This window comes from Hirundo rustica, chromosome 2 (genome assembly GCF_015227805.2).
Source record: "Hirundo rustica isolate bHirRus1 chromosome 2, bHirRus1.pri.v3, whole genome shotgun sequence".
Taxonomy (NCBI): domain Eukaryota; kingdom Metazoa; phylum Chordata; class Aves; order Passeriformes; family Hirundinidae; genus Hirundo; species Hirundo rustica.
Window position 1 is genome coordinate 4,913,927 of NC_053451.1, and position 140,907 is coordinate 5,054,833.

Genomic DNA, 140,907 nt, shown 5'->3' on the forward strand with positions numbered 1-140,907 from the left:
GGCGGCAGCCCCGGGAGGGAGGAAGAAAGGGAGGGAGGCGGCGAGGGCAGCGCCGTCCTCCGCCGGGCCCCGCTCGGCGAGGCGCTGCCCCGGGGCCAGCGGCCCCGCTCTCCTCCCTCCCTCTCTCCCTCCCGCCTGAGGGGAAGGGGCCGGGCCGCGCCGGACCCCGCGCCGCCCCCGCTACCTGCGGGCGGGGGCGGGCGCTGGGAAAGTTTGTCTCTGTGGTTGGCTGCGCCGCGCGGTGCGGCCGGTCGGGGCGGGCGGGCGGCTCCGTGCGCTCGCAGGGCAGCGAGCGGCCGGCCGAGGAGCGCTGCCGCCGCCGGTCCCCCCCGCGCCAGCCCAGCCTGAGCGCCCGCGGTCCCGCTCGCCTACGGAGAGGCGCCGCGCAGCCCCGCCAGCATGGGGCACCGCGGGGAGAGGGCGTCCTGCCTGCCTCTCCTCCTCCTCGTCCTGCTGCTGCTCGGTGAGCCCGGGGGTGCGCGGCCGGGGGCGGCGGGGAGGGCGGCCGGAGGGTGCTCGGCCACCTTGCCCGCAGGTAGCGCGGCGGGGCCGGGAGGGAGCGGCCCGCCGGGCCGTGCCCGCCTGGGGCTCGGCGGAGCCCGGCCGGGCGCTGCCCTCGGCGGGGCCGGGCTGTGCCGCCCGCCCCGCCCGCCGGGCTCTGCCGGGCTCTGCCGGCCCGCGGCCGCGGGCGGAATCGGCCGGCGCAGCCCCCCCGGGCCCCGCTGCTCCCTCCAGGGGATCGCTGCCGGGCATTTCCCCGAAACTTCAGGGGGCCTCCCCGCAGCGGGGGCTGGTCGCGGGGCGCTGCCCGGGGGCTCCCGCAGGCTCCGGGGTCCCGCGGCGCCCCGGCCGCGGAACGTGGCGGTGGAGCCGTAGTTGCTGGTAAAGGACCCGGTGCGTGGGCTGCGGTCGCGGTGAGGCGGGAGCGCTCTTTCGCTCTGAAACCTCACCTGGCGGAGGTGAAGCCGCTCGATGAGGCGGGGACCCTTCTACCTGTGCCCCGGGGGGCTGCGGGAGGGGCCCCGCACCCTGCTCGGGTTCGCCGGGCACACGGGCTGCCGGGGAAAACGGCGCTTCCACTGCGCCCTCCCCGCCGCGCTCCCGGGGTTTGCTGCCTCTGCCGGGAAGTTCTCCCGCTAGGAGATAGCGTGTAATTGTGTAGGTGATGGTTTACGCCGTGTTCAGGTAATTGTGTAGCTGTCGTTAGCGTGACATGTGGCATTGTTCCTTACTGGTGTCAGTGCCAGCCAGGCAGCGTGCGGGAATAAAGACAAGCAAGCGCTACACAAAAGGGTGGGCGGGGGGTTGTCCTGGGATTTGATTTTTTTTTAAAAAAATTTATTATTTCTTCTTCCTCCCTCCCTCCCCCCCCCCCCCCCCCCCCCCCCGTACTTGTAACCCTGTTAAAAAAGTAGCCGTGAATGTAAAAGTAGAGAACCAGAAGATTGCTCGGGTTAGACAGCTCTGTGCAGTAGTATTTAAGTGGCTTTGTGTTGGCTCTGGGCAGCCAGAAGGACCGTCAGGTGCTGGTGAGCAAGCATGTTCCACAAGTTACTCTACGCAGTTCATGATTTAGAACACTTGATTAATTGCAGGTCGTTAAGGAGCCTTTTCCAGATTTCAGGGGGAAGGAAGGAGTAACTAAACAGTGCCCCAGCCCAACACTGCCAACGCTCTTCTTTAAACAAAACTCTATTCACTGACTTAGTTTGTGCTTGTACTTTTGACTTTGCTGCTACTTTTTTTTTCTTTTCTCCTTAAATCTGCCAGAGCACTTTTCTCGTTGTTTGGCTATTGAATCTTTCATAGCCAGGTCTGCAGAGCTGAGAGTTGCAGTTGAAAAGTCAGGTTCCTAAACCTGGTCTTGTCCCAGTCTTTTTCCTGAGGCTGCTTGCAGGCTATTGGGGCAGAGGTTGTTCTGTCTGCAAGATCCTACCAGACAAAGTTGTCCACTGTGCTTTCTCTTACTTGCAGCTGACGTTAGTCATCTCGTTTATCTTTTCAGTGTAGGCATTTTGCCAGCTGGGGAAACAGTCAAGAGCTGGAGAGCTCACCTTCAGTGTTTTTGTTTAGAAACAGAAAGGGAATAAGATTTTTCGAGAGAATGGTTTAGTAGGACAAGCGGAAAATCAAGGCTCTCAGATGCTCAAGGTCATGCAGCAAAAAGTAAAAACTATTAAGGATGACGCACAACAGGAAAGTTGTTTCCTTCTTAATTCAAGATGAGATAATTGGAAGAACTTAAAGTGTGCAGAGATGTATGACCATTGTTCATGATGGGGTTTGTCTAGATATTCTGAGTTGTCTCTTGGGGATTTCTGGTGATTGGAATGGTGCTTTTAAAATTGGAAGTGTTTTTGTATGCAGAAAAATCTCCGAACGATAGTCTTATTTGTGGTGTGTGTTGTAAACTGGCTACCTTCTGATACCATTACTTGGTCACTTCTATGAAATGTTCCAAAGGTTAGGAGGTTTGGAAAGTAGTCATTCTCTCACGCTGGATGGGAGAAGTATTCTTCTGTGAACCATGCCTAGCAGCTCTTTAGTGGAGAGATGGGTTGGAGCTTTTGCTTCGTGTTGAGGAATTCTTATATGAGGGAGGTGGAGGGAAGGAACTGAACCTAGACAAGTTTGTCCCTTGTGAGTACTTAGACTTGGCTGTTTTCTTCACATATTTACAAAGTAATCCAGCAAAAGGATGCAAATGGCTAAAGTATTTGGCTGTGACAAATGAGAATGTTTTATCATCCTTTCTTTTTAATCCAGTACAGTTATAATCTCTGTTTGGTAAGGAGATTGTGGGACTCTGACAGTAAGGCTTGATCTAGTCTCTCTTTTCTTCCCTCCTCTGGTGTGGTTAGAACCTGAGAAAGGAGGGTACTGTGAGAGCATTTTGCTCTGTCTGTTTCATGTGTGATTTTTCTCTGCAGCCAATCTGCCTAATCAACCTATGAAATGTTCTCGAAACCAAAACATCTCTCCTAGGACAAGACAACCAAAACCCAAAACAAGTATCTGATTGTTACCAGGGCTCAGACAGTAAAGTAAACAATAAGCATTCCACCTCCTGGGTTTTTTTCCTGGTTCTTATTTGAGGTTCAAAGTAATAATTCCAGTGGCTATGAAAAAAAAAAAAAAAAAAAAAAAAAAAAGGTTTTTGTTAAATGCTGTGGGGCGTGAGGAGAACATGTACTCAGTAGATCCAGGGGGAAAACCACTGATAATGGGTTTCCCAGAGATGGCCTTTTTCTTACTCACCTTTTAGACCTGTGTGGCACTCACTGTCTGCTATGATGAAAGTCAGTTCCAGCATGCCAGAACCCCAGGAGCTGCGTGTTTAGATGAATGGAGTTGTTTCCTGCATCTTGCATCTGAAATAATTTCTGTTTCTTTTCCTCAGAAGCTACAACAATTAGTCATTTGAATCAAGGTTTAATTCATGCTCTGCAATAGAAGGCTTTTGGTAATTAGTGTAAGTTATTGTGATCGTGCACTTCAAGGAAAAACACGCTTTAATCTTTTCCTGCATTTGCAGCTAAAGTGGGAGCATTAGAAAACGGGAGAGCCTCAAGGTTTAGGGCAGGGAGGCAGTGTAAGGATGATTGCCTGCAGAGTGTTCAAGGTATGTTAGAGTGGAATCTGCTCCCTCTTCCCTTGCTGGCGCCTGCTTACCTGCGGGTGAGCCCAGGGCTGGCCCTGGTGGCCTTTGCCTGCCTGTTCTTGGAAGGAAGCAGGCTCAGATCCTCACTGGTGCTCAGAGAAGGCTTCCAGCTAGACCTGCCTATCTCCTGTGACTTAGGAGGTGGCAAAAGAGGCTCCCAAAGGGGAAATGCAGGCGGCTAAGGCACTAGAAGCACGTGTGAGCGTTGGAACTGGGTTGGTGAGGCGCTGAAGGGCAGGTGGTGTTGCTGAGGAGGAAGCGCTTTCCCTGTGGCTTTGTCATGCTGATGTATTTTCTTGGTGTGTAGGCTGCGGGAACATGTGGGAACCGAAGGGTGAGCAGTGTAGGGAGTGTTTGTTCCTTTACATCCTGTGTTCTTTAGGGTTGGCAGATGATACCGTAGTCACCTTCTCTGGCTCTCTTGCATCTTTGTAGGTGCCCGTCTGGGGCTGCTTTTTAGGGAGTCTAGGTGCTTTTTCTGAAATCCTTCGACCTTGTTCCCCAGGTTTTTTTGATGGCTGCATTTCAACATAGCAACAGCTTGCTCTCTTTAGGTAGCCTCTGTTGTATTTGGCTGTAATCCCTGAACTGAGGTATAAACCTGCCTGAACAAGATTTGAGGTGAGCAGAAGGGGTCATTTAAAAATGCAGCCACATGCTTGATTAGAGGGGAATGTTCTTAAGAAATTATATATATCCACCCGTCTAGTTATATAAACAAACATTCAGAGACATTTGAGATTTCAGCTTTCACATCTAATGTATTCATGGGTTGATTTGTTTCTGTGTGGTTGTTTCTTCTTGTTGTGGGTTGGGGTTTTTCATTCCCATCTCCCTAGTCCTTGTCAAACACTAACCTGCAAAACAGAAATGTATATTTTTTTTTTTTTTTTAGTAGGGAAATGGGTACATATCTGAATAAGGTATTTTTAGAAAGTGAGCATTTCAGTTGTCTGGTTTTAGATGCCTTTCAGTGGTATATTTTATGGCATGTGAAGTTGTGTGTTTTAGAAGGAAGGGAAAGGGGACACTGTCTGAAAACGTGAATTCTTTCGGATTATGTTTAGAAGTCGATTGAAAGTTAAGTTGGAAAGAACTTGGGGAAAACATTACTAACATGAGCTAGGTCAAAGTAGGGCTTATGTCAGTGTCTATAAAAGTCTCTAGCACTTTCAAAAGAAAGACATTAGATGGAGTATAAAGTCAGTCTGTATATTGTAATGCAAATAAAAATACCTGTTTAATATTTTTTTTTACTTTTATTGGAGATGTTACTAGCCCTCTTATATTTGTTCTGCTTTCTCAGATCTGTGATAGTAAGTGATAGTCTGTTTTATAGGGACCTGTGAAGTGAAACTGTCTAGGCATACCAATGCTTCTGTTTCTGTCCAAGAATAATAAGCAGTTTCTTGCATGACCCCAGTTTCTTACCTGCACAAGGTACCTCAAAACTGGATCGAGCAGGGGAGAAGGGAGAGACCGTGACATAATAAGCAGGTTTGAAGTTGTTAGAACTTCCTGTTCTAAAGAAGAAATGGGCTTGTATCAGGGAGATACTAGGTTTGCAACTTTTCCCTTTTTTTGGTCAGTTGATTTTCTAGAAAACCTCAAATTTCAGTTATCTTTCAAGACTCGAATATCTGCTGAGAAGAGGCTTTAAAAATAGTGAGAAACTTTTAATACACCTTGTCTTTTGCAAGGGACAAAGGTATAAGACCAGTTTCAGACCAAACTGCTTTTGGGTGAACTGACAAATAGCTGCTAAGGTGCCAAAAGTCTTGAATAATGTCTCTCCAGATGATCAGCATATGTAGAATACGATAAGAAGCAAGACAGAAATTAAAGAACTTAATGTTTCTTAGGTTTTTTGAGTTTCATATCAGAAGCTGGCTTATTCATATACATGTAAGATTTCATAATTGTAAAGCATAACTGATTTCTTCTTAGTGAAGTCCGAAACAGGAAAAAAGGATGGTCTTTTTTTCTTTTTTTTTCCCCCCTTCCTCATTCTTTCCAGAGCTGGAAGTGGCTTCAAAACTGGGTTTCCAGTGGAAACTAGTCAACTTTGACTATGGCATTCTGAGTTTAAAGGGAGTTAGGTAGAAGGTAGAACCAGTGTTGCTAAATGCCTTTTTTGAGTCTTGGAAGAGTTATAAAGCAATGTGGTGTAATGCTCGTAGGTCAGAGTCGACGTAATTGCCATGGGGACTGCTTGAAACTGGCACTGGAGTGTTGCACTTGGTGTTCCATTTCACTTGCCTTCCTCCTGGAGGAGGCAGGTTGTGGGAAAGAGAGGCTGAAGAAGCAGCTTGGGGAGCAGTATCTGTTGTATGCAGCAGTGGCAAAATTCTGCAGAAATATGAAGAATTGCTGAAGCAAGCCGAAGTATTTGACTAGTGATAATCTCCACGGCCAGATGGAATTTGCATGGATGCTCTGAAGGATCTGAACTGTTAGCTGAGCTATGGGAAGAAGAGGTAAGAAAGGCAGAGAATCCTGGACAGGATTTCCTTTAAAAAAGAATCTGAGGGTGGTTTTTAGAATTAATTGACTTGTGAACTTCAGGAATGAGAACTAATTAAAGACTGGAGCTCCCAGGCAATCTGTCACAGCTGCCAATAAGCAGGGCTGGCAGCAATGCCTGTAGTATATCTGCTTGTTACTGTTTGTTATGAGTGCCATCTCTTAAATTGTTTGTTATTCTGCAGGACTTCAGGCATTCATTTCTGGGCTGGATGTCTACCACGGGTTGATTTCCCCCCCCCCCCCCCCCCCCCCCCCCCCCCCCCCAGGAAATACTTTTCCCCTCATTCCCTCTTTCCTTAAAAAGCTCCAGTATTTCCAATAGTTACACTTGGGAAGGCAGCAGGGTGAGTTCTTTCTTTCCTTTTTGATTCTTGCAGGTTCTAGCTGTTTCTTCCTTGTCACACTTGGACCAATAATAATCTTAGCTGCCGAGTGTAGAGGTTCTAGCACAGCCATGGTTTAGAACAAGAACTGAAAATTTGTCTGGAGTGTTAACTCTGCATCAAGAATGTGACTTTTGCTGCTCTTAGGAAAATGTCCAAATTTGGCCACATTATAAGACTTGGAAAAGCATCAGTTTGTTACAGCTTAATAGGGAATTAGTCTCAGGTCCCTAGAGAAAACATTGTCATTGCTTGTAAGGTGTCAAAGGATTACAACTGCAGTTGGGGGTGGAGAAATGGAACCCTCCTTTTTACTCCATTTCAGAATTCTGTAAATGTGTGTGAAGGCCTTTTTTTCCCCCCTTCTGTTCTTTTTTTCTCTCCTTTTGCCAAAATGGCCAATGCTGGAATGATGTACTGGTCTGTGTGGATCACTGATCAGAGCTGCTGTGAGAATCTGCTGCTTGTAGCACACAAAGTGTATATATATATATATATCATCTTTCTTATGTGTAGCTTGGGAAAAAAAAAAATCAATGTAAACTTTGTGTTGCTTTTAACTTTTGTTCTCTGGCTTTGGTTCTTCTCTCGGGCTTTTTTCCCAGATATCCATCACCATTCTTCACACTGGCTGCAAAACAACTCCTGCTGCTGTAGCTGCTCTTATTCCACTCTTTCTGTTTAACAGGCTTGATTAGTCTGGACTTGCCTTTCTGCCTTTCTTAAAGACGTGGTTTAGCTGTGCTGCTCAGTGCTCGCTTCGTGACTGCAATTTGTGTGCTCTCATGCTTTTTGAGTCACTCTCTTCTTGCCGTATCAGTAGCCTCTGAAAAGGCTTTGGTTGGACCATTGCTGGGGGTCGCGTTGGTTAGCAAGAGTCCAGTTCCAACAAAAGCCGGCTCTGCTTAGGTTTGCCTGTCTTTAAAAGAATAGTTGCCAGTGTAAAGGACTTTGTTTCCGTGCATGTCCCACTGGTGGCTGCAAGTGCAGAGATTTAGCGCCGCGTTTCAGCGGGCCTTTGATGCAGCGTGGCTGTGGGGAATCTTTGAGCGGGCTGTAACGCATTGTTCTCCTACACGCATTAAAGTGATTGTTGCAAGAGAGGCGTCCGTGGGGACCTCTGCCAGCTCCTTATTGATGTGTGCAGTTTCATCTATTGACACGCTACCCTTCATTATTACACAGTGGATCCTGTGGCAGTGGAATTCGCTATTAAATCTGCCCCGCGAAAGAGAACTGGCTGAGGCTGCTTTAAAAGCAGTGTGACCCCTGCATTTGCAAAGAATAGCTTCTAAATATGAAACAGATGCTGAACTGATGGAGGATGCTTCTTAGATTTTCAGGGTACCAAACGTAGTCATTTTGAGCAAAAAAATCAGAATTTGCTTGATTTGCGGACGGCAATTTCAGTTCCAGTACCCATTTTTCCCCCTCAGAAATGCACGTCTAATCAGTACATGGATTTGTGCTTGAATGCAGCCAGTAACACTGAGGTGAAAATAGGCAATTATTTGTTAATGGAAACTGTTAGAATAAGCAGCAAGGTGTTAGTCTTTCTGTCTGCACTTTAATCCTCTTCCTAGAGGGTGGGAGAGGTGCTGTATCTTCCTTTTGCCTTTGCCACAGACTATTTTGTGCTTTCACAGCACCACCCATAATATTTACCCAGATAACATCCGCCTTCCCCCAAAAGAGATGTTATATTCTTTAGAAGCCCATCAGCATACTGTGTGTTGGGGAGGTGATGTCAGTGGATGTTGTGTGTCTGTGTAAAGAGCATTTATGGTGTTCTTGTTCCCATCCAGTTCACATGGATGTTTAAATTAATGCAGAGTTAGAATTGTATCGCATCAGCCTCCTTTCTGTTTGATCTCATGGCTTGGTCCTAGACAAGGCATGCTGTACCTTTGGGCAAACAGAGCTTAAGTGCTTGGAGGTGGCCTCATCAGTGAGAAAATAAAGAGCATGACAGCTTATTGGAGACAAAAATCACTCGGTGATTGGAGGTGGGAAGTGACACAAGGCTGGGTCTTCCCTGTCTTATCACAAAGCTGGGTTGAATGGTCACTAAAGCTATTGACTGAGCCCTGTCTGCAGGCAGCTCTATTGATAGGCACCTGTCAATAGTTGCAAAGCTGCTGACATCCCTAGGTCTGTGGGTTTATCTATTAAAAAAAAAAAAAATCGAGAAATAGCTTATATACCCAGGGGTCAGTGGGCACAGAAGTATGGCTGTTGCTTGAAATTAGAAGAGGGAGAAGGAAGGGGAGGAGAGAGAAGTGGAGCAGGCCATGCTTTCCACAGAGAAAGAGAAGTGGGGAGAATAGCTTGTTTAAAATGGAAAAATTAGTTAAAGGTATGTCTGCATGAGATGGTGGTGCTGGGGCAGTTATCACCACAAAACAGCCTTGGTAAAGAATCGCAGCTTTCTCAAAACTCTGCATTGGAATCTTGAAACACCCTGGTTTTCTAAGCAAAGTTTTCTGCTCACCACTCTCTGGTAAATGTAATATCTAATTGTAGACTCCTGCAGTGTTTCAAACAAGGAGTGAAGTGTGATGCCTGTGGCTGCAGGGTATGCTGTGGCATCCGAGTTGTTGCTGGTGTCTGCCTTTTAAGTCTGAAAGGGAGGGCTGAGGGGGAGGTTGCATAGAGTTACTGGGTGGGGATGTCCTTCCAAAATAGCTGAAGAACAAATGGGACTTCACATGGTACCCTTGTTCCTGCTTAGGACCAGAGGCCACAGGGCGTGTCCCTGTTCCAGACTCTGCCTTGTAAATCTCTAAAGATCGACAGAGATATACCAAAGCTACTTAGAAAGTATCTGTTACAGGTCATTTGAAGTATTTTTCACTGACCCTCCTCTTGATGTGAGCCGTCAGCTTTTAGTTTGTGTGATATAGAGGGATTTTTCTCTCTGCCTGATACTGTAGAGAGACACTTAAACCTCTGTGCATCTGAGCAAGGGTAGTAACCTACAAGTGGATGCAGGGGACACTTCTGTAATGAAACTTTTAGGATGGGTCCTTTCCTTGCTTTACCAATTCCTGCCCCAGGATAAGAAAGGAGTCCCTTTACCTGGACTTCGACAGAACATGCATTTGTCATCAAAGTAATGTGCTGGCTTTCTTCTGTTTTTTTTTTTTTTTTTTTTTTGGTTGCACTTCTGGTATTGGTGCATTGGGGTGAGAACATGCTTTGCATATGTGGGTTTGGCCCAAGTCCAGCGTGAGTTTTGCTCTCACATGAGTGAGTGGCAGTCTGGGCTCAGCACTAATCCTCCAGTGTTGGGGTTGCCTTGTTGCTGTGGGATCCTGATTGCGGTCCAAAGCGGGGCTTTGGTCAGGTGACTGTCATGAGTACACAGATGTTTCTTGGAATTTGAACTCTGCAGCTGAGGTTGGTTCCTCAGCGAGCCCAGAACACAGTTTATGGTACAAAACAGCCAGATGTGTGTTGGCTGTGGCTGACACATGCACAAGGAGGGACAGCCCTGTCTGCCCTGGTTTTGACTGTTCTGTTTGCATGGGTGAGTGAAGAACTTCGACCTTCGAGTTATTTGAATGCTTCTTGGCACTAGTTAACACCACCACTTCCTTCTGCACCTTCCCAGCAGCTGCTGTTTTCATATGCAGTAGAAACTTGAAAGGTGCATAAAGTGACAATTGTTTTCAATACATGAAGCCAAGGAGATTTTTTTTAACTTGTAATTAATGCCCTACCTTTAAGACCTCTGTATTGTCCTGGATGTGTCACCAGACACCAGAAATGGTCTGATGATTGTTTCTGTGTCTTTGCAAGATCTCTAAATTCCTCACAGGCAATTGCATGTACCCTTCTCCTGTAATTTCATATAAAACTTGCTCCTGGTACGTTTATCGTGTTTCAGACAGATCTTCAGTACTTCTTCAGAGGCAGTGATGTGTCTGGGTTTGGACACTCTCTGAAGATGTGCAAAGGGGAGATGTGCATGGCTTGCCTCTCTTCTTGTTCTGCTGTGGCACTTCTTAGAGATGCCTGGTTCATGCACTGAGAAGAACTTGGGTTGGTGGGAGCTTCAGGGGACCTGAGGGACTGCTTCAGCAGCCTCTGCCACAGGCGCCTGAGACTGTCTCCTAACCAGCCTGCCTGTACTGAGGAGGTTCTGCTTTTTCTTGGAAAAGATGGCATGTGTGCTTTGTACTGAAGTGAGTGAAGGGCAGTGAGTACCTGCTGGGAAACCTGAATAGCACTTGGGCAGAATTCTGCTCATCTGGTGGTATATATTGTTGGCATTCCTAGGAGAGCAGAATCTCTCTTGCCTTCTTTCAGAACATCTGTTTCTGTTCATGAAGTCATCTTTTGCCTGCCTTTTTTTTTCCATTTGAATCTACTTCTACCTAAATAGTCTTCTTTGCAGCATCAGAAGTGTGAATGACAGCAAGGATTTTGTCAGGTCATCTTGGGTGCTTATTTCTGCAGGAAAGTCACTGTGAGTAGATGCACTGGAGTGTACACTTGTGATGGGCAGAACTGTGAGAGGTTTTGGGATGTGAGCTGAGCTGTGTTCGAGCTCATTGAGGCAGAATGATAGCAAAGGTATAACAGTAGAGAGATTTTTTTCACTAGGATCTTGATGCTTGTTAAACTTTACAGAAGTTTCTTATTGTACCCGTTTCAGACAAAGGGCGTGAATGCCATCTCTTCTCACTGGAACAGCTGGTCTAATGAAAGATCTCTAAAGAATGTTGCATTATATTACTGTGGTTGCATAAATACTGGTACTCTGTTACACAGTTATTCTGTGACTTGTTGTAATTTCGATGATTTTTGCCACATGAATGCTGAATTATGCATTGCATGGAAGCTCCTGTCACAAGTCCCAAGGAGCAATAGAATTGGAGTTTAAAAGTGAATGAGTGTTAAAAATGAAATAGTTGGCAGAACATTCTTTGATTTTATGGTGGGGGTCATATAGTAATTCGGCTGTCCATTTCTGGATTTCCCCTCCTTAGCATCATCTACCTCTGATTGTTACAGAAATTTTTTATGTTGAGATAGAAACTGATTGGAATTAGGGTTATGAAGATGGTGAAGGGACTGGTGGGGAAGCCATACAAGGGCAGCTGAGGTCACTTGTTCTGTTCATCCTGGAGGAGATTGAGGGGAGACCTCATTGCAGTTCCAACTTCCTCATGATGGGAAAAGGAGGGGCAGGCACTGATCTCCTTTGGTGACCAGGGACAGGACCAGAGGGAATGGCCTGAAGGCGTCAGGGCAGGTTTAGGCTGGATATTGGGAAAAGGCTCTTCACCCAGAGGGTGGTTGGACTCTGAACAGGCTCTCCAGGGCAGTGGTCACAGCACCAGGCCTGACAGGGTTCAAGAAGCATTTGGACAACGCTCTCAGGCACATGGTGTGACTCTTGAGGTGCTCTGTGTGTGGCCACAGGAGTTGGACTTGGCGGTCCTCACGTGTCCCTTGCAACTTGGGATACTCTGCGATTCTGTGAATGTTTTTTCCTTGTCCTTTGATATTTCTGGCATTTAAGGATGAAATAGGGACAAACATTTAACTGACTGACATCCTGGCTTAGCAGGAGCTTGTGGAGTTAGATTGTTAAAGTCTGTTCTCTTCTCTTTTACTGAAAGAAACTAGGGAGCCTCATTTTAAGCTTTTCCTGCGGGATGTTTCTTGTAACCCCAGTACTGTCTGATGGCCTTAGTCTGACTGTGATAACTGCAACTGAACATTCAGCTCTTGTGCATTTTCATAAAAATACATAAATCCTGAAACAGTCCACAATAGTGACGTTAAATTTGTTATTGGCTTCTGGTATTGACATTCAAGGATGCAGCTTTTGCCTCTGCTGTTGTTTCAGGCTCTCTGCAGATAGCTTAGAGCCTTGGCTTACAATACTCTCTGGGTGGCTTTCACTCAAAGTTTGAGCTGCCCTGTATAAATGTGTATCCTTCCTGCAGAAAATAGGGTTCTGATTACTGAGTTCTGCTGCTTAAGAGATGCTTGTTTCAGTGATAACCAGTTGACTGACCCTGCCTGTGACTCTTCCCTAGCAGTCAGCTGTGTGCATACCTTTTCTTAAAGCAGGTATCAGCACGGAGTAAGAAGTGGTTTTGATGATTTACAGCACCATGCCCAAGAGCTTTCTTTTCCCAGAGAATTTGTAATCTGAATAATGTGATGTGAGTACGGCTTTGTTAGATTTGTAAACTCACATAATGATTAGAAGGGAAGAATACATCTGCCAGGTGGATTAATGAAGATGGTTCTTTTCATCAGTAGAGAGATTTTTTCAATAGGATCTCAGAGAATTCTGGGAGAACTCAATGATTGTACTGAGCAATTGTAGGTGATGGACAGGTAGTGAATTTCTTGCATTGAACTGCTAAGAGATGAAAGTGAGCTAGTGTGAACAGGGTAGGCAGAAATATGAATACCTTAAAACTGCCCAGGAAAGATAATTATTCAAATATTAAACTTTTTTTTTTTTTTTTTAAACAAAATTCTCTTTGGTAAAGAGGATATCCTTTTACAATAAAGGCAAAGAATTCTGCTTTTCCGTCCAAGGACAGACTGGGCTTCTGTACTTTAAGACTTCCTGGCAATCCCATGTCCAAGACTCGTTTATTCCTTGTGAAAGGAATAAAGATCTTGAAATAATCTGTGTTTTGTCTGGGAAAAGGCAAAACTTGATCTAGTTGTGTGCTTTGTGCCCTGCATTTTGACTCCATGTAGGCTTAGACTATAAAACTACAAACAGTGGAGACATTTGTAGGGTGCTCTTGCATTCTGTTAAAGGCAGGTGCTCTACTGCTTGAATTCTTTGAATCATCATAATTTGGTGTTGTGGATTTGAACAGGTTTAAGCTCCTGGGAAATGCTCTTCAGATTAATAAATCTCTAAAAACCTGTTCTTTTTTTCTGAAAAGTGGGGAGGCAGGAGGTGAGAGCAAAGTTGTATAGTAAACTAGAGCCCTGTAAATTCTGTGTGTACCTTCTACTTAGATCTTCACTAGCGGCAGGAGTGCCTTTTAGGCACTTTGTTATTTTCTTGTAACGGTAGTAATACTGATTGCTCTCTAATAATAAACAAATTTTCTGTAGGATATTGGTACTGTTAACATGACTTATGACTGCCATTCCAGCAAGATAGAACCCTAGCTGGTTATGTGGTGTAGTAAAATGAAAATTGAGCAGGGCGTATAAGTAGTACTTAGAAACTTTAAAATGTGAATTTATAAACAGTGAAGAAATTAAAAGGGAAATAAACAGTTTTGTTGTATTTATTTATGAAAGGCTTGTCAGTCTTATTGTTATGTATTGCTGACATTGGATATGGCTAGGTGCAGGCCTGGGAGGAGAGTACTTTATTTTTAAACCATCCATTGAGGAATCTGAGTACATGTACACCGTGCTTCTTTCTGAACGTTAATGAAGGCATAACTCCTTTTGCCCAAGGGGGCTTAGATGTAGCACTGACTTTTTAAACAATGCTATCTTTTCAGATGTTATCATGAAGTATGTGAGCAAGGAGAACTTCTTGGTGCTGCATAGAATTCAGTTTCTTACTTGCTTATCTTTTTTTTTTTTTTTTTTTTTTTTTTTTTTTTTTTTTTTTTGCTTGTTGGTTTTGGATTTTTGGCTTTTTTTTTTTTTTTTTAAATTTTTTTGGCTAATGTTTGTGAGATCAGGCTTTCAGTTCATTTTTTTTTACAGCCTGAGTTAAGGGCTTAGGTACCAAATGAATACCTCTCCAGTTCAGGCTGGTGTGGTAGAAATATGTCACATTTCGGTTTTCTTTCTGTTTCGTTATGTATGGGTCTGTGTTTTGTGCTTGCATTTGGAGGGATACGTCAGTTCACATGGCCTCTAGAGCTAAGGCTGGTGAACAGGTCTCTTTGTCTTGGGATGGCTTCCAGGATGTGTTCTGACACCGGGTTCATGGCTTGCTCTGCTCGTGGGACAGGAGTGTTTCATGCTCTGGTTTTCTGGGCCCGCTCAGAAGTACCTCTGGGGAATATTGGCTCTCTGTGCAGTGAGTACATCCTTTGTTACCCGAGGGCTGTTTGCCCTCAAGTGAAGGGGACAATTCAGGGAGATGCTCACTAGAAGTCCCAAAGGTGCTTAAAAGCTGCTACTTTTGGGGCAGGCTCTTCCCTCATGCTTTAAAAGCACGGACTGCTAATTCCAGTGTACGTGGCCAAATCCATCTAGAGCTCTCCAGGTGAGTTTTAGCACCCTTGACTTTCTAAATCGGTGGCGTACTTTCCCCTTCCGTTCTCACGGTGTTAGACAGCTGCTGTGTTTGCGCTAGACGGAATTTCAATTGATACTAAAATTTTGTTTGCACCCACACAGGGGTTGGTGGAAACTTCTGAGACTTAGGCAGCACTGCACTGTTGCTCCTGTAACGTGTACCTGAGGCGTTGTCTGTAGCTGTCGTGCTACAAGTGTGCGCCAGTGCATGATCCACAAAATGGTGGGCATGCTGCCCATTGGGATGTGCAGTCTTTTGTTCTGCTGAGCAATGTACTGTGGGACATAACTGTTCTTTCCAACGCAGCAAATGTGAGGATGCCTGGGGTGCATGCAATCTGCTGTCTGTTTCGATGTAAGCTGATTATAAGTGTTAGTTACCGAGTAATTTCAGCATATCCCAAGTTTCACCCAAATATTAGCAGCTACTTATTTTGTGCGTAGGTTGTCTTGTTAAATAGTGTAACCTAGAATAGTTCTGCTTGGAGACTGGAGCAGAAAAGAAACAATTAAGCATTTTCCCTCTGGGTGTCTTTCAAAAATCGTGTTCTCCTCCTCCTGCTATTTTAATGTCATGTTGGTTCTCTACCCGCCTTTCACTCTTGTTTCATGCTCAAAAGGATTCTCTCACTTCTGATTTTGGAGTTACTTGAAAATTCTGTGTTCTGTCATTCCTTTTTTTGTCTGTTCTCACTGCTGGGCCCAGCCTAGTCACCAGCCTGGTCCCCACTGCAGAGTAGCAGTGGTAAAAGTGTAATGCCTCCAAGCTCCTACTTCCTGAGGCTGTGGGAGAGAGGGGAAGGCTAACACCAAAGATGTATTTAGCCTCAGGTCCTGCGTCTGACAGTGGCCATGAGTGGAAGCCTAGGGAAGAGTGAACACATTACTATGCTAATGTATCATTTAATGATCATAGTAGCTTGGAAGCTTCCTAACTTAGAAGTGGTATCGTCATAGAATCATAGGATGCATTGGGTTGGGAGGGACCTTACAGATCATCTAGTTCTGACCCTCCTGCCATGGAGAGGAACACTTTCCACTGGATGGACCAGCGCTCCATCCAACCTGGCTTTAATGTGCTTAACCTTGGCTAATTCCTCCAAGTATTTGCTGGCTCATGGGTGTTGCATTTGGCTACCTCTGTAGATGGTTTCTGAAATGGTCTGGATGTTGGCACCTATTAGCTAATCTTGTTGTGTTACCTTTCCCTTTCTCTTTCATCAGCTCTGGTGTTGACTGTCCAATGCACAGCATGCCAATGACAGCAGCAAAGTATCTGCTTAGGAGAGATACATTTTCTGAAAGCAGGAATAACAGGAAGCATTTTAAGATGTGTATTTGGGCATGCTTAAATGAAAGAAGGTAGCTAAAGGCTGAAACCCAAACTTTGCTAAGACTCCAAGTGGTACTATTCTGTGATAGTCTTTTATTACGTGTGGGTTTCCTCCTGTCTAATGGCGACAAATTCTCCCCAGAAGCTTAAATGTGTGTGACATTCCGCAGTGCTACCTGTTCCTGTGTGTACCAGGGAGGCTGTTCAGGATTGATTGCAGAGGCAAAAGCAGATACTGCGGCAAATGCTGCAAGTTAATCAAAGCAGATAACGGTGATAACTTGCTGGCATATAATCTAAAGGGAGAAAAGACTTTAAATTTGTGACGGGGAACATGAAAAGACTGCTGGTCTTCTTCGGCCAGGTGCTGAATTGATGAACCTTGCTATTCTGCTGCTGGAGGTAACAAAATGCCTGCATCGAATTCAGGGCAGAGTTTTCAGAGGTGATGGAAGGCTTGGGACTGTGAGCCTGGAAGTTTAGAAAGGAGGCTTGGTTCCCCAGGAGATTAATGTTCAGACATTTTTGATAATTGAACCTCTTTTTTTATAGAACTAGCTAACTAACTTTGGTTGCACAAGAGCAGAGTGGTGGGTTGTTTTTTTTTTTTTTTTGCTTACCTTACAAGTCACCAGTAGAAGTGTTTGTTTTTCTCCAGGATTGGGTAATTGGGAGTGGAGTGTCACCAGGTGCTTGCTCAGTGCTTTGCCAGTTTCTGGATCTCTTTCATGTTGCCCACATGCACATACCTGCCCACCTGTTCTAGAAAGTCTCTTCTTCTGTCCAGTAAAATTAATCTTCCAGGAAATTAAACAGCAGCTGCATGCAATACTGTTTCCTTTCACGTGTGAGAACAGCTTTCTAGAGGTAGGATTCAGGGCCACAGACATCTAATTACACAGCTAATTTGCCTTCAAGCTCTTGGAGGCACTGAGTGCCAGGAAATTTTTGACTCTTGCATGCTTTTTTTGGAAATTTTGGCTGTTAAATTTGTTGAGCAGGCATAAGTGATGCTGCAAAGTGTGGGTGGATTTCAAATCCTGGCCACACGTGTGTTCGTGGCTTTAGCTCACATTTGTGATTTAGAGTTTCTGCTTCCACACTGAAGTTCAAATGCGAACAGTCCTTTTAGCATCCTTTAACAGCACACGGGGTGCATCTTCATTATAATTTTGGTTGTCGAGGACCAAATTTCGGAGGGGAGTCTCCTCACTCTCCCAGTTTCTGCAGTTTGCTTTTCACTGGGAAGCAATCTGAGTGTGCAGTTAGTATTCCTTGTAACTGAACCAGAAGCATTACTCCAGGAGTATATCTCCTGTGCTTCAGGTGTCTTGTAACCCCCCCAAAGATGCCGTGTGACCTTTGGGGGCTTAGCACCAGCTGCCCTCTGCAGCCTTTTCTCTTTCTAAGACTATGCTAATGCCAAAGTAGACAGTTGTGCTAGTCTTAATTTGCTTTGTGATGCAGATTTTTTTTTTTTTTTTTCTGTTTATATATTAGTGAAGTAAATTAGGAGGCCATCTTGAGTTCTGTCTACTAACCTAAAACTTTATTCTGAATTTTCAGGAGTCTTAATGAAACCAGCCATATTGATTTGAATGCTGTTTGTGAGGCTTTTTCCTGTTTCCAGAACTGTCTTGTGTTGGTATTTGTCCCTTTCAGATAATGAGGAGTGCTGTGGCATGCCTGTTTTCAAAGCCAGCTGTTTTGCAGGCCCATCTGGGGGTAATTTTGTTTAACAGTCTGTGTGGGGGTTGCACAGAGACCTTGACTGGAATCCCTGTGTGCCTTCTAGAAGTTGTTTTATGTCCCTGACCTCTCATCTTTTTTCTTACCTAGACCTCTTTTCTTCTCTTGTTCCCACTGAACCGCTGACCCTCTGTTTTGGAAGAGAGAAATGATTCTGTAATGGAAAATATCTCTTCCTGAAATGGGTAATTTCATGTGTCTCCTTTTTTTTTAATGCTACAGATGAGACTACCTATCTTTTCTGGGACAAGAGAGTCTCTCATTGTCTCTCCCATAGCAAATAATAAAAGCTCAGCAGCATCAAGTACTGTAAATACCTTGCAGTCCTGTTCTCAATTAGAGAATTAGTTATGTAAATCTTGTCTTAAAGGAGGAAGAGCCCTGATGTCTCTTAAATCATACTCCGTGTGCACGCATGCGTGCAATTCCTTGTTGTCCAGGAGAAAAATACCATGCAGGCTCCACAGAGATTAACATACTAAACCCCGTTGCTCTGCATGACCTGAAATTGGTTCTTGGGTGCTAATTGGATCTGTAGGCATTGAGAGAAAGGCTTGGAAAGCACTGGCCTCCAGTTTTCCAGGTTTCAGGCAGCAACGTGGTCATGGTGGTTGTGTAGGGGCTCAAGTGAAGCCCTCTGGGGGCACCAGTTGCTAGAGCACAAGTTAGATGACTGTTCTGAATTGGCTTATGGCATCTTTGCCTGGCTGCGCATATCTTTATGTAAAGAAACAGTGAGCACTAAGCCTGGATCCAGGAATGCCTGTTACCTGTTCCTAACTGTTCCTGGCTTTTTAATTTGGTCTAGTTGGTTAATCTGTCCAAGTAGATCTGCCGCAAAAAGACCTGGCAATAGCAGTGCTACTGCACTTGCCTACGTGGTCCTGCAAGGAGCAAGCACTCCTTTCCATGCCGTAACACCCGTTCTGTGTGCATCTGCTGTTGGCATTATTAATGTGGCTGCTTGCTTGGAGACTACGGTGAAGATGAGGCCTTTAGAAAATTAAATTACAGGCAAAAAGGATTGCTCTAAAACACCGAGCTCCATCCCCCCACTGGCTCCTGTGGCTGCAAATCAGTTGTCAAGCGTGGAGCCGAGGTGGGCCAGTGCCATATGCTGCCTTGTTCAGCGGTTCCAGCAGCCTGGCTGCCCAACCACCTCGTTCCATAATCTCTCACAACAGCAGATGCAGGCAGAGTGAAGCTGCCCTTCAGGATCCCAACTGGAGAGCCTGGAAGCCTGAGTGTGTGTGTTGTGTCATTTGGCGTTGTGGCTGCTGACTTCTGTGAAGGGCCTCTGTTGCTGCTTCTGCCGGAGCCTCCGGGATGGCTTTGCTCATCCCGTGAAATGCTGGTTAGGAAATGAGTGCCTGTGTGTGGGGATTTGAAATGAACCTCAAAGTAATTCTTGGGGAGGTGGAGGTTAAGATTAGTAATATCTGGATTATTAAAGTATTTGGCTTTTTAAATTTCATTTCCAAATCCCCTTTAGATTTAGCTTGGCTTTAGACAGGACCTTGTCTGGTATAAGTGGGGTGTTGGGTTAAATTGAAGTGGAGAAATTCCACCAAAGTTAAGCAGGTAAAGAATACAAAAAACCAACAACAGCAACCTCCTGCAACCTGTCCCCCTTCATCCCAAACACTAAATAAAAAGCTCACTTCTAAAAGCAAGGCAAAGCAATCACCCAAGGAAGCACACCCCCAAACCTCCAAACAGCTGTTTGTGCTTTTTATGTCTTTGCTTTTTGGTTTTAGTATAGTTGTTAATGAGAATTAAAGGATTTTATATTGGTTCCAGCACTTCCTGTATTTATTAGCATTTTTAAAGGGGTTTGTTGTTGTTGTTGTTGTGGGGTTTTGTTTGTTTGTTGTTGTTGTGGGGTTTTCTGGTTTGGTTTTTTTTTTTGTATATTACCTAGCACTAAAGATAACTTGGAAAGCAAATGATTACTTCACGCTAATAAAAATCAATGCTTTCTGCTTTGGGAGAAAAAAAAGGGTGATGATAATGGAAATTATTTTGGGGAGAGGAGGGAGTGTTTCGGGATTTCCTTTTTAAAATATATATGTATATTATACAAATTACAGATTTGCAAAACACAGGGATATTGCTATTTGTGCATCTTTTAAAAAAGTCTTTTGACAGATGCTTTTACTTTGCTTTCCAGCCTTAGTCAGCTCTGCTATGTGCTGTGTCCTGTTTAAAGACATGCTGGTAAAAAAAGTAATAGCTTATCGAGTTTTAATGTGATCTTTCTAGGATTTAGATTTTTTTTTTGTCTTGGATTTTCACGTGATGCATGATTTTTAGTTAATGTAGGTGCAGATTTGGAAATTATCTATTCCAATTGTACTCCAGTAAAATCCCCCCAAAATTCAGTTTAATCCTAGTGGTGTGCTGCATTCCAGACAGAGCAAAGAAAATGTTTTGTCTCTGCCCAGAGGAAATTGCAGTATAGAACAAATGGATTTGGACTGCTCTGCTCAGTTCCAACTGCTTTGGGAAAGATTTAAGATAAGAGATAAGTGCAAGTTAATGATGTTGCAGAACAGCACTGATTTTAATTCTGTATATTCCAGTTTGGGGACTTTTTAAAAGTACTACTCTTGCTCAAGTTGGCATTAGTAGTAGGTATTTGTTAACTGGTGTCCTTCCTCTCCACTAAAGGAAATGTGAAGATACTGTAGATACAGCATTTCTGGAAATATTTGCAGCCTGGTTTCCAACTATGCTCTTAAGCTTGACTTGTGGGCTTTACTGCTTTGTCAGCTGTTTTCTTTAGAATGCGACATATTGAACTTCTCCTCTGCAACACAAATTGCTTCTGAGGAAGAACAACAGAAAATCACCTGTCTTGTGTGGCTGTCTAAATACCACTTCCAGAATCCCTGGACTTTTTGAGTCATATGTCACCAGTTAACCTAAATGGGCTGCTCTGTCAGAGTAGGATAAAAATGGAGATCTGTGAGACAATTTGGAGGACAGTAAATGAAAGCCATTAGCAGGGGCAGGTTTGTCAGGTGAGACCCAGGAAGAAGTGGCATGTGAATTCCTGCATTTCATGGGGTTTTTTTTCCCCATCCCAGTTCTTTTTTGCTCCCAGATGCATTTTAGAGACTTGTCAAAAGCGGTTCTTAGATACAACCTTTTATCTTTAACTGTCAGTCAGTGATGGGGAAAAGGAATAGAGATTATATGTGATGGAATTGTTTGACATCCAGGGAATCTAAAACATGATCTTTAGTATTATCTTTTCCTGCTAGGTGTGGTGGTTTCTTTTGTTGTTGTTGGTTTGTTTTTTTTTTTTTTTTTTTTTGTTTTGTTTGTTTGTTTGTTTGTTTTTAGTTTGGACCAGTGGTGCCACAGTTCTCTGCCTGCCAAGGGCTTCTCTGTCTTATGAGGTATCCTCCTGTTTTGCACATTTGGGAAAGGTTTGTATGGCTTCTCCTTTCCCTCCTGCCTGCCATATGCCTCGGTGTACCTTCCAGTAGCAAACCTCTCCCCATGGCCAGGAATCAGTGGGGGTACAGAGGGATCTGTGCTGTCAGCAGCCAGTGATAGTGTTTTAAACTATACCTGCACATTCAGTCTGGTTTCTGCCTTACAGCTTCTACAGCAGTTTAGTGGTCTCTTCTCCTTGTACTGTAGCATGAATAATCCACAGAAGCACTTGTAACAGATCCCTGTAGCTTGTTTTGGCCCAGGACTGAAATGAGTGATGTGCCAGCATGAGAGATGCCAGTCAGCTTGTCTTCAAAAGAGAGGAGCTGTACAGGTGACCAGTGCTTCATTCCCAAAAGTCCAAGAGATGGCCGGAGAGGCAGTGCTGCCTGTTGCAGCTGCCTTAGCAGAGAGACAGAAGGTGGCTTTCATTTTTTGAGATGGTTCAGTGGTGTTTTTCCAAACTGAATCTTTTGGGCAGTGGTCAGATGAACTGCTGAATATCTGCAGTGGTGTTGTGTATTTCATATGAAGTACTGTTCTCTTATTGTCCCTGTCTTTTTAGACAGGAAGATTTTCTGACTACTGTCAGGACTCAAACTCCTTTCCTGTGGAGAAAGGCTGAGAGAATCGGGGGTGTTCAGTCCGGAGAAGACAAGACTCCGGGGACATAATCTTGTGGCCTTTCAGTCCTTATAGGGGGCTTGTAAAAAAGATAGAGAGAGACATTGACCAAGGCATGTAGTGATAGAACCAAGGATAATGGCTTTAAACTGAAAGAAGGCAGGTTTTGATTGGATATTAAGAAGAAATTCTTTATGATAAGGGTGGAAAGACACTGGAGCAGGCTGCCCAGAAATGCTGTGGATGCCCCATTATTTGGAGTGTTCAAGGTCAGGTTGGCTGAAACTTCTAGCACCTTGGTCTAGTGCAAGATGTCCCTGCCCATGGCAGGGTGTTGGAACTAGATGATCTTTTAAAAGTCCATTTTAACCCAAACCATTCTGTGGTTCTGTGATAACTGAGAACCATGTCCTAGTGAAAGCCTCATGGTTTGTTGAGGTGCTTTCGTAATACGGTGGCTTGGTGGCAGTGGGTGAGGGGATGAGTGGTGAAGAAAGCCGGTTGTTCCTGTGCTGCACAATTAACATTCGCATGCTTTCACGTGCATGTTAATCCACACGGTATAGATGCACTTTAGCTGGGAAGGTGCTTGCTTTTTCACCATGTGCTGGAGATGTGGTTTTTCTGAGATCTCAGATGGTATGGAGATAAGAACAAACCAGCAGCCTTGCAGCTTGATAGCTTTTCTGAGGCTCCGCTTAAGATGCAGTATGCGTTTCTTCATCCTGATAGAGATAATGGGTTTTAAGCAATTACACCCAGGCTAATTCCTTTTGATAAGAGCTCTACATTATCTAAAAAAAGAATCCTAGCCGCCTGGGAAAGAACAATGTAAATGTCTCTCTCACGGACTCTTTCATTTGCTCTTCTCTGATATCTTCAGATGATAGGCTGCAGATCTTTCAAGCCATAAAAATCTATCGGCCTTTTTTTAGGTAAGGGAGTATTGCAGTCAGAGAGGTGTAACACAACTGTTGTCTTGCAAAGGTATGGAGGGAGCCCCGTGTGCCTCAGATGATCCCAGGCTACTGCATCGATTACAGCTTTGATGTAGAGTGTCAAATTTGGTCTCTTTTAAAGGAGCCTCTTGTTCCTTCCCTGTGCAGGCTGGCTGGTCGTAAAGTCTGGGTTGCTTCTGCTGATTAAGGCAATCTGAATTCCGTAATTTGGAAAGAATAGGAATAGCTTACCACTTAATTTAGCATACATCCCAGTCCCTGCTGTGTGTCTGTCTGCACCGGAAGGAAGGGTATGATGACGTTGTGTGTTAAGCAGGGATGGTAAGGATCTCACTTAGTTTTGGTGTTTTTTCTTCTCTTTTTGAGACTAATATGGAAATTTTGATAGTTAGCTGCCCTTCTGGTACTTCAAGAACTTGCCTTTTCTGCTTAATCTCTGAGTTTTCCTCTCAGACTACACAGTATAGCGTAAAAGATTTAATTGACTGCATTTAAAAAGTGGAGGAAATATGGAAGTAAAATGTTTGAGTGTGCCTCTTCTAGGAAAATCATGTTATTTATATATTAGAAAAATTACTGTAACAGTATTGAAATGTTTTCAGACATTGTAGGCGTGTTTGGTATAACTTGTTCTTTCTCTTCCAGATAGTCACTGATGACATTCTTGATGTGTAGCTGCCGGATTATAATTGAAGCTGGGAGGAGAGGCAAGGGGAAAAGGGGCAGATTGGAGATAAGGATTATAATCTCCTGTGCTGATATGCTTTGGCTCTCCTTCCCAAGAGGAGAGCCTGTGAATGTGTGGCATGCTGCCTGTCGCTTCACCTGCCTGCTCGCTAGGGAAAGTTGCTGAATGCTTCCCATCAGGAGCCTGATAAATTCTTTCTTTGAAAGAGGAGGAAGAGCATTTGAGTGGACGTGACTCTGGTGGGCTTAAAAAAAAAAAAAAAAGAAAAAAAAAAGGCAAAAATAAATTTTTTTCTTCAGTTTGGAAAATGGCTTCACACATCTCAAACACTGCAGTTAAGCAGTTCACTACAGAAGTGAGAGGTTTGGGATTTTGCTAGAAATAGCTGTAATGGTAGGGAATCCATTGCTCACACTCTGGTGTGGCACAAGAAGGGTTGCCCCTGCTCAGCCCATTCGCACAGTGCTGCAGCAAGTGTTGCTTCGACTGGAAACAAATGGAGGATTTCAGGGAGGGAGGATCATTACCACCATTTGCAAAGTTGGCTGCAGTATTTTTTTTCCCATCATAAATGGTTGTGAATTTGAAAGGGCTGCTGGGTATTTCCTTCCCAGACGTGGTAATGTTTAGCTGGCAAATGAAACAACCTTTTGTTCGGAAAGCTCTTTTGAGATGAAAGGCGTCAGCAAAGTTGTCGCTGTGTCTCCTGTGACTGCCTTGGTTGAGGAGCTGGACTGTGTGTTCCAAGTCTTTCTGATGCAGGGGCTCGAGTGCTTAGTCTGAGCCAATTTACTCATTCGTTAGCTCTTACTTTTTTGACTTTAATTGGCTTCCTACTGCATGTCAGATTGCATTTTCCTTTGGCTGGCGGATGTGGAGGCGACCTCCTTCTCTGGGCTGCTACGAGAACATGTTTTCTTATTAGATGGAGCTGTCTAGTGCAGGCTGGAGGAAGCACCTTGTGAAAGAGAGTGCTGAAGCACAAGTGCGTTCTTTGCAACAATAATACCTTCTCAGCCTTGTGGAGGACTCCACAGGTTACTTTTCATCTGGTTCTTTCCTAAGTGATACATAGATGCAAAATGTGTACGAGAATGAAGACTTTCCACGTGTCCCTAATGCAAGGGGAAATCCTTAGCCAGCCCTTTCCTTGAGGAGTTTTGTAGTTTGTTGAGAGTTCAGACTGCCTGTTCTGTAGATCCTTTACAGTTTTGCTGCCTTGTTTGCTTGGTTATCTTAAAAATGACATGTTGCTATTTAATGCGCTTGGATTGGCTTCACAATCTATCTATTCAATCATCTGCTTTCCTTGTTCTCCTTTTTGGAGGGATTTCATTTAATGCCAGCAATGTGATGGTGCACCTGGGTGGTGGGACAAATTTAAAAACCATTGCTAGGGAAAAAATACTAGCCCAAAGCTGCCTTGGCTATGTCTGAGCTGTCTTGCCCATGTCTTACTAATATGGCAGACCCCAGTGTATTATGGTTCTACCTTGAGCCACACTTTTGTCCATATTTCTGGTGGAATATTTCGTGCATTCCCATGGGAAAATAATCTAATCAAGTGCTTGACAAATACCCACTAGGGCTCTGTGGTTGTCTTACATTTGTGTGTTTCTGGACCAGCCCTGCAAATGGACCAGCGTTGCCTGGCAGTGCTGTCACCTGTTTCATGAACCCAAGGAATACGTCCCATGCCTTGTGTTTATGTGCTGTCCTCCTTACAGGGGCTCCATTACTTTTTGTTTTTGGAAAATAGTTCCTTGCAATTTCCTCTGGTGGTCTGGTAACTCAATGGAAATAAAGTTTTGTATTTAAGCAGTTAACATTGTGCTTAGGCAAATTTGATCTTCCACACTAACTCAGATCCAGTTATTGAGTTCTTACTAAATAAATATCTTTGGTGGGATCAGTGATACTGAGAAATACATAGTTGTCAAAGTTCTGTTGTTTTCTGTCACTAGTGTTTTGTCCTCCTCCATCTGTTTCTATAGTTAAATGGGATTCAGATGAATTCATTAAGGACCTTCGCCTTATATTAACAGTGAAATATATTGGGTGTCCTGAAAAATAAATGTTTCCAACAAATTTACATAGTTTTAAGGTCTTGTATCATGATTGCTCTGGGAAGCTGAGGGGGTGTATGCAAGTAACACAGGGCTCTGTAAGAGTAAAATATTTGCAAAAGCTCCTCGCTTAGCTGCCAGAGTAATATGGAGCTCACCTTTTGCCAAGATTGGTGTCTGTAGCACTGTCTGAGCTACTTCTGACACAGTTACGTGAAATGTTAATTCCTAATGCACAGCAAAGAACATAGCACCTTGTTTAGTCTCCAGGGATAGCCTTGCTGCAGGACCAAAGGCAAAACCTTAAATTCCCAGCCTGCTGGGTCACTTAGAAATGTGTCTTGCCCTTGGAGTGCCTGCCCTGTGCACACCCCTCCTCACTTGTGGGGAGGGCAGAGCAGCTGATCTGCAGCAAGTTCTCATTCTGCTTGGTGATGTTGCCTCTGCTCCTGCCTTACCAGAATCCTGATTTATCTTAGCAATAAGAAATGTTATTGTTTGGAAAGTATAAAATTCTGTTACTCCTCATCCCTCTTCTCTCCTGAAGCCTGTTCCACTGCCTTCCTTCCAGGTCTGGGTTAAGCAGGAATTGCTTGTAGGGAGGGGGGTAGTCACAGCTTTACAGATCTGGTCAGGACTCCCTGTGCTCCTGTCTTTCACTTTGGTTTGCCTTTTTGTAGGAAGGTGCTAATCACCCCCTACCTTCATTTAGTGTCAAAGGGTCTTTAGTGACCTTGGAAGAAGAGGAACTGGGCTGTCGGTGCTAATCTCAAACACAAATGTGCAGCCCTTGCCACATTAGTCATGCCTTTGTCACCTCTAGATTGGATTAGTGCAGTGCACGGTATGTGGGTCTACAGCTGAAGACACATGCAGAACAGTGTTGTCTGCTTGTTTTAGTGTCACCAGAGAGTATTTTCTAGAGAGATGTCAGTGTTTGAAGAGTGCCCTCAGTCAGGATCCTGAGCTGACTTCTCACAGGGGGTTTGCTGGAAGCTGTTTCGACTGTCATGCTTTAAAGCTTACCTGCTGCTGTTACCGCTTTCTGTAAGAGGATAAGTTGAAGGATTGAATGCAACTTAAGACTTCATGAGGAAGTATATCAGAGCCTTGTAGCTTGCTTTATTTTTTGTTGATTGTTTTTCTGTATGGATGAATTTATGATTTTAGCGTGGTGCTTGTGTTCGGTAGGAGATGTGTCCTTGAAGACATCTGTCTGTGGAACAATACGTTGTCAGTGGAGGTTTTCCTCTCCAATGCACACGTGAATGGTGCGGCGAAGTCCAGCTTCCTTATTAGGACTAGTCAATCGCTTGATCAGATATATAATAACAGTCTTCTGGGAGGGATAGAAGGGGTAGGAGATTAACCCCAGTCTGCATTACAAATAAGTTTAATGAAGTACTAATGTTGAATACAGAAGGTCATGGCAGTGAGGAAATTGGACTATTATGGCTGAGCCTGTGCACGTGAACAGCCTGCAAAGTAAAGAGCAGGGTAAGAGTTCTGAACTGGGGAGGTAAAGGCGGTGTCAGTCCTTGGTTCAACTGTTTGCTGAACTGTAACTGCAAATAAAATTATGCCTTTTCTCTTGCAATTATGCTCAGTGTGTATGTGTATGTGCAGCTGCTTGTGTAGCTTTTAAATGCCCACAGAAATCTTACTCTTTAACACATCCTTCTCCACACTGCTCTGGAGAGGAAAAGCTGTGCTTCGTAGCAGGTTCCCCAGTTGGGGGGTTTCTGTTCACAAGACTCTTCTGCCCACACTTGGACACCCATTGGCATGATGGGCCTAAGCCAGCAAGTGGAGTCCTAATCTACAGCAAGAAGATGTGCAGAGTGATAGGAGGGAAAGGCTCAGCAATTTTATTGGTGTTCATGTCACTAGCTGGTGGCTTTCCCAGTGGACTTGGTGAATTGTACAAATGTGGGGTGCTGCATGTTGGGAGATTGGTGGTTTTTTTTTTGTATTTGTCTTTTCCTCTGTGGTATATCAGATCAGCTTTCTGGTCCAATTGCTTTTGGTGTTGTTAGATGTCTACTTGTTTGTATCAAGATCTGTCTTTCAGTGTTCTGGCTTCTGTTCTACCTGGCTGTTAAAATATTTTGCTGTGGATGTGGAGGTGGTGGGATGCAGTAAACTGTTCATGTTTGGAGGCTGAGTTTAGGTAGTGCTCATCTCTTAAGAGATTTCTCTGGTTGGAACTATGAATCAAAGCAGTTTGCTCTTTGGAGAAGTAAGGACCTGCCAAAATCCATGTGCAGCTGCTGGGGTTATTCTCTGGACTACAGAGCCAAATCAGAAGAGTCTCTTGCTGTGTCTTTGCCAGGTCCTCTGGCTTGTTTAAGTGGTTCACACTTCTGCCTGGAGCATAACATACAGCTTTGCCAGCCTTCTGCAGAAAACTGCTCTTGTCCTTCTTTCCTCCTGGTGAGATGGTCCCAGAAAACACGGTCTGAGCGCTGTGTGCTCCTCTGCTTTGGAGGGAGTCTGCTCTGCTCATGCTCCCAGGTTCTGGGCCTTCACCAAAGAGGAAACTTGTGGTTGTAGGAATCCACTCAAGCAAACTGTGTCCGTTATAATCAGTTCTTCCTTTTAAATCAATTTGGAGGGCAAGGAATCTCACCTTTGTGAGAGAAGCAATGACCCTTCAGGGCAGCGGTGACTATACTCATTTTTGGAGACAATCAACTTATAATTCTCATGGCCCTCAATCTAGGGGAGAATTAATTTCCTACTTTAGACTCTCTAATGGTATCAGCAGAAGTCTTATAAAAAATCCTGATTAGATTATGCCCTCATTGTAGTAATGAAAACCACTTATTAGTATTGTTTATACATGTTATGTAGCACTTGCCTTGTAGTAAAGAAACTGCTATCCACTGGATCTATGGCTAATTATCTTCTTTTTTTTTTCTCTCTTTACAATTTTTGCTCTGTCAGTATTTTGCTACCTCATGTGGTATTAAATAAGCAGTGAAAAAAAGATTGCCCACACTAAAAATGGTGTGTTTAGAGGAAAAAACGATGTATTTAGAGGCTCCCGCTTCAGTAAGATTTAAATGTTAATGGGCAATATTGCTCTTACTAGTTCTTGCTCTCTGCAGAGTGGGATGCCCAACCTTGGCACATTGAATTTTTGTTGTTTTCCTGGTCGAAGCTTATCCTTGACTGTGTGTCGTTCTTTATTCTCCCGCCTAGCATTCTGCAGAGGGCGCATTGTGAGAGTGCCCAAAGGTCCCCTCATTCGAGTGGTGGGCACGGAGGTGGCGATCCCTTGCAGCGTGAGTGACTATGATGGACCCAGTGAACAGAACTTTGACTGGGAGTTCTCCCGGGAGACTGACTTCGTGCGGATAGTGAGTACCTGGGATTCTACCTTCACCTCTGAGGAGTACCAAAAACGCGTGGGCCGCGGGGATATCAAACTGAGACGGAGCAGCAACGATGCTGTGGAACTTGTGATTAGGAACATCCAGCCAGCTGACCAAGGGAGATACAAATGTTCCACGCCCAGCACTGATGCCACCGTTCAGGGAAATTATGATGCAGAGGTCCAAGTGAAAGGTATTTCTGAAGAGTGAGGTGTGCTTTAAATTTGTTCTTGATATTGATTACCTTTAAAAGTGTTGACTTGCTGTTGTTTATGATCGTTGTGATATATTTTTTTTTTTTTTCCCTCTTCGTCTTATTCCTCTTTAATTCTCCTAAAGCCAGAATTTAAAATTGGGAAATATGATAGCAAAGGCAAGTGAGGTGAAGAAGTTAAGAGAGGCTGTTTACTATAAACACTGCTTTTCTTTTTTTCTGTCTAGTAAATATGTAAATAAAACAGTAAGTGGTGGGTGTTCTGAAGATGTGTGCAAATATTTCATGTCCCTAAGACTCTGGTTAAAGAAGCTAAGTTTGGGTAAAACCACAGACTGTCTTCTCTCTCAGTTTTAGTGTCATTTAGGGATCTTTCTGTATGAAGGAGGTAATCTTCTTTTTCTCCTTTAGCATTTTGATACTGCAGTCTTGTTCTAGCTTTGCTCTATCACTTAGCATTTTTCAGTATTAAATTTGGACAGAATTTCTTTTCTCCTGTCTTACCTTTTACTCACATGAATATCAAGATAAGTTTTGTATGGGAATAGTCAAAATGATGATATTTGGATGAGAAACTAAAGTGAGTGGAAGGATAAATGAATTCTTGTCTTGACTCGTTTAAAGCACTTCCTTTAGTGCTTTTTCAGCTGAATTTTCTTCTTCCTGGAATATATTTACGTGTGGAAGAAGGAATGATTGGCAAGGTGTTGTCTGTGGCGGTTTTATTGCCTCACATCCGAACAGCTCGCTGTGGGTGTTCTCTTCTTGATTCTGTTTTATGATGCTTGTATCTTTTGGTCTTTTTTTTTTTTTTTTTTTTTTTTTTTTTTTTTTTTTTTTTTTTGTTATTTTATTTTTTTTCCTCATAGTGATTTCCGACGGCTTGTCCGTGAGCGCTTCCAAAGCTCGTTCCTCGACATCCCTCCGGCTCTCTGAGGGCGACTCCTTCAAGCTGCGCTGCTCGGCGATCACCACCTCACCGGAGCACACTCACCTGCACGTGACCTGGCAGGTCAAGAACGGATCCTCCTGGAGAGACATCCTCTCTTTGACTCACGAGGGCAAGCTCCAGCCGGGCCCCGGCTACGAGGAGCGCTACCGCAGCGGGGACATCCGCCTGGACACGGGAGCCAACGACACGTACGGCTTATCCGTGTCCCAGGCTTCCTCCGCGGACGGCGGCGCCTACAGGTGCCTCGTCAGCGAGTGGGTGAGAGGGGCGGATGGCTCGTGGCAGAAGATCCAGGAGAAGAGCGTGGAGATCGCCACCGTGTCAATCCAGAGGACCGGTGAGTGTTCCTGGTGGGCTGCGGTCACGGCGCTGGGGTGTGTACAGACTCGGGTGCTTTGGGGTAAGAAGAGCCTGAAGTGTTGTTTGGGTAGCTGGCCTGTTTGTATCCATGACATAGTTTCTCTAGCTTTATTTTGGAGAAAAGGGGGTTGATGGCATGGAAGGATTGCCTGGAACCTCTTAGATGCCTAGACCCAGATTTTATCTCATCCTTCGTTCACTTCAGGGTGCTCGTGTTTTCTAATATTTCTTAAATAAACGTTGTGTTTAACACCTGGTCACCCAAAGCCTTCCCTCTGCTCTCTTATTAACACAGGATTCTGTAGCACTAAGCAGCTGCACTTCCCCTGCGAAAGTGGCCTGTGATTCAGTGATAGACGTGAAGCTTTTCTGTATGCTGTTTATTAAAATAGCATGGACAGATCAAGAGAAAGGAGGAAGGCAGTGATAATTTAACAGGGCAGATTACCTAATGATTTTTATCACTGGTCTGATTGCTCTGCTGAGTTGGCAGGGGTTTAGGACAGTAATGGTTCTGTTAAACACATCATTGCATGCTTGGCTAAGGAGACAAAAATACATGCAGCGCTATGCTGAGATTATCCAGATATCCCTGCCCATACAGATTTCAGGACTAGATGCTCTAAGCACTTGATTGCATTAGCATTACCACTGCTGGCTGGAGGAGGGAGAGCGGGGGTGATGCACCTTATCACTCAATAGGTGGAAAACCAGGCAGTGATGGTCCATCAGAAATAGGAGATTATTGCGGTATTTTAGAACTGTTCAGACAGGAAGGGTATCTTTTCATTTCTGTAATCCCTTAATCACTATAGGGGAGAGCCCAAAAGTCTGGGTTTTTTTAATTGGCTCATTTGGATGTTCGTTTTAGTGTGTTGGTGTTGCTTAGCCTGTGAAGCTTGACAGGATCAATCTTCCGCCTCTTTTTCAGGGTGTCTGTTGCACAGCAAAGCTTGCAGGTGCTCTCTGCTGACACAGGACGTACCTAATTAAGAGCTGTAGTTCTCGATTTTGTCACACCTTTGCAGTGTTTGGTTTAAGTAGGTGGGGTTTAATCAGTAGCTGAAAACAGCATGAGGCTGGCCAAGACTAGTAGTGGTACAGTTTTTTGATGTGGTTTGGGTGTGTGGTTTGTTTGTTGTGGGGGTTTTTGTTTGTTTTTCTTTGAGCTTTTTTTCCTTCATTTTAAGCTCAGTCATTAGCAGCACTGGCACTCTGTCAGGGGCATGAAGGCTTTTTTAAAGTTAGGCTAAAGAGGATAGGCTATTCTCCAGCAAAATGCTGTATAAACATCCTGTAGAAGGGCTTGAAGAGCATCTTGTGCTGACATCTGAAATCTCTGCACTTGCATGCTAAAAGAGCTTGAGAGGTAAACGGTTATATGCCTATGGGTAAACTCTCTCCAAGTCCCTCTATGTGCATATATTGCCAGATTGTGAATGCCCATCACTTTCATGAAGACAGAAATGTTGCTTGGAGAATTGCTGCTCTTAACCTTGCAGATGAGCCTTATTTTGTATTCTGGTATTAGTCTGTTAAATCAGCTAGGCTTTCCTACTGTTTCCAATCCCACGATAAGACAGTGAGGCAAGTCCCAGTGAGAGGTTCATCTGGACTTGGTTTCAGCACTCACGTGGGGCCTGCTACTCTCTGTCCAGTTTGACTGCTCTGTGTTATCAGGTGGTGAGGGGTGAGAGTGAGCGTTGCTTGGTTTTATTGGCAATAGTTCTGACTACTCAGTTTGACTCTAGCCTTTATGTGTTGTTTCTCATTCCAGTTGATAGTCCAAGGAAGTTTATGCAGATGGGGAACTATTATGTAGTAGAACATGGTTTTACATAGAAGTCACTAATCTCAGCAGAGACACAGCTGCTGGTTTAAAGCAGGTATCTCTACTCTTGCCCGTGCTGAGAAAAGCTGCTGCTGTAGCAGCCTTGTCCGCTGGCCTCTGTGGAGACTTGAAGAGCAGCTGCATTGCACACTGTGAGAATGGTGCTGCACTGAGACCCAGATCTAATCTTCAGGCAGCGTAGAAAAAGTCAATGAGCAAGTGAAGATACGTGGTAGCCTGGTCTTGACGCTGTGATTCAATGGTTTTCTTTTGATATTCTGTATCTGGTCCTGTTTGAATGCTGGCTGTGACCATGTGTGATATGTATATTAAAAATATTCACCAGCCAGTGGTTGCTAGGTGTGTTTGGAGTGGCTGTTGGTGCTGCTTTGAAGTCCCCAGTGTGTGTTGTTCTGAGCAGTAAGCAGAGAAATCAGCAGTATAGGGAGTTCCTGCTGCCTTCTGTTGGCTTCCATTTCATGTTTTTGCTGTGCACCTGAGGTCAGTCAGGACTCCAGCCGCCATGGCTGCTTCTCATCTAAATCTGCTCTGTTTGACGAGCTCAAAAATGTCAGCAGAAACCATGTTGAGTTCCAGTGTAGTTCCTGGTGATTTCTGTGGATGCTTGGTCTTTTGAGGCATGGTCCCAAAACACTTTGACCCTCCTGTGAGACTGAAAAGTCCTGTACACATTTTCCTGCTGTGCAAAGGTGATGCGCGGTCTGCAGCTGAGACAAAGCCTTCATGGACCAGTTGCTGTTGAGTTATAAAAATGCTGTTCTCCCTCCCTTCCTCCCCTCTGCCCTCATCACACAATGCCTTGCTTGACTGATAATGTGTATTGCCCTTGTAATAGATCACTCAGCTCAATATCCAACAGGCATTTGAAGGTTGGGCTACTGAGCCTGTTCATGTGCTCCTGTTATAGAATGTGAAGTTCTGGATAACTTCGAGTGAACTATGTTTATTAAAAGTAACAAATAAAAAAAAAATCTTTTTGTTTGAATTTTTGTGTCTCTCTTTCCAAGCTCTAGATGTGGTCATCTCAACCAGCAATGTGTCTGTGACCGAAAGAGACTCCCTGGACCTTACATGCAACATCACAACAGACAGAAGTGGTATTTTCCAAGCGGAGGTGATGTGGTATTTTTCTGCATCACCTGACGACACCTTGTCAGATGCTCAGCTCTTGCTGAGCATGGACCACGATTCTGTTGTCAGTGATTCAACCCTCATCAGCCTCAGCCACGTGGACAGGAACTCCTATCGCCTCTTGGTGCGTGACGTGGATGTGGAGGACTCTGGGTACTACTTCTGTGAAGCTGCTATCTGGGTGCCACTGCACAATGGGAGCTGGCATAAAGTGGTGGAGAGGACCTCTGCACCAGTCAGTGTGGTGGTGACAGCACTAGGTGAGTGATTGTGCTGTCAGACTTTGTGGGTAATGTAGGACCCTGCAGAATCTCTCCTGCACAAATGTTTCTCTTGTTTGCATCTATTATCTATAGGGATCTCTCTCTTACATTTCTCTTTATGCAAATATACTTAGAAATTACCTGGGAGAAGTGCTAAAAATGAAACTCCAGTAAAACTTCTTTAAAAGCCTATTGTTTTACGGATAGGTGTAGATATGTCAGCCTACTCAATCTGTTCTCTAGTTTATTCTTGGGGAGATAATAGCTTCAATTTAGAAGCAGTGAAACTCAGGATGCTGTTGCAGAATGGTGTAGGTAAGGTATCTGAAACTGCTAAAATTTGCAGGTATTGGAAGCCTGAATGAAGCTGAATGTGAACTGGCAGAGCTGTAGTGCTTGGTGCCTGTTCCCAGCTCTGACTGGATGCAAGCCTCCAGGCCTAAATCCTTTCAGTGTACCCTTTCAGATCCTCTTGTCATGAGAAACTGGTGGTACTGTCCAGTTACAAAGGCAGAGCTCCTCCAACATGGAAGTGCTGAATGAGGCCAGCATATAGAGAGCCTGTTTTTCAGCAATAAATGGCTGTGCCATAAGGTTAAATCCCATCCACAATGACTTTGAATGTTGCATTTTAGCATTGTTCAGAGCAGTTGAGCCGTAGCCGTCTCCAAGTACACTTGTAATGTGTACTAGGAGTGCACAAGTGATTAATGTCTTCATTTCCTGTCCTCATTCAGTCATTCACATGTACATTTAACTTGTGAGTGTTTTTTCCCTCCCCCCACTTGTGTGCAGTCCTGCACGTGTGTTCATGTGTGTGCAGATGCACTTGCATGCTCGTGTGCTCTCTTTGTCGTGCCTGTACCTGTAGGACTACACTTTACTCTTTCCATTCCAATGTAGCATTATTTGGGAACAGGAGAAAATAAGCTCTGCTTTTCAGCAGATGCAGATGCTTGGTTGCTAGGGAGAGGGAAAGCAGAATAAATTTTTGGCATTTGAGGTTTTCAACTGCATCCAGAATTCACCAACTCCTCCTCCTTAATGGAAGTTAAGAGCTCCTGGAGTATTAAGTCATTGAATTGTCAGTGAGGCCGTTCTTTGACAGCTGACAGAGTGGAGGGATGAGGTTTATCCAGCCAGCCTTTTATTCTTTCTAAATCCTCTGTTTGAGTGTCTGTCAGGGTGAAGCGCCTGTCTGGAGTGGTGCTATCAAAGAGAAAACTCTTCTTATGGTCCTTCCCCTGCCCACAAATAAAACAAACGTCAAGCGATTTTCTAAGAACTTGGGATTCTTGTGGCTTTTTCCTTCTTGTGTCCCTGTCTCGAGAAGGGACACATCTGCATCTGCGTTCATAGTCTTTGTTGCTGTGAAAATATTAGTTGGTCTTGAATGCCTTCTTTTTGAGGGGAAGGGGGGGCAAAGGGGGAATGATGAGAGAGTTGCAGAGTGTGAGCAATACATCATGAGGCCCTGGAGTAGTCTTGTGAATGAGAAAGGAAGAACAGTGTAGCTGTAGGATTTAAGGGGGCTTACACCAAAAATGGGGTTTGGCCATCATTAATAATCTGTGCTTTGGTTGTAGCAAAATTCTGTGTGTTCTCTTTTTCTTTTGCCTTACCTATCCTGAAAATGTGCAGAAATTTCCACATGCTCACTGGTAGTAGGTACCACAGACGTTGTAAGCAGTACTTTTATGATTTTATGTTGCCTAATGTCACAGAAACTTGCCATTAGTATTACCAGATTCTCTGGGGTCTGGTGTGTATTGATGTCCTTTTTCTTGCTAGATGCAAGGACAGGGGTGAGATATCTTTTCTACAGGCTGGCATAGCAGCAGCCCAGCTTGTTTGCTACGATTGTTTTTATCCTTTGCATCTCAAGTCCAAAAGTGCATATGCACACAGAGTTTCCACAGCAGTTCTATTAAGGTGCTTTATTATCTTGGCTCGTTGGTGAGCTAAGCCTAAGTTTTAGCCTTGGATTGCCTTCTTTGTCCCAATTATAGCTTCAGTTAATTGTTTCTAGAAGGGCAAAATGCCAAGTAAAACATAAAGCAGGAAATAAATACAGAGTGCTGAACACAGTTAGGCTGTAAAAGCTGTGTGATGAGTATTGGCCGAGCAGTTGGGAAGCTGGTCATTTTTCTGAATTATAGTAGACAGCAAGACAAAAATATTCTAATACTAGTAAATAAATACGTATTTCCTTTGTGGTGTGAGGTTCTTGCTGTAATCTTTTTCCTTTACTATCTCTAGTCTGAGAGAAAATAGTCATGCGGCTCTCTTATCGCTTTTGGGCTTTGGGCAGCCAGCTATTTCAGATTTAAATACAACAGCCCCATTCTTAACCCGTGAAACTCGGGCACGGATTTTCCAGTGTGAGATATTCCAGCCTCACAGCTGTACAGCACATACATCTCTATTCAGACTGTGAAGCTTTTGCTGATCTACACATCTTCAACTCTTATCCTAGCTGGTATTTATTGACCTAGGTAGATTTTAAACTGCTGACCACTGAAATTTACTGTGCTCAGCTCTTGTGCTGCCTGTGGCCTGTGCCAGTGGTGTTCTGTGTCCCCTGGCTTGGGTGTTTGGGTGGGTGAAGCGTTTACTTTTAAAGGGCTATTTTTTACCATTCTTAAACTGTTGTAGAGACGCAATGTGGAAAAGAAGGCATTTCAGAATGGAAGATGGCCTCTTACCCCAGAGAGATATTGGAGAACTGGGATGTCTCTGGTCAGTCCAAAGCTAGAGGATAACCAGTATCCTGCTGCAGGCTGCCCCAGGCATTTGACAGGTGCAAAAAGTGGCTGGCTGGGTTGAAGTTGAACCCACAGGTGGGTTCTTGAGGGCAGGCCTGAAGGAGGGAATTATTTTGCTCAACAGGATCTATTAGTCCTGACTTTTCTGAAATGCTCTGACCAGACCTGTGAAATGGAATGTCTTGGTTGGAAATGCAGACCTAGGGCTACCTGTGTCAGACTGGTGCAAGTCAGAGAACCAGAGTCCAAGTTCCAAGGTCATGTAAGAATGACGCATATTGTGGCGCTTGGCTTCTCAGCTCAGATGCTGAAACTGGATGTTAGGAGTTAGCGTGTCTTTTCACTAAGTCTGCCATTTTCTACCATCCTGTAGCTTCTAACCTGTCTCTTCTGTGTTTCCTCTCCTGCAGAGCCGGACTATGACGTTTTCCTGAATGCCTCTAAAACACCCAAGTTTTCAGATGACCCCACAGAGCTCAACTGCAGGATCACAAACGTGCAGGACACCGAAGCAAACATCCGCTTCGCCGTTTCCTGGTACTACAGGCAGCACCTGCCCGGTGACGATGTGGTGGCAGAGGAGCTTCTGGCCTCCATGGATGCAGACTGGACTCTGCTACTTGGGGACAGGGGCAGAGAGCGGATTCAGAATGGGGAAATAATCTTGTCTAAAAAGTCTGCTGACACCTTCAGTTTGAGAATCCAGTGGACTTCAGAGAGTGACAGAGGGGATTATTTCTGTGTCATCTCGGCGTGGAGCAGGCACCGCAACAACAGCTGGGTGAAGAGCAAAGATGTGACTTCTGCATCTGTCAACGTTTTCTGGGCTACACAAGGTAGGAACTTTACACCTGGGTGGCTGGGAACAGGCTTGTCAGCCAGGAGGCCTGCTAATGGGCTTTGGAAATGTGGTTCTGTGTTTATGAAGGTTTAAAAGCACTGTCAACTTGTGTAAAGGCCTCTTTGTGGAGGGGAATGGCTACTTTACATCAGTCTTTTATTTTACACCTCTACTTTACTAGTTTTATGCAACACTTTGGAGTGGAAGTGCAAAGGAAGAGACACCATCAAAGGAGAGATTCCATCAAGGTGCTGAGACTTCCAGGAGCTGGGCTGGAAGTGGCGGGGTGGTATCCAGCAGCGTTGCTGTGGTCATTGCCCACTTTTGTGGCTCAGAGTATTTTGATCACTTTAGGATGCATCTTGCTGCTAACAGCAGGGTTGTACTGAGGTGAAAAGTGGAATGTCAGTTTGTCTTCTCTGTTTGACAGTTTGAGAGTTGTGGTTTTATTTTTCTCTTCTATTAGCCCATGTTTAAAAGGCAGTTCTGGGGAAGTTCATGGGCCCAGTACTACCAGAGTATCAAAATATAAGTGGGTAGCCGAACAAAGTAATTCAGTGGTTTGCTTGGATCTTGACCTTTCTCAGGCAGAAGTGAACTAGCTCTAGTCAGTATTTAACTTATTCTGGGAGCCTTTTTAGAAGCTTAATAGTTACCTGGAGTTGCTTAACTCTGGTTTAAAATGGGATCTGTGTTTCCTGGATGTGCTGTACAGTGATACTGTTTTGGCTCAGAGTGAAGTCATGCAAGCGGGTCTCTTGGAGAGCATCAGAATGGTTAGGATAACCTAGGCTGTAATGTCTTTGTCAAAAATCTGTGCTTAGCTAAGCTGCATTTATATTGATAGACTAGTTTAACAGTCTAGCTTAGGCATCCACAGGCAGAGAACTGTATTTCAGAGACAAGCAATTTGAAATAATTTTAAAGTTGTTTAGGGATAATCCCTGAACAGCAAGTAGGAAATCTTCTGCTGTGATTCTGCTTCAGTGGAGAGAGTAGTGGTGGCCTGCTTGATCATTACTCCCTGCATCCCCAGACCAAGCGTGTGGTCCAGGGAAAGGTTTTGGGGTTTTGTTTTGTTTTGTTTTACCCCTGAAGCTGGCTTCTCCAGCAGGACTGAGAAGTCTCATTAATGCTGAGTGTTGGTCACAATTAGTTCAGTGTTATGCCACAACACGGAGTGTGTGTATGTGCGTGCCAGTGTAATCGATCGTCGCCGTCGGAGCAGCTACAGAGACCAGCTGGAGTTGAAAAGTCTCAGCCTGTGTTGACATTTCTGAGGGAAAACAAACCGTGACAGGTGTGAACATTCCCTCGTTTCTGGTTTTGTTCCAGAAACTCTGCTAATTTTGCGGCACGAATGTAAATGTTACAGTCCCCGTGCTGAAAAGTACGTTCTGTTGGCAAAACTTGGGGTTGGGCGATTTATTACGTGAAAGTGAGCTCTTCTACAGAAACCTTCCCCTCCTGAAAAGGAATGTTCTATGTATATGAGGTGGAGAGGGTGAAGTATAGGTTTGATTTCCCCTTCTCTTCCCCCCATCAACTCCTCCTTCAGCAGTGCAGCCCCAGATGTCTCTCCCTGTGTGCCCTGTCCCCTGCCGTATCTCGTTCCTGTGAGCTCCAGACTCGGCTGCGAGCCCAGTGCTGTTAGCCAGCAAGTATGAAAGAGTTAATCTGCTGCTGCCTGTGCTCTCTGACTGTTGTTTTGACAAGTATCTCTGGTGATTTGAGTCCCTAACTGCTCCCAGTGCTTATAAAAGCCAGCAGCCAGGCTCCCACGTGTTTGCCTAAGGAGAGGACAGAAATTTGCCTCTTCCTTGGATAGCTTATGCCTATACAGAGACTTCTCTTCCATCTATTTCATTCCTTGCATCCTCTTTGTTGACTTTAGAGCAGCGCTTTGGGGAGAGGAGGTTGGATAAATCTCACTTTGAAAACAATTGTTCTGAATTCTTGAGAAAGGAGCAATGGGTTTATCTTGTGTCTGTGGGTCTCAGCAAAGAGGGGTGTACAGAGCCTTTATTCAAAATGTAAATATCATGTAAAGATGTCAAAACCCCTTTTTTTGTGCATTGTATAATAAGTTGTGCGTTAGCCCATTTGAACTTGGGGTTTTATTGTCTCTGTTTTCTGTTTTATTCTGCGGGGACCAATAATGCTCACACATCTTTCTGCTTACTCAGCTTTGCAAATGCAGCCAATTGCTATCATAGATCACCGCTGTTTTTGACATAGTCTGCCTGATATGGTCCTTCCCCTCTTCTACTTTCTCCCCTGCCAAGGTGACAAAGAAGGCATCTCTGTCTCATCTCAGAAATTAAAAACATCAGTTGTATTATGTTTTGCTTATTTAGAGTACAAATTCCAGTCAGTGAAAAGGGAGAAAGGAAGGGAGGAAACCTTTTTTGACTAGCTCTGTAAATGATTTTCAACACAGGAAAAAAGTTTGATATTCTGAAAGATATTTTTTTTTTATTTATTTGAATATGAGTTACATTTAGGACACAGATACTGTTTGCAGTGGAACGTGGAATCAATGCTTTTTTTCCTAAACCAGTGTTGTCAGCTTTGGATCTGCACGGAGTACTTAGCAGAAGAGAACATTATCTTTTAATTGAAATTCCAAATCCCAAAGGTACTATTATTTGGGGTTTTGTTAATACTTCTGTCTTTAATTTACAAAATAATTGTATTTAGCATAATGTTACTTGTCCTAAATGTTTGCCCATGCCCTCCCATCACACTTAATTGGGAGCAGGGGTGCCTTAATCTTTCAGACAGTCCTGCGAATAGAGAAGAGAATATTTCTGCCAGCTACTTTTCTTTGTCATTGCTGATGTATCACAGGCACAGTGTGGTACAGACACACAGTTCCTCCCGGGCAGAGAAACCCCCGTGGCACTAAGCTGGTGTGTGTGTATGTGCCAGTTTGGCTGCAGGGACAGGAGCTCCTGGGGTCAGGAGTGTGACCATGAGCAGTTCATGTGTTCAGGTGGAGGCTGCAGCGCAGGCTTTGGTGTGTCTGTGGTGCTTCCAGAGCTGCTGGGGCTGCAGTTGTACCTCGGGGTGTCCTACAGCCGCCGCCTCCTACCACGGCAGAGCTGTCACTGCCTTGATGTCTGCTGCATTCCCTGTACTTGCAGCCTCGTTAGTGCACTGCGGGGTGAAGGGGCCTTTTTGCACACTGAGATTCTTGTCAGCAGCCTCAAGTAGCGCTGTGAGGCTCCGAGGTTGCTGTCAGCCCTGGCCATTGTGCTGCTTTTCCAGCTGGAGTCGGAGCAGTGCAGGGAGGGTGTCTGCTGTTTTCGAAAGTCTCCTTGCTCTTGTAGTTGTTGGGCTTCTCTAGAAATTTGCCTGGCGTAGATTAGGTGAAAACTGGTTTTGGTCACTACCCAGGAAGTGCTCTTGAAGCTGAGCACACACTTTGTGGTAGAGGAGCAACAGGGGAATTACAGTGTGGCTCAACCGCTTGGACTGGCCAGCGATGGAAGGCAGAAGCTTGCACTGCCAGGCTCCAAAGTACAGTTTACTCAAATTTTATTTGAGTCATTTGGCTAGGATTTCTTCTGTTGCTAGCCCTCTGTCTTGGAGCAGTGCCCAAGCTTTGGGTATGGTTTACTTAGGAACTCTTCCCCTACTGCTTTCCAGAGTAAACTGCAGATTGCAGCCTCCTGTATATAACCAAGTAGAGTGAGTTTTATTGTGCTTTTCATTCAGGGAGCTTTACAAGAAGGACAGGAGACTCCACATGGGACTGCAGGCATGTGTGCAGACAAGCAAGTGTGTGGTGGTCAAGACACATACTGCTTCCTTGGCAATTCCCGGAAGATGAGAAATGAGGCCTTAGGCTGCAGTTCTTGGACGAAAACATCCATTTGTCCTCTCTGGCTCATCTTATACTGCAAGATCTGATGAGCAATTTCTGCTAACGTAGGAAACTCCTCTAAAACAGGAGACTTTCCTTTCCCTCCTAATTTTCCGTGCAGATTACTGTTATTTCTAAGATAAGTGCCAAATCTTTGAGCTGCCCTCTTTCTCATAATGTGCGCTCTTACACAGACAGCTACATGCTTTTCTAGGTGGGGGTGAAGGAGTGCTAATTACACTTCATCTGCTGCTGCTGAAGGAGAAAAATATTGGCACAGAACCAGAATATTAAGAATGGTGACCCAGGTTTTTCTAGTTGATAGGATATGGGGCCATTGTTGTTGTTTTACTTTGCTACAAATGCAGGTCTCTAATATAATGGCACATACAGAAACATCCCTTTGATCTACTTTTGATTTTGTTGCAAAAAGAAACATTCAGTACCTGTATGTGATGGGTTGTGTGCCCCCTTCTCTATTCTATTCTAGATTTCTTGTGGTCTAACAGAGGAGAGGGTGCCTCTGCCTTGTGTTCATCCAAACTAAGGATCTCAGGGGTTTTTAAAGGTACAAAAATGCTTTGAAAGGACTTTCATAAGAACATATCTCCTCGTTCTCTGTTCAGCATCCTAACTTCTAACCCTTTTGAACTCTATCACTGTTCTCCAGCTGCATCTCTGGGCCTCATTTGTTCTCTTCCACAAACTCTACCAATGGTATTTGTGCTGTTGTTCTATGCTACCACCACTCCTTTCTCCTTTTCCTTTAGCAGGAATACTTAGTAAAAACATTTGCTGTTGCCCTCAAATGGAAAACCAATAAAGGATATCTAGGAACAAAATTTGCTCTGCTCTTCTTGGGACAAGACACTGCCCTTTCTGCTGCTGCCTGACCCATGGTTCAGGGAGTGGTGGAAGTTAAGGTATTTGAAACCCAGGTAGTAGGGAGAGTTAGCTGTAGCTGAACTGCTCTGAATATGTGAGGTGTTTAATCTTAAGCACATATGCCAAAGACCAAATGTAAGATTTCCTTTCTGGTGTCTAGGACCCAGTGCTCTGATGTGAAGATCAACAACATAAAGAACATTTAAATAAGGAGGGATTTTTGCCCAGAGCCTCGTCATATGGCCTAGAAAGCAACAGTATGTGCCAGAAAAGTATAACTAGCTGTTTGTACTTCTGCTTTTGGGACAAAATATAATTGCCTACTATAGTCCTAAAAATATGTGAAAAGCTGATCTGTGCTGGGCTCCTAAATACTGAAGAAGGAAATATCAGAGTGTCATAGACACAGAATGAGGGGAAAAAATGGATTTGAAGTCTAGAATCTGGTATCTGATGAGTCTTTTCACAAGGGAGAGGAGAATGGCTCTGAGTCTATACAGCTTCATTTGTGATTGTACCCTGAGTGCTTAAATGTGCAACTCTTGTATTGTCACTTGCTTAGTGGGTGGAAGTGTGAGGGGGGTTTGGTGTGGAGTATCAAATAATTCTGTGCTCAGCCAGACCACTAGAAGCATCTCAGCCTTCACTGCTCCTGCTGTTTCTTTATATAGCTTTGTACTGTGATCTGCTTTATACAGTACTGATTTAAAGTTGTCATACCGGGTTTCTCATCTTGTGGGCTGTGTTTACTCATTGTGAAAACTGCTGCTTGAAGGCAAAACACTGCAAAATGTAATCTTGACAAGTATCTTGTTGCTCTTGTGGGGAGGACATAAATATTACTGCATTTAAGTTCAATTTTGGGAAATGTGTTTCAATCTCACCATTGCTTATTTCCCTTTTCCTGAGAAGTTTCATCTTGCATAAAAAGCTTCTGTGGAGCTTTATAACAGGTCCACACTCTCTTTTTTTAAATGATTTTTATAAAGGAGGGAAGGGAGAATATGGTGCAGCAAAGTAAGCCCAGAGAGTTGGGTTGGCTGTATTTTTGCAATACTGTTACTTCTATGTATTCTACCCCAGGCCTCCCTTCCTTAAGAAGAGCCTTGATGTACAGAGTGTCTTTTCATCACAATGCCAGGAAACTAGCAACACCCTTTCCTTTTATCTGACGCAGATTTCAGTTACTCCTCATTTTCTCAGTTTCTCACTGTGAGCTTGTATTTTGTGTGTCTTGGAGCTGTGCTCTGAGATGTATAATTTTCCTGAACCCTGTAATTAAGGGATTCTTTGGATTGAGGAACCAGTAGAGAATGGAAGGAAACTGAGCAGTAAGTGTTACTGGAATTCTTGATGTCAGATGAGAAACGTCAAGACTTCTGGTAGGCTTGTATGCAAGTAAATGTATGAGAAGCAAGGGCCAGAAGACTGACACGGAGGCAGAGGTGTGCGTAAGTCTGTATGGGGATTCCTGGGGTGGAGAATTCTGTTACCACCAGCTTTTGTCATGTATTTTCAGCTGAATGTGTCTGGATTGTTGTTAGGGTGTATTTTCAAGGGAAATAAAAGATGCTACACTAAGTGCTGCTAGTTCAGCTAGTGGCAGCTTTTGTCATTAGTCGTGAGTATTTCAGCAGCGCCCTTATTACTCCATCACTGAGATTTGGTCTTCGAGATCCAGTATAAAACTGGGACTCTGAATCTTGTCTAACATCTTTAGTCCTGAATAAAACAATCTCGTCTTGTTACGACCTATGTATTCTATTATCTGTTCAGTATTTGGTGTTTGTTTGAATTTGTGCACCTTGACTCAAACTGTTGTGTGTGTGTGTGTGCGCTGCTGAGTAGCATTCTGGGCTGTCCCCGTGTTTAGATAAATGTGCTGGAATTTGTTCCTCCAAGAAATAAACTTTGCCTGTCTGTAATCTTCAAGGTTGAGTGGTGCTACAGAAATACCCATACCTATTTGTTAATCCTCTCTTGCTGCTTATTTCCTTCCCTCTTCAGATTACACCCTTACAGTGGAGGCGGTGAAATTGAAGCCATTCTTTGTAGCAGGCCACACCTTTGAGATGACATGCAAAGTGTCCTCCAAAAACATCAAGACGCCGCGCTATTCCGTCCTCATCACAGCTGAGAAGCCCCTCGCGGATCAGTCGAATCCCAACGGAACCACTCGCATTATCTCCTTGAACCAGGACTCAGTGGTGCGGCTGGAGGACTGGACGGACCAGACCCGCGTGGATGGGGTGGTCCTGGAGAAGGTCCAGGAGAACGAGTTCCGCTACAGGATGTATCAGACCCAGATCTCTGACGCTGGGCTGTACCGCTGCGTGGTCACCGCCTGGTCTCCAGGCGGTGGTGGCATGTGGCGTGAAGCAGTGAATGGCTTGTCTAACCCTATCCAGATAGACTTCCAGACATCAGGTTGGTACAGAACCTGGCAGCCGTGTGCCTAAGCCAGAAAGGGAGGGAATTCTGGGACGTTTTCCCATTGATTTCCCTGTGTCTCAGAAATACCTACTCTTTGGAACAAATGGTATAATGGCTGAAAGCTGCGCTTGTCTTCTTTGGTGGTACTTGTGTCCTTTGTGCTATTGATTGTTTACAGAAAGATGTTTAATGAATTGGCTGTAATCGTAACCCCTGGGTTTTTCTCTACTAATGCAGCTTTTATGGTCCTGCAGGCTCAAAGCTGGTTCTCAGTATGGAGCAACTGCTGCTGCATTTGCCAGCTGTATCACTAAAATGTTAGCAGTGGCTGCTCTGGAAGAACATTAATATAAACTGGGTTTCTGTTCCAAAACAGACTCTATTAGCATAGCATTAAATTCCCTGAGCACACCTCACCGTTGATGTGATTGCAGAAAATGGTCAGGTCAGGGTAACATTTCAGCCGTATCGGTAAGTGTATCCTGCCACTGCAAGACCTTAGCGGTCCCTTGCTGCTCAGCTACAAAGCTCCACAAATTGGGATGAATTTCAGTACCCAGAAGGATATCCTGTTCCTCAATTGCTTACTGAAACCCTTACCTTGAGCTGTAACAAAGCTTGCCTGTTGAGACTTTTCTACAGAAATGTGCCTGTCCTAATACAATGTTGGGGGGAGGGAGAGACGGATGGCATTGATTTGGATCATCAGAGATGCACATTAACCCTGACTTCTGTCATGTTATATTGTTGGGAAGTGCAGTGGAAGCTGATTTTATAACACTGGTGCACGTATGAGTGAAGGGTTCCTCTCATGATTTGATAAACAAAGCTGGTGGGGTTTTGACCTGGGGAGGTTTTCATTCTCATATTCTGCTGGTAGTAACGGGCTGTAGCATATCTAGATGTGTCTGTGTCTACTAGGCAAGGGCAGCCTGACTTCTGGTTGCATCCACAAATGAGGTAATTATTCTAGATGGTGTGGTTCCTAAGATCTGAACTTGCTTACATGGCACTCTGGGAAAAGGACAAGGGCTGGTCATGGGACGACAGCCTGGCAATGAGGACATCACTTTGTAGGAAGCTTTGAGATGTTGCTTTGATCTAAGCTGGCCAGACAGAGGACATTGACTCAGCTTCTTTTGGTTTTAGGTAATTTCTCAAGATGGTTTAGTGGGCTGCAGTTTTAGCCTTATTGCTCTTCATATCTGGGTCAGACACAGTGGGAGAGTAGTATTTGCAAAGGGAGTGGTAAAAGAAGCCAGCAAGAATGAAATCAGCCCCAAACCCCACCCTTCTTCTCCAAGCTCTTATGTGGAGACTTTCCTGCGCAAAAGTGGTGATTGGTGCCTCTCCCAACATTGCTTCTCCTGTGTCACTTTGAACTCCCATCCAGAAAGTTTGTTGGGATGCTTTGATACCCAGTGTTCAGAGGGAAACCTGCGAGCAATGCGAGGGAGGGAAGCGTGCGTGTTGTAGTCTTGACTTCTTTTCTCTGTCAGCCTCTCCTCCCAGCCCCTTCACCCAGATAGGATTTCTGGAGCGTGGAGTGAAGAAAGGGAGGCAGCGTGTAGAAGTGCCCTGGGAATGTGTGAATTCCAGTAGCAGGGATGGTCCCGAAGCCCTGTCAGCCTTTCATTCTTTACAAGAGAATGAAGAAAGAAATGAGATCCCAGGCACAATTTGCTGGAGTGCTATTTCCCAAAATAATCTTGGCATGTAGCGAAATCTGTCTTGAAATAACCTGCAATTTTCTTTAATTGATGGATGAACTTTGTGTCCTTCAGTTGTTACTCAGATATCCCTGCTGGATATTCACCTCTGGGCATGATGAGAACATGTGATGAGCACAGTTAGAATGGACTAACTGTGGAGTTATTATTTGGGAAATCATCTGGAATTAAGTATACAAGACAGAAGATGTTTTGTGGGTGTGTTACTTTGGTTTTGTGTGCCGAAGCCTCCTGTCTTTGAGGCAAACTGAGTCAAGGAGCCAGAGGTAAATGGCAAAGTTGTGAAGCAGCTATGAAAGCACAGCTCAGATATCACACCCTCTCTTGCATCCTGTGGCACAAGCAGCTGTCAAACTTGTTCTTCAGAAAAAAGAAATTGGTGCCAGAATTTTCCTAATGGGCACGGTGAGAGGCGGAACTGCTGAGGGAGTTAGTTGTTTGTAGGCAGAATTTCCCCAAAATTGGTGGGAAGATACTAACAGTGCAGGAAAGGTGCAGGAAAAAAAAGGAAGAGTGTGCAGCTTTCCAGGTACCTGGGGAAAAAAAAAAAAAATGCTGAGGAGTACCAGTGTGCTAAATCCTGAGTTGTATGGAGGGTGGGGTGTGGTTTCTTATGAGTGTTTGTCCCTGATAGGTAAACCGTTAAGGAATCAGTTGCACTGATTTTTCAAAGTGTAACAGAAAGACAGCTTATCTATAATTGCTGGAGGGAATATAATACAGCAGTGTAATTTTGAAAAATTGGATGTATTCCAGTCTCCTCCGTACTTTGAAGTCTCTGGCTTGGGCAGCATTTTCAGCTTCCATCATGGCTGTTGGAGTGGGGAAGGGATCAATAAGGAAGCAGCATTTTCAGCAAAAGGAAGCCCTTAAAGGGTTTTACGTGAAGCTTTTAGTCCTAGAAGGAATTTCTTTCTCAGTTGTTTTTATTGATTCCCCTTTGATGGGGGATGGTGAGGCTTGCTGGGACTGGAAATCCTTCTCTCCAATTTGACTCTCTCCCAGATCTCTCCGAGCTGAGTGATGTTTCAAAGAGGGGTTTTTAAGCGTGCATACGCAGTGTGCTATGTGATCTCTCTGAGTGGCAGGAGCCTGTGAGCTTTTCATATGTGAGCTGGGGACTACACACGTGAAACTTCAGCGTTTCCTGCCACAATAGGCTTGAAATGTGGCAGTGCTCTGAAATGCTTTTCCATGAACATCTGTGGAAAATGTCTTGCTCAGATTCTTTCCATTCGAGGCAGAACTTGCTGGCTGCAAGCAGAGATCTCCGCTCTTCTTTCTCCACTTGCTGTTGCAGAGGGACGTATTTATTCAGTTTGCTTAATGATCTGAAATGTTAATGTAAAGGCATTTGTTTGAAACAACCTGAACTGAAAAAAAAAGGAAATGTGGATTTTATCCACTGGACCATATGAACTGGAAGCAAGAGTGGGGGAGTGTGGTGAGGAGGAGCCTACTAGGCCATTAGTTTTCAGATATTTGATCAATGGCAGATTGTTCTCTGCTGGATATATTTTAAGACCAGAGAGGATCTTGTGAATCTTCTGGGATGACCTCATGGATAACATGGATCACTAGACCAGTTTCATAAAACGAATGCCTTTTCTATGTCCAGCTGCTGCAAGCGAAATAAGCTTATCTGGGGGGGCAGGGGAAGCTGTCCCATATGAAGAATTCAATATTCCTCAGTGTTTTCTTTGTTTGTTTGTTTTCCCAGTGTCGGACAGAGAGGTTCTGCCATGTCTTTTTTAAAAGGTTGCTCAGTGAAGTGAGGAACAAGAGCAGCTGCCAGTGCCTGTCTTGAAATGTTCTCTTAATTTCATTGCACTGTTTCTACTCCAGTGCATCCTCTCTCCTCCCAAGCTATTGGTTGATGCACGTGTACAGAGCCTTTCTTTCAGCCTGGAACACGCCTGTCTTCTGTCCCTTGCTGTTCTTCTCAAGCCAGTGTATGAAGACGGCTTCATAAGCCCTGTTTTGGCATTTGTCCTTTAATTTTCAAACCCTTTCAACACAAACTGGGCAACCCAGGTTAGTGTTTAAAATGTCTTTGCCTGCTACACACTCTCAGGGATTTCCACAGAAGTGACTTATTTTCCTTTCCCTGGAAGGAAACGGGGAGAAGGAAGCTTTTAATCTCATGTTGAGAAGTGTGTTGTGAGAGAGAACCATTTGGAGCTTGTCTGTGCTCTGAGCTGTCTCTGCTCTGTGCCATTCAGCAGAGGTTAGAAAGTTCTGGAGAGGCAAAAATAAAAGAGAACTTGTAAGGGAAATATCTCAATGAAATCTTCAGCCCTGGATTACATCTGCATGTGAGCTCATTGCACAGCAATGTTTTATCATTCACTTTGGAAGAAGCCGAGACAAACCAAGAGCTGCTGAAATATGAGCTGAGTATTGATGTTGAACTTGCAATTAAAATGAAATGATGCCCTGCAATGACCCCGAGAGATATTCGGTTTCAAGAAGGGCGAATAGAAAGATTCTTTAAAGGAAAGAAAGCTTAATCACGGAAACGAATGAAAAGCAATGCAGCAGAAACTCTTTGGCAAGAAAGGCTGGTGTTTTCCAGCCACTGTTAATGGGCAGGAACGTGCTTAGTCATTGTGTGCCTTTGTGCCTGTGTGCATTAATTTGTAGCTGGAAGTAGAAACCACAGACTTAACTACTGAGGGCTTCTTCCAGTAACAGCCATTATGAGGCTTGGGGTAAACTTGTTAGGGAACAGCTTCATGAAGAAGCTGGGAAAGGGCAGGGGTCTGGAAAAGTGAAGGTGAAGAAACTGATTATCTGGAGAAAAGCAGGTCATGGAATTCTCAGCTGAAGAGTGGATGATTTGGTGCCAGGGCAGAGATGAGTAATATTTTGGACGATGCAGAACTCGTGGGTTGCATCAGTTGTTTCCCCTGTTGTGGTCTGTGGTGCTGTGTGCTTGGAAGCAGGGAAGCTGCATGCAGGAATTCCAGCCCCCCGTGGTCAGTAATGGACTGGGTACGGGCTTCCTGGGGGGAACAGTCTGCCCTAGGTCTCTGTTGTCATCAGATCACTTGACCTTTCTCTTCTCTACTTGGCTGGGAAATAAAGGTAGCTTGTGTCTTTGGGGAGACTATGCCTTATTTTTGCAGAGAAGTATAGCGTAAAATGATAAGCAAAGAAGACAAAACATCACCCAGGACCGTAGATAATTAGGACCTCTTCTGTTCCAGAACTGGATTTCAGCTGGCTCTTCGTTATTCTCTTTCATTTTCCCATTTTTCTTGCAGATTTAAAGTGGATTACTGAGCAGGGAAGGAAAGCAGGGAGAAAATGGGGTGACATCAGGTAAAGAGGGCTCAGAATTTGTCTCCAGTTTGTAAATCCTTGAGTAAATTAACTCAATCAACTCAAACTCCTTTTTTCCCCCCTGCAGCCCCTTCAGTGTGAATCTTATTGAGCACAAAGTAATAAACAAATCTTGGTTCAGCTTACAAACACTTTTCCCTTCCATTTTTATATGTAGAAGAATTAGCATAGCACTTTTTAGCTGAAAACTGTATCGCTATAGGGTCTGGCTCCTGGAGTTACCTTCCTGGTGACATGAAATCAACAGTTTGAGCATTGAGATCTGACGTAAAAGGGAATGTTCAGAGAAAAGTACACCAAACAAATCCTGATTCGGGAACCTGGTTTCTCTTCAAGCACTTCTGGATTTGTACTAGTAAACTTCTAGCCTCAATTTCTTCACTTTCTGTTTGAAGTTATGTAGTGTTTTTCAAGTGTTCAAGAGTCAAGAAACACTCTGAAAACTCTTTAACTTTCCTGATTGCAGATGCTTTTTAATATAAATTTGTTATTACTTTAATAAAGAAGAACATTTCTTTTAGGGATTTTATCTAAGCTTACATAAGGCCTTACTTATAGTGAGAAACAGATATTTTGGCTTATTTTAAATCAAAGGTCTCAGCAGAATATGGCAATTTATGATGCTCAGCTCTTAGAATTGGGAATGCTGCTTTGTTTTGTAAATCTCTGCTTTTTGCCTTCCAAATTATGTGAGGGAATAACACTTATCTTCAAATCTGAAGTAATTAAAATCCAGTTATTTCTCAGCTTTCAAGCTCATGAACAGCTTTTCAGCATTTAACTTTGCTTTGTTCTTGATGAGTTTTACAGGTCACGCTTGATCTGTCAGCCCTGCAATTGAAACTAAACTCTGGTTTGTTTATTCTCCCGAGTGACCAGCAGGTGCCAATAACAGTATTTCAAACTGTTAAGTGCAGGTGGCAAGATGGCCAAAGCCACATCATCCGTTGTCTGCAGAGTTCTGTTTTTCTGGGTGTTGCTGTAGCATGGACTCACATCTCACTGAAGGAGAGAGTTCCTGTCACCTCCCCAACCCTTCCACGGACGCCCGATGGTGCTGAGACCCTGAGCCATTGTCATCAGTGTCTGCTGGGAGCTGCCTGTTTTACCACGGGCCTGGACCTGTAACCTTGGCATTGAGATGTTTGGCCTTATTTTTGTGTGTGTGTGGTTTTTTGCTTGTTTTGTCTTGGAGGGCAAAAACTAGAGAAAAGTTCTTGGCTTTTGTGTTCCGAGCCTTGCTTGGTGTGGTCCGGATCCAGGGCCTCTTGAACACTGGGCAGGGGAATGGGGCACTCAGACAGCCTCCTGCCTTTTCAGGATTTTTAAGGAGGGGGAATAAATATCTGAAGGTGCTTTTTTCTGTCCTTTCCTGCCTGAGGGCAGCCTGAGGCCCGGGGTCATGGGCCGTGTGGGCAGAAGGCCTGAGATACACCCAAAGAAGACACATAACCCCAGGAAGCTGCAGCCACAAAGTTTTTGAGGCTGAACTGAGGAACTTTCACTGTAATTAATCTTGCTTAGGTTTAAAAAAACAATTAAATATTTTCTCTCTTCAGCTGAAGAGGGAAGAGCACAACCCCCAGCACATCTCTTGACTCTTTATTGATATCCAGTTCTAGCACAGGACAGTGATTTCTCCCTGGAGGCAGAGATGGTAATTTGCAAGAGATGTTACCTGCCAGGGAAATAACTAAAGGTAAGGAACTGTTTCTGCCTTACCAAGGGGAAGCGTGATCCTGAAATGCTAGTGCAGCTGATGCCTTGGAGCTTTCCAGCCTGGGAAGTTTTGCCTCTTTATGGGGGAGGCCTGGTGGAGAAGTGCTTGGTGACCCAGAGGAGTCACCAAGTGGAGGAGTGTGTTGGGAGTGCTGCATTTCCATGATCCACTGCCTTTCTTGGCCAAGTGACTGACCAAGCTCAGCTTTTACCCTTGTGACATCCAGCAGCCAGGAATGCTCTGACTCCGCTCCACATTAGTGGTTTCTTGGTTTGCCAGGGTTTGAAGGCAGTGTCTGTTCAATGCAGAAGGTACCAGGACTTTCAGCCTGGAAATAAAGCCTGAAAAATCCCGTGTGCCCTCTGTCTTTCCTTGTTTAACCTGCCGGGACAGGGTTAAGGTAGCCCATCCTTAGCCTGACGGAGTTGGAATCGAGCAGTTCATCTCTCTTGCTCAGCCCCTCCCAGCATCCAGCCTGTTCGCTGGAGTAGAGCATGTGCTGTATACCTGATGTGATGTCACCTCACTTGCTGCAGGATAGACTTAGGATAGGCTCTGAGTCATGGGCAGTATCAGGATTATTATGGTACTGTTCTGCCTTTGATCAGTGCAGCAGAGGGACTGCGCTGGGAATGCAGGGACGTTCCTAGCAGATTTTGACAGTCTCTTTCTTTCTTTTCTTTGACATTTCACACACAGCTTGAGACTTTTCTGCTTATAGTTGGCTGGAATGCCTTGGTCCATGCTGCCTTTAATCCCCTAGGACCTTGAGCTTCTGTCTGCCCAACTCCGAAAAAAAGGATGGAAAATGTCTTGATTTATCTGAGGACAAAGAATCAAATAGGCTGCAAGGGGAATATAGTTTGTTGTGTGTGTGTGAATGCCAGGAAACAAATTGAATTCACACAAAACCAGTTTAGATAGATGCTGAGGAAGCATTCAGATTAATCTCTGTTCATCTCCTAGGAAAAGGATCCCATCATGCTGAGCTGAAGTTAAGTCTGTGCTTGTGAAGTCACCACCTGAGCAGCTGATCTCAGTATTCTGTGTCTCTCGTTTCCTTAAATGTGTTCTAGGCTAAGCATGTAGGACTCTTGGTTGGTAATCCATGTATAACCTCTATTACATCTCTACCACCCTTTTATCCTTGTTTGTGGGGGGTAATTTGCTGTGTTAATTTTAAGAAAGAACTTCTTGTGTCCAAATGGGTGTCAAAGATTATAGGTCTGCATGCTACCATTGTGTACAAAAGTACAACTGCTTCTGGGGCAGAGGAAGATTGGGGGAGGGGGGATTTTGAAAGTTGGAGAAGTAATTATTGCATTATAATTGGAATTAATTTCTTAGCATGCTGTGTATTATCTGTTGACCAAAACAAGACAGGCCCTTGTCATCTTGAAAAGTTGCACCAAAAGTTGTAGCTCGAGCTTCATGATACATCCAAGTGTCTCTCTAGAAACCTCTGTTTGGGAATGATGTGGTAAGTGTGTGCCATGTGGTGAGCTATCAGTGTAGCTTTCCACAGAAACCTTTGAGAGGGCAAGACACAAGTGGGTTGTTTTGGAAGATTTCCTGAAGTGTTCTTCATTGAAAGCATTGTTTGCCACTGATCTTCAGTGTATTTGAAATGTAGGGTTCTTGTACTAAAGGAGTAGCAGGTGAGAGTGGAGGAGAGCAAATAAACAACTTTTCTTTCCTCCCAAGCCACCCTTCTCTGCTCGTTGTTGCTGCTGCTTCATCTCCTTCACCTTGATTAGTAGAGAAATCACAGAGGTATTTTGGTGCATTCTTCAGTTTCTGCCCTGTGAAATAGAAAGTATTAACAACGCCGGCATATCTGAGGAGTTGTGGTTTTGTTAGTTTTGCACTAGAGGTGCAGCTGTTGTCAAAATTCGGGGAAGTTTTGTTTTTTTAACCTATGTATGTCAGAAGTCTTTTAAAATATCACAGTGTTGTCATGGTATCTGAGTATTTCAAAACAGCCTAATGGTTTTCATTGATATCATCACCACTTTGCAGCTGAAGGAATTACTGTACCCTTGGGCTTTGAGACATCTACAGAAGAAGCTATCTGTGGCAGAGCCTGAAGGAAAACCCACAGAAAAGTATTATCAGATGCACTGTTTGTATTGTCTGTTCCAGTTCCTCTGTAGAGCCATTGGTATTGTTAAGATACTGTTTTGCTTTAACTTGAATTCCTGTTGACAGCCCCAACAAAAAGATCCATTCTGGATTAACCTGAAGATCTGAACTCCCATGCTCTTAAAGGAGTCACCAGTGGAAGACCAGCTCCTTTTGTGCTGGAGAGTAGAAGGCAGATTTGGGCAGCAAGGTCTGATGGTTTGGGTACATTGTATTAGTACAGGATTAAACGGCTAAAAATGGAAAACTACTTTACAAAAAACTCAAATGGCTGCTTATTTCTACTTCAGAGCTCTGTCTCCACAAACTAGGAGAGAATACTTCAAATATGTGCAGGAAAGGTGTTGGACAGTGAAGTAAAGCCGGTTATGAATTATTGTGGTTGCTCTCTTCTAGGTCCTGTGTTCAATGTCTCGGTGCATTCTGACAGCCCAACGATTTACCAGGGTGAGGTGGCAGACTTGCTGTGCATCGTCACAACGGAAGGAATGCCCCTTGAGCCAGGTATTTCAGCAAAATTATTTCACTTGTAACTCATTTGCCTTCAGAAGTTACAACCCTGTGCCCTTTGAATGAGGCTGGAGAGTTGAGAACCAATAATTCTGTAGAACTAGATAAAAACAGGACACTGTGCTTGCTTTTACATAGCATGATTTAAAGCAAGTTTTTTTTCATTTTTCCTCCTGAGGGGAGAGGGGAAAAAATGTTCTTACCACCAAATCCCCCTCTGCTGTCCCCACCAACTGACCCCACTGCAGGCTATCTCAACTTTCAACCATCAGATGGGCCATGAAAACTATTCCTATTCCCAATAAATGGAAAGGAGGTCTATTGGCTAAACCATTTAGAAGAAAATGGTCACCTGTAAAGAAATCTTAGACACCTGGCCAGTCAGCTTCTCACTTCAGAGTGAATTTAAGGCTTAAGGTAAATCTAAAAATCATAATAATTGACTGCTGCAGCCTAAATGTCAAAATGAATGTTCATTGCCTTCAGAGTTAAGCATCCTTTTTTATGTGAAAGAAATAAATACAGTACCTAGTTCTTGTGAGAATGGTAGCAGACACAAAAGCAAATTTTTATGGAGAGCTAAAAAGTTCAGAGAATTGCTCAAAACCTAGCTGCTTGCCAAGCATTGTCTGAGCTGCTTTTCATCAAAATGCTGTGAGAGTAACTCTCCCGCTTACACCCAAAATTTGAGTTTGGAGTGAGTTGAGTCACTGTATATAGTTTGTATATGAATATAAGCATCTCTTTAAAATATATGTACAAATGTATATGTAAATATAAATATCTGTGACTATATCTAAATATAAATTTGTCATGATTCATGCTAAACTTAAAAGCCTACCGGTAAACCACTACAAAAGAGGTGCTGTGAAGAAAATACTACTTATGATGTAGTAGCTGATGAGATGAAGTACCAGGCTTAGCAGAGGCCCATCGCTTTGAAATTACAAGATGTCTGTTCTACATTAAATCTGAGCATGGCAGGGAAGCAATTTGCTAGATTACAGTCGTGTGCTGCCTGTGAAAAAATGATAGAAGTCTGTAGATTGTATTATTGAAATGCTTGGTAGGGAGGAAAAGCTGAGTAAACTTTATTGCTGTCAAAAGAGTCCTAGCCTGGGATGTTGGGCACAGCAAGCAGCGATGCACGCCTGTGCATCTACCTCACCCTGTCCTGTGGCTTCTGCTCAGCAGGAAGCCCCTTCCACGTTGAGGTGTGCTCACGCTCTTACAGGTATTGTTGTGAGGCAGTACCCAGAGCAGCTGCCTTCCTTTCCAAAGCAATAATTGCTGACAGGGAGCAGCTGCTGCTTCTGCTGGTGTTTGACAGCCTAAATAAGCTTGGTGTTGCCTTGTGAAAGAGGCCTCAGCGTCCCTGACTCACTTAAAACTTGAAAACTGGAACACAGAAAGTTCCACCTGAATATGAGGAGGAACTTCTTTACTGTGAGAGCGACCACACACACTGGAACAGGTTGCCCAGAGATGTTGTGGAGGCTCCTTTTCTGGAGAGATTCAAAAGCCCTCTGGACAGAATCCTGTGTCATGTGCTGTAGGATAACTCTTGAGCAGAGAGGTTGGACCAGATGAGCCCCAGTGGTCCCTTCCAGCCTTACCCATGCTGTGGAAGGAGGCCACTTGGCAGCAGTGGGGCTCTCCTGTCAGTGCTTTGCAGTTGGGTTTGGGATGGGTTTGTGTGTATTTGGTACCTTGAGACTGGGAGGAACACAGACAGTATAAGGGTAATCAAAAGGGTTGAAGTAAAAAGGTGTTGTCTTTTGAGGAGCTGCTCATCAGCACGGTTAAGTTTTAACTTGTCAAGTTCAGAAGGGTTTGTGTGGAGATGATGCTGTTTCCAGGAGCCGTGGGCAACCAGAGCAGAGTATTAAATGTCAGCACTGTAATCTTAATCTGTTCCATAGCTGGGTAATGTCATCTTGGACATGGCAGACCTCTCTGGTGGTTTTCTGTCTTGTTTTTTTTTTCATGTTGGTGGTTTGTTTGGTTTTTCTTTTTTAGTCTGTACTGGAGCAGATGAGGCACAGACGAGTCAACCTAGAGTGGAGTAAAATGTGGCATTGTGGCAGGCTTTGAGGGGGCTTTTCAATCCACGCTCTGAGCCTCCAGTTGCAGGATGAGCAGGATTTGGGGCCTAACCAGTCATGCTGTGTGATGAAACATGGTCCTTGCTGGTCCTCTGGATGAGACTGGAAGAAGAGCTGCAGGGAACAGCTGGAATTTATGCAGGGTGTACAGACTTCCCTCATCCCACCTGCATTCTTGGCCTTGGGAGCTGGAGGGGGCTGATGGAGCGGGTTAGAGGAAGGGCTGAAAGGCTTACATGGTAGCAAACCGATGTAGTTCCTCACTGGTAACCTTATTCCTCTGTATTCCACCTCTGATCTGTCTTTATGCTGTGTCCGAATCACAATTTAATTCACAATTGGAATGGAGGACTTGCTTTTTAAATTAGTGCCAAGTGTTAGACTGTGAAAATAGCGGGGCTGTCTCATCCCACTGGGGACATGAGGCATGCTGTTAGGGAAAGCCTACATCTGGCATTTAGAGAAACAGGGCAAGAGTTATCAGTATCTTCTAGAAGAAAACAGATGACTGCAGTACAGACATGGTCATTCCATTTGGGAATGTGATGAGAAAGGAGAAAAGAGCAAAATGCATTTGACTCCCTTCTGAGGGGCGTGGTGGCTTTCAAGGCCATCTGTACTTCTCGTGTCAGACATGCTGCAGGGCTGTTGTGTGGGATCCCCTGTGAGCAGAGGAGCGGGATGTTTCATAAGATGTCCTGTTAAATGCACATCCTTTGACCACATGTGGTATGCCAGCCAGCTCTGCTCTTGTGCACATAGACACTCAACATTGCATGCATGTGGAGTAGTATGTATGCCTCCTGTAGAGCACTGGTGTCAGGTGCCACCTCTCCTCTCCCTCTTTGTATGCACAAATAGAAAAACAAAGTACTTCCAAGGAGCTGAAGAAAAGCTAAATGACCAGTTATCTTCGTCAGTGCCATTTGTTAGTTAGATTGATCCTTTTTTAATTTTTTTTTTTTTTCTAGAGGCATCACTTCTGGTTTGAATCCTTTTCTGGTGGAGGCAACTCACAATGCTTTCAGTGTGTATCCGCCCTGTGGGAAATTTTCAAAAGGGTAGAAAAGGTTTTGGTGTGACTGTTACATGCTTTAATTTCCTCTGCTTCTTGGAGACCCTGCTGAAATCGAGTGTGTGTTACTAAGCCCAGTACATGGCAGCAACTGCTCCATCTAAAGAAGTGCTGCTTTGGCTTGGCAGCTGTGGTCGGCGTTTTGAATTGATACGAGGGGAATATGTGTGTTTGTCAGTGGGGAATAGTAGTTCTTCTGTGCCCTGAAGATATAAAAGCTGCTTCTGATACTTCTGTTGAATACACATTTTCACAAATGATCTCTCTAGACTTCCCAGATCACCCATTCTTGGGCTGTGTGCTTAGGGATTTAAAAGTATTACTTACTGTGTCTGAAAGGAGATGTGGGGTTTTTTAATCTGCTCCAGACAGACCCAGTGGGCACTCTGGAGAGTTTAACAAAACCAGCTTGTTTACCCCTTATATGGCTTGAAGTGGTTTGCTCGGCTCACTAGGAAGCCCTATTCAACCTCATTTAAATGTAGTAAACAAAAAGGGTCTCAAAATTGTGATTCAACACTGCAACAGGATGCTGAGAGAGCTCCATTCTAAGCAGTGGAAGTGTATGGTTCCTAAGAAGCTGGTCTAGAAATAGGATTCCCTTTTTTGAGGAGTGATTGGTCAGGCAAGTAGCTAAGACCCAGACAGCTTAGCCCTGTGTGTCAAATGGAAATGTGCGTAAAGATGTGCTTTACATGTTGATGATCCTCACTGGCTGAGGAGGGGAGGAAGCACAGCACCACTGTTAACTCTGCTCACAGAGCTCTGAATGTCCAGCTCCCAGTGCTCTCTGTTCCTTTAGGGTTGCGTGTCCTGGTGGCACCGAGGTCCTTGATGCCCTTGTGGGCACTGGGATGTTACCCTTCACTGTGGAGCACCTTGGCCAGGTGTCCCACATTACTGACCGTGGCACAGAAAGAAACCTTTGCTGAGTGTGAGTGTGGTTCTTGAAGTGCAGTTTTTGTAGACTTGGGTCAAAAATTGAGAGTGACTCATCAACATTGATGCCAGGTGTGTGGAATGGTGCAGATGCCGAGTGTGTGACCTGTTTTGTGTCAGTGAATCTACATATTTATTAGCACTTGGTAGCTGCTAGGCATCTTCATCTCTGATATTTAGAGAGCACCTGATTTATGTCCTGGCTTTGCTAAATTTGCCTGTGTTTTTATTGCATGAAACCCAGAGATATATAGATATGAATCAGATGACTTTGCTGTATTAAGCTATTTCAAGGAGGATAGCGACAGAGTACTCGGAGCCAAATCCTCCCTCTGACTGTCTGTAGTGAGTCACTAATTGCAAACTGTATACTGGCTAATAAAATATGTTGGCATAATACTGTTGTCCCATGTTGTAATTACAGAAGATAGATTCAAATATTTCAAAATGACAGCAAGCGCCTGTACTCATGTGAATGGAAGGGAACCTCAAATTATCTGAGATGCAAAAGAAGGAATTCTTCAAAGCTGCCTGAGGATCTGAAGACTAGATTATTATTGTCTTTTAATATCTAAATTTATTGCCTAAACCCTTTCCAGCAAGGTCAGTGGTGTGTTAAGTATAATTTGATTTAGCCTGAGAGGTGCCCATATGCTCCTACAGCACCTGGAAACACGAGAGCAAGCGTCAGTCTTGGATCTCTGGAAGGAATTGGTCATTCCCAACGTGACTGCCTCTGGACCAGTGCTATTACCGTATTTGGCATAAACAGACAGCAGGGGTGAAGAGTGGTTTCTATAAACAGAGCTCTCTCCAGCAGAGGCCCTGTTTCCCATAGACACTTGGATGAGTGCGCAAAGCAGAGGTCGAAGTTTGCTCTCTTTGACTGAACATGTGTTTATGGTAATTTTTATTAACTTTGGTTTCAAGGGAAGTGATCCGAGTGCTTTGCCAAGTAACTGATAGTAGCATTTGTGTGATGGGAGGCAAGAGGGATTGCTCTGAGGGCTGCTGGTCCATGTGACCTATGCTGAACCCTGTGTAGGACTGGGACACTTGCTCCTGCTGTAGGGCTGCAAAGCAGGCCAGGTGCTCTCCCAAGGTTCTGTGCGTTGCCCAGAACACCAGGCTGTGGCAGGCAGGGCAGGAAACTGGCTGGTGTCCCAAAACAGTTTGGTCAGACACTGTCTCTGGTAGTAATGTGTGCTTTCTCATATTTTTGTCTTGTTTCTGTAGATGTGTGTAAAACCAGTGCACCTCAGGAAGGAGTTAAACTGGTTTGTTTGGGTTTTTTTCTGCAGTAAGGGGGAATGTCCCACATGGACGACTGATAATATACTTCAAGTAAAAGAGCTGAGGCTGTCCTTTTACTTCCCTTTACTTTAAAATATGGACATTCCCGTCTTTGCCAAAGTGCTAGCTTGCCTGATAGAGACTTAAAAGTCGTCTTCACTTAGATCTGTAAACAATTTCAGTACAACAGCAGGCTTAGGGCTTCAGTTACTCCATTAGCCTGGAGGCCAAATGTGAAAGTCTAAGAGAAAAGCAAACTCAGTTAGACAAAAGATCAGAGTTTTAAATTTCAGATTGCTACTACTGTATTTTTCAGGGCTCTCAATAATAGAAAATGGAGGTTTGATACATTGCCAAGAATCACTGGGGCTGCCTTAGGTGTGCACACACTGTACCAATACTCCAGACTCAGGACAGAAACAGTAACTTCTGTTTCCAGTTTGGGCCCATCAGTTTGGTCATGTGCCAGGAAGGAAGACCTGTGAGGAAACAAGTGAGCAGGCTTTCCTGTCTGTGCTGTAGGTCATGCCAGGTTTCAGACTCTGACAGGTGTTGCTGGGCTCCTGATAGCAAAGAATAGCGGTGATTTTTAAGGTAGATACTCAGCTACATCTGCCTAACAGGCTTAGGTCTGAGATCTGCTAATGAGATCAGCAGGACCTTGCATGAACACACAGCGAGCTCGATGTGCTGACAGACTCTGATTACCTGTCAGCTGTGTTAAAAGTGTAAGTTCCTGCAAATCCGTACTATGGACCGTGTCTTTGGGTGGTGAAACTCGTACAAGGCATCATGTCTGATGTGTCACAGTGACCCACAACTCTGGGGAAAATGTAGATGCAGCATGGTCAGGCTTTGCTCCTGAATGTTTTGTACTGTTGCAGGTAATTTTTTGTGCACTGTGCAGAATCTGTGTTCATTTAGGCAAACTCTAAATGCAAGGAAGGTATCCTCAGGACAGAGCCTTCTGATCTTGTGGTTGTGTAGGCCTTCATGATGACAGTGACTACAAATCACTCTCTGCTAGCAAATACCTAGCACTCCTACTCCTTCTGACTATAGGTGCAACATAACTGTAGAACTTCCTATGATACTAAGTAAAAACTTGGTAAAACCTTAGATCAGAGTTAAATACAAATTTCAGAATTGCAGGCAGAAAGGGAAGAAATCCCTTCTTGTGTCATCCCTGTGGTAAGTCACCCTTTCTGTACAACTCCATTCTTCCTGTCAGTGCATTTCATGGCAGTTCACTGCTTGAATCTTCCTAGAAAGGACATGTTCAGGGGACTCTCTCTTTTTCTTTCTGTTTTGTTTTATTTTTTTTTCCCCCTCTGCTGTCAGACCAGTGCTGGCTGTGCTGCTTACAGACTAACCTTTCTGCTGAGAAATGGCGCTATGAATGCTTTTCAGGACTCACCAGCATGCCTGAATTCTTTGTCCACAAACACAGATGATATGTCCTTCGATGTCTCCTGGTTTGCCGTGCGCTCCTTCGCGCTGGACAGAGAGCCCATCTTGCTGGCCTCGCTGGACCGGAGAGGGATTGTGACACAGAGCAGGAGGAATGGGAGCAGCGATCTCAGCCTGGAGAGGATCAGCCCCCTGGAATTCCGGCTCCGTGTGCACGGCTGCCAGGACCATGACTTTGGGAACCATTACTGCGTGGTGACCCCGTGGGTGCGCTCTGCCACGGGCGTGTGGCAGCGGGAGCCTGACATCAAAGCCAAACCCATCTTTCTGTCCGTGAAGATGGATGGTAAGAGACTGAAACATGTGTTCTCAATTTAGTTTTTAACACCTTATTATGTCTTTTTGTGGCAAACGCTCCCCGTAACTACTTTTAAAGGTGCCTCTGGTAATCTCATTAGATTTTGTCATCTTTTTTTATGGTTAGCAATTTCTGATTCGAGATTCTTCAGAGCAGAAGAATCTGTTCTGCCTAAACAGTTGATAGATACAAGACTGGAACATTTTCTTTCCTGATCACCTCTTGGTGTTGTTTTCCATTGCTGAGGCATCTGAGGGCAGAGTATTCTCTCCAAGTGTTAACCCTTCTGCTGCCTGCTGGAGGAGACCTTGGTTTGCAGATGGGGTGTGTGGGTTAGTCGCATTTGTCACAGTGTCAAAGCTGGGAAGAGAAAATCAGAGCTCTGACTCCTTCCTCCCTCTCTAATGACAAGACACGTTGCTCCCTGCACTTTATGCCTTTTCTGCTTTCCACCCAGAGTTGCAAGTGTTGCTAGACCTCGTGAGGAGGAGGAAGTTGCAGACTAGATGCTGCATTCAGCACGTAGCTAAGGAGGAAAATGAATACAGGAGGGGTTTTGAACTAGTTGCTTTCTTGATATTTCCAGGAGAGGTCATTTTTGGAAGTTTCATGAACTTGAAATGAACAAGAAGCTTTTGTTCTCCCCGCTGTGCTGATAAGTATTGTAACTGCACTTTTTAAACTCCTTTCAGTTCTTACTGCCTTTTAACTGAGCAGTAGGTACTTCAAAATCAATTTTTTTGTTTAAGCACCAGCTTTGAAGGTTGATTAGACAGGGTAAAGATATAGTAATTCTAATAATTCAAGGCATAAAGGAGTCCACTCCTTGCTTTTTTGAAATGTATTATGAAGAATGCAGCCACACTCCACTCTGATGGGGAAACAATCCAGTGCTTTTGTTTGGAGAAAAGTGTGGTAGGATGACTCTTGAAATAAACTCTGCTTTGCTATCTCACTCCGAGGCTCTTCTGGTGCTTCCAGGCTCTCCAAGGCTTTGAAATTACAGAGGAAGAATTAGGGTGAAGAGGAAAGGGAGAGACTAAAAGGCCAATTTTTCAATCTGGGAAGATGGAAATCAAGAGGGAAAATTAGTGTAATTTTTTTCTGGAATAATTAATCTGCCCCTGACTGAATAATGTGGAATTTTCTCCTATTTCAGGCAAGAAGAACTAGAAGGGGATGTCTGAATTTCTCCGTAATATCTAACAGCTCTGCCTTCCTTTTTCAGTTCTGAGTGCTTTCAAGTACCCCCTGTTGATTGGCATCGGTCTGGCCACCGTCATTGGACTGCTATCCTGCCTTATTGGCTACTGCAGCTCCCGTTGGTGCTGCAAGAAGGAAGTGCAGGAGACGAGGCGGGAGCGTCGCCGGCTAATGTCGATGGAGATGGACTGAGCGCGGGGGCTGGACACACTTGCATTTCGGGAGAGACTCACGGGGCTCCTGGATTGTGTTGAGACACTTGCTCACAGGCCCAGACAGGACGGAGCGTTTGCTCTCTGATTTCAGCCTGGACCTCAAGCTTCTCCTTGTTACACGTTGTGTCCTGAGAACAGTCAGCAACTTGGGAGTTCTCCTTTTCCAGCAGCACTTTCTGCGTAGGGATTATGTCCTTCTAATGTGCAAACTGTTGAGCCTTCTTTCAGCAGGGCCCTGTGACAAAATTCATTAATGTTTTGTTTGTTTGTTCATTGGTTTCGTTTCCCCCCTCGTTGTTTTGGAAAGATGTCCCTGTATGAAAGCAAGGTGGGCAGGATGGTGAATGGGAAAGAGGCCGGTAAAAAGTGTTAGACTTTCACTGTAGTAACCAATCTGCCTTTCCCCTGTATCCCCATCACCCCATCCTGTTCCCTTTCTCTTTCCACCTTGGTATTTCAGAGACTTCTCTGTGTTGGGTTGAAGGCTGGGGAAGGTTCCTGTGCTGGAACCGTCATGAGGCTGTTCCGGCAAAGAATTGTTTTGTGGTTGTCAGCATGCCTTCTCTTCCCTGGCTTTCCAAGAGATTGCAGTTAATCTTGACACATGACTTGCCTGGTGGAGGTCTTTGAAGCACTTTTTATAAACCTTTTATTTCCAGTGCTCAAAGCTCTTAGCTGTGGTGAGGAGGGACTAACTTGACAACCCTGAAGAGTCAATCCTCAGACAAGCATTTGATGGATGTCTGCCTATCTTCTCCCCCACCCTTCCACCTTCTCTCCCCCCCACTACAGCTGCTCACACCGTGCCTGAGACCCTGTGCTGCTTGTGGCAGGGGGGCACGTGGTATCTAGGGACAGGGCTCAGCCTTCTGCTGGCCTCAGCAGGGAGGCTGGAGACCTTGCTCCCCGGGTGATGGCGTGACTTCTGAAAATAATAAGAGATGGGTCTTCATCTGCAGTTGGCCAAGTGATCATGTTTAGAGACTTGTAAACTATGTATTACCAAATGCACAGACCAGACTTCAGTGCTGCTCCTGCCAGTCTCTCACTGGTAACCCTCGAACCTGTGAGCAGAATCTGAGACCTGCAGTAGCTGCAGTGCAGCTCAGGGTAGGAATAAGAGCAAGCCCAGGAGGGCAGCAAGAATCCTTCAGGTTCCAACAGCCCTGGTCTTGAGCTTGGGCCTGCAGCGGGGTTTTCCCCATGGGCTTGAGACCTATTCCTCGGTGCTATAATACAGAAGTCCTGCTTTGGTCTTCCAAATACACTGACCTGGCTCCTGAGGGGGAGCAGCATCTTTGCCAGGCAGTTCTGTCTTCCCAGCACGGCTGGTGTTCTAAGCAATAAAGGTCAGAGTAAAGATACTGTGTACAAACAAACGAGGAAGTAGGACTTCACCGCAGTCTGATGTCGCAGCCGTGGTTTGGCTTGCGTCAAGAAGGGTGAGAAGTGCAGAGATGAGGCCAGGGCTCAATCCCTAGCATGGTTTGTAAGATAAACAGTGGTAAAGAAGAGCATCCATGGAAGGTAGTGGCTGTGGCGTGCTGCTGCCTGGTTGGACATTAGTTATGTCCTAGACAATCTGCTTCTCTAATAGCTCATCCCGCTGCATATTCCAGGGGAGCTGCAGGTCTGGTATCTGGGCTATGAAGGGTTTCTTTGTGGTAAGTTTACTTAGTGTGGATTTTTTTTTTTTCTGCCTTGAATTGTGACCTTTTTTCTGATGCTGATGTGGTTTTCCAGAAGGCTGCTCTGTGTCCTGCGTGTGAACATGCATGCAGTCACATCTGTATGCGTAGAGGTGTCCAGGGATTTTTGAAAGATGAATATGAACCATCTTCAAAATGGGCTTAATTTGCAGAGTTGGGGCTTGCAAGTTGTTATTTGACTCTTTGAGACATGTCATGTAGTATTCCAAAACTGGGAGCCCCAGACCTATGAACCTCTGAAAGACTTTGGCCTGAAGGTACAAAGCAAGTTTTCTTTCTGGCATGGTGTTTTTCTTTTTGGAAGAGCTCTTAAAAGGCCTCTGTTGCAGGCAGACTTAGCTGCCTTTCCTAAAGAACAGGGCAGAAGCAATCTCTAGCTTCCACTGTGAAAGCCCAGAAATCTGTAGCAATGCTTTCCAAAGGAAGGGAGTTCAGGAAAGGATTCACTGAGATACTACTTTGACAGCAAGAATTTTCCTTCCTGTCCTGTCTCTGCCGTAGTGAAATCTTGTTTTTTCCTGAGATGTTAAGAAACACTATTCTAATGTTTGGGATGCTGGCTGAATCTAGCAGCTTCTTTCCTGCATTAACATCTGCTTTCTTCTCAGAAGGCTTGTGGCGTGGGGGTATCTTGGGAGGGGTGAAAGTGGTGGTGAAGTTCTAAGCACAGCATCAGTCACTTTTTGTCCTGGCAGACTGACTCCTTATCTATCTATGCCCTCAGTTAAGTTTTAGGGAGAGAGGATCATGACCGTAATGCAATAATTAGGGAATGGATGAGCAGAGAACCGCCAGCTCTTCCCAAACACACAATATAGCACACTTCCTCCCTGCTGGAAAAAAACTCAGGGTTATTTTGGTCAGGGCTCCCTTCTTCTCTAGTGAAAGGCCCCGTGTCCTTATCTAATGCTGACCTTCCTTCACGGCCCATAACAAACCACCTTTGTCACTCCAAGCAAAGGAAGCTTGCCACTAGCTTGTACTGCTGACAGCCCCTTGGAAGGCAATGCTGCATCCCATTCCACCCTGTATTTGCTGTTATTGGAAGGCTAGAAGCTGATGGGCTAGACCTAGCCCCCAGGTTTCCTTCTACTTGTGCCAATTTTGTATTACCCCCTTTTTTAAAAATAGCGTGAATCTTCTCTCTAAGGGGAAAAAAAAAAATCGAGGTCACTTTTCATGTTTTTTATTGTTATTATTATTTCATGTGTGACCAGGGTTTGTGTGAGTGGAGGTGTGTGTGCATCTGGTTGTGTATTAAACCTGCAGAGTATCAGAAGGGTAAGCTGCCTGTGGTGCAGTACAAGCATCCATATCCTCCCTGCTGCAACCTGTGGTATTGTCAAAGTATCCTAAGGGCTCACATTGATCTTCCTCTGTTTGCATTGCCACGTCTGGTAAATTCCTCCAGGCACTTGGAATTTCGATCCAGGGCAACCTTGAACATCATACAGCAGAAGGGCAAGATATTTTCTTTCTTTCGTTTTAATTTCAAAGTTATGAAATAAAGTTTTGGGCACAATTCTGGAATGCAGGTACTGATTAGTTCTAACAGTGCTGTGTAAAATGTTTCTTTTTATGTTTAAAATAAAGAGCGAGCCTTTTTGGTTATGTCTGTGCTGTGGGTCTGGATGTTTGAGCTACGGGCACTTCTTTCCTTGTTCCCTGCATGTATGCAGACACTATTGTTGAAGGTATAAAATGTAAACCTCACAGTCCTGATTCCAGCACTGTTTACCCTGTAAAATAAGCATCAGCCCTATTTTACAGTAAGTTTTAAATATTTGCCTACGTTTCTGGGATGAATTGAGAAGCATAATTATTTTCTGAGGCTATTGTGTTTTTTGCCCCACTGTAAGTCAGCCTTTTTGTTGGAGAGTTTTATTTTGATTAGCTAAGGCCAGGAGTCGCAGTTGAGAGTGTATATTTAATATCTGCTGTAAAACCTGGCATTGGAGGTTGAGTCTTCCTTGACCCCTTCATAAGGCTTCTCTTTTCCAAGGTACCAGGAGGAAAATCCAATAGTGTTGGAAGAAAACTTGCCGCTTTCTTTGCCAGTGGCTGAATTTAAGGTGGTTTTTTGCACCTAGCAACCATGCAAAGACACCAAAATCATACAGCAAGGAGGTGACTTGCTGTCATGGCTTAATCCCAGCTGGCAGCCAAGCCCCATATAGCCACTTCCTCACTCTCCCACCAGTGGGATGGAGGAGAGAACTGGAAGGGTAAAAGTGAAAGAAATCCATGTGTTGAGGTAAAGACAGTACGATAGGGAAAGCACAAGCCATGCACTTAAGCAAAGCAAGGCATTCACCCCCGCTTCCCGTGGGCAGGGAGGTGCTCAGCCATCCCCAGGAGAGCAGGGTTCTTGTCACACGTAGCAGTGACTTGGGAAGACAAACTCCATCACTCTGAATGTTCCTCCCACCAGTTTTATGTGCCCAGCAGGGCCCCCTCTGCTCTGGGATATCGTCCCTGGGGTCAGTTGGAGTCACCTGTCCTGGCTGTGTCCCCTCCCACCTCCTTGTGCCCCCTCAGCCCACTCGCTGCTGGGCTGGGGCGAGAGGCAGAAAAGGCCTTGGCTCTGTGCAAGCTGTGCCCAGCAGTAAGGAAAACAGCCCTGCATTATCAGCGCTGCTTCCAGCACAAACCCTAAGCACAGCCTCATGCTACCTGCTGTGAAGAAAATGAACTCTATTCCAGCCCATACCAGCCCACTTGCTTTCCAGCAGGAAGTTGTTTGAGGTGGTTTTGGGAGGGCAAGGCAGTCTCTGGCAAGGTGAGTTTGTGTTCAGTGTTGTATGCTCTCTCAGAGCAGGCTGCAGTGCAGGCCAGGTGACAGCAAAGTGTGTGCCTTTGGCTTCTTTCTAGATGGAAAGGTGGGCTTGCAGCAAGCTGGGAGGTGGCACCAAGCTCTAAAATCCTTAAGGAGCAACAGAAGCCCTCAGCCAATATCCAGGAGCACCATAAATGGTCCCTCAGCAGATCCTCTGCCAGCTGCAGGTGTCCAGCACACACAAGTTACAGCAGCAAGGAGTGGTGTGCTTGTGGGACAGCTTGGCCTCCAGCTGTGCAGGTTACAGCTCACGGGTAAGTTTGGATTTGCTTTTATGAAATTCACTTGCCTCCCCCACCCCCTGGGATGACCTGGGTCTTAATAACGTTCTTGTAAACGTGCTAGGATTTTGTCATAAGAGAGAAAGCCGGAAAATGTAAGTCTGGAAATGGAAAGGGGTCCTGGCAAGTTGAGTGCCTGAGTGTTGCAGTCAATGATGGGAGGTGTCAAGTCTCTAACACCGCCTCATACCTGCCATGGGCTGAGCTCAGCCAGCTGCTGACAGAGGTGTGGCCTGCTGCCAAGGGGACAGTCTGAGAAGCACTTTTGTGCCAGCCTGAGAGTTTCACTGCTTTCATAACACCAGGCTCAGGCAACAAGCTTGGCCGTCCTTTCTCTCTGACAGGGCTTGGTGGTGCTGCCGTGGCTCTGGCTGACTGCCCTGCTCAGGTCAGGACCAGTCCAAAATCCCTCTCTGGGCTGAAGCTGACTGGTGTCAAGCAGGATGCATGAGAAGACCTGCTTTCTCTTTTGTCAGGTTAAAGCCCAGTCATGAAAATCTTCAAGGAAAAGTGCGGCTTTAGCCTTTCCTGTGGGACTTCCCACGCTTCTGTGACTGCGGGGGGCTGAGGTCTGCACAGCAGGCAGCAGGACAAATGGTGTTTCAGGAGAGAGTCTGTAGTCACTGATTGAAGCTGTGGGATGTGCTAACTGAAGGAAAAGCCACTGCTCATTCTTGTGCCAGGCAAATACACCTTAAATGCCATGTGTAGCCTTCAGTCAGACAGCTCTTTGCCAGGGCTCTCCTTCTGCTACTGAGGAAAATGGCATTGTGCTGTAGCCAGCAGATGACTGATCCTGAGAGCTCCAGGGGAATGCCTGAGTTATTGAGGAAACCGGGCCCTGTGGATTCCCAGGTCCCTCAGAAGAGCTGCCACAGACACAAGCTGTTCTCCTCTCCCTGGCAGCAGAGCTGCATTCCGTGAAGTGCCAGAGGAATAGCAGCATGTCTGCTTCCACCCCTGCCAAGGGGGTAGAAAGGCAGGACTTCGCAATACAGGCTTTGTGAAAGTGGGTTAGCATCGTGTTATACTTTGTTCATCGGGGATTTCATAACCTCCAGTGTGTTCTGGGCCTTAGACCAGACCACAGACTTAGTCTGAGCACACCTCTGTTGTTGTCAGAGGTGAGTGATGAAGCTGCAGACAAATGGACACCAAGTTCTGTTTCTTCTTGGCAACTTAACCTGGCTTATGCCCTCTAGTTCCTTGCTTGTGTGATGCTGGCAATGGTTTGACATACTTAATGGATGGTAAGGAGTGCCAAAGACACTAGGTTCCTAAAAGTTTCCTCTAAAGGGTGGAGCTAGAGAGACGGGAGGATGAACTTCCAGAGCTCCTTCAGCCGAGCTGGCAGTATGAACATGCCAGTCACTGGGCCTCTGAGCACCCAGAGATGTCCGAGAGGATGGGACCAGTGTTGCCTTTGCAGCTCTTGTTGCCTCTGTGCTGACCAGCTCTACAAAGGCCCTGGCACGATGTGCAGTGGCTGGGAAGCTAGGACTGTGGTCAACAGAGAAAATATCCATGCTGCTTAGCACCTGCCTGGCTGTATGAAAGCTGTGTGTGGTTACAGACAAATGCACGTTTTGAATGCATCTGCAGTAGCTGTAACCTCCCCTCTGGTGTTCAGTGCGTCCTTTTGCTGTCCTGAAACTTGTTTGCTGATTTAATCTGTGTTTTCTTCTCTCCGCCTTACCTCTTCTGTTTTTCATGCTTCCCTTCAGGAGCCTTTTCTTGCCTTTGTCTCTCTGCATCTGAAGGATGATGGTCTTTTGGGCTTCTCTCTCTCTGGAGGAGAGCAAGGGTACGTTGTTACAGTGTGCTCTTGAATCATCAGCTGAGAGCTCAGCCCGCAGAACTCCAGCCCTGTGCCCACTGCAGAATCGCCTGCAAGGCTGGCACCCCGTGCACATACACACAAATGTTTTGTAGCCACCTTACCTCATGAGAACTCCAGGCAATATGCAAGGAAATTAAGCATTTCTGGTGGGGAAGTGACTCCAAAGAGACATTTATATTCCCTTTGCCACAGCAGAAGGCACAGCTTTTCTTTCAAAGAAAGATGGTTTATCCTTCTTTCTCCGTCTGCTTGCTATCATAACATAAATTCATAAATCACCAATTCTGCTCAGTGTCTAGGAGCTCCAGACAAGCGACCACTGTGCGGAACATTTTCATTTTTCAGGATAACGACGGTGTGATTCATTGTTAACACCCAGGATAGCTACCCTGGACTTGAGAAACAGGTAATTAAAGAATGTAATTCATCCCAGCTACTCGAGATATGCATCTCAGAATAAGAACCCGAAGGCACTTGTTTCTCACGATTGCTGTGGAGGAAAGCACAGCTCACCTGAGACGTGAGAATTAGGCAAGAGACTTTTATGCAAGCATTGAGCAGACAGGTAGGGGCTGGGAGAAAAGAGGTAATGGCAGCTCCCTCTAGTGATGGGCTCGGGAGGAGGGAAAAAGTCCCAGCAGGGAGCTGTGGTCATCATTCAACCAACAGACAGGCGATGGGTCCTCAAGTTCTCTCCAAACGTAGCTTATGTTTCCGTGAAAACACTTCCAGGATGGATTTTGATCTCGATTTTGTTACTTGTGTAACACCTCTGCCTTTGTGTAAGAGTCCCTGGATGATGGCTACCAGGATGAATCCAGTCTACTCTGTGTTTTTTATCCTTTTGCAGGCTCCTAGATTCAGCCAGGCCTTTTCTGCTGTGGGGCTACTGGAGTTAACCGTGCCTCATACTGAGGTCCCTGGTGTGTTATCCACAGTGTCCAGTCCCTCTGAAGGTCTCTTTCCTAGTAGCTGTACCAACAGTGAGTGAACAGGCTTCTTGGAGTACTCAGAGCAAAATAATTGTCATAAGGTGAATCTTCCAGTATATATAAAAAAAAGATAATATGTTTTTCTACTTTATTGTGGTTTTGGCTTTCTTCTGCAGGGACAGACCTCGCTAGCTGGTTTGTGTCACTGCCCACTCTCTCCTCTGCCCCCATCACTGCAGGCTGACAAGCATGGCCTCTTCCTCTAGATCAGAAATGTCCATCTCTGGTTTTCCAGGAAGAGCCCCTTCAGCTCAGAGCGCTCAGACTGGTAGAATTATACATTTCATTAGAAATAAGATGTTAAGGTCCTTTTGAAGTTGATGGCTTTTCCTGTAGCCTTTAAGGTCCGTGCTGAGATGTCTTTGCCTTGTGCCATTATCTTTTTTTTTCCCTCTCTTCTTTCTGTCTCCTACAGTTCCCTGCATGGATGAATGCAGAAAAGGTCTTTTCAGAAAAGATCTATAAAGGTCTTTTGTAAGTTGCTATTCATTAAATTCCCTTTCCTCGACCTGACTGTGTACAGTGTTAACAAGACAGCTCTCAGGACCCTTGGGCACGGCACTGCTGCCTTTAAACCCTCCTTTACCTCGTGTCAGTGGTGGCAGCAGCGTGTTGCCACAGTGACACTTCTTCCCAGCTCGACTGAGACCCCCATTTCAGTGGTGAGAGGTGTTCTCCAAGTCCCTGAGAGCAGCAGGGGAGTTGTGCAGGCTCTCTTGTGTGGAAAGTGCCAGGCAAAAGGAAGATAGCTGCTGCTGTGTTGCAGCACTGAGCGTATCCTTTGTCAGGCCCTTCAGTGGCAGCGTTGAAGGGGGAGCTGCTTTCACACCGAGACTGACAATCGGAGCACAAACAAGTGAGATGTACCGTGTACGTTTGCAACTCTTCCTGCCATCTCTGTTTAATCAAAGCAGTGTACCCTGCAGGCTTTCCCCGGAGTTCACTGCCGCTCCTGCCTCTTGTTTGAAGGGAAATTGTTTGGCTGAGAGTAAATATAACTTAGCCTTTCTGTGACGATAGCCGAGGAACAGCTCTGTAGTGGAAATGGAGGATAGCAGCAGCAACAGCCTCAGTGCTGCCTGCCATGAGCTCTGCTCTCGTGCTTGTGTGACAGCGAGGGCAGTGTGGGGCGGTGCTGTGCAGAGTGCTCTTCCCAAACCTAAGGGGGGTGAAAAGGTGGCATGTAGGAAGCAGAGCATCTGCTGCATGGCCAGGTGCAGCTCTCCGGTGGCTAAACACACCCAGGCCATCATGTTAACACTGCATTGGGAGGCAAGGTTCCCCTGGCAACCCCTCAGGCCCCAAGCTGAGCTCCTTTGGACACCTGCTTACGCATACTTGAAGAGAAGAGAGAAAAGATGCTTCTGGAGCTTCAAGAGGAGCTGAAGCTGGCAGTTCTGGGATTTCAAAAAGGACCACTCTGGCTCTGCTGTTGGGCCTTGCAAAGCCACTGCTATTCCTGTGATCTCAGAGGAGTGGGAAAGAGGGAGTTCTTTCAGGCAGATGAGCAAAGCCTTTGAAGGTAGGCGAGCTGTAAGTGTAGTTCTGCCATTGCTCCCTTGCTTTGTCATTTCAGGAGCACGGCTGTGTAATGGTCCCACGTTGTTGGCAGTGCTGGGCTGGCCCCACTCCTCTGGTGCAGAAAACACTTCAGTGTCCTGGCTGGTAAGGATGGGACTTTCTGTCTGTGTAGGTGGTGGGGGTTTATGTGGTGAGGTTTCCTCTGTCAGCCCAAGCACTGCTCTGTGGCACCTCCAGCTCCTCCCTCTTCAGCCCCAGCCCTGCAGTTGCCTGCCTACAGCTCCTGGATGCTCTGCTCACTGCAGTAGCCTAGGTCAGGGAAAAATCCATGCACTTCCAGATTCACACACTGCCTCTGGAGAGGCACGTGCTTCCTGAAGTGCCTTGGAGCCCTCTGCCCACCTCTAGGACTGGGAAACATGGTTTTGTACATATTCCACTTGGGTTTGTCAGGGGAGCGCCTCCCTGCTGCAGCCACTGGTGCAGTAGGTTTTGGGAATTGGAGTTGTCATTTTCCCAGCCTAGATGTATTTAACAATTGGTTGCAGCAATGGGTGTTTAATTCTCTTGCTAGCGTTTCCAGGCCAGCTCTTTAATTTCATTTTTTTCAAACCCTATTGCTTCTGGAAATCCTGTAATCGAATCCAAGCTCTGTCAATCTAATTAGTTTTGAAGTGCAGAATCTCCATAACTTAGAGACCTAAATAAGCAGCTTAATATGAAAACCTAGTTTCTCTCCCAACACGTAACAGCGTCCTGTATTCCCCCACCGAAACTCCTCCTGAACAGCAGCCCCCTGCATCAGTTCTCCTTATCCCTCTGTTAACCTCCCTCCTCTCCTCTCTTCCCCGGCCTCTGCCCTGGCCGTGCCCATCGGGAACCGAAACAACCAGGCGCATCCCTCCGCTGCTCCGCTTCAAAGCGCCTTTCATGATGCTGCTTGCGTAAAAGATGCTGATGCTGCTTCGGACGGCAGCGCAGAGCGCTCCGGCGCTGCGCAGGAGCCGGCCTGGGCAGGGGGGCTGCACTCGGAGACCTCACGGTGACGTGACGGGGCCCTGCGTGTGCTGCAGAGGGGATCACCGGGATTTGTGGAGGGCAGCCTGCACTCTTCTCTGACTTGCTTTTTATTTTTCAGTAGAAATGACGGTGCAAATGAGAGCGAACGCCAGTTCATTGAAAAGGAGTTGTGCGTGTTTGCTACTCAGCGCGGCCAGAGTCCTTAGAAGCTGCAGCTGTACAAGGCAGGTGTTTCTCTGCCCTCTCAGCCAGTTCTGCTCTTAGACTTCCATTTATATTGTTCTCTTTGTGGTTTTAATTATTTGTTTTCAGTTGCTGTACTGTATTGTGGGTTTTTTTCAGTGCAAACAGACCCCAACAATCTTTCTGTGCCACTGTGGGGTTTTTGCTCGTGGAGACCCTGACCTTGCCTGCATTGGAGCCGTGTGCCACGAGGGCCATGCAAGATTCGACCAAAGGAAGCAAACTTTCCCACCACCATGAGAAAAGGTTGCTATTTTCTTCACTTCTGCTGGTCTTCCCCTTTTTGTTCTGTGGCTGTCTGGCTTTCCTGGGACTGAGGGGCTCCACAGCACATCAGCGGGGAGAGCTGCACGCACCGAGATGTCACTTGGCTCCCGCAGCCCGAGGTGAAAGCCGCGTGGCAGCGAGGCGAGCTCCCAGCGAAGCGAGCCTGGCTGCAGCAGGAGCTGGAGGGATTTGGGCATTTCTGCCTCGTCAGGAGGTTTCTGGCCCTGAGAGCGTGCCCGGGGGAGCGCGGCTGAGCCGCCGGCCTTGGGGAAGGCAGGCAGCAGGCCGGCTGCCTCTGTAATTGGGGGCACTAACCAGCTGCCTTTGATGTCTGAGCCGGGCTGAGAAAACCTGATGGCAGACTTCAAAGTCTGTTGCGCCAGCTCCCCTGATTATCCGTAGGCTTCTGGCGCGTCCCCCAAGACTGCCAGATTATCCCAGCTAATGCTGTGCTCTTCCCCGTGTATCCCCCCACCCCTGCCTGGCGCCAGCCTCCTGCTTTCAGGGCTGCAGCTTCCATCCCTCCCTGTCCTTCTGTCCTTCTGCCTCTCCACATGCACTGTGGGCATACGGCAGTGGCGTTTCTGGGTGGGAGCCGGAGCTCCTGAGACCTGTGAGGCAGAGGCAGCATTTTTGGAGAGCTTGCCTATAGCCTGCACCCCTGGGCTGTATTCCCCCTCCCTGTTTGGTCACAAGAGCAGCCTGAAATGTGGGGAGCTCTCTGCAGCTGCTGTTTGCAAGGTGTTCACAGCCGCACAGGCACCGGGCTCCTTTGCTGCCTTTCCCCTCGTAGCAGCCTTTGGGAAGCAGGGCTCCCACCCACGCTGCCTCAGGGCAGGATGCACAAGCTCAGGGGGCGGGAAGGAGAAGCCTGTGTTGGGTTTTTCCCCTTCAGCCTCCCTGCTGGGACCTCTGTGCCTCAGATTAGTCTCTGGCTCCTTTTGCCTCCTGCTCTGGTGCCCAGGGAGCCCCAGGCTGCTGGCAGAGCTGTGCTGGGCAGGGCACTGCCGAGCGCTGGCTGGGATGGGGTGAGGAGGTGGCAGATCCTTGGGGCTGAGCAGAGGCCCTGGAACTCGTGCCTGTGCCAGAGCAGTTTGCTTTCACCTGGGATATTGCATAACAATGGCAAAAGCTCACGGGGAGGGAAACTTAGCTTTTTGTGAGCTAGGTTTTATTTCCTCACAGAGCAAGCAACCTTGGCAGTGGCTGGAAACCCTTCCCGTGAAAAGCTGGATTTGCCTATGTCATGGTTTGAGGTCTGATTTCCTTTGGATGGTGGCATTTGTTGTGACTTTTCAGTGGAAGCAATGAATGTGATGGCTGCAGGCACAGGAAACCACAGCTTCCCTAACCCCGGCGCCCAAACAGGGTGAGGGAACCCATGGGAGCCGTATAGCCAGACTGGGATCTGGGTTACAGCCTTTCCCCTGTGCTTGCCTAATCGCTTTTGGCTCTCAACAGACTCCTCCCCCTAAAAATAAACACTGATTACTGGGTCACCTCCTTCATCCTCAACAGTTCCTCCACAGCCTTTTTGCCCTGCTGTGGTGCTGATCCTGCCTCATTCCCATCTCTCCCCAGGCTCATTGCAGCGTGTGAGTGTAAGCACTTGTCCAGCCAAGAGGTTTCCAAGTCACTGTGGATGTTGCTGATGGCTGCTCTGCTCTTTTAGGCAGACCCTCCGCCTCGCTGCACTGGGCTTGGTAAAACTTTCCGTGCTGCATTTTTGGCAGTGTTTTTCTGGAAAGCTTTGACCCAAAGTGGGTGAGCAACATCCAGAAAGGGCGCCTTCGAAGGGATCCAGGGAGAGGCAGGAGGAAGGGGAATAGGGGCTTCAGTTCACCAAGTGGGGTGCCTGGGCACATGCAGCACCTGGCTCAGAGGAGGCAAGTCCTCTGCTGTGTGTAGGTACGGGCAGAGACCCTCTGTGCTACCCAAGAAGCATATTTCCCTGTCATTTCCCGCCTGGTATCATGCCTGGGAAAACAGGGCAAGTGAATCTTTCTCCCCATGGATTTGGACTCACTGATGTGGCTTCTAATGGCCACGCTGTCTTTGTAAAGAATCCTGTCATCCCCTTCCTTCACTCTGCCCTGCTGTATGTCTGGTTGCACTGATTTCCCAGGGAGGAAGAGAGTGAGTTTTAGACTGTGTGGTCCCAGGAAGAGGGAGCTGTTGGTTTTGTCCACAGAGCATCATTATTGCCAGGGATAGGGCTGGGCCAGGCAATCCTGTTCTCCCCAGTTTCTCTACTGCAAATGTAAACTGCGACTCACACATCATTAGAGTTGCGAGCTTGGAGTTAAACTGTCCCCGAGTGTGTGTTTATCTGCACGCCGACTGTCGGAAGCTCACTGAGGTTGAACTCCAAGTTTCCCTTCCATTTACTCTGTCGCTGTAGCAGAGATGCTTTTGATGCTTTTCCCTCCTCCAAAGTGGTAAGTGGGTTGGCTCGCTGTCAACAGGATGATCCCCCAGGGCACTGCTGGCAGTGGGTTGCTCTTGGAAAGCAAACCCCTCCATCCCTTTCCTTCTGAAATGGGGAGGCTTAATCCTGCAGCAGGAACGTAAGCCTAGCCCACATTTATGGCTCTGTGCATGGCTGTGTCCTGCTGCCACAGGGCACACACCCTCCTCAGGGTACAGGTGGAGTCCTGCAGGGACCTCTGCCTGCTGCCACAGCCCAGCCCCTGGTCTGGATTTGGCTTTCTGGGGAGCTGGCTGATGGAGGTGGAGCAAGGGGCCTCTGCCTCCACCTCCCAGCCCCACAGGCTGTCATATGAGTTGGTTTTATAAATGGGGAAAGGAGGGGCCTCATGTTTGTTTTGGGTCCTTACGTGAATCTCATTCCTTCTGGAAGCCCCCTGGGAATCAAGCAAGAGGAGTTGTTTTATGGCTGGTTTTTGCTTGTGAATCCCTGAGCTAATTAAAGTCGTTCAGTCAATCCCTCTGGCAGCAGCGGGAGCAGTATGGCTCAAGGATAAATGCTTTGTGCCACCTGGGGAAAAAAAGCACAGCAACCCCCAAACAAAGAAAACAACCCCACCCCAAAAATCCCCCAAACCAGAAAATAAAACAAAAAAACAGCAAACCAAAAAAACGAAACAAATAATTTCAGCAGTGTCTCTGAGCCCATCTCTAGTGTTTTGGTTACATGCCTCAGAGACTGTTTTTTCCCTGCCTAGGCTGTGCCTCTATCAACATCCCACCGTGTCCCAGGACACCCCTGGCACCTGCCAGCAGGAGCAGCAGCGTGTCCCAGGCAATGCAGCCACAGCGCTTATTTCTGGGAATGTGCCAGAGCCCCTGGGACCGTGCTGGAGCCTCCTGACCTCAGCCCTCCAGCGCAGCTCCCTGTGCTCTCATTGCTCCTGCGAGAGGTGTTGGGCCAGATCTCCCACATCCGGGTGCCTGCCCGTGGGATGTGCGTACAGGATAGAGTTTCTGGCCAGTTCCTGGCTCTGTGGTGATCCTCCAAGAACCAACAAGCCGGCTGGACTGGCTGTTAGGATTCTGCTGAGCATGTAATGGAGGGGCTGGTGGGGGAGATGCCCCACTGCACGGTGAGGCAGAGCTTGATCAGCCATCTTCAAGGAGCACTGTGCCGCCCTAGCCTGCACCTGCGGCATCGTGCCGCTGTCTGCAGCCGTAGGAAACAAACAGCTGGAGGAACCTTCAGCCCTAGAAATCCGCTTCCATCCCTCGCTGGAGTCCAGCCCCTTGTCCCCTCCTTGCTGTTAGCAGGGAGCAAGCTGCTCCACGCAGTAAAGTGGGAGGAGTGAGGCAGAGGTTTAGCCCATGAGCTGCTGTTGGACAGCAGAGCCACAGCCAGTGGGTGCCCACAGGTGGGCATCTGGCACGGACACAGTGGCAGAAGGGGCTTTGGGCATCGTCACACTTGCCCAGGTGGCCTGGGGACAGGGTGCCGGCTGTCACCTCCCTGAGGGTGTTACTTTGCTGATGCACTCTGCATACTTCTCCCTGCTGTTCTAAGCGGAGGAAACCACCACCGAGGCAGTTTCCTCCCAGCCACTTTCTAAAGAGCGGAGTGGCTGTCGCCATCGCCCATGAGAACCCACCACCAACTCTCTGGGTGAGGATCCAAGCACAGCGGATTCCCATGGGGCTGGCACAGTGCCTGGCAGCTGCCTTCCTCTTCCTCCTCCTCCTGGGTGAGTACCCTGCCCAGTGGCCGGAGCTTTCTGGGAAGTGGTGTGGGGAAAGCAGGGCGTGGAGGGCTCAGCCAGCACTGCTCTGGCTCAGTCGCCGTGGGAAGAGGTGCATCAGCATGTGCTCCTTTTGCACTGTGTTTTCACTCCAAAATGAGAGCCCAGACCCTAAGAGGGTTTTGGTGAGGGGACATACATGTCCCCGTTGAGTGGCTGATTGCGACGTGGAGGGCGTTAGCTCGCTCCCTCTTCCACTGGGAGGGAATTTCTGAATGTTTCCTAGGCAGTGCTGTCACCAGCTCTCTTCCCTAGTTATCACAGTTGTTTTGTTGATTCGGGACCCACGTCCTGTGGACATTCTGCTCGGCGTGCATGCTGAGCACCAGAGAGAGTGAGTGTCACTGCTGGGAGCTATATGGAAGGGGGAGGGTCTCTGGGTGACAATCCCCAGACCCTCTGCAAGCAGAAATGGAGGGAATCCTTGATGCTTCCTGGTGCCCCCCTGCCTTCAGAGGAGCTCTTGCTGACTCTGTCTCCTGTGCTCTCCTCAGTTTCTGCCTACGGAGCGTCTCTGCAGCAGCCAGCCTTCTGCTGACCTCCCGTGTCCCTCAGCTTCTGCATTGCGTCTCCTCCTCTGGCAGCGATCAGCTCTGCGCCCCTGCTCCCTGTCCCCCACACTTTGTGCAGGACCTGAGAGCTTGGCCCTCTCAATTTTAACACACCACAAGCTTCCTGCAGTGATCTCAGCCCGGTTGCTGCTTCCTCCGCAAGGCTGCCTGAGAGAGGCTCTTCAGGCACGCACGGGCTCGGCAGCCCTCTGGCCACGGTGCTCCGGTCTCTGTCGTGTGACCCCCGGCTTGGCAGCGGACAGGAAAGTTCAGGGCTGTGTTGTTCGTGTAACCGCACCCCTGCAAACACCGTCTGTGCTGACAGGTCCGACCACCGCCCAGCGGGTGGTGACGGTGCAGGAGGGACCCCTGTACCGCGTGAGGGGCTCCCACGTCACCCTGTGGTGCAAGGTGAGCGGCTACCAGGGCCCGGCGGAGCAGAACTTCCAGTGGTCCATCTACCTGCCCTCGGCGCCCGAGCGGGAGGTGCAGATCGTCAGCACCGTGGACCCCTCGTTCCCCTACGCCATCTACACCCAGCGCGTGCGCAGCCGCGGCATCTTCGTGGAGCGGCTGCAGGGGGATGCAGTCCTGCTGCACATCACCGAGCTGCAGGACCGCGACGCCGGCCAGTACGAGTGCCACACGCCCAACACCGACGAGAGGTACTTCGGCAGCTACAGCGCCAAGATGAACCTCTCAGGTGGGTCCTGAATGAGAGCCCCGCTCCCTGGGATGCCTTGGGAAGGCTGTTCCTGGGACAGAGACTGGACAGAGCTAGGGAATAAAGCAGGTATTTATCGAAAGGCCTCCAGGATCCACCTTGGGCAGGACAGGGCCTGGCCAGGCCTACACCCAAGGGGGACTTAGAACACTCACAAAATGGCTGCCCAGTCACGAGGCCTTACACTTTTATGAGTTTTGGTCCATTTGTTTATTAGGGTTTAATTGTCCAGTTACAGCTTCAGGCTGTGAGGTCCCATCCTTCTTGTTCTTCACCTCAGTCACCGTTGTTTGTGCTTTTGGGCTGAAAGTTGTCCTTGGTCTTCAGCAGGAGAAGGATTTGTTTTGTCTCCCAGCTCTGTGAAGAGAGCTGAGTGACACTGAATGTGAGGCTCAGAACTACATCCCTGGGCAGCACAGAGTCTGAAAAACATGAATGTTAAAACTTAAGGCATCACCTGTGGGGCATCCCACCTCTGCACTGGGGAGAAGTGCTCATCTGTCAGAGGGACAGCTGGGGAAAGGGATGATTAGTGGGGCTGAGGCAGGTATGTCCAGATATCCCCTTACATATTCTTTGGTTATCGCCTCTCAGCCAGAGACAGGAAGCCTCTGCTCTCCCATGGCCTGACTCCAGCTCCTGACACAGACATGGCATGTCGCAGTGGAGCACTTAGGAATGCAGGAGTTTCCAGGCTCTGTGCATTTACTGTTGTTATCTCCTCAGGTTGGGGTGTGGGAATTGACCCAAGATGGAGGGAGGTAGCAGCAGACCATTGGGGAGGGAAGGCAATGGGATGGAGAAACAGAGGGAAAGGCCCTACTGTGAGCCCACCAAGTCTACATGGTGGTATGGTACCGCCACTTGGTGTTCAGCCCTGTTTTCTCCTTCATCTTGGTGTTGCACCAGTCTACATTTGGGATAGTGAGGGAAGGGATTCTAATCTCCTTGGGGCTGGCTCATTAATACTGACTGTAGCTTGACTGAAGAGGGCGCTGCAAAGAGAGTCGCTGTTTTTCTTGTTCGCTGAAGTTTTAGTCACTTCACACCTCAACATAAGCTGATGGAAGCCTTGTCAGTCAGCTGCAGAAGATTTTTCTCCTATGCTGTCAGATCCCTTAGGCCCTGGTTGCAGTTTCTTGGGAATTGTCCTATGCAGGGACAGGAGCTCGGCTCAGTGATTCTTGTGGGTCCCCTCCAACTCAGGATATTCTGTGGTTCTGTGTTTCTCCCCCATGCTCAGTGATTCCAGACACGCTCTCTGCTTCCATGGCACCCCAGGCCCTCACTCTCGTGGAAGGGGATGCGGTGGAGCTGACCTGTGAGGTGTCCAAGTCCACTGTCCAGCACACCCATCTCTCAGTTGGCTGGTACCTTCTTCAGGGAGCAGAGCACCGCCCCAAGGAGATCCTCACGCTCTCCAAAGACTTCATCCTGAAGCCAGGGCCCTCTTATGAGCAGAGGTTTCTGGAGGGGGATGTGCAGCTGAACAGGGTTGGGAACACCACGTACAAGCTCCTCCTCAGGGGAGTGAAGCCGTCTGACCAGGGGCAGCTGTACTGTGAGGCAGCTGAGTGGATTGAGGATCCTGACGAGACATGGAAGGACATCTCCTGCAAGGAAACGGAGAGGACTTGGCTGGCAGTCGTGAGCCAGGGTAAGGCCTTTGCAAACTCACCTGTTGGCTTCAACTCCCCTGTGCGTTCAAGGCTCTAGAGCAGCAGATTTCAGTGCCCCTTCACCTGCCTCTGCCCCAGCCCGGGGACACGCTGGTGGGTCTGGCTGGACGCTGAGGGGCTGGGCTGGGCTGGGCTGGGCTCAGGCCATGGAAGCCCCTGGGTCAGGAGCTGTCGGTGCTTTGGCCGCTCATGCAGCCGAATCTCTGATGCCAGCAGCAAGCCCACAGCCTCACAGACACGTGTGAGGTGTGACAGAGGGTGCAGTGTGTGCCCAGAGCAGCCTGGATCCTTGGCAGCCCCAAACTCCAGTGTGTGGAAAACGGGGTTGTTACACTGCCTTGAGAATCTCATGGCCTTAAAAAGTGCAGCCCCGTCACCGGCTCGTCACTGTGCCTCAGCCACAAGCATGGAGGGACATGGGGGTGACCTGTGTGTGCTGCATGGATCTTGTTGGGGGTGGCTTGTCTGTCCATGCAGCCACCAGCCCGCTCGTTTCCAAAACAACTGGTTTATTTGGCCATTCCTCTGAGCACTCTGTCTGCCATCCCTCCTGCCACAAGCCCTTGCTGGCAGCGGTCTCTCACTCTGCTCTTCCCCCAGACTGCCTGTGAGTAGCTGTGCCCAGGGGAAGGGAGAATCTCTCTCTCTCTCTCTCTCTCTCTCACCAGTGAGCTTTAGCTCAAAGCGGCCAAGACAAGTTTGCGGCTAGTCCGTGTCCTTTAACAGAGTGTGCAGTAAAACTGGAGCAAGTCTCCCACTGAAACCCTGCCTGTGGAGGTGGTGTACCCTGTCCCCCACATCTCAGGGTGGGTGAAGGAGGCTGCAGAGCAGAGGGGAGCAGTGAGGGGAGCTGATGTCTCGTGGGATGGTGGTGAGTCAGGGCAGGAAACCAAGGAAATGGATGGGTGAGAACTAAGCACTCAGTCTGTGGCTCAGGGGAGCAAGGTATGAGGAGGGAGGAAAGTGTGGTCTCTTGTCAGTGAGTTTCCTGAAACCTGTCTGACTGGCAAAGCTTTATTCCCCTCATTGTGTGCTGTTTGCAGCAAAGGCTCTCCAAGCCTGCTGCTGCTTGGGGAGCAATGGCAGTCAGTGCACTCCCGTGCGTCCTCTGGTTGAAGAGGGCTCATTGTGACCGGTAGTGTGTGGATTCAGGCATCAGTGCCATGGGATCGTTTCAGAATAGAGAAACCTTGTCAGAGTTCGGTACTTGTCCTGTGGTAACTGCTCAAGTTGGAAGGGAGGCGATGGTGGTGAGAGGACATTATGGTGGCAGTATCTCCAGGTGCTCCTGGTGTTGCCACGGTGGGACAGCAGCGGCTGTGCAAGGCCTCCATCAAATCTGCAGGGCTGGTTTCTTCCTCCAGCACCCAGTGTGGGGACCCAGGCTGCAGGGCTGAGCACCCCATCGCTCTGAGAGCCATCGACCACTCTGACCATGGCTAACTGCTCCATCGGTTTCTATAAACTCTGCAGCAAATATTTAGGAATGCCAAACATACCTGCAGCAGCTGGGATTCCTGTTCTCAAACTGTTTATGAACCAGCGTTTAAATTCACAGGCTACTCTGCTTTCAATACATTATTTGAGCCACCCCAGTTGTGGTCTGGGAGCTGCTCCGTTTTGCTCCCAAACTACCGCTGCAACCTTTCCCTTGTTTTGAGACTCAGGGGGCACCACAGTGACCCAGGGAGACAGAGTGGTGTGAGCCAGGGAATCGGGGCTCAGCCCTCCCTCCAGGTTTCTGGCCATGCCAGTGCTTTGTGGGGCCATGGCACAGGGTTTTGGGGTACCCAGTGGGTCTCGTGCTTGAAGCCACTGTCCAGCCAGGCTGATGCCAGGAGCCAGGGGCATCGAATGCCCAGCGAGGAAGGTGAATGGTATCATAGACCCAGAGATGGGGTCCCTACCTCAGACACAGCTGACTGACTGCCAAAAAGGGTCTGCCAGGGGGAAGATGACTTTGGGTTCCCCCTGTCACTGCCTTCTTTGCCCAGCATCTACTGCTGATTGGTATGGGGGGCAGGATCCACCTCTTCTTGCCTCCTTACTGCCTCCCCATGCTGTGACAAGTCTTGACATTTCTGCTTTCTGTAGGAACTTAACCCAAATCCTCTCCAGCTTGAAGAGCAACTCTTGCCCACAACCCACAGTAGCCACTGGGTATTTCAGCATGCAGGAACAGCCACAGTAGATTCAGACAAGCTGCTTGAGTGCTAGTCCTTCATGCACCTTTTTCTGCCACAAGCAGCAGAGTTAAAACCACCTCTGTGATAAAACCCCTTTGTGCCCCTTTTTGGCTTCCAGGAGAGGTGCTCCATGAAGTGAAACAGCTCCAGGAGGTGAGACTGAGCAGCACCTGCGAAAGCTGATGCGTCTGAGTTAGGGCAGCTCTCAGTTTGGATGCCTGAGCTGAGCAGGGTCTGGCTGTGGCCAAAGGCTGTCCCAGTGAATGCTCTGCTCTGTTGGGTTTACCTGCTCTTAAGGGAGGAGCTCAGGTCCCCAGGGCTCTGGCACTTCCTCCACCTGCAGCTGCTGCTTAGTGCCCAGAGGCGGCAGCCCTCTCCCCAGGGTCCAAGTTTTCCATCCTGACCCCTTTTCTTATGAAAGAAGACGTTTTGACAGAGAATTCCCTCCTGCTGCCCTCTGGTGCTGCCAGGCAGGAGGGAAGCAGGGGCAGGGCCACCCACCACCCTCCCTGTTTTTGATTGCCCACAGGCAGAGACCTCTCAGTGGACATCGCTGCTGCCGAACGCTCCCTTGCTGAAGGGGACACCTTGCAGCTACACTGCATGGTGGAAGCCCCAAAGAGCATCAGCAGGCACTTTCAAGTGATTTGGCTCCTCAATGAGAGGGAAGTGGCCAGGGTTGACCCCCATGGGGTATTGACTTGGAAGGAAGAATACGAGGAGAGAGCCAAGCTGGGGCAGCTCCGAGCATTCAAGCCGAGCAACGCAGTTTATGTCCTCACCATCTTTGAGGTGGGGCTGAAGGACAAGGGTACGTACCGGTGCTCTGTGTCGGAAATGAAGACTCACGGAGACCTGCACAGCATCCAGGCCAATGTGTCGTCAGGCATACAAGTCAACGTGAAGCCAATAGGTTGGTAAATCCTAACAGCTGCTGTTCTGGGTAAAGTCTGCAGGATCCTTGATGCTTTAGGTCTGGCCTCATCTTGACAGGGACAGCAAGAGTGCAAATATGCCATAGCTTTCGATAAATAATGGGAAAAGCTTTTGCTATAGCAAATATTAGCCTGACAGACACAGTGGCGGTCAACAAAGAGTGTAAACCTTTAGTCCAGTCTCTTTGCAGTAAGTTTTGGGGCAAATAGGTAGAATTCTGAGGAGTCTGGCTCCTTCCCTCTCTTTGGTACTGAAAACTGTGAGCAGCATCTGCTGCTGCTCCTGAAAATCACAGGAAAACCCAGCAGAATAGGTAGGTCTGAGGAGGGGGATCATTGCCATTTCCATCTCCCTGTTTTGGATGGGTGATTTGTGAGAAACCACTCTAAGAAAATTGTGTGGGAGGCTCTTGGTTTCCTTGTCATAGCTAGATAATGGTTGTTCTGATGTAGCAGGAGCTGTCTGCTGGGACTCTGTTTTTTAACTCTTTATGTGTCCATGTCCCAAGAAATACACTAAACAGAAAAAAAATAAATCTACGACCACAAAACCTTCTCCAAATTTATAGTAAAAGCCTTGCTGAATTTTTCAGGCAATTCCCCAACTCCTTCCCTTTTCCAACACCAAGATTTAATCTAGTCTTTCCATTTAACGCCTTTCCCCAAGGAGCATGACATCCCCGGGTGGTAACTGTTGTTTGCAGGGAGCCACGTGCGCCTGTCCGTGTCCACCAGCACTCCAAGGGTCACGGTGGGAGACCCCCTGATCCTCCAGTGCGAGGTGCAGGGAGCCACCGGCCCCGTGTCCCTGCGGTGGTGGCACCTGCCACCGCAGCAGCCGGGGCACAGGGTGCTGGTGGCCGCCATGGAGCAGGACGGCACCCGGAGCCTGGGCAGCGCCTACCGGGACGGGGGCACTCGGGGGAGCCTTCGGCTGGAGAAAGAGAGCCCTGGCACTTTCACCCTGGTGATCCCCAGCACCCTGGGCGAGGATGACGGCGGGCAGTACCGGTGTGAGGCAACACAGTGGTCCCGAGGCCAGAACTGGACAGGGAAGGGGGAGGTAGCAGTGACGGTCAGCTCCATGGGTAAGTTCAGCCACCCCTCTTTCTGGGTTGGGTTGGAGGGGCTGGTGGACGCATCTCAGTAGGACAAAGGACACTGAGCTCTGCTGCTGCTGCTGCAGGGTGACCTAGGGCTGAGCACTTGGCCCTGCAGTGCTTCAGTTTCCCCATTTCTACCAGGTTGCTAGAGTCCTCCACGGTGTGCCTTGGGAGAGACCGGTGGGAGACAGCAGCTAAAATGCTTGGAGACCTGAAGGGCAGTGCCTTGCTCAGCAGCCCTGTCTCTTAAGCCGGAATACAGAATATCTGTTCTAGAAGCATAATTACTTGCAGCAATCTAGTTCAGCAAAGCTGCTTGCTGAGTTGTCTGGTGGCATTTATCAGAGATACACCCCTCTGTACAGAGGGTATTTATCAGAGATACACCCCTGGTGCTGGCCTCTGACTGCCTCTCCTGCCCTCTTCTCTGAGTGCGGAGCCGCTCATCTCCATAGTGTGCAGTGACCGTGTCCTTCCTTCATGGAAGGAGGTGCCTTCATGGAAAGGCAGCTTTTGGCTGTGATGTAGGCCGGTTTTCCTTTCTTCTTGCTGGGCTGGGTGTCTGAGAGCACCAGTCAGGCCACAGGAATTGCTAAGCTTTTGTGGGGAAAAGCAGCAAACAGGACAGCAGCATCAGCAGAGGATCCCTGGCTCCTTTGGCGTGGGACTGGGGGCCCTGGAAAAGAGGGCACTCATAGTTTTCTGGGAAATTGGGGCTGGGAAAGCGGGCGGTAGGAGAGGCCCAGGGGCTGCATGGGGTTGTCAGAGCACAGTGCAGCTACATGGAGAACAGCCCTGGCAGAGGAGCAGCAGCATCACTCCTGCAATGCCCCGGCAGCGGGGACAGGGCTGCGTGGGAAGGGTGGCAGTGGGGTGGCACAGGGCCACTCCTGTCCCCATGCCAAGGGCTCTCTCCTCCCGAGCAGGTCTCAGTCTGCACGCCACGCTGCGAAGCCGAGTCCCCACTGTCAGCTATGGGCAGAGTTTTGAACTCTTCTGCCAAGTGAACGCCAGCTACACCCTGGAGGAGGTGCCAGCGTCCGTGCGGTGGCTTTTCCAGCCCAGCCGGCCCACGGGTCCCTTACAAGAGCTGGTCCAGGGCTTTCCTGGTGGCACTGTGGTCTGGGCACAGCCACAGCTCCAGAGGAAAGCCCAGCTGTCGAAGGCTGGCACCTCCTTCAGGCTGCACATCCACAGCGCCTTGCCTGCCGATGAGGGGACATACCGGTGTGAGGTGGAGGTCTGGAGGAGGAACACCCTGGCCCTGGGGCAGCCAGCAGCCAGCACCAGCTCCAATGCCGTGGAGATAAAGGTGGTGCTGCCAGGTAAGCAGAGTCTTCAGCAGAGGTCTCTCCTGCAAATTTAAATCCATCAAACGTGACCAGGGGCAACCAGGGCCACTGATGTCCAGCAGGGTCACCTCCCAGGGCTGCAGGAGATGGTGCTGCCTGTTCTGGTGCTTCCTCAGCACCTGACCAAAACCTTAGAGGCAGATTTAGTGCTAAAAGTGGCAGTATCTATTTGTTTACAGACCATACCAAGCATACAGGGATCAGCCTTACCACTAGGATTTTAAGCCCAGTTTCTGGAAAGCAGCAGTGCCCCCCAAGAAGCCCAGCTGAATGTTTGGGGTGTGAGGAACACCCATGGTGTGGGTTTCTGGGAGGCAGTGAAGACAGACTAGCCCTTGAAGGTGATGCTGGGGTATGTCTGTGTTCCCTGACCAGAATATTCAAGGTATGCTGAGAAAGCACCAGGCCTCTCTGCCGGGCTGGGAGCCAGCACTGAGCCTCAGGGTGCCAGGGACTCTGTGGGAAGGGATCTCCTGCTGGGCACAGCTGCAGCCGGGGCCCTGCCCAGGGTTCCCTTTTATGGCCACCCCTGCAGCAGGGTCTGTGCTGCCATCCCTCCTGCCAGCATCCTGCTGGGAGCCTGCCTCATCCTCTTATGGAAGAGAGAGATGTTGCAAACAGACCCCAGCCCCCCAGCCACCCTGCCATGAGCCTGCTTCCTGCCGCTCCTGGCAGCACCACGGTGTCAGCGTGCCCTGCTCACAGCTGGGGCTGCTGCAGGAACTGCAGGGTTTGTCCTGCCCAAAGCCTCGGGAAGCAGGCGTGAGAATATGGGCTGGTTTATTTTTTTGACCTCATGTCTGTTCTGACAGCAAAAAAGAGTTCTTGCTGCCCCTTTTTTTTTTTTTTTTTTTTTTTTTTTTTTTTTTTTTTTTTTTCTCCCCATGCATTAAGTGCTCCTTCCTCTAAAATCCTTGGATTTTCAGAATCACAACCCAGTGAACTGAAATTATGCATTTTTCATGTGTTTTAACTGATGGGTTTGCTGTGGCGTAAGCGAATATGTTTCCTTGCCTGTCTGGGCTCTCTTCTCTGATTGCTCTCTGCTGTTCCACTGTTACTCATTCCTCACCCCTGTGGAGCTGACTGCAGGGATGCTCTGTTGAACACTGGAGCTACAACCAGCTAGGGCAGGGTGGTGCTGAGGCGAGGGGTGACAATAATCAGCGTCTCTGAGCACACATCTCCAGGGTAAATGGCAGTAAGATGAGCAGGTGTAATTGCAGAGCACCTACACAGAGGAGATGGTAGCAGCATGAGACTACAGCATTTGGCTCCAAATGCATTGCAGCTCTTGCTGGAGACTGCAACACTGCAAAGACAGTGGGAACTGGGAGAGGGTGATGCACAGTGGGAGGTTCCTGCTGGCTCCGGTGCCACCCCTCTTGGAAAGGCAGCACGAGCCAATGAGGGATTTTGGGGAAGGTAGGGAAGTCTGGCTAAGGCAGCAATAGGGTTGAGGCAAAGCTGCAGAAAATGAAGCTGCAAATCATGAAAATCACCAGCCTGCTTCTCCTCATATGAAACCTTATGGCTGAAGCCTGCAGAGATACTGGAGTTCTTGACTTTTTGCTTCAGCACTGTGCTCATTACTTAATGTCAGCCGGTGCTTTAGGAGTTTATATGTTGCTGTGGTTTATGGACCATCTTCAGATGGGAGGGACATCCATGAAGGATTATAACAGGTGGGGAAGGAGGACAGATCTTTCCCATTTCCAGCATCTTAGGTGGGATCTTGCAATTAGTGCTCCATGAGCCTCTCAGTGCAGCTGCTTCCCCTGCACTGGAGTGAGTTGCACGGGCTTTTTCAGCTCGTGTCCCTCAGGCCAGCAGCCCACACAGGCTGTGCCTCTCTCTGCCTGCTCCACTGCTCCTGGGCCAGGCAGAAAGCCAAGCATCAGCAGGCAAGGCTCACAGGGAGATGGGCAGTGAGATGCTCGGCTTGGTTAATTAAATTGAAAATGAAAGGGAAAACAGCACCGTGGCTTTATGTGAGAAAGGAAGAGGCAGGCAGCTGCTCTGCCCTTTTGGTAATTGATCTTTGGCAGTAGAGACAGGGAAGACCTGGAGTTGAAAGAAAGGGGCTTTGCAGAAAGTGCTCTGCTTTCTCTTGAGGTGATCTCTGAGAGTGTAACAGCGATTTTCCTCATCAGAATCAAGCACTCAAGGCAGTGGTTTCTGTGCCTCTTCTCTGAGCTCTAGTAGCTTTTCCTTCTCTGGAGCATTTTCTGCCCCAGTGGATGTCATACTCAAGCCAGACCCTTCCTGCCCCCTCATCCCCTGGCAGTTCACTGTCTGGCTGAGTGGTCTCCTTGGTACTGAGCAGATGAAGTTAAGAATTAGGTGTCTTATTTTTTCCAGTGTCCTTGGTTCACCTGCCACAGAAACATAGGATGGTGCAGATTGGCAGGGACCTCTGGAGGTCACCTGGTCCTACTCCCTGTGAGAGCAGGGCCACCTACAGCAGGCTGCTCAGAACCATCTCCAGATGGCTTTTGAGTATCTCCAGTGTTCCCCTCTGAAGATTTGTGCTTCCACAGAGCTGGCTCTGGGATGGGTGTGCTTTCAAGTACTGAAATTTAAGACATCAGCTTGCATCTAGTTCCCAGGTATGCTCAAGCCTGTGTGGTTTTCATGGTGGATCTGATGAATTTGAACAGTGTCCTAATTAGGGTGACTGCTGACCCCCCCTCTTCTGCTTGTTGCCCATACCTGTTTCTTCAGAGCAGCAGATGCACACTGTGAAATGCAGGACAGCACTTTGATCCCTTGGGATCAGGGGGTACCTGACCACTGACTCCATCTGACAGAGGTGGAGTCTCAGCATGGAGGGGGAGGGTGGAGGGGAAATCCATGTGGTTGGAGGACCTTTAAAAACATGGATTTGCAGCCTCTTCGCTGCTGAAGGAGAGGTTCCAGCAACAGGTGATGAGCTGTGGGAAGAGGTTCCCTCAAAGCAGGAGCAGCACAGACACATCAGGATCAGCGGTGCCCGCTGCCGAGGGCAGAGCTGCAGGCAGCACCATCCCTCTGCTCTCCTCAGCTGCACAGCATGGAACAATCCCTGGGTGTGATCACAGAGGGTGTGCAGGACTCTGTTGTGTGGTTTTGTGTTAATAACCACAGCAAATACCTGAGATGGCAACTGTTAGCGAAACCCACAGAGGCTCTGTAGTCTCTCTGCGATAAAAGACACTTGTTCAAGGTCTCCAAAGCTGTGGGCTGGTTTTGTCACATATGTGTGAACCTGCTGATGGAAGCAGTGGTAGACAGAGACATTTGCTTCACATGGAGGCTTTGCCTCCAAGCTCCAACACAGTGGTTGCCTCCATCCCCCATTCCTGCTCCGTGGTCTCCAAGGCACCTCCTGTGCTACTCTTCTGCCCAGTAACACCCAGCTGTGATTCCCTGCTATTGTTCCAACAAGGGTGTGTGGATTTGTTCTTTCACTCCTTCCTCAGCCCCCTGCTCCAGCATCCCCTAAAGAGTCTTTGTGCACCCTCTTCCTTACTCCTCTTTCAGTGTGTTTCTCTCAGGACAGCTGTATTCCCCTCCTCGTCAGTATCCCTGCACCGGCAGCTGCAATCTGGCATGATTGTTTTGTTTCTCCATTTTAGAAAGCAAGCTTCGGGTTGCTGCGAAAGATGGCTCTGTGGAAATTGCCAGCAGTAACGCAGCCATTGACTGCAGGGTTGTGCTTGCCCCGAATAATTCGCAGTTTGCTGTTACCTGGTACTTCCTGCCTCCTCTGGCAGATGCAACGCCCCTGCAAATCGTCAGGGCCAACTACGACAGCGTGCTGGAGTACGGGTCTGAATTCAGCTCTCCTGCACAAAAGTCCCGGTTCCTGAGCCAGAGAGCGTCCAGCAACATATTCCAGCTGCAGATTCTGTCTGCAGACCTGAGGGACTGGGGCAGGTACTACTGTGTGGTAGAGGAATGGCTCTGGCTGGTGGACGGCTGGTACAAGCTTGGAGAGGGAACATCGGGAAGGACCACGCTGAAGTTCAAACTCCCAGGTGAGCAGGTGTTATCCCTTCTGTAGGTGCTGCTGAAGAAGGTTGGATCAACTTATGACAGGCCCCTGCCAGGCCTCTCCTAAGCTGGCAGGGCTCAGGAAAAGCAGCAGCTCCGGTGCTGGATCTGAGGCTTAAGGATGCAGCAGTTGTCAGTGCCTCTCAAAGGGAAATAGGGAATTAGGAAGATTTGCCACATCCTCCCAAACCAACTGAGCTGCTATTTTTGCTACGGGCAGATGTAGTCGAATGCTTCATAACAAAGTGAATTGTGGCCTTCTTCTTTTCCCTCCAACACCTGGTGCACTCGGGTGGTTGTACAATGCTGTGAATAGAGAAGCTACCCTTACCTGGTGCTCCTGAGTGGCCTGCAGGAAAACACTTGGTTTTCCTTACTCTGCAGCACATTGCTGCTAAGAAACGAGACTGGAGGTTCAGCTGCTCTCACCTGAATCACCGCACCTCTGGGGTGCATGGTGGGTCTCCCTGGCTCAGTTCTTCCCTCCCTCAGCCTCACTCCAGCCCTAAATAAAGCGGATCAGAGAATTCCACCTTCCTAAACAGCTTTTGGAGCAAAGGATGCCTTTATCACTTATTTGGAGTGGGTAGGAAGTGCCACTGCAGAGGAAGCAAAGATGATGGGGAAGGTGGGGACACGACGGCCCGGGGAGAATGAGTCACAGGAGCAAGGGGCCCGTGGGTGTCCGGCACAGGCTCCTGCGGGAGGACATTCCAACCCCTCACGCTTCCCTCCAGAAGGTTCCCGTCCGCCTGCGGGCGCAGGCAAGGAGCGCTTTTACTGCAGCACGTCGCCACAACGCCTCTTTCTGCTTGCGCTCTCCCGCAGAAGGCGAGCCGGAGGTGGAGAAATCCAACCACAGCATCTCCGCCAGGGAGGGCGAGGAGGCGACGCTGCCCTGCCGGCTGCAGGGCGCCCTCCCGCCCGGCACGCACCTCTCGGCCACCTGGTTCCGCGCGGAGAGCGGCGGCCGCGACAGCGCCCTGCTGACCCTGCGCCGCGACGGCAGCGTGGAGTACCCGCAGCAGCGCCGGGCGGCCGGGCTCTACCTCCGCCGCCCCTCCGCCGGAGACTTCAGCCTGACGCTGGGCAGCGTGCAGAGCCCAGATGCCGGGGCCTACTACTGCCAGCTGCAGAAATGGCAGCGGCAGGGCGAGGGGCGGGACTGGGCTCTGCGGGCCTCGGCACGCTCGGGGTACATCCGGCTGACCGCCGCCGCGCCAGGTAACGCCGCTGCGAGCCCGGCGCCGAGCACCCCGCACGGCTCCTCTCCCCGGAGCCCCGAGGGGCCACAACGTGAATGGCTGGGGGGGAATTCTTGGAGTGACCGCTCTGGCTAGCCTGTCTCGGCTGAGGTCTCTGAAAGCAGCCTCTGCTCGCTTTGGGGTGGGTGAGGGTGCCTGCTGAGCGCAAAGGTAGGACTGGATCCTGCATGCAGAGGTCGGAGTAAATAAAAGCAAAGGTTTCAGTCAGGTGCACGCAGCGTTTTTAGGAAGCTAATAGGCAGGAGTTGCTGCTGCTTTGGGAAAATAGGAGGCTTGGATGACCCACGTGGAGGGAAAAAATATAAACTGTGAAATCAGTCATGATGCACCCGGCTGAGAGGATCTTGCGCTTGTGCTCGCCTTCAGCTCTGGAGCTGCCGTGCCCGAAGCCAGCCTGGGTGCCTTCAGGAGGTACGGCTTCTGCAGCAATTCCCAGTGCTGACCAGCATGGAAAGAGTGACCCTGCCGAGCCCTCCCCTACGCCTGCTACTCCCACAGCCAGGCTCGGAGCCTGCTCTCGTGGCTTTGCACCTACAGCAGAGCTAATCTGGGATTTAATTGCACAGAGAGGGATTTACAGCACTTCATCCCCCCTGCTGTTGTGTTACTGCTGTTGTCCATCAGAGCTCCCTTTAGCGCTCAGGATTTCTCCTTCATCAGCTCCCTCTATCTCTTGTTACCCATTTCTGCTGGAGTAACCATTGCTAAAATTGCTTGGAACGGCCAGTAAACTTTGGCCATGAGGTTTTCATGGTTTTCACAAAAGGCAAAAGATTAGCTGGGTGATTTTTTCTTTCACTCTTTTTTTTTTTTTTTTTTTTTTTTTTTTTTTTTTTTTTTTTTTTTTTTTTGAGGGTTGGCCATGTGTGTGCCTGCCTGTTCCTCCAGTGATGCAGGTACCTTTGAAGTACCCAGCAGCCTCCACCTCAGTTGGGGAGCTGTTCTGCAGGAGCTGCCAGGGATCAGGATGGTGCTCACAGCTGCCTACAGCTCAGTGGGGCTGAAATATGACAGCAGATCAGCAGTAGCAAGGAGGGGCAGGTGTCTGCGGGAGACAGGGACCTCTTGATCTGGTTATCTTTGCTTTCTTCATATCCCATCTTGCTCAGTGGTGCAGCCTCTGACAGACTTCATCCCACTGTCACGGGTGTCAGGCAGGGTGTGCTGCTTTTCCTTACTGAGCCCGGTCTGGGATGGGTTGGCAGGAGAACTGGGCTGTTCCTGTGGGGATATTTCAGGTGAACAAGCCAGGGCCTTATCTGACCTCCCCAGACAAAGAAATTGAGGACAAATTACCTGGTTTCTCTCCCCCTTCTCCTCAGGTAGCCTGTATGAATTCTTAAAAATTGGTACCTGTTGAAGATTGAGGGAAAAGTGTTAAGAAAATAGAACTTAGAGAAACAGTAGGAGAGAGAAACTCAAACTAGCTTGGGCCCTCACTTTTTTTTCTTTCTTTTTTCCCTTCAGAGTCAACTGTTTTGTCTAGGATCTGCTCGTCCCCACCACTGCTGAACTTCATCTTATACTTACCACTGATTCTGATCCTTCTCCTGGCCCTTGCTGTCTTCTGCTGGTACTGCAAATTCAGGAAAAGCAAGAAGAGCAACACGACAGGATGGATGATGGAGCTGGAAGGGAATTAGGAGGTCAAGAAAACTTAGCTGGTCTGTAGATGTAACGTGGAGGAGCAGAGCTGGACAGCTGAGGAGGACTGAGTACTTGCAGGGGGGCTTTTTATTGTTTCGTAGTAGCTCTTGTAATAATAAATCCTTGAAATTGTGTGTTTGCTTTTGACGGAATGAAGCAGCTTAGGAATTACTATGGAAATAGGGTTTTCATAACAAGTGTATCTGTCTTTTAGGTTAGGTGCTCACCCATTTCTTACTCTGTTTGTTGTGGTACATTTGAGGTCCTTGCAGTATGCATCTCCCACCGTGGATGGAAGTGGTGTTATTCCTTCTGCAGGGATAAGTGAAAAAACCAGCTCTTTCTGCACTGTGACACAAAAGCACCACCTTTCTACTAATTTTAGGCATCTTGACAAAATCTATGTGGTATCCAGGCTAAAAACCAGTGGTAGAACTGGAAGTGGAGTATTGGTGTCCCATTTAAGCCATCACCCTTGCCTTTCTGCTCTCTTTGCTGGGGAAGCTCTTGGACACCACTGTTTTTACATTCTGAGAGTGCCCAAAGAGCATCATCTCCAAAATGAAATGAGTCTTCATCACAAAACCTATCACAGCAACATGAGGACTGAGCAAGGCTGGCTGGGCCTGAAGGAAGTCCAGAGGAGAGGAATCGCAGCCATCCAAAAAAACCCCCAAATCCTGTTGACCCGGTTAAAGGGCTTGCATGGAGTCTTAGATCCCAGAAGGAAGATACGGACACCAATCTCAGAGATGAGTGTACAAAGTTTCCAGCTCCTTCCTTTGCTTCTGCTGTAGGAGAAGACAGCATCCAGCCCCTGGTACCTGGGCTGTCTGTGGGTCAGGAAGCTGTACGACTGGGACCTGGTATTAGACACATCCAGGGTGTCCCATGTAATAAAAAAAGCCACGTGTGCACTTGTGGGGCAGTTTCTCTACACTCTGGAATCCAGCTCGGGCTCACCTTTTCCAGGCTGAGGAGCTCTGCTACCTGAAGAGTGTCTGGCTGATGCATGGAAGGAAGGAGATTTCTGTCCAGTCCTGATAAGCCAAGGGATGCTCCACCCCTAATTGTACAAAATGGGATGTGGTCCCAGGGAGTTGTAAGGTCAGGTGTCGGGGCAGCACTCTAAGCACTGTCCTCAGACCAAAGTATATCTCCTGCACTGTATAGAAACCGCAGCAGACACTTACAAACCTGCTTCCTGTGACCACAGAGAGATTTGGAGACACCACAGCCCCTCTAGATCTGTTCTTTCACTTTCTTTGCAATTAGGAAAGCTGCCTGACTTTATCCTGAAGAACTGGCAGGTGCTTCAGTCCCTTGAAAATGCATTTTTTGCGCACATCTGAGGAGTACCGCTCCCGCTTCCCCTCTCAGCCACCTCTCTCTGTGCTGGCTGGTTCCAGCTTGCTCAGTCTTTCCCTGCAGGATGTTTTCTGGACCCCGTGCAGCTTTTCCCTTTGCTGCCCTGACCCCGGCTGCCTCTCCCACAGCGTGAGCGCTCAGAGCTGCACGTGGGGCTCTCTGCAGAGGTTTCCCCCCTGCCTCGTGGGTTATGTCCCGTTTACACAGCCCGGTAGGATGTTTGATTTTCTCTTTGCGCGTGACGGCGCGGCACTGTTTGTGCCTGGCTCGCGATCATCAGGCTCCTCTCCTGCAGATTTGCTGTCTAGCAAGTTGTGTCCCCACTGCGTGTTCAGGCTGCTGGCTTTTCCTCTCTAGCTGGAGCCCCATTTTCATGGGGGTGTTGAGCAGCTTTCTGCACCAGTTTGTGGAAGATCCTGCCGTCTGTCTTAGCCCTGTCTCCATTAAGCTTTAACTCAGGGCCGGTTTCTGTCTGTTTGACAGAGAAGCAGATGCTCCCAGGATATCAAACTCCTACAGGTTTCATGGAGAGTGGTATGTGGATGAAGGAGAGGAGGCAGTGTGAGTTGGCCACCTGGTGCCTGGCTTATGTTTAGGGAATATGGAAAGGAGATGTAGGTGTGTTAGGGCCTGGGAAAGGAAAGAAGGGACTGCTTTTGACTATCAACTGTTAACCGTGAATCTGTGCACGTGGCTTATCTGCTAATTTTGTGCCGTTGATCCAGGTTTTCATTTTGGATCGTTTCCTTAGTTTGCCCAAGAATACATCGGGAGCCTACTCCACAAACCTTGGTAAAGTCAAGAATATATGATGCCAGCTGCTTATCCCTTCCCACAAGTTTTCAGTCTTGTTGCAAGGGAGATAGGTCTGCTTTGGTTTTGTTCAAAACAACAACAAAAAAGTGGTGGGTTTTTTTTTTTCTTGCATTCTTTTTAGTACTTTTAAGTTCTTTGTCCCTGTATCTCCCTGGGGATTATAGCTAAAAAGATGGTGTTCAGTTTCCACTTCTTTTTCAACATAATTTTGTCCTATTTGCCCCACTTGGTGTCTCACACCTCCTCAGTTATTACCACAGCAAACTACTAATAGATGGCTTGACAGCCCATTCTTTATGTGCCTTAGGATGAACTCATCAAGACCACCTTTCTAGTCAGAAATCTGATTTACTGAGCTTTCTACTCATTACCAAAGTGCTGGGGACAGCCCCCACCATGCTGTAGCAGCCACGTGTGTGGGTCAGCCTCCAAAAGCTTTGTGAGCTCTCTGAGTGACTTGGGTTTGGGGCATCCCCCAGAATTGTGCTGTCCCCCTCGCTCAGCCACCTCAGCAGCCCATGGCAGATCTGTGAAGGCGTCTTTTCTGCCATCTGATCTGCACACAAAAAGCGGCTGACTGCTGCAACACGAGGTTTTTGTGTCTGGTGGACTGGGGGAAAAAGGTGGGCAGAGAGGGAGTTTTCTTCATCAACAGGGCACTTTCTTCTTCTGTGCTGTTTTTGCTCAGTTAACCAGAGCCCTGTGAAGTAGCAACTTTCTATCATGCTGGTGAAGAGGTTTTAATTTAAGTTCTAAGTGTGCCTTGGGCCTTTTTGAAAGGGTCTGCAAGGAGAATGTGTGTTTTTGCAGCGGTGGGCTTTTTCCCCTATTTTTTTCTTCTGGTTTTGCTGGGTCACTGCCAAACCTCTCAGCTAAATGTTTAAGATGTATTTTTTTTCCATGAGCGACCTTAGAGTTGTAACTTATCACAGCAAAAGCTCCAAAACAGTCCTATTTTTAAAGAGAACAATTCTGCCACCTGAGGTAAATGTATGAGAAGGGAGAGAGATGTGTGTGCTTAGTGGGACAAGGTGTTGATTTTGCTGCTGGGGCTCTTGACCACCTTCACCCACTCCCATCACCACCTTTTTGTTCAAATTCAGCCTGGGATATAAATTAGAACAGCTGATAAAATATATATTTAGCTGCTATAGCCGTTCCCCACCTGAAGGGGAGAAAACAGTGCAGCAGCACAGCAGTGCCCCTCTGCACCCAGTCCCCCACACGTGCCCCTGTGCAGGGAATGCATGTCCTGTGTGAGGGCAGCATGTGGCAGGGAGATCCAGGGTCCTTTCACAGGTTTCAAAGCAGTTTAAAAGGGTTACAGGGCAATGCAGAGCTTGGTCCCTGAGGAATGAATCCACTGGGAAGCGTTTGCATGGGGCTATAAAAACAGAAGTGCTGTGCTGCGTGTGGAAGGTTTTCACAGGAAGGTATGGAAACTGTAAGGGGAGGGGAGAGCAGCACAGCAGTGCCTCCCAGGCAAGCCAGCACACCCCTGCAGCTTGGATGGATGATGTGAGGGCGGGATGGATGGGAATATAACCCCTGCATTGTGTATCTTTCCTGGAATGCTCCTGTGGCACCTGCCTTTGGGCAGGAAAAAAGCCCATACTCAGTGATTTATGGAACAAGGAGTGGGACAAAGGATCCTGCCAGTGACTCTCCTGCACTGAGGGCCTTCTTTGGTGAGAGGGAGGGTGGGTGATGAGCTGGTTGCTGGGCAGGAGTGGTGGGAAGTGGTTTGCAAGCAAGGAGATAGTTTGTGGCTGATGGCTCAGGGTTTCCTGGCCTGCCTTGCTGACCTTGAGCAGACGGCGCAAGAGCAGCACGCTGTCCTGGGCTGCCAGGGCAAGGCTTCTGAGGAAGGTTGCCAAACTTTTGACAAATTATTCCAAACAAATGACCTGGAGCTCTCTTGGGATGCCCCCTCTCAGGCAGCATCTCTTCATTACTTCCTATTAACTCTGACTTTATTTTGAAGTCTGAGATTCAGTTTTCTTCCCGTGATAAAATATTTAAAAACTGGAAATTAAAAAAAAAAAAAAAAAAAAAAAAGATGGAAATAAGGAAATAAAAGAAGCATTTTTTTTTATTATGTGCTTTGGTCTCACTTGATGCCATTTTGCATTCCAGCTGTTTCCTGCAGCCCCTGCTTGTTTCATGTGGTCTTTGGCACCTTAGAGCACCTTTGGCACCTTAGAGCAGAGATACTCACAGAACTGTGAACCTGCCTCAGCCTCAGCCTGTTGCTGGATTTTTTTGGTCCTTCTCGAGTCACCTGCTCGTCCCCCTTTTCTTCCAGCAGACAATACGGCATGACATAATTATTGTTCGAGCTGCAGTTACCCTTAATGGCGATTGCACAGGGCAGGAAAGGAGCAATCCTTCGCAGGGCAGCAGCAGTACAGCCGTGAGGCTCGAGGTGGGAAGGACGGATGAGAGGTGGTAGTGTGGAAGGAGGAACCAGCTCAGTGTCCTTTTAGCCAGTTGCACTCCCCAGAAAAGATGCTGGTCGTGGTGGTGTGGGGCTGACAAGGTTAATGTGTGCACCTGTGCTGTACCTGCTCCTTTGTAGGGGTGAGAGGAGCATTCCTTTCTAGGGCTGCCGACCAAGTGCGAAAATTGACCTGCTGGGGGGAGAACACTGGTTTTATCATTATTTTAAGCATGAGGGAATTAATGGGTGAATGCTGGAAGCAGTACGGCATCCCAGGAGAGGCTGTGACTCCTCCCAGCCCCCTCGTAGGATGCTAATAGGGAGGAGAGGTCCACTGTCCCATTTGAAAGAGCAGGGCCGTGACCAATCGATGTTGAACGTGGCGGTAATGCCTCACGCCGTGGCCGCGGGATAAAAAGGCAGAGGCAGCCTGAACTGTAAAGACATTTCATTTCCCTGGTAATGAGGGAGACACACTGTGGCAATGAAACCGGGGAGAGAGGGATGGCGAGATGCTAATTTCTGTTCCCGCTGCCGCTGCTGCTTTGATCTGAGGCAAATGCCCGTTTTAAATTGCAAACGGATGCAAGTCAGATATCATCCAGCCAGTGGCTTACAGGCTTAATGAAGTGGGACGTACGCTGCTGCCTGGTAATGTTAGGAGAGGCAGGCAATTCAGAGAGGAATTACTGAAGGTCTAAAGAGACGGGGAGCAAGGACAGGGGGGATGTCACAGGCTAACTCTGTTAGGCACAGTGTCCCCTGCTTTCTGTCCTCGGGAAGCCGTGCCTGTGGCTCAGCCCCCTCCAGCCCCTCTGTGCTTGGAGAGGAAGCCTGAGCGGGCTGTCCTGGTGGCACATGCCCGCGTCTTAAGGCACTCATCCTGTGCAGGCAATGCAAGGTCATCCTGCTCTTCGGTCTCAGGGCATGGACATCAATTCGGGGCGTTCTCCGGCTGAGGCAAAGGCATGGGAGGTTGGGAGTTGTTCCCTTTGTGCTATCATTTGGGCATTTAACTGAACTCGAGCAAGACAGCCGACAAAGATATTCTGGGATGGACCCAGAGACTCCCGGGGATGGAGTCATTAACCCAGAGGCAGTGACCGGGAAGCCTGGTAGCTGATACTAGTCAGCGGCAGCTTCTTGAGATTCTTTTGGGGAAAGATCTAAATTGTCTTGAAGAATGAATGTCTAAAGGTGATATTTATTGTACTCTTCACCAACACGAGGCTTTGGGGGTCCTAGGATGAGGCTGGAGTTTGTTGTATGCATCCACAGGTTTGGATGTCTCTGCAAGCCGCTATGCTTGACCAGGCAGACGTGAGAAATCTGAGGGAGCTGCAGGGAGGATTGACCTCTGCACTAAGCAAGGAAGAAATGGTCTGGCTATTGAAAAAGGCAGGCATGGCTCACAAATCTATTAGGCTCTTTGAAGGAGTCAGCGTGTGAACGGGAAAAATCTCGTGGTTGTAGTCTGCGTGGAGCCAAAAGAGGCTCCACGATGTCCATCGTTATTACAGAAAGTAAGTAACGATAGGACATAACTGGCAGCTCCACGCAGGGCTGAGCTATTTGTTAAAAATACCAGGCAGAAAAGAAAGTAAATGGTTCTGACAGAAAAGGGAGGTCACCAGCGATGAGACCTGCGCTGCTCAACGAACGCAGAAATGGTCTGGAAAAGAGGATGATTGCTAAACAAAGAAAGATAATATTGAGTTAATCAAGGCATTAGCAACAAGGGCTGGCTCGCATGAAATGCACCAGGGTATTATGAGACTGAGTGGCTGGGTAACGAAACAGGAGATGACGTTTGTGTAGGTGACTGTAAAGTTAGACGTGGTGGCAGAAATTAACCAGTCCCAGCTTCAGGTGTGAAACGATGGGGTCTGAGCTGACCGCTGTCATTCCGAAGCGAAACCTTCATGTGAGATTAGCCAGGTGTACGTAACACCTGCACAATGATCAGAGCAGCCAAGATAGCAAAAAAAAGTAGTGAACTATCAGGAAATAAAGACAAAGACATCATTTTGCTGCTGTGTACACCCGGGGCGCATTCACACCTTCCACGCAGGGCTGGCTGTTCCTGCTCCCCCAGAAAGGGCAGCACACCTAGCCAGGGCACAAGGGAGGGCTGGCAAACAGCTGGGTTTTTTTCCCTAAATATGCTTTTAGAAGCATTAGAATCCCCTTTCAGTACGGCAAATCATGCTAATCTGTGGGCCACTAGGCAAAATGAAGCTTTTAGATTATCCACTATCCTTTCTTTTTCTGTAGCATCTTCTATTCAAGGACTTCACACTATCACAATAAGATAGTTGAGGTTTTTTTCTGCTTAACAAAGGAGGGAACTTAGACACAGTGGTTTGCTGTGAAACAGGCAAAGAAATAGGAAATCTGGTTTTGTAGAATATCTCTAGAGAAAGAGACAAGAGAAAAGACTGACTCTAATAGTGAGAATCAAAGGGAAAACTCTCACTGCTGGATCCAAAATAAGTTTCCATAGAAACAGATTTTTCTGAGAATGAATTACTGCAGTATGAAATTAAGATTGTGGATCTAATTCTGCAAAATATTTAAGCGTGTTCTTTGCTTATCCCTATTCAGCTCAAGATGCAAGCATGTGATTTCCATGGAGGCTTATGTGCTTTATTTGATGGAGGTAGAAATAAGGATAAGCTGCATTGAAGCGGGATCCAGTTTTTCTTGTGCTTCCTTGCCACTGACAAACTTGCAGCTTGTTTTTTATGACAGCATGTGTTGCTTTGCTGCCAAAAGTGTAGGCCCCAGTGCCTCAATTTGAGAGTTTAGCACAAAATTCCATCAGACTCTCACCACTGCTGGGGAGTGGAGTCAGCAGAGTTTTTACATTGCTGGGTACTTTATTGTTTTGTTAATTAACTTCTTTTCTATTTACGTGCAGGTTTAATTTTAAATGGGATACGTATTCTGTAAATGAATGCCATGGTGATTATCAGATAATTAATTTGAGAAGTGATGGTATAAGAGGTTGAGATTTGCTCATAATCTGTCTTTTGTGCACCTCTATTTGTGGCCCGTAGATATTTTAAAGGCAGGATAAGTTCTTAATATTTTGCATGCTAATTGCTTTTATTGTAAGTGTGTTCTGGTAAGTGATTTGGTTTAGTTTAAGCTATTTAAGACTGGTTTGTATATCTTTTTCCTCCCTCTCTGTGACTTTATTCTTGGCTGAATTAATAGGACAAATGAGGTTTGACTCGCAGTTTTATTTCCATTTACTGTACTTGGAATAGATGAAACTTTTGTGTAGCCAAGCTGCAGCTACTTTTCTTCATGCAAACTTTCCGTGTTCTGATTCCCTATTTCACATCGTCTTCCAGCTTTTTATTTGGGGAGGTGTGCATTTGCAGACCCCCCCCCTCCAAGCATTTCCCAGCAGCACTGCAGAGCCCAAAAAATGAACTTAAGCCTAGTGACAGTAGTGTTTTGGGACTCTGTTGAGATGATGCAGAACAAATAATCCTCCTGGAAACTGTATCTCGGTTTTTTTGTTCCCTTCTCCGAGCCCTTGCGCTTGTCCCAGCCAAAATAAACCCTCAAGGCAGTTAAACAATCCATCTTCACGTAATGTTCATGTCAGTGTTCCATCTTAACATGGAAGCTCTTGGCTTGCTTGGGTCCAGATGAACTATTTCCCCCTTCTTGCTGTGGCTGCAGGAGGTTCTGCCCTGCCCTGGGGTTGGTGATGGTCACTGATGGTGAACCCGGTGCTGGAGCCCAAATTTTCCATAGGGAGGTAGCAGCAGCAGCTGAAACTGTCCTCTAGCACTACTGAGCTTCAGTTTTCCCTTACAGCTGGAAAGTATTTCTCAGAGTTTCCCCTGACAGGAAGATGGAAGACACTGCATCTCCTGGCGACTCGGTTGTTCCTTGTGCTTGCTGAGAGCCACACTCACTTTGCTGGCATCCTCCTCCTCCTCCTCCTTCTCCTCCTCCTCCCTGCTTTGGGATAGATTTTTTGTTTAGTCAGTTCCTGCCATGCTGGTACCATCAAAAGGGCACATTAGTGGTGGCAGAAGTTATGCCTCTCCTTTGGTGGGCCAAGCTTTTCAAGGTGTGAAGGAAGGGTGCAGTCAAAGGACATCACATTCCTGTGGCAAAAGGTCTGAGGGGAGCCTTAATGGACAGCTTTTCTTCTCAGCTGATTTCAAATCCCTGAGGAGGCCATGACCTATGTCAGAGACCAAAATGTTGAACAGATTTGCATGGGAAAAACAACTTCTGCCACCCTTTTGCTGCCTCCTCAGACCTCTGGCCCCACATGCCAGGCAGGGACGGGCACCCAGTGCAGAAACCAGCCCTGCCCACTCCCCCAGCCAGGCTTGCCCAGCTGCCCCCTGCCAGGCATCCCAGGCCCATGACACAAACTGTGGAGCTGCACACACCATCCTCTGTGCTCCACACCTGAGCCAGGTGAGTACATCCCCACACAGACCAGCTTTGCTGGCCCCCAAGCCAGACACATTTCCCCTTTGAACTTGCAAAGCTTGCAGTTTGCATGCTCAGTTAAAGCAAGAGTGGATAAAACCAACCTATTTTTAATCTAGTGTGAGAGCTCTTACTCTTGGCTATTTTTTTCACAATTCGTTCTGTTTTCTGCTAATGATCTGAAATTTAGCGTCTATTTCTGCCTCAGATATTTTGATAACTGGTGTAGGGGGAGAAGATTAGGCCTGTTGTTAGCAGCGAAGGCTGCAGGACATATGGATGCTGCAGACCTCTTAGTGACAGACAGAAAGTTGTTTGGAGGCAACAGGACAGATTGTCTGGGATTCCTGGCTTAGTCCCAATGAAAGGCTGATGAGGTAAGTAGTGCTGGGAAAATCCTGTCAGGGAAGGAAGAGAGCAGACGGGAGCTGAGAGATCACTGGACGTGCTGTACTGAACATGCAGTGTCTCTACAAAACTGAATTCACTTTTGGCACAAAAACGGGATTCACATTTCTCTCCTTGGAGCACTTGCTTCGTTAGCAGGCTTGTGAGGCACTCTGTACTGTCCAGCTCTTAGTAATGGATTAAGACCAAAAACTGATCCACTGAGGCAGCTGGTTCGGGTTTGGATCAGACATTTCTGTCTCCATCCCATTTGCAGATCCCATAGTGTGGGATGAAGCATCCAGAACAATATCCCCAGATCTGGTGCCTGTCGATATGATGGAGGTCAGGAGCTCCAGTATAGAAATGTTCCTTGCTGAGCTGGAGGGGAGCTGTTTCCAAATTCGGGCAGGGCACTTTGGGCAGTGGGAATGTGTACACACACATATATGGGAAACCAGCATCATCCCTCTAGTCCTGGGAGCTGCCCTGTAGCTGCAGTCTACAGTCAATGGGTGATTTGTGCCACTTCCTCGACAGCGAGTAGATTAGCTGTGATTTATTTGGGACAGGGTTGGGACTGGTGATTTGTGTGCTGCTGTGGGTGTAGGAGTTGTGTGATCTCATGCAAGGGGTGATTGCTGTGAAGTGTGAAGGCACAGATTACGATAAATGACGCTCTGGATCCAAGAGCTGAATGGGGGTGTGGGTGGGATATCCAAAATCCTTCAGATGCAGTCCAAATACATCCTCTTCCACTCCCTGCACCCTTTTGATTAGGGACAACAAAGTGGCCGGTTTGTCTCCCCTTTTATTCTCTGCTTTTCCAGAAGGAGGTGAGAGGAGAAGCAAAGGATGAATTATTCTGTAGAAGGAAAGAAGCAGAAAAGGAGTCTGCAAGCAGGGACAATGCTTCTCCTGCCAAGGGCACGTGCTGTCTGGTCAAGGAACAGTCATGATTCCCTGTAGTAGGAGGCAGGGGAGGGAATTCTGGGAGGGATGGATGGATGGGGGCAGTGTCCCTGAGTAGCAGGAGAAATGCCCGGGAGGGCGCCTGCACAGGGGTCAGGAGGTGCGAGGACCTGGAGGGAGGCTGGGGTCTGGAGATGGGACCAGTCTCAGAAGCACAGAACAGCCCAGGCTGGAAGAGACATTGAAAGATCATCTGGTTCAACCTTTCATGGGAAAGAGAGAGTGCAGATGAGATTCTCTGGCACCCTGTCCAGTCACATCTTGGAAACTTCCAGCGATGAGGCTCCACCACATCCCAGGGGAGGTTGTTCCAGTGATTGATTGTTCTCACTGTAAAAAATGTATTTGTTATATCGAGATGAAATCTCTCCTCCTGCAACTTGTACCCAACTTGTACCCTCTCCATGGGGCTGCTCAGGAAGGGAGAACCTCCTTCTAAATTGTAGCCACCCTTTTGGTCCTGGAAAACTGTGATGAGGTTCTCCCCTGAGCCTTTTCCAGGAAGAAAAGACCTAATTGCTTCAGTTTCTCCTCATACTGAAGGATCTCCAGCCCTCTGATCATCTCTGTTGCCCTCCTTTGGCCCTTTTCGACTCTATCAACATCCTTTTTTTTAATATTGTGGGGACCAGAAGAGGATACAGCATGAGAGGTGTGATCTGAAAAAGCACTGAGGAGGGTGGGACAATCACATCCGTGTTTCTGCTGGCAGTGTCCCCAGCAGTGGATGCAGTCCCTGGTCCGATTTGCCTTTGTCACACCAGTGGTGCATTCCCAACTCAAGTTCAGCTCGTCCACCAGGACCCCCCGGCCCTCTGTGTCCCCCTGTGCAGCCAGAGTCAGGAGAACCCCAGGGAGCAGCTGATTCCTGTGCAGGGTTTGTGCCACGGCAGGGGCCTCGACGTGCCCCTGCAGAGAGGGGAGCTGGCCATGGCTGGCAGGGCTTGTTTGCATGCTGAAGGTGGACAGAGCAATTGCAACATCGGTCAGGAAGAGTTTGAAGCAACAGGAAGCCCAAGGCACCACGATGTGTCATCTCCCACCCCTGCAGAGAAGAAGCTTCTCCTTTCCCATGGGAAGTGGCAGGGGGGGGTGGGGGTGGTGCTAGGGGAGGCTAACAACACCCATGTTGTGGCTTCTGCCTTGCAAATCTGCTGCCTGCTGCTTCAGGCCCTGTCTTTACACGTCTTCCAGGCAAGGCTCTGTCCAGCTGGCATGGGCATTTGGAAAGCATTTTCCTGATGCTTGTAAAATGCCATTTTTCTTCTCGAAATCCCCATCCTCCTCCGCGTCTCTGAGTGGCAGAGCTGACCCCTGGCATCCTGGATCTCCATATGGAACCATCACTTTCCTGCCTGCCTGGCTTTTTCTTGGATTTTCATGCATCATGGGAGCAAGCGGAACAAGAGCCTTGTTCCTGTTTCCCTTGCTGCCACTCAGCACCCTGCCAGTGACAGCAAACCTGCAAGGGGCTTGTCAACTCTCTGCTACAAATCCGTAAGAAAGTCTGGCACCTGCAAGAGCTGCAGACTCAGCAAGGTAAGCAACATCTGGCAATAGATTAATTTGGCTGGAAAGACAACACGGAAAATGAGAAGTGCTGTTGAGAACACAGGCACGTCCCATGGAATCCAGTGGGCCGTGGCTGAATTGGGAGCTATCCTGCTTCTCTTCTGCAGACAGTGGGGAAACAGAGTCCACTGGACAGCTATCACCTGATGGAAGCAACTCTTGGACTCTGCAGTGAGATTTTGGGGAAGGCAACTTCCGCCATCCTCCCCTCAAAAGAGGTAGGATGGTGGGCAGGGAGGAGTGCCAGACTTGCAGCTGAAGTCCAATAGCTGTTGCCAGCTCAGTTGGCTCTTGAATCCCATCTTTTCCTTTGAAATTAAAGAGAACGAGCCTCTGGTTTTGAATCTTGTTCAGGAGGAAGTGAAAAAGGGTGGCTTGGAGGCCTGTGACAGTGGCCCCGGAGCCATGACCCACAGAGCAGTAAGGAGTGATCCAAGGAAATGAGGGCCTCCTTGTGCTGTCTGGTTAAGAAATGGAGAGGAAGGCTGCAGGGAGATCTACAAGAAACTCAAATTAAAACCATGGTTTGTTGCTTCGGGATGCTGAGAATCACCAAACCGTAGCAGAACTAGAAGAAATGACCATCTGAATGAATTAATGGGCTTTTGGTCTGGTGGTCAAAACCAACATTATTATCAGCAGGAACCTGACAGGCTGAAGGGGTTCATATCTGAAAATCAGTATTACCTCCAGCTTCATGAGCCATCACAAGAGTGAAGTATTTTTTTGGCCTTGGGCAGGGCTCTGTCTAGGCCTGGAAGAGTAACTGCTCAACCCAGAGCTCAGAGAAAGTGCCACTAGGTCGGGAGGGGCACAGTGTGCGGCACAGTCTCTGTCCTGCAGCGCAGCCCCTGCCTCTCACTGTGGCTGGGTTCACGACACACGTGGTTACAGCCCTGCCAGGAAGAAGTCCTGTGTCCCCTGGGCTAATGTCCCACACCTCCTACCCCTGGACATGTCTGGGCACCACGGTGCTGCTCAGCAGCTCATCACCTGGCCATTGGGCTGCCCAGCCTTGGCAGCTGTGTGTGCCAGGAGCTGGGGAGCAGCTAAGACTGGCACCCAGTGCCGCCGACTGCCACCGCCACCACCTGTCATCATCATTGTCACTTGTGGTGGGACTTGCAGCTGCCACCTGACAGACAGCTCATCTTTGTGGTTGTTTCCCCATCCCGTTACCAGGCTGCACATCACATCTCTCTCAGCCATCTTTTACAAGCTTTTCCTGAGAGCTCACAGTTTTGGTGTCTTGGTTAGCCCTGCAAGGCCCCCAGAACATTTTGGACACCTCGTGCTACGTCTCGATAATGTTGCAGTGATGGAGAAGTCAAGGTGGAGAGTCTCCAGCCCTCCTCTTGGGGTGGACTACAGAGGGTAATTACCTTCCCCAGCTAAGAGCACATGGTTTTTCTGACTCTAACTTTCAGTCACTGAATATTCTTTTACTTTTCTCCATTGGATTCTTAGACTGTTCTGAAAGCACTTGCTCAAAGCATCTCAAAACTGTCTTTGGGCAACTCAGACTAAGCTTTTCATGCTCTTCACTGGACAACATTTTTTTCCAGTCTTAGAAGATCAAAATGAGTTTAAGCGTGCAGAAACCTAGAGGTGTAAAAACAGATTTCCCAAGTAACCCATACTGGGACGTCTGCTTAAATATTTGAGGATGGAGTCGCCTGTACTTAAAAGAGAGCAATTAAAGAAACTAAATATGTTCTTGAAGTGCTGAATAATTCCTTCACAGCAGTATCCACTATGAAGATGCCTCTGGAGGTGCTGACTCAGATCCTGCCCTTCTCTGCACAAAGAGCAAATAGCATCAGAGACTGAGAGAGGAGGAGCTGGAACAACCAGTAAGCATCATTAAGCTTCCAGGTCGTGGTGGTGTACAGCCAAGAGGTCTTGGGGAGCATGAGGATGAAAGGGTCATATCTCAAAAAAGAAATATTTCTCTCATTGGAAAAAAAGAGTCCCACACACACTTAAAAAAAAAAAAAAGAAAGAAAAAAAAAGCTGGAGAATGTTTCACTCACATTTTTATCAGCTCTTGGGCTGATCTGGAGAATTACAGGCCTGTTAGACACGCATGCAGATGAATGCAGTACCTAGCAAATTAGGAGAATTGGCCATGAAGCTTACATGGGTAACACCGATCAGAGGTGCAACCTGCAGAGATTCTGCAAAAGGAAACCACATTTCCTGCGTTTGCAGAAGTCTTTGAACAAAGCAGTGAACCAGAGGGAAAAGAAGAACCGCCTGACATAACTTAGTTGCCTTTTTTGGCAGGCTTTTCGCAAGTACACGTTCAAGATGTGGCTGCAGACATCTAGCCAACATCAGAGGAAGTAGCTTCCTTCACTGTGGCTCTGGCACTGGCCAGGACACGGGCGAGCAGGTGATCAGTGCCGGTGTGGGATGAGGTGTCAGTGGCATGCCTTGATCACCCATGGCAACCTCTGGGGCCAGGGAGAAACATGCCAAAACTGCAGTGCAGCTCAAGGAGGTCACTCAAGAAAGAGGAGAGAGGAAAGTGGAAGGCCTGAAGGAGGAAGCAATGGATTCAAAGGGGTACCTACACCCAGGATAGTGCTATAAAGAGGTACCAAGGATGAAAGTTGTCTCCTCAGCATTATGTGTTTATGTCCCTGGTGCTGGAGATCTGGGTGTGCAGGACACCAGAAGGTTGGATGCGGGGACAAAACTGCTTTGCCAGGCAGTTTCAGGGGTCTGTGTTAGACCAGTCCCAGGAGGAATGCTGAAAAAAAACCAGAATAGGAGACAACCCAAAAAAGCAGTATGTAGGGGGAAGAGAGTACCCCCTTCTTGGTAACATCTGAGTCGATAACCTCCAGGCATGGAGGACCGGGCTCTGGCTGAGCCACTGAAGCACATCTGATCAATAACTCAAAGTCCCGACTCGCACATTAGCAGAGTCAATTATCAGCGCTGCCCTCTGCTTCCTTGATTATTATTTCAGCATGTAGCAGCTGCTTCACAAGCGTTATGGCCCATCACACTCTGAAGGGACTGAGTTAAATGCAGATTATTGACCGATGAGGCCATAAGAATGTACTGTAAAATATACAGTCATGTTTGCCCATAAATCCCCAGCGAGAGTGCTTTCTAAAGCAATTCCTCTTGTGGTGGGACTCTGGGTCACTGTCAAGGCCATGAAAAATGTTTTTTCCACCTCACTCCTGCCATCTCTGCTGCGGAGGTGTTGTCTCTTTTGGCTTTACACCAGCATGTGAATGGGGGGTTCTGCCCACCTGGAGCTGCTCATCGGGACCCCTGGGCTTCTGCAGGGACATTTGGGGTGTGGCTGGCGTTACACACAGGCAAGGTGAGATGTGTGTAATGTTTCTGTTCTGGCCCCAGGTTTTCTGCTGCTCCCGAGTTTCCCAAGTTCCTTCAAACCCCTCAGTTTTGGCTGAGGCTGTGGATTTATGATTTGCAGCAGTCTGAGTTCAGGCGAGCACAAGCAAGTTAAATCATGAGCTGTTTGAATATCAGGTAATGACAGCTTTCACTTCTCTGCCAGTCTGATGTACTGCTGGCCATCAGCCACCTGTTCCAGCAGAGGTGCCCCGCTTGTTTTGGTTTGCAATCCTCCTCAGCTTCAGCATGCAAATCTGTTTCAAGGCAAGGGACGAATGTCTGTGGTTGTGAACTGGGAAAAGCTGTGTGTCCGTACAGAAAACCTCTCTCTGATGAAGACACTGGCAGCTGGGCCAGCAGTGATGAGGTGCCCAGCAGCTCATTAGCTCGGTGGTGCCCTTCATAGCAAACCTGAGAAGAGCCTGGGCTCATCCTGGTCAGGTTGATGATCATGGCAAGCATAGCACACACCGACAGCTCACGTCTCTCTTCTGGGCTTCAGAGAACATCACTCATTTTGACCACTGCCCCCAGGCTGAGAGACCTGCTGACTTAGCCCAGGCAGTAGAGTTTTGTGTCCTCAATCCCTGCTTCTGGCAGCCTGCTGAGGCTTCCTTAGTGATTCTAAGGATTTCTTGATCTGCTTCTCCCCAGGGTGCTCCCCTTCCAAGGACAGGAGAGGATTTCACGTGCTTTGAGCTGGAGAGATGCCCAATATGGAGCTTGACAGGTTACAAAAGTTTGGGGGTTCTTAATATAATTTTGACATGACTCTGGGATGATTTTTTCCCAAAGCTTTCTCAAGTGCAGCATTCTGGCCACAGTTCTGGCTGCAAGTGTTTTAAAAACCTTTCACTGTTGGAGCCACTCGGATCCTCAGGACCAGGCCCCATGAATTCCCAGGGAGGTCTGAACCCACCAGGGTGGTGCCAGCAGCTGTAGGGAGAATTCTGCTGGCCACAACTCCTGGAACTCAGTGCTGAGTCCCAGCTACTGCAGCACCTTTGAGTCACACAGATAAAAGCACTGCAGGAAGCGAGGGAAGGTAGGGTGTTCCCTGTTATGGCAGCCTTGTCCCAGCAAGGCTGAGCACACAGCATGGCCACAGACAGTGGAGCAGTTGCTGTAGGATCACACCACGTCTTTGGGTGCTGTGAACTCCCTGGTGTTTGTATTCTTTAGCTCACTTTTCATCTCATTTTGCTGTCCTGTTTGTTAACGCACAAGCTTGCCTTCCGCTGTGTCATGCACATTTACTTTTCACTGCCAGGGTAAATCTCTCATACCAGCCCTGCACAAACACCTCTCCTTGTCCCTGCTGCTTCTCTTCCACACCCTGCATACACATGAAACACCTTTGTCTAAATATCAGCCTGGAAAAGGAGGTTTCCTGATTATAGAGTTGCCTCCATATTGAGGATATCATTGCAGCAGGGCTGAACTCATCAAGGAGGGACAAAAACTTTTGAAGTTTGTCCAAGAAAGGACCACTGTGAAGTGACCTCTGTCCCTTCAAAGGTCTGAAGTTCAGGGAAAAGCCAACAAGCTACTGATTTTTTCTCTTGCTTGTCATTGTCATAGATGTCTAGCCAGCTCAGAGTTTCATAACTGCCTCATGTAACACATCTGGAGATCCAGACAATACCTCCAGCATGCTATGCATGCACTAATGTTCCCTGCTGCCTTTGCCTGCTCTAGAAATGTCAGGTTACATGGGATGAGAGCCCTGTGCTGTGATACAAAACCTCGACACAAACTGCAAGCAAGTGAAACCACGCTGCACCAGCACAAGCTGTTCCTGCCACACTTCCAGTCTTGCAGCAGTGTTCAGAATAGCTTTATCTCCCTTCTTTTAAAACCTTCTGTGTCCTCACAGTCCCAGGCTCATGTGTTAGACCTAGAGCTGTCTCCTGGTTAACGCTGATGGGGGCATGCCAGACCTACACCAGTTTATACAGTGATTTTCAGGCTCACTGGTCACCTTGGATATGTTCTTTGCCTTCAACCTGGGGCCACTGCCTGAATAGCAAAGAAGGGTATGGAATTAGATACGGCTATATTGGCACTTTCAGGGATGCAGGTTAGGCTCACATAACCCTAACTGCGTCCTTTGAAAGCTGAGGGATGTGAAAATACTTCAGTTTCTGAAGAGGAGGAGGCTGTCAAGGAATACAAACGAGGTTTGCTAAGCCACACGGGCAGCAAGCAGGGAGTTGTTCACCCAACCCTGCAGCACAGCCACTGTGAGACACTCACGGAAACTCCCACACTTCTTTGGAAGGAGCTACAAGAGCTTCGTGTGGCAGGTCCTGGAGACCTGGCCCTCTGCCCCTTGGAGGCAGGCAGCCCCAGCAGGTTTGGGCAGGGTGGGAGGCATCTGGGGACAACAGGCTCAGGACTGGGGTGCTCCAAGGGATGCGAAGTGCCCTCTCACACCCGTGGCTTTGAGAGGAGCTGTGGGAGGGTGGTGGGGACAAACCCAGGAGTGGTTGGCCCTGTGTGCTCTTTCCCATGGGAGATCAGGCTAGACAGCCTATCAGTGTGGACAGGCATTTCCTAGGAACCAAATCCCAAGATTTAAAGCCTTGAGAGAAATCTCCCTCTCTCTGTGCAAAACGGAGGATTCAGAAGCTGAGAGGTAATACAGACAGAGGGAATTATCAGGAGGTTAAATATGTGAAATCACAATGGTGTCCTCAATTTTTCTGCTCCTGATTCCTCTGCTGTGGCGACGTTCAAGCCTGAGAGATTTCCTGCTGGGTGATGTGCAGCATGGAGGTCGTGGTTTGTGGTCGAGAGCCCCACTGGTGGCAGTGACCCAGAGAGAAATGAACAAGCTGAAGCCTCTGATTAAAAATGCCCCTGTGGGGAGGGAGGAGAAACTTAACTGTGCCCTGGAGAGCCGTAGCTGCCTCGTGGCAGCTGAGCAAAAGCCGGTGTGATGGTGGGGGTCTCAGTCCTCTATCTGCTTACCCACATTTGTGGAAATATAGGATGTAAGTCAGGGGGACCTTAATGTAGCTGAGACTGCAAGTCTTTCTATCAAATTTCATCGCAACGTGAAGAAAGGGCAGGGAGAACACATCCACGGGGAGGGGCAAAACGCTCTCTCAGCCTGGAAATAAACCAGCCTGGAACTAAAGCTTGTCCACAGGGAGGCTTCATCCAGGGCTGCTTTTGAGGCTGGCAGCTGCAGGGTGGCTGCAAACACCTCCCAGCATTGCTGGGGGGGCCCTGCCTGCCTGCTGCCAGCCAGGCTGGTGCCTGCACTGACACGCAAACGTGCACAGGCTGCAGCTGCCAAGCACTGGATCGGATGTGTCAGGAGGAGAGGGACGAATCCCAGCCGTGGGGAAGAGACCCTGGCAGCCAGAGGCACTGCTGGCCCAACCTCATGAAGAGACAGGGATGTTTACAAAGCAAGGCTGGAGCACCTGCATTCCCCCCAAAAAAAGCATTATGGAAAGCGTTATGGATGCCCATGACCGTAGTGTGCGAGGCAGGGGAGAGGCAAGGTAGCTGCATCCTGAGGTTGAGGTTGGAGGGGCTGGGGACACAGAGCTGAGTTTCCTGCTGGAGGAGAGGGCTGGGCTGGTGCTGCTTGGGATTGTGTACAGGGAGAAGAGAGGTTCCTGAGTGTGAGAGGGCTGGGGCTGTCGTGCTCCTTGGCCATTCTGGCAGCAGCAGTTTGGTTGTCAGGCTGGGAAAGGTCCTCGGCATGCAAAGCCAGCTGCTCCAGCTGGCAGGTTTGGGACAGGCCCCCAGAGCAGAGAGCAGGCTTTGGTGATACAGTGCCCTGCATGAGGACCTGGAGTGGAGGGGGAGGTGAGGGCACCTGCCAGGGATAGCAAAGCTGGGCAGCTCCGCCGGGCAGCTCCCACATCCAGGCTCCAGCACTAAGTCCCCTCCTGGAGGCTCTTGGTCCCAAGCCTGCTTTCCAGGGGGACTCTGCTCACTCAGCTCTCCCAGGCTCCTGGTCACAGGGGCGTGCCTGGAACAGTGGTGTCATGGTTTTAATAGCACGTGGGTGAGCTTAGCTGTGGGGAGTAGATGGGGAAGGGGTGGGCTCTCTGCTCTGTAATTTAAAAGCTGACTTTTGCTTAGCTGTGACTGCATCACCGCCAGCTGGGAGCACCAAAGCCCACGTGGATACTTGAGGTCAGCAGTTTTCCATCCCTGGTGTGCAGTTCCCTGGGGACACCTGTCCTGATTTTTGGGGTCTGAAGCCCATGAGTTTGCTGTCTGCTGGCTACTGAGGTACCCTCCTCTGGCTGTCCCTGAAACACCCTGCATGGCTTCCCAGGCAGCTGGTCCTTGAGATGGCACTGCTTCCTGCATCTTCACCAGCCTCTGGCACAGTCCGGCTCACAGAGAGGTTTGGGAAAGCATCACTGCTGTGGGAGCCCGAGGTACCTCCAGAAAGCCCAGGGAGGCCTGTGGTCGAGCCCTGGTGGTCGCAGGAAGTGCCTGTTGTGCCTGTGCCTGAGCACAAGGGAAAGTCTCTGAACTGCCTTGGCAGTGAAACTCTCCCTTCCCCTCCTCTGCTGGCATTTGACATGGAAATGATCCTGATTTATTCTGGAATAATAGGATGAAATGGTGCAAAGGAAAATTTTACACTAAGGATCGAGATAAATTGCCCAAAGCAAAGTCAGCCAAGAGAAGGGAGGGGGGGAACTGCATTGCTCCGATCATTCCGAGGAGCAAACATCACAGCGGAAAATAAAAACGCTGGAAACAACGAGACGCTGGCCGAGGAGCGCTGGCCGAAGAGAAGGAGGTGGATGCCGATCTTCTCTCAGTCTCCGAGGCATTACTACCGCTTCCTGCAGGGCCTCCCAAAACCTGGCACCCCTCCTTGCCCCTCGCAGGCAGGGGCGGCGGGCGGCAGCTCCCGGCAGAGCCGGGCCGGGCTCCCGGAGGGTTTCTGACAGTCTGGCACCATCTGCTGGGGCTTCCCGGGACACGGAGTGTGCTCTGCCGGGCAGCCGGAGAGCCCAAAATCGCCGAGTCCTTTGGGCTGGAAAGGACCCATCAGGTCAGCGAGCCCGGCCGCCGGGCTCACCGCCAAACCGAGCGCCGCATCCACACGCCTTCCGAACTCCTCCAGGGACGGTGATCCCCGGGAGAGCCCGTTCCGATGTCTAACCACCCTTTCAGCCATGGTGACGCGGGGATCACCGTGCCATCGGCACGTGCTCGGCACGGGATCGTGGTGTGGGATTACGGCACGATGGACAGGCGACGGTGGCGTGACGGTCCCACAATTGTGGTATGACGGTCACATGAAGTGACGGTCACGCAATGCGATGGTCACGCGATGCGATGGACACACGATGCGATGGACACACGCTGCGATGGACACGCGCTGCGATGGACACACGATGCGATGGGCACACGATGCGATGGACACACGATGCGATGAGCACGCGATGCGATGGACACACGATGCGATGGACACACGATGCGATGGGCACACGATGCGATGGGCACACGATGCCATGGACACACGATGCGACGGACACACGATGTCATGGACACACGATGCAATGGACACACGATGCGATGGACACACGATGCGATGGACACACGATGCGATGGACACACGATGCGATGGGCACACGATGCCATGGACACACGATGTCATGAACACACGATGCGATGGGCACACGATGCGATGGACACACGATGCGATGGGCACACGATGCGATGGGCACACGATGCCATGGGCACACGATGCCATGGTCACACGATGCGATGGACACATGATGCGATGGACACACGATGCGATGGACACACGATGCGATGGGCACGCGATGCGATGGGCACACGATGCGACGGACACACGATGCGACGGGCACACGATGCGATGGGCACACGATGTGACGGACACACGATGCGATGGACACACGATGCGATGGGCACATGATGCGATGGTCCCACGAAGCGATGGACACGCGATGCGATGGTCACACGATGCGATGGACACACAGTGCGATGGGCACACGATGCGATGGTCACACGATGCGATGGGCACACGATGCGATGGACACACAGTGCGATGGTCACACGATGCGATGGACACACGATGCGATGGGCACGCGATGCGATGGTCACACGATGCGATGGACACACGATGCGATGGGCACACGATGCGATGGTCACACGATGCGATGGGCACATGATGCGATGGTCACACGATGCGATGGGCACATGATGCGATGGGCACACGATGCGATGGACGCATGATGCAACAGTCATGCGATCGTGGTGTGATCTTCTTGTGATCATCACATGAATGGCTCATGGTCGACACACGATGGGTGAATGGTCTCACCTGATCCCTGCGTGACTGGCACCTGCTCTTGAGCACGAATGGCTTCTGATCATCCCGTGATTGACTCAGGACTGGGGCTTGATAAGCTTCTGATTAGTGTGTGATGGCCATGTGATGGTTGCGTTACTGCCGTGCAGTGGGTGGGAGATTGGCCTGGCACGGATGCCTTGAATTTTAACTTTCATGGTTTTCAGACTCTGTGCTGCCCAGGGGTGCAGTTCTGAGCCTCACAGTCAGTGTCACTCAGCTCCCTTCACAGAGCTGGGAGACAAAACAAATCCTTCTCCTGCTGAAGACCAAGGACAACTTTCAGGCCCAAAAGCACAAACAATGGTGACTGAGGGGAGGAACAAAAGGATGGGACCTCACAGCCTGAAGCTGTAATTGGACAATTAAACCCCAATACACAAATGGACCAAAACTCCTAAAAGTGTAAGGCCTCGTGACTGGGCAGCCATTTTGTGAGTGTTCTAAGTCCCCCTTGGGTGTAGGCCTGGCCAGGCCCTGTCCTGCCCAAGGTGGATCCTGGAGGCCTTTCGATAAATACCTGCTTTGTTCCCTAGCTCTGTCCAGTCTCTGTTTTCTGCCTACCTAAGGCATCAGCACAGGCGCCTTCCCTGGCGCTTGCCGTGTTTTGTGCCTGGCTTTGTCCATAGCATGAATTCACCCCTCTTAACCAGGCTCTTCCTCACCACCCAGTGAGGAAAACTCTTCCTACCTCTTTCACTAGAGCTGTCCCCCCCACAACTTTATCGCTTGTTACTTCACCCTCTCCTCCTCCTCCTGGTCACTGCCTTGCAGTCAGTGTGTCCTCAGCAGTACAGTGGCAAAGGTGAATGATGTCCCATTTTTACGGACCTGGAGCCAGCTTCCTGCCAGGGTCAACCTGGTGACGCCTCACTGGTTCACTTGGTTTAGCCAAGGGGCTGGGGCCAATCACATTTGGACAAGGGGGGCAAGGTCAACTTTCTTTCTGCCGGGTTTCCTTCAGATCCTTTCCCTTTCTCTTGTCCCTCCTTGCCCAGAGGTGGTGGCCACTCCTGTCTCTGTCCCTGGTTTGCACTCTTGATCTATGCTCTGAAGCTGTGTTAACAATGGGAAGGCGTGCCAGGGATAGGGAGGGTCCTGGGAATGATGGACTGGACTGGAGCAAGTGCTTCCTCTGCCAGATGGGCCCCTGCTTGGAGGGGTGTCCTGGGGTTGGCATGGCTCCCTCAGGGAGGTCTGGGAAGGAGCAGCAGCAAGGTGAGCACACACTGAGGAATGCATCCCTGACTCATGATCAGGCAGCAGCGGCTGGGCACGGGTGTTTGCAGAAACACCATCCTCTCTACTGCCTGCATCCTGAGGTAGCTGGGCAGCAAGAACCCCTCCCAGTTACAGCTACACTGCCCCTTCCTGAATTTGTCCACATCTGCTGGATGAGGCTGTGCCTGGCCCCAGCCTCTGCCCCACACAAGCAGCAGAGGAGAGATGTCCCGAATTCACACACGCTCGTCCTTATTAGAGGCTCCAGTGAAGCAGCGAGGGAGGGAGATGGAGAAAGGCAGAAATCTGCCTCCAGCAAGATGGTCTGCACAAATGGACTGGCTTATAAATGAATTTATAAGTTGAAATTGGCCTATAATGAGAGAGTTACTGAGAAAAAAGAACTGTGCACTGCGAACCGCTTTGGAATCGGAGATCTCGGTGCATTATGTGGAGCCAGAGGGGAAATGCCGGGTCCTGTGAGCAAAGGCATCACAGATTTCTGTGAGCAGTGACAGGCAAGCTTAGGCCAGTTATGCTGCCTACCCTGGAGCCCCTCACTGGCCCTGAATGCCTTCCCCAAGAATGCATTCCCCTCTGATAATTTCGTGAGAGTACTGGGCTCTTGAAACTGCTGCTAAATGCTGTCATTAGAAACGGTTTTATTTCAAGGCAGCTTTTACTAGTAATGGTTCTAGAGTCAGTTCTCCAGAGGAATATGGTTGTTTTAAATGTTTTTGGGGTTTTTTTTCCTAAAAATAAAGCAGTCTCCCAAGCCCATTGCTGTGGTTGAGCTTTGTGCTTACAGGCTTCTGTCGACAGCTTACTTGATGAATGAAGATGTGAGGGAAGAAGAGCTCTTCAGTGAGGAGGCTGTGTGCTTCCCAGGGCTGGAATGGTAAACAAGACATAAGCAGTGATTGAAAACATGACATCCTGCACTCGGTACTCCCTAACATATGCAGAATCAATTTCACCTCTTGAATTCCTTGAAACCAGAGAAGAAGTTGGTGTGCCTCAATGCACGAAACCTGCGGATTATCTGATTGGGAAGTCTGTGAAGATTCAGGTTTCTCTGAATTACATGCAGCCAGGAGGTGTGGGGGAAGTTCAGCCTAAATTTTCCTCCTCCCAACAGCCATCTGACCCCCAAAGCTGCCCAGGAACTTCTTGTCTGATTTCACCCTCCCCCAGCAGCTAATCTCCACCTCAGAGCTGCCTTTCTGAGGTGCAGGGAATAAGCAGTTCTCTCCTTTGAGTCCGAAATGATGTCAGGCGCCATCCCCAGGCGTTCACACTCTCCTGCCACCAGCTGTGCCTCACTCCAGTGCCTCCAGCCAAGAGGGATGGAGACCAAGCAAGCTCACCGGGAGGATCTGTTGTTCCCTCACGCCTCCACAAGTCATTCCATGAAAAATCCACTCTTTGCACGAGGGAAGGCCACACTTTTCTTGAAAGCTCAGCGACCCCTCCAAGCCAGGCGTGCCTCTGGCAGGATGGTGACCCGCTCTCCTTGCCTGTGCAAAGCCGCTTCTCCTTGGGGAGCTGCTGCCCTAGGGGAGCTGCTCTGCCTCTCGCACAGCCTGACCTGGCATTTCTCTTCCCGTGTTGGGAATGCATTAGCATATTTTCTCTCCTTACTGTCACATGCAGCTATAAAATCTGCTCTCAAACAATTGGCCTGGGAGTTTTCGGAGACCATTAATAGAAAGAGAAAAACAGCATCTATATAAAGAAAATCAGCCTCAATATTCAGCTGGCATTGCTCAAAGCTGAAGGGCTTCAAACCTCCTCTGGAACAGGGAGGTCTCAGGCAGTGGGAAGAAATGCCAAGCAAGGAGTAAGAGCCAGGAGCAGCAGCAGAGCTCCTGGGATGCCTGCTGGGTCCCATTTTCCCAGGGGGTACAGAGTGCAGGCAGATATCAACTTTCTGGAGTAATTTTTAATGAATTCTCCCATCAGAAATGGTTCCCTGGCTCCTGCAGGATGAAAGGGGACCTGGAGGATGTTGGTGTGCATTGACCCAAAAGTGCACATCAAAGAGGATTCATTTGGTATCAGCCAGAGACCCAACAGAAATGTCTTGGTGGGCGCAAACCTCCCCTGGATACGTGTGAACAACCAAATTTCTCCGGCTGTACCGTCTCCTGGGAATAGCTGAGATAACACAGAAGTGTGATTTTTCTTTAAAGTGCAGCGCATCCGTGTTTTCTGCTGAGGTCAGTCAGAGTTGGGGGAGATCAGAGGCTGATGAAAGATGAGTGCCCTGCTATTGCCTTGCCTCCCGAAGTAGTGATTCTTTGTTTTTTGAGTTACAGTAAAACACTCACTTGGGAGTGACGTGAAGAACTCTTGGTTGCTCCTGTCTCTTCCCCAGGGCAAGGAGTCAACCAGCTAAAGGAAGACAAAAGGCTGGCAGCTGGTTTGGGTTGGCCACCTTTCCTCCACCCCATTCCCTATGCAGCAGCACGTCCTAGAGGCCATGATCCTCTCATTGCTGGGACTTGCTTGCCCCAGGGGTGCTTGGCCCTTTACTCCGGTTTCTCAGCATCTGCAGATGCTGCGGGAGGCCCTCAGCCTTGGAGGAGGCGCTGGTGCTGCAAGCGCTGGTGCTGCTCTGGTATTTCCACTCCTGTTTTTCACTAGAGGAGCTGATGCCCAGGCTCACTCTCTCCTTAGGACCCCCGGGTTTGCTGCCTGTCTCTCTCCTGGCTGCTCTCACAAGGGCTGCCTCCCCCTCTGCATGGCTCCTCAGAGCCCCGGCAGGGCAGGAGGGAGGGAGGGAGGGAGGGACTGATTTGCCTCAGCACCGATGTGACTCTGCTCTTGGACGTTCACCTGGGGCTACAGCAGCACCTGGAAGAGCACAGTGCTCCCCTCAGACACCAAGAACCAAGCAAAGCTTGTTGCTTGGCTCACACTGCATCCTCCTCCTCCTCTCTGTGCCAAGGCTGCTGTGTTTTTGTCACTGGGGGAGAGCCAGGCAGCTGTTTGCTCTATGACAGTTGCCTGGCTGACATCCCAAAGTGTTTTGCTGCTTTCTTTCCTCTCCTGACAGACAGATGAGTAGGATTATTTGGCTGAGGGAGGTTTTTTCTAGCACCAGCCTCTCTGGTGGCAGCCTTGGAACGGGGTCATCCATTTGGCAGCGGAAGAAAGGCACCGCCTGCCCTAGCACTGACACGTCCAACACGGCAGTCCCTTGGCTGGCATCAGCCTCCTGAGTTCCACCCAAATTGGAGAGGCCCCTGGACTGATGGCAAGGTTGGAAGTTGCCATCTTTTGCTCAAGGACACGTGAGGGGAGCCCCTGGCAGCCAGGGGCCAGTGGAGCCCAGAGCTTCTGGGGCACCTGGGAGAGGCAGATCCCCTGCTGCAGTGCTCAGGCTCTGAGAAAGCAAGGATTGCTCAAACCTTGAGGGGAAAGGGGTCCCCAGCATGCCAGTCAACTGTGGAGGAAATGAACATTTGCAATGCATTTCTGAGAAGTCCCTCTACTTGTTAACCATTCAAGGAAAGAGTCTGGAGGCCTGGCTTTGGCTAGGGCCATGTATGGAAATCTGGAGCTACAGCTGCTCCTGTGGAGCCTAAGAGACGGGAGACAATATCTGTGTGGTTTGGGAGCACTTCAGGCAGGTTTTGTCTTATTCTGTGCACAAGTTTAGCAACAGTGGTACCGGCAGGAGGAGGGCAAAGCCCTTTTCTTGCAGGCACAGCACTGGCAGGGGCTGTGCTCCTCATCACTGTGATGTGTGCCCCTGGGAGAAGGGGGCCCTGCAAGTCCAGGGAGAGCTGATTGCAGCTGTGTTCCCTCTTGGCAGGGAATGCCAGTAGGAAATTTGACTAATGACTCTGCCCTGAGCTGGCTTTTGTCACCTCAGCCTCCTGGCGCCGAGGACAGCGGGGCTTGGCAGCTCCCTCCTGCTTTCGCTTGCAGCGGCTGGAGGACGATGCCAGCGTGACACAGCTGATCCAAACGGCCACAGACTGGACAGGCTTTAACACATGTTTTTAATGCTTTGTAGAGCCTCCCCTTCCCCGTGCTCTAGCCACAGCTGCCTGGGAGGATTCCCTTTTGCAGCTCCACAGGCACTTGCCCATCCTGAGTTTGCCTGAGAAGCCCGAAGCGTGTGAGTAGAACAGGCGGCAGAACAGCCCAGAGCTTTTGGTCTCAAATGCAGGTGGAAAGGAGCAGCACCAATAGTAGCAGGCAGACTCTCTGCAGCTTAGCTCCCCCTCGCAACCCTGCAGGGGATGCATGACGTGAGCCTCCAGTCAGGAATTCTGGAAGCCGGGCACCAGTCTGGTGCTGCAGCCTGCTCCCCTGCAGCCTTTCCCTTGCAGCCCTGCTCCGTGGCTGGCACCCAGAAATGGCCATAAAATCGGATAGGATGTGTTGTTTCTCTGCTTGGAGCAAGAGGCAGGGCCCTTTCCAGGGAACACGTGGCACAGTGCGTCGCACGCGGCCGTGATGCCAGCCTGGTTTTCCTCTGAATGACAACGCTCAGACAGCAGAAATCCAGAGGAGAATTCCACCTGCTGACAGGGTCTTTCTGGAGCTTTTTTGCGCAGGGTTTAGGAGCTGTAGCTGCTCCTAAACTGACCTGAGAGCCTGTAAATCCCTGGAAATGAGTCCCCTTTAGCTACGCCCTGGTGGGACCGTGGCAGCGTGGCCGGGCTGTGCTGTGGGGTAAAGACAATGCTTTGTGTTTGCAGCTGGGGTAAAAGCAGGAGAAGGGAGAAAACACCAGCTCTCGTGAAACGCTGATAGGTAGGTAGGAGAAATGAATCCCTTCCTTGCATGTGGGTGCTGGGTGTGGCAGTACTGACAGGTGAGGGCACTAATCAAGGTAGAGCCTTTAGTCAATATAAAGAACATGTGGGCTTGTAGCCTTGTTGGGAGTAGAGCATATGCCTGCTAGGGCTTCAAAGCTGTGCCAGGGGAACTTTAAACTGGGCCCCGGGAAGCATTTCTTTGAGGAGGGGGCAGTCAAGCACTGGAACAGGCTCCTTAGAGTGGCTGGTGCCCCGTCTCTGTCTGTTTAAGAGGCATTTGGACAATGCCCTTGCTAGCGTCCTTTGTCCTTTGGTGAGCCCCGAGGCGGTCAGGCAGCTGGATAGGCGATCCTTTTACGTCTCTTACGACTGAGTTACTCCACTCTAAGGTGCTCATGCACAGAGAGAGCAGCGGCTCCCCCCTGGCTGAAGACACACGCTTTCTGCAGTGGTCTTGCGTGCTTGATAATGAAAATAGCACCCCCGGGCTGGTGCAAGGATTTGCTGGATGGCAAATCCCACCCCTCTCTGTGGGACAACGCCTGAGCTGGTGCAGGAGCAGGGCTGTGGCAAGGTAAATCATGTGGGTGATGGGACCTTTATGTGCTGCTGGTGTTCAGGTTCTGGAGAAAGTAAAGCTGGGGATGAAGATTAGGGACAGGTAACACCGCCCTGGACCGGCAACAAATCAGCCTTGAGTCTGCTTCCAGTTCAGGGACTGCCTTCTCTGCCAAACCACAGCAGGGAATGTCCCCCTGGAAAATGGAGCTGTGGTGGGAAAGGGATTTTTGCCCACTGGAGGTTACACTAGTTGAGCTACACTACTAGGCTCTGTACTGGCAGAGGCAGAGAACAAAATCTTTGGGAAAGGGGTGGATGAAGTTACAGAAGAGCTGCTGGCACTGCTTTCAGCCCAGCAGTGCTGGAGCCCAAACTCTCCCCTTTTTGTTGATGGGCCCTGTGGTTGCTAAATGCTTGCTGTGAGTGCCTGGAAAGATACTTTGCTCACTCCAACAGGTCTGGAGTGAGGAGGAAGATGCTTCAGCGAGAGAAAGAAAACTTTAGATGGCCGAGTGGGTCTGCCCTAAAAAAAGAGCAGGTACCCTTTGAACACCACATAATGGGTGTCAACAGGGTGAGGAGGATTTTCTTACATTTGTCCCTCAGGTATTACAAACATTTCTTACTGCCCTGTGGCTCAGGCAGATCATGGGATGCTCTAAGGCAATGTTGTGCCTTCCCTCCTTGTGCCAGGTGAGCTGCTTGTCAGCCACTTCTTATCCTTCTTCTATTGCTCCTTCATCCCCACCCCTTTTTCTTTTGAAGCCGACCAGAATGAAGAGTAGGGTTTACCACAGCTTGCCTTTGGGAATGGTAGATTTGTAGGGCAAAGACTCCTTATGCTCTAAGAGGTAATCGCACCTAAATAGAGAAAGAAGAAGCTTTAGTTCTTCCCGGCAGGGTGGGGTCTAGAAGAGCTGGCAGCCTGGGGAGAGAAAGGTGTGGAGAGGAAGAGAAGGCTCCTGGAGGGAGGAATGGCCCCCTGTCTGCTTTGGCATGGCTGTTATGCTAATGGAGAAGAGCAGCCCTCAGGCCCTGGAGTCCTAAATCTCGAGCTTGTTATTAAACCCTGATGTGCACAGCACTCCACAAAATGAGGGGATGCCTAGGTTTGGGAGGCTCCCGTAGTGCTGCTCTCAGGGGAGCTCTGTGTGTGTGTGCTTCTCTTTTCTCCTGTCACCTGCTGAGCCCCAGCAAAAACCCCTTCCAGCAGTGGGGGAAGGCTTTCTTCCAACAATCCTTATCCGTGGGGACCGGGATTAAGCTACAGTGCTCCACGACTCATTTAGCACACTCCACCAAACAGCCTTCGGTTGGTAATAATTTTCACTCACTGCAGTTTTGTGTTTGGAGAATTAATTGCTTTAATAAGGAGCTTAATTAGAAGTGCAGAAGTGGAATAAGCAGCAGAAATTGGGTTGGGTAAGTGCTGGAGACCATTTCCGTAAGGAGAAAGGCCGCCCTCCTGGTAGGGAAGGGGTGTTGTGTCCTGCAGCTGGGCTTCACACCTGGCTGCTGCTTCTCCTGACAAAGCCACCCAGCAATGCTGTGGTACAAGGCTCTGTGCCGAGGGGAGCCCCGATGAGCTGCCCTGTTTGGAAAAAAATGCGCCTTTTTGCAGCCCTTGTGGCAAAACAGCGTTTCCAGGCTGCCAGAGGCTTTCCCAACAGGTCTCTATGTGCAGTCCCAAGTTTTTGAATGTCCTGGGATGTTAGGACAGCAGAGCAAAAGGAGGGACTGCAGCCTTTTCCTGATGCCGAAGCGTGGAGCAGTGCACCTTTGCCACCCCTCGCCTGCAGGCTGTTTGCACAGCCTGGTCATTGCCACAGTGAAGATGAACATTTCTGACTCCAGCTGAGTTAAAGAGCTTCAGGAACAAATGAACTCCAAGGCAGAAAGAGGCAATTTGCCCTCCACCCCCCTGCAGCAGCTATCAGCAAGGAAAAAAACCCCTCAATTTTCAGGGCAACTGAATCCATTTGCAAATGTATGTCAAGTGCAACAAATAGTTTGGGCTTAAATAATGGAGGGTGGCGCTTTTTTCCAATCTAAATGTTTTATTCCCACCGTTCCTAAACAAAACATTTCCCTTTTTCATTTTGAAATAATGCTCTGTTTTGAAACACAGTTTTTAAAAAAGGGCATAAAACAAAACATAAGCCCACAAAATGAAGTAAATGGTGCTGAATTTCTGTGTCAGAGGAAGGGTTTAGCCAACCCACTGTTTATTTTTTTTCCATGGTAGGTGTCAGCAAGCAAACTGGAAAATCTGCATTTCTGGACAACCTGAAATTATTCTTCTTTTCCACTCCTAACAGCGAGCTCAGAAATCAATTTTCACAGGTTCATTTTCTAAGCAATCTCATCGCTGCTGTCAAAATGATCTCTCTACTCTTATTTGTACCCAAAACGGGCAGATAAAAAATATTCTTGAAGCAGAGGTGCAATTCCTCTTCCCGTGTCAGTCAAGCTCGTTGGCATTGCCCTGATCTAAATCAGATGGATCTTTTTTCCCCCCCCTTTGTCCCCAGAGCAGCTCACGTTTCAGGCGGTCGCAGGATCAGCGCCATCACCTCGTTCTCCCATAGCACCTGAACTTCCCAGGGCCTTTATTGTTTAATTAAGCCTTGCAATGGTGCTGTGAGATACACAAGGCACGCACGGTGATTGCTGCCAAAGCCCTCATCTGTCAGCGCTGCAGTCTTTTCTCCGGTTTTTTGTGTTTTGTTTTTCCTCTCTCAGCCTCACTTTGCACTTGGGCTTTTCCAGCGGTCTCTGCCCGGTTCCTTTCCGACTCCGTGGGCACGCTGGCTGATGGCATATCTGTCCCGTGCAGCCAGACGAATCTCACTGCCGCAAAGTGTTGGTGGTCCCCTGAGCATCGCTTGATGAACTCACTTGGCCGGCGCGCAGCGCTGCCGTGCCAGCTGACACGGGGAGCCCGCGACACGAGGTACTTCCGATGCTCGAGTCCCTCGCAGGCCTGGGGGAGGCAGAGGGCTGCCCAGGAAACAATCACGGGTGGAGCCGAGCTGCTTCATGGCGTGTCCCAGCCCGGGGTTTTAATTGTAGCCTGCAGACTGTTCCAGGGCGCACCTGTCAGCCAGTGCCACGGCCGTCTCTTCTTGTGAAAGAGCTGGTGGCTGCTGCAGCAGAGGAAATGCAAATTCAGCTGCCAAGAGATGGCGCAGAGGCACTGTCACTGGCGAGGAGAGCTGGGGACGAGCCCGGGGCGCAGAGCTGCCCCGACACGCGGGGATGCTGCTTCTGCCTCTCGTCTCCCTTTGCAGACGTGGGCGAGGGGTTGGTGCTTTGGAGAAGGGCCGAGCTTTGGGGCTGCGGTGGGGGCACAGCCCGGTCTGCTCCTGGGTGCCTGGAAGGATGGAGCAGCTCGTGCTCTGTCTCTCCGTGCATCCCGGACATTCGCGGGCGCTCCCCGCATGTGTGCGCGGAGCAGGCTGCTGGTGGAGGGGCCAGACGAGTGCTCGTTCTCCCGTGCTCCCTGGTGGCTTTCTTACCCTGTGTTTTGTGTGTGTTGATGGTGACAGGGCAGGGATCTCCTTTGCCTTTCTCCCAGCCTCAGAGACAGGCGATGTCTGTGCCCTAAGCTGCCCTCTGGTCGTGAGCCATGGCAGGGAATGTCCAAACCAGCTTCCTCTCTGTGGAGGTGAGCCCTGTGCCAGCTCCACCTGCACCTTCAAGGGGCAAGGCAGGGACTGTCACCATCCGTGGCACCCAGCCACCCTCTAGGCTTGCAGCAGCTCCCTGATGGAGCAAACCAGCCAGCTGCTCTTTAAACAGCTCTCTGCTCCACTGAGACGAGCAGCAACATTTATGGAAATGTATATATTACTTAAGGTGAAGCCAGGGTCAGTGTGTACCTCGGAGGAGAGTCTCAGCCAGAGCATGAAAAGGATTTCGTGTTGATTTCTGAAACCTTTTAGGGTCTTTGAGAGAGAACATTGTGTTTGAAAGTGAACGGTCAAAAGTAGAAGGCGAGGCTTTGCATTTGGGAAAAACCAACACGGGGTTTGCGACACCAACCTGTTCGGCATCCCCCAAAAAGCCACTGAGCTCGGGGGGCCTCTGAACTCTGGGGCTCTGCTCTCCTCTTTGGTGCGGGGTGACGTTAACCCTGACCTGTGTGCTGTGGTAGAGCAGGCACATCTCCGGACTCAATCTAGCACACCACAATAGGCAGCATTATGGCAGTAAAATTCCATGTGCTAGAACATGGGATTTATGTAGGGAAAACTGTTCTGAGACTGTTCTTTGGATAAGCACTTGCTGGTTTGTGAATGGGTTTTTGACTGTGGCTTGATGTTCCTTGTGTTTGAGTGACAGCATCTGGATGTACATTTGCTTGGCAAAAATTCACTGCTTTGATTTTAGGCCTGGGCTTCACATTTGGGAAGGCCATGGATGTGTGTAGGATGGAGGGAGAGAGATGTGAGCTTGGTCAGTGCAATGAGGAAGGAGTCAAAAAAAGCAAGGCAGCCGTATTTGTTGCAAAGAAAACGGATGGAGGCTGCGGAAAGCAATCACTGTTAGGAGCTAGAGAGTGATGGGATCCAATCAGGAGACAAGGAAAGAGTTCATTTCAGAGCAGTAACTGGTGTTAGCTTCCCGTTAACAGTAACAATAACTATATCCTGGAGTGATGGCTGAGTTCATTTGGACCAGATACAATTATTGCTTTGTGTGCAACAAGCACCCTCAATTTGCTGTGCAATATTAAGCTGGAGCCAGCTCCCTCACGGGCTCTGCTTTCCAGAGGCTGGGTTGCTAACAAAGTGCCCTCTTGCTTTCACACACATCTATATCCTCTGATAAAATCAGGGTCTTTGCAGCTAAATGCCAGGTAATATTTCTTTCAGAAAAATCCCTGTCTTCCTGGCAGGAGCCTGGGAGTCCCTCACAGTAGACTCAGCTTTGGAAAACAGCAGCCTGCTTGTCCAGTCCCCAAATCCTTGCTCCCCAGTTTGGGACTGGGGCAGCTGGGCTCTCCTGCAGGCACATTTTGGGTGGAGAGTCTGGGAAAGCAGGGCACTCACCTGCCATTGGGAATGCCCTCATTAACCTTGGCAGCCTCGGTGCTTCCCCTGGCAAACTCAAGAGAAGCCCTTGGGAATAATAAGACTGACACACCCCAAGCTTAAACTTGGACAAGCTTTTTAATACCCAGATGAAGAGATTACAGGAGTGACCTACTTGTTTATATGTGGCAGATCTGGGAAATGTGCAGAAGGCTTTCTCATCAGAGGAGGTCTGCAGGGTGGAGTTGCCCCACAAGCGCCGGAGCTGCAGCCAAGCAGCAGATTAGATGGTGCCTCCAAGGAGCTGGGCTCTTTCATGTGTTTGGAAATTCCCCATGCCACCCCTAATTCCTAGACAAAATGCTTTGTGCTGTGAGGCAGGAGCAGTTAATCCCAGCCTCTAAGGCCACCTGAGGTTTCCAAGCATCTCAGGCTCATCTGCACAGCCGGTGCTGCCTTGGGCCTGGGATGTGCAGGTCCATCCGCGGCATGCTGTGTTCCACCAGGCCAAGCAGGTTTTGTGAGTGCCAAGGCATGCCGTGCTGGAATCTGGGATCCACCACTCCTCCATCCTGATCTTCCATATTGGCATCAATTAAAAGCCTTTTGGACATGTGCAACATCCTCTCTTTTCTTCAGCAGCTTCCATGTGCCCTGAGTGATGTCCAAGATGCTCAATTCCGGAACGACTGAACTCCTGCCTAGCACACGGCTCTTTGGGAGGTGGCAAGATGCAAACTGACACAAAAGCAGTTTCCTTAAGAGAAGAGGTTTATTTCTGCTGGCAGAAAGTACAAAGGCCTCAGGAGCATTACTACTACCCAGGGATCTGGATTTTGAGGACTTTCTGAGATGGGATCTACTGAAGGAGCCAGAACGTGGGTTAGAACTTGATAAATACAATATCTTGAGTTTTCTGTGCGATGATCAACCTCTCCCACAGCATGCCAGGCTGGGAGGTAGAGCAGGAAAAAGGCTTCTGTGGGGTTCAGGTGGTGGGAGAAGGGCACCCAGCTTCTTCCCTGAGAGCCTTGAATACCCAGAGCCTCTTTGATGAGCAGTGTCAGAAGTTTGACTTCCTGCACATTTACCACTTGTTCCAGAGCACTGCTGCAGTGACTCTCAAACCTCTCATGGTCTTGAGTGTGGACACAGACCTGGGACCTCTCTGGAGATGTGAGTGTTGGGCTTGGCGAGTCTCTTAGCAGGGAAGGAGGGTCAGTGTGAACCTTCCACGCTGACAATCACCCAGAGCACGCAAACATCTGCACCACTAAACTTCCAGGCCTGGTCTTGGAGTGATCTGGGATGTGACTCCTGTGCTGTTCCCATTTGGGGCAGCCTGAGCCCAAATCCCTCTGTCCCTGCTGCCTGCCTGGGAGGGACTCCAGGCTGATACCACTGGGTGGGAAGACAGGACAGGTCTGCAGGGGTATAGGTGGCAGCTACGAGAGTTCTCATCCCCTTGCTGCTCCTGCTGCATCCCGGCCAATGATCCCACAGCCATCCTGGCCAGCAGGCAGGCGGCACGGGCAGCAAACAGCCACGGGCTCGCAGCAGTGCAGGCGCAGCCGCCGAGTCCTTGGGCCAGCGACAAGGAGGAAAAGCGTGTCGCTATAAATCTACAAGCTGCTCTTAATGGCTTGGGGCCACAGGCATATAGATTAAATTTCAGTCCTATATTTCGCAGAAGTCACGCCGTGGCGTGTCGAGGTGCCGCAAGTGAGCGGTCCTCTGATGGCGTTTCGGACGTCTGGTGGGGGCCTAACCAGAGCAATGAAATAAAGAATAACAGCATGTAGGCTGAGGAACGGGAGAATTTCATAGTGGTGAGATCAGGGCTGTAAAATAGCTCTTGGAGGAGCTCATGGAAGCTTCTCCATGATTGGGTTATTAAAAAAAAAAGATTGGACAAATGTTGGATGGTGTATATTAGCCTAGTGGTGTGAAAATCATGGCAATTCTGTCAGAAAAAGGATGACAGAAGGATATGCTGTTCCATTTTCAGCAGCGTTACTCCCAATGCTGTTTACTTTTCTTTGGAGAGTTAGGAAGCAGGTTGTTTCATTATTTTGTGTTTGGGAAGACGAGGTTTCTTTAGCTGTCAATCTTAGAGGAAAAAAATAGATATATTTTAACTCTGAAGTATTTAGCTTGTGCCCTTTCTTGTGGAGTCGAGAGGGGCTGGAGGAAGGTAACTTGCACCCCTCTGGGACAACCTCCCCCAACAGAGGTTTGGACATGGTCCCTGCTGGTTGTAGTGAAGGATGCTTCTCTGCAGCTGTCAGATGCAGGAATGGGAGACTGGCACAGACTGGATACCCATCAGCTGGTGCATGGCACAAGCATGGTAGCTGCTGTGGCAGCTCCCTTTTGGGCTGCCCAGTTTTCTCTGTGCATGGATGTTCAGGAGAGCTACGGCCCAGTGATTTCCCAGCCTCGTTCCCTCGTGAAGCCATCTCTGAACACATCCTTCCCTCTTCCGACCTGTCCCTGCTCCTCAGATAGTCCCAGCCTGGCTTTTCCCAGCCTGTGCATGGTGCTGCCAGCTGCTGTCGGCTCAGCCCGGAGGAGAGGCCAGCAGGAAACATTTGGCCAGCGAGCAAAAGCAGACTTTACTCTAGTGCTGGAAAGGAAGGGCCTCCCTCTCCAGCAACAGCCTCCTCCAGCCCACAGCCAGTTCCTGCCTCTCCCACCGCTGTAACAGCAGCAAGCCCCTTTATTTTTGGGCACCCTGCCACAGCAGCCAGCTCTACCAAGGCCAGCGGTGGCACTGTGCCCTCGGAGGGCTGCAGGGAGCAGCCCACGGTCCAGAGCAGAGGAAGCTGCCCCTCACCCCGGGAAGCCTTGTCTGGGTGCGCGTGTTGGGGGAAGCTCAGTCCTCGGGAAAAAGTGACGAGCTGGTAATAAATATTCAATTTATTTAGAATTGCAAATACCAGGGGAAGGAAACCAGTAAACAAAAGAGGCCGCAGCCGGCATCGCGGCTGAAATTCCGGGATGTTGGACTGCAGTGATGGATACAGGGGGAGCAGAAGGCGGCGAGTGGTCAGCCAGGCCTGTGCGCTGAGCAATTAAAACAAATTCGAGCCTAAGAAAGCAGAAACTCAAAAGGAAGCTGCTTAAGTTAGGCTCTTCTTAATGAGAGAGACAAATACACTAGAAAATATTGCCTGCTAACAGTATTCATAAGCTGCTCCCCAGATGTTTTGATTAAACCGCAGTTGTCTTTCTAGTGTACTAATGGTTTTTAATCTCTCTTGATGCCTAGGGGCGAAGGGGTCTACTGATTCACAGCAGCTCGGTGAGCTGAAACTCGTCCCCGGTGAATGCATCTCTCATGCCAGAATCACGGCTTTTAATTTTTAAAAATGTAAGTTTTTTAGCAAAGGGAGAACCCTTAGCATGTGAGCGGGGCGTAAGTGCCGCGTGCCTGGGTGTGAAGGGAGCTCCTCTGGGAGGCAGATCCATGCTTCTCCCCCTTCTCCTGGGGGTGCACTGAATTATAATTCTGGCACTATTGCACTGCTGGCCAAAATCTAATTGCAGTTTCCTGCCTGGCTGGCACGGAGGGGAAGAGGACAGAGCCGTGAATCCTGCAGCTCTTGTGCCAACGCGCCAGCAGCGGGCAAGAACGGGGGGTGCACAAGGCAAGGAAGGGCAAGGCTCCTCTCAGGGGGCTTCACACCTCCCCAAAAGCCATAGGGAATGATGCTGGGGTGGGAGGTGGTGCAGGGGGACCGCCAGTACCTCTTCCTTCATGTGTGGCCTCTCCTAAGCAGAGAGGGTCTGCTGTGTTTGCCAAAGTGTTGGAGGCAGAGGCACTTCCACATGGGGAAGGAAGTGTGAGAACACGGCCGTGCCTCAGTCAGAATTGCTGTGGGAGTGAACTACAGGTGTTCAGCGCAGAGCATTTGTGCCAATCCCTCCCCTTTACGCTTCCCCTCTTGCCAGCAGTTATGGGATGGCCCCAAGCCTTAACAGGGCTTCTCATGTCTTGGAAATCTGGCTTCATCTTCCCTGTGAGCATCATCCGGTTGTGTCACCTGGCTGGTTGATGGGCAGCGTTCTGACTATAGAAAATTTTAGTTAGGAGGCGGGACATGAGAGTGCTGATTTCTGGTGTTCCGCGGCCCTCAGGTCACACAGGAATGATGGGACATGAGGACAGTGAGTTGGGCTTGATTTCTGGGGAATATGGGAAAGTAACCCCTTTTGTGCCCTAAAGCCATGCTCTGGGTTTATACCAAATTGGACACCTTCCTGTCTCCCAGCAGACTGTGTGTGTTTGGTGCTCAGCCTGCTACAGGGATGTCCATACCTCCCTTCTTTCACAGCCCCCCTGTTTATTCAGCATTCCTGGCCACTTTCCCTGACGTGTGACTCTACTGTGGGCGGGCTCACCACCAGCCATGACCCCCTTTTTCTCAACTCATCCCAAAGCACGCAGCCAGTAGCCCATTCCCCTTCCATGCCATTTGGTCACAGAAGAACAGCTGGGAAGGGAGGAAAGGCTTTTCTGTCAGCAGGTATGAGGGGAAAGCTTTGCCTGCCAGGGGCTTGCACCGCACGTGGCACAGGCCTGCCTTCCACCTCCTGTCTGGGCTGGGCACCAGGGAGCATCCCTGATGAGAGCAGACAGTTCCTCTTTCCTCTGGGTACAGCAGCTGCTTGTTGCTCACAGAGAATGAAAACATAATAAAGTACGAAACTGCTGCACTAGTCATTTTCCAATTCCCCACTTGGAGGACCGGCTTCCCTGGAAAATAGGTCACTTACATAAAAAGCACCTTATTATCACACCACAGCAGTGAAGGAAAGAGATGGCTCAAGAGACACTTTCATTTTGAGCCCCCGTTCCCGGGTACTTAGATATTTCTGGAAAATTGACCCTTTGGGCTGCAATTTCTCATGCTCGTTTTCAGCCCATAAGGTGAATTTCAGGACCTCATTCCCTCCACTGAGACAGATGAAGTTAGGGAAGGAAACGTGTTACATCTTAACCCTTGGGAGAGCCGTGCGTCCAAACGCACCGCTCCCCGCAGGGGTTGGGCTGAGCCATTATCTCTGATTTTTCATCAAGGGTGAGGAAGACTCCCAGAGACAGTAGACTTGTGTCCTTCCACTTCCTCCTGCAGTAGCTCCCTGCCTCCCACCCTCCCCAGAGATTCATCTGCTTTTCCCCTCTAACTCCACAGTTCATGCTGATCCTGAGGGTGCCTGAGAGGTGGAACGGGGCAAAGTGACCACGGGAACGTGCCCCTCTGAGGAAGGTGGAAGATATCTAGTTTTCAGTTTAAAGACACTCTAGTTTAAAGACACTGGAGCTGAAAGAGGGGAAATGGGTGGGTGGAGGGAAAGGAAGGACTCAGTAAGGGCCCATGTGGTTGGCCTTGAAGTCAGGTCTTCTTGGGAGGGAAAGGGGAGGTCTCTGTTGAGCAGCTTTGCCTTGGCTCACTTCAAAGCAGTGACACTTGCAAAGTGCTTAGTTCTGTTTCTCCAAAGAAAGAAGCTCTGACTTTGGTAAGCAGGCTTCCTGAGAGACTCCAAAAAGCAATATTCACCTCCTTGCTCCTGGGCTGGGTGCTGTGTTCTAACCCCATCTCAACTGGGAGTTTCAATTGCCATAAACCTGACAAGGGCCAGCAGGGATTTTCCTCAGCCTCTCCGTGCTAATGATTCTGGCTCCAGCCCTGGCCAGCATCTGCTTCCCCGCACTGTGCTGGTCAGGCTGTGGAGGAAGTTGCAATCCTGGCATCCCTGTGCCCAGCTGGGCAGGCAGAAAGGGGCCAGGGTGGGAGGGAGCCCCAGAGGAAGACAATGAGGAGCAGGAAGTGGAAGGAGGAGTTGGCTGGGAAGGAGTGAAAGCAATAACATGGACAGATGGGATGGGGAGGTGTGAGGGTAACAGCACAGTGAGAAGGCTGTGGAGAGGCTTGGAAGCCAGGGAGGGCAGATGGAGAATGGGCCAACCCAAGAGCAGGTTGCCAGCCTTCCACCCTTACCAGCCCCTTCCCCAGGAGGAGCTCACTGCCCTGGCACGCGGTGGGGAACATCCCTGCCACCGACACCTCTGCGAGGGCAGGGCACAAGGCCTGGCGTCTTGGCATGGAGGAGGTGCTTCCAAAAAACATCAGCAATTACCTCCGCGGCAGCCAGCGAGCGAGCAGGAGTAATTTACATAGTAAGAGCTGGGAGATAGATGGCTCTTTAAACCAGATCTGTCATTCCCAGCTCTCTCCCCGTCTCTGACGCTTTGATGTTCCCCTTTGAAGAGCTCTCCTCGCCCGCTATTCCTCGCTCCCTTGGTGCTGCTCCAGCTCTTCCCCGTCTCTCTGCCCGTGTGCCTGCGCTGGCTGCATCCCTGCATCCCGGCAGGAAGGATGCAGAGCGGGTGGCAGCTGGCACCCTGGAAGCCAGCACTGGCAGGGGGCTGCAGGAAGGGGAGGTGTCTTCGGCAGGAGCCCAGGCATTTGTTCTGCACAAGGTCTGATGCACCAGCAAAGAGGGGAATGAGAAACAATAACAGCAATGTGCCAGGCAGCTCTCAGTCGCTGTCTTGGCACCTGACGGCGGGATCCAAGGGTTCAGCCCTAAGGTACAGAACCCCAAGGTGATCAGGAGGTTAGAGCCCGGGAATTCCTGGTTCTCCAACTCTGTGAGGGCACTGTGGGCATCCCAGCCTGTGTGGCATCTCTCATTTCCCCTCTGTTTCCAGTAGGTTCAATTCCCTGGGAAAGGAAGGGAAAAGGGAGAATAGATTCATGTGAGAAGTACACGTTGGTGTGGTTGAAGTTATGGGACTCTTGGTGAAACAGTGGCCAGAGGCTCTTGTGGGCAGCAGCAGACTTTGAGAAGCCTGTCACTGCAGCAAGGACCGGATCAGAGGACCCTGTGTGGAGGAGGCACAGGGAAACAGAGAGGGGAAGGTGGGTTAGAGGACATAGGTCTGCCTGCTGCAATCCACCTCCTGCCCTGAGCTCTTCCATCCTGAGGTGCCAGTGACTGAGGGCTTGGTTTCTTCCGTTTGGCAAAAATCCCTTCGCAAGCTGCATGAACAAAATAATGCTAACAAAAGGCACTCCAATACCAGAGTTACAGTCTCTTCAAGTTCTCAGTAAGGCATAAAAGCTGAATGACATAAAAGCAGTATACTTCAGCTAGTGAAGGGGTAAAGGGGCCTCGATATAACTCTTCATTACATAAAGGAGATCCCTTATGCGTGAACTTCATAGCCCAGTGGTGTGTTACATGTGAGGATCACCTAATGGGTAAAGCTGGAGAGCAAAATACTGTCTCAGAAGCATGGACATACAAATGTCCTGTTGCTGGATATCTCAGCTCTAGGATACTTTGAAACTTTGGTGCTTTGGAAATAAAAATCATCACGGGGTAGGCACTGTGAAAAGCAGGCATGCAGAAATCCCAATTGGATCTACTGCTTTTAGAGGTACTTGGGTCTATGTTGCCCTTGAGAACTGCGCTCGAATTTTGGCTCAAGGTCCCAGGGCCAAGAGGTGTGAAACAGATGTTTTGACTGCAGGCACTAAGCAAGAGTTTCTATTTCTGGCGCCAACTGGATGGTGCCAATTAAGCCCAAATATCCACCTGCCTAGGAGAGAGCGCGTCTCCTTGCATCCCTGTGAAGAGCCTCAGTCTTTTTTGGCAATACAGCCCAAATTTCCAAAAGTGACCTCCGTCTATCTAGGGCCACTCTAAAGATCTAAGTTGGTTTAGTTCCTTAGGCAGGAGAGAGAGCTGTTTTGTAGCTCTCAGAAAATTCATCTGCATCCTTTGCAGATGAATGGCCCTGACCCAGACTCTGCCTTTGGAAACATTGGACAGTGTCAGGAAATGCTGTGAACAGCCTGTAGTTTTTAAGCAAGGATCTCAGCCCCGTGCAGGGGACTTGGGAACACAGACCCCTCATTGTGAACAGAGCCAAGTGGAGGCTGTCCATGTCTCCTCTCCCTCCCTAACCACTCTTGCGAGTAGGATTTTTGTTTCTGCTCTCTGGCTGTATTGCCTGCTGTTAGCCATGCTGCAGGGGGCCGTTGCTCTTTCTCAGCCCCAGGTTTGCTGGCTAAGCTGTGCTTGCAAATGCAGCAGAAGGGCTGATCCCCCTTCTGAATCGTTCTTCTGGCACAAAAAATTGCTGCCTGACCACACGTGGTTAGGCACAGTACAGCCAGTCACTGTGGAGGTCAGACACAGAATGTGCATGAGGAAGACAGGCACAAACAATCAGCGGGCTTCAAGCTCTTTGGTTTTCCTTTTTGTTTTCTAAATAAGACTAGTTGCAAGGAAATGGGGTGGCAGTAGTTCAGGTATGTGGCTGTCATCATTAGCACAAAACCCTGCCATGCTCAGAGGCTGCTTTAATGAAAACCCATGTCAGGTTTCACCTGTGGGTTAGGGACCCTCCGTCTGCTGCCAGCTCTGCAAATTAACTCCAGCCTGTCCCACAGGTAACCAGCTCTCCAGCAGGACAGATATCCACGTGGCAGAGCAGCCAGGAGCAGGGGAAGTAGGCTTGGTTTCTCTTGCACAAGTCAGGAGCTTGATTTTGTCTGTTGTGGGCGTGATGAGGGCAGAGTCTGGCCTTGGAGAGCAAAGGCAAGCTGCAGCACCGTAAGACAGCATCTCTTTTTCCTACCAAGATGCGTCGGGGCCAAATGACACCATCTGTGTGCAGGTTTGTGTTAGCAGCAGTGCCCTGGTGGGGAGGGCCGTGGGGACATTATTTCTGACAAATTCCCTCTCGGTGGCCTGGCAAGGTCTCCCTGGAGAGGGGTTTGTGGCAGCGTGTCCAACGAGCTTGCAGGACAAGGAGGGAGCCACAGCACTGCTGCCTCCCTGCTTGTGTTTTCACCGTGGCTCATCCTCTCTTTCCTTTGGGTTGCAGAAGACTGAGAGGTTGTATCCTTGAAGGAAATGAACCTCTGTGTCCTGGACCTCTGGTGTCACCTGTGAAGCAGGAGGATTGTCCCTTCCTGAAGTGAGTCCAATGCTTCTTGCCACCATGGCAACTCCAGCTGAGGTTAAGGAAGGGAAATGGCTTGGTGTGGACTGGTTGGTGAAGGAAAAAAAGAGGGTTATACTTCCTCTTGTGAGTACTAGTGAACAAACAGGCTGTGAGCACTGCCAAGAAAATCTACAATTTGTAGAAAAAGAGCACTCTGACATTGTCACCTCACTTTAATCTCCTCTTGCCTTCAGTGATTATTTTCTCCTTGGCCATTGGAGACTATCTGGCTAGCAATAAGTACAGCTTACTCTACTCTTCTGGTTCAACACTAACAGTTAATGATGTCAAGCTGTATTAAGCTTGAGCTACTCTGATCATCTCATTCAAAACATCCCTTGAATGCCATGGAGCAATTTTCTCTGTAAGAAGCTGTTGGTCAGTGGACTCATGTCTGCTTTGTCTTGCTGTTCTTGTCTTGAAAGGATTTTTTTTGTGCTCAAAACTGTAGCTGTGTATGTGTTGCAGGAACAGAAAATGCCTGAGATGCACACTGACCTTCACTGCATAAAATGTTTTTATTAGGCTTTACAAACATAAACTTCAGGGGTCATCCTGCATTTTCAGAAAGGATAGAGGGCCAGGACCTCACCTGGTGTTTAAATCAGAAATAGCATCAGCAAGAGGGCAAGCAAGCAACACTGCTGTCTAGTTGATATCCTAAAAGAATAAAGGGGCACCAGCCAAAGTTGGCATGCTGGATTGTTCAAAACAACAGGGAGAAGAAATTCCCAATGCAAGGTCCTGTTCATCTGGGGACTCCTTGCCATGGTATGCTATGGGCTTGTGTTTACATGGTTCAAAAGGACAAATTAATGGGTAAAAACCTCCTAAGGCTATTAAAAACAAGAACATACCCTCTTGCTGTGAAAGGTATTTCAGCTCAGGGCTTTCTGAGCGGCAGGTTATGAGAAACCAGGGAGGAATACATTAAAGGGAGCTTCTTGGGCTAGCTAGAGCTCAGAAAAACAGGTTAGAAAAACCATTGAGGACCTTTTAGTGTGTGGCAGATGGCATAGTGGAATGGCCTCCCTGCTCATCCAGATTTGAGGCTGATTTTAAGGAGACACTTATGGCACTGCACAACTAAAGCAGGCATCGATTTCTCTCCCACTCCCTGAGATGGGCTGCTCAGGCAAAGACCTGCCATGTTGCCAGGGGCTGGTCCTTCACCACAGACCTGGGGGAGCTCTTCTGCCCCCAGCCAAGATTTCTTGCAGGTTTGCTGAGGAGGAGATGAGGTTCAATCCATCCAGATTCCCCCACTTCCTTCTGGGAGAATGTTGATACCACAGTGGAGGAGAGGGGAAGAGGAAGGCAACCAGTGCAATGGTAAGGGGAAGTTCTCCTAGGCAGGGATTGCAAGCAGAGATGAGCCTCTGGCCAACCCATGATCTCAGCCCTCTCCTGAGAGAGGTGTTGAGAAATTTTAGCACCTAGAGGGCTGGAAAGCAGCAGCCTGATGTTAAGGGGTGAAGAGTATGGGCTGTGTGAAAGGACAGGCAGTACCCTGTCACGAGCTATCCAGAAATGAAACTTCTCCTGGGGCGAAAGAAAGGTGAGAAAACAGAGGTGTTCTCCCTCCCTGAGTGAGTCTGACAGCCATATGGTGGTAAGAATAGTTGTCATCGTAATTAATTCCTTTTTGACATTGCTCTGGCAGATGTCCACGGGTCTGCAGGGGCAAGGCTGTCTTCTTAGCAGCTGCAAAGAAGTGGAGTAAGAAATGAGTGGCAGGGAGGGCTCCTTTTGTTTTGCAAGCTAGCTGGGCTTGCATGAGAAAGGATCTGAGGCTGAACAGATTCTTCTGTCTTTGGCCCTGCAGGCTATCGGAGGGACAGGGACTCCATTTTCTCACACTGTCGCTCCAGCCCTGGGTTGCACTAACCTTGCTGAAGCTGACACTTTAATATAAAGCAGCTCGTGCTTTGCAACAAGGAAATGAAGCCAGATTAGAGCACCTATCTCACGTAAACCTAACCTTCATGTCCAGCAGTCATTTGACACTCCCTGCTGAAAACAACTCTACCTCCAATTAAAATCATCTGAAGTGCGGGTTTTGAACTGCTGGGCGCTAAGATTACAGCTCCAGAGGGACTAATAAATGCATATGGGTTTCCCCTCTTGCTGCCTTTTGTGTCCCCTATAAAGAAGGGTTCTTCATGAAACTGAAGGAGGAGAAGAAAGGCACTTTCAGATAGTCTAACCTTTCTGTTTTCTAGTGTATCACAACCATTAATCCCCATCTCTGGATTTCTGTGTACTGCCATGGTCCTTGCTCCCTGTGTTGTGTAGTAAAGGGGAGCCAGGGAGGCATATAGGTGCTGATTATAGACATTTCTGTCTATATAATCAATGATTATAATAATTTCTGCTGTGCTTTCCATGCCATGGTATGTCCTGGGGACATGACCTGTAATTGTGTGTTGGTTTGGGGTTGGTTTCAGCTACACCTCAGACTTGATACAGCTGTTGTAGTCCTGGAAATCCTGAGTGCAGGTAGAGAACTCGTCCTTTCAGGGCACGCACAGGGGACCAACAGCAGTCTTGCCTTGGCTGAGCTACAATTACATAGGATTTTTTAAATAATGATAGAAGAGATGGATTACTGATGGTTTTTTAAAATGGCTGGTTCTTCAAAAGAGTCCAGTTTTCTACCTTTCATACCGAGGATTTCCCTTTTGTGACTTGAAGCAGGGATTTTGTTTTCCCTTCCCTTCATGTAATTCCTGTTTATGACACACCCTCTCCTTATTGACATAGCATCTTTAGCTTATGCATCATTTATTGGTATCTGCACGGTTACTGGAAAGTGTTCCTGGGTAAGCTCTGGGGAGGCACAGTTGCTTCACTAATGGAGGAAAAGCCTAACTACTTCCTAAATCAATTAGCCTGGAAGGCCAGAAGACACGTCAGGCTGCTCTCCGCACGCTCGCGCTCACACACCACGGTGGTCTGCGCTGCGGCGGCGGCACGGCACCCACAGACGCGCCCGCTGCTCCCCATGTGGTCCCAGCCACGCCGGCAGTCTGCTGGATGGCATTCCCTGCTCAGAAATGCGTATTCCTACGTACGCACGCATTCCATGCATCCCGGCTGCTGCAGGTGCGCTCACAACTCAGGGCTCAGCAGCTGCTGGTCCCCCGCCCGCCGCCGACCCACGGGGGAGCTGTGCCTGCTCTCTAGCGGGCAGCCCAGCTCTGGGGCTCCAGCCATAAAAATTCCTGTTGGTTTGAGTCCAGAAGTCCTGAAGGTAATGGTCGCCTCGTGTGCACGCATATCCACGTAAAGCTTCTTTGTTCCTGCTCGCTGCACGCAGGAGAAGGCTGCCTGCCTGCTGACAAAGATCACTGGCAGGGAAAGTAAAGGGGAATTTGGCAGAAGTCATTAGTGCTAACTATTGGCATGCGTCCTGGGGTGAGACAGGGGTGTTGGACCGCAGGGGAGCACACCTGACCGCAGTGCTGCCCTCAGCAAGCCAGGAGCCTCCAGAACTGAGCACAGGCAGAGGCCAGCACAACAATTCCACGCTTCGGGAAGAAGTAGGGCAGGACATTTGTCCCCCGAGGCTCCTGAACCTCCTGGGAGAGGGACAGGTGCTGTGGTGGGTTGAGAAAGGCCAACAGGCTGCAAATGAAGAAGATGCAAGGGGGAAAATGGACTGGTGGGTGTTGTGAAGTAGAAAGGAAGGTTTCAGAGCATAGGCATGGACAAATGGACAGCAGGAAGGTGCAGACACTGGATGGAAAGGCAAGAGAAAGGGCCGAGCAGAGAAATAGGTGGGATTGAAGAGGACAAAATGAAGCCAAGATAAAATGCTCATCTAGAAAGCATGAAGACAAGCAGGGATTACTGGTAGGAGCTGGGCTTCCTGCACATGCTTTATCCAGGAGAGTGTCAACACTGCTGCTCCAAAGCTGGGATACCTGGAAGCTGGTGAATGAAAGGAGCAAAGATTTGGTGGCACAAGAATTCCTTTGGTGGCACAAGAATTTGTCTGCTCAGGAGGAGGAACATTGCTTGGAAGGAAGGAAAGAAAAAAAGCGTAGAGTAAGACTGGGCTGGTGGCAAAGACGATGTTTGGCAGGTGTTCCTTCCATAGACCGTGCAGAATCGGTGGGAAGGAGGATGTGGTAAACTGGACCTGGTTAGGCTGGGAAGAAGAGCGTGAGGTCTCTGCAGCAGGGAACAGAAGTGTAAAAGCCAGAAGAAAGAGGACCAGGACAGGGCAGAAGGTAAAAGATGTCAGAAAACTTCTGTGAGCTTCAAGGGGACAAGAAAGATGCTTCCTGATGAGTTTGAGCTCAGCAGTTCTGCTTCTGAGAAGGAAATGGAGGCTGTGGCCCGTGTGTAACCCACAGAGATTCTGTTTTCAGGAGGGAAGAGCTATTCAGGGAACAGGCCTGGGCATCGACTTTGGGTGAGTCCCATCCCAGAAACAGCCAAAGTGCAAGGGGCAGGGCAGGGATGGGAATGTTAAGGCAAGGGAGGAGAAGGGAGCGCTGTGACTCCAGCTGGCACATTCCCAGGCCATTCCAAACACCCCCAGAAAATCCCCATGGATATGCCTGGCACAGAGTAACACGCTCAGGACATGGTGCATGGTCTCCCGTGGCTGCACAGGAGTCCGTGGTCAACCCCAGGAGCTGCTGGGGAAGTTTCTCCCCTTGCCACCTGTGACAGGAAGAAGATCCCCAGCCCCAAGGTGCAGGGGTTGCCGCAGCCCAGGCTGAGGAGACCAGCAAACCCTGTTTTCAGGGTTGTGCCGCTGACTCTTGGCAGACATGAAAGCAAGCTGAATCACCGTATGATAATTTCAAGCTCCATTAAAGAAACACGGGGATAGCGGAGGGAAGGAGAGGGCAGGGAGGGATGAAGAGAAAATTGAACAGAGCAGAGTAGCACTTGAAGGGAAAAGAAATGTTGCTCATAGGCTCAGAAGGGGGAATTGCAAACAGAGATGAGATTAAAAGGGAGCCCTTGAGACTGTCTCTTTAAATACAGCAAGATTCACTTACTCCATGCTGAGCCGGGCTTGTTGAATGCTGGAGGCACGGTCCCACTGAGGTTTGTCAGCTGATGGAGCAGTGGAAGTCTGTCTCTCCCGGTACACCACCAAGTTGCCCTCTTCCACCTATGTTATTTAGGAAGTCCCACTGCTAATAAATTTACTGCAGAGTGAGCCTAGTGGGGAAGCTTTTTACTTGACTGCCCATCAGCACTGAGCATGTTAAATGATCCTTTTATCCAGAGGCATACAGGCACGTCAGGCTTGGTACCATGTGTCGGGGAGGGCGGTGTGGGGTACCTGGGTGCAGCTCCTCTTGTGTGGAGAGTGTTCCCTTGTTGGTCCCAAAGGCAGGGAGAGAACTACAGGAGCAAGAGGAAAAAGCAGAATGTGTAAGCGCTGCCCGTGGCAGATATCATGGAAGATTGCT

The 140,907-nt window shown here is 48.5% G+C and overlaps 2 protein-coding genes across 3 annotated transcripts; both read left to right on the forward strand.

Annotated features, from left to right (window-relative positions):
• The first annotated feature begins 329 nt into the window (after positions 1–329).
• Positions 330–65,995, forward strand: PTGFRN (prostaglandin F2 receptor inhibitor). Of its 2 annotated transcripts, XM_040056121.2 has the most exons (9): positions 330–463; positions 28,894–29,259; positions 30,150–30,569; positions 33,452–33,835; positions 37,014–37,439; positions 44,205–44,624; positions 53,964–54,071; positions 60,940–61,245; positions 62,486–65,995. In XM_040056121.2, the coding sequence occupies exons 1-9, from the start codon at positions 400–402 to the stop codon at positions 62,650–62,652; spliced, it is 2,661 nt and encodes an 886-aa protein (XP_039912055.1). In that variant the 5' UTR covers positions 330–399; the 3' UTR covers positions 62,653–65,995. The 2 variants fall into 2 exon arrangements, with proteins under 2 accessions (XP_039912055.1, XP_039912056.1); XM_040056122.2 differs by lacking the exon at positions 330–463 and having other exon boundaries at positions 28,911–29,051.
• Positions 65,996–77,316: 11,321 nt separating this feature from the next.
• CD101 (CD101 molecule) lies at positions 77,317–93,206 on the forward strand. The gene is made up of 9 exons (XM_040055895.1): positions 77,317–77,556; positions 78,487–78,864; positions 80,129–80,542; positions 83,280–83,663; positions 84,390–84,773; positions 85,715–86,113; positions 89,758–90,159; positions 91,004–91,399; positions 92,908–93,206. The coding sequence occupies exons 1-9, from the start codon at positions 77,505–77,507 to the stop codon at positions 93,081–93,083; spliced, it is 2,985 nt and encodes a 994-aa protein (XP_039911829.1). The 5' UTR covers positions 77,317–77,504; the 3' UTR covers positions 93,084–93,206.
• Positions 93,207–140,907: the final 47,701 nt, after the last annotated feature.

Excerpts from the sequence above, each read along its gene's own strand:
- CD101 (XM_040055895.1), top strand. The coding sequence starts at position 77,505 with ATGGGGCTGGCACAGTGCCTGGCAGCTGCCTTCCTCTTCCTCCTCCTC. Across the intron at positions 78,865-80,128 it reads CGCCAAGATGAACCTCTCAG|TGATTCCAGACACGCTCTCT; the intron begins GTGGGTCCTGAA and ends CCCCATGCTCAG. Across the intron at positions 90,160-91,003 it reads GCTGAAGTTCAAACTCCCAG|AAGGCGAGCCGGAGGTGGAG; the intron begins GTGAGCAGGTGT and ends GCTCTCCCGCAG.
- PTGFRN (XM_040056121.2), top strand. The coding sequence starts at position 400 with ATGGGGCACCGCGGGGAGAGGGCGTCCTGCCTGCCTCTCCTCCTCCTC. Across the intron at positions 33,836-37,013 it reads TGTGGTGGTGACAGCACTAG|AGCCGGACTATGACGTTTTC; the intron begins GTGAGTGATTGT and ends CCTCTCCTGCAG. Across the intron at positions 37,440-44,204 it reads CGTTTTCTGGGCTACACAAG|ATTACACCCTTACAGTGGAG; the intron begins GTAGGAACTTTA and ends TTCCCTCTTCAG.